This window comes from Astatotilapia calliptera, chromosome 10 (genome assembly GCF_964374335.1).
Source record: "Astatotilapia calliptera chromosome 10, fAstCal68.1, whole genome shotgun sequence".
NCBI classification, from domain to species: domain Eukaryota; kingdom Metazoa; phylum Chordata; class Actinopteri; order Cichliformes; family Cichlidae; genus Astatotilapia; species Astatotilapia calliptera.
Genome location: NC_137431.1, coordinates 20792462 through 20913927, shown reverse-complemented (window position 1 = coordinate 20913927; position 121466 = coordinate 20792462). Strand labels below are relative to the sequence as shown.

The window sequence follows — 121466 nt, the reverse complement described above, 5'->3', positions numbered from 1 at the left end:
GCTGTGACTGTTCTTACTAATACTTTGATGAAGTGTAAGGAAAATAACAAAATAAAGATCATTGTTTTGGAAAAGGTAAGCGACTGAAAAGTGGGTGTGATACCACCTGCTGAAATTAAAATGAAATGCCACACAAATAATGTTAAGCAAATAATAATGGGTGTAGTACGTAAGGTCAAAAGCAGTCGAATGTATTACAAAAGCTGTATCAGTTTCTTTGAAAAGTCTCATTTATATGTACATTTTGGAGACAATGCATCAGGTGACTGAGCCGTTGCGTCTGACTTTGAGGTACTGCAACAGCAGAGGGCAGCAATACTGTAGGAAACATGCTCCCCAAAAATGAAGCCAAAACGTCTCTATCACCGCCTAGTGTCTTGGCTGCAGTATAGGTCATAAAAAAAACCCTCATCTATGTTAGCGGATGGGACTGGGGTCGGGCTAAAATTAGAAGGAAAAAAAAAATCAGATCTTTTTTTTTTCCAAAGATGCTTTCTATCATTATCAGTAGTTCTCATCAGGCTGATTTATGTTCATTGGGTCTCCTTTCTTATAAGTTTGATTCTAATTAGTAACACAAAGCTGTTAAATTGGGGTGAAACGTCATCACGACAGCTTTGACTGGCAGCTGCAGTCACGGAGAAACTTGCTTATCTCTGTTCGGGAAGGGTAGATGGAGCCTGACGCTGAGAGGAGGTCCAGCGTTTACGTTTCAAAATCACGGCTGCCCCTGGGTGGGTCTGGGATGGGCGTGAGGTTCTGGGGGCGCTCCGTCTCTGGGCTGGGGCCCGGGCCGGGCCTCGGGGGCTTGGGTCCTGGTTGGTGTGTTGCCGGGGTTGTGGGCGGGTGGGTGCATGGGGGCCCAGCCCTGGAGCAGGGTGCCGCCGGTGCATCGAGCCACCTGGGGGGCTCTTCAACTGGTGGGGGAGATTGTCACATCTTGCAGGAACTCTCTCTGCAGGAGGGGGAGATACAGGAGAGGTGGAGGAAGATCTCAGCCTGGGTGTTTATTGTCTTATGTAGTCTGGAAGATGAGTGGATGGTGGGGTGGGTGCAGTTTTCTCTGTGGTGGGGTTGAGTGGACTGTCCCGGGCTCTGTGGGGCCGGGAGGCGCTGCTGCACTGGGCCCCGGTCTGGATGGGCCTGGGCCCCCTTTCCCTGGCGGGTCGCGGAGTGTGGGGGTGCCTACTGGGGTCAGCGGGGGAGCTGGCCACTTGCCCCTCCCTTCCTTCCCTCCCCATCTCCAGCTGCCTCCCCCTTCCCGCTCCACCACAACCACCCACACATGCAGGACCTTGGAGTAGGGGTATGTCACCAGGATGCAGAGGAGGCTACCCCCCCCCCCCCCCCCCCCTCTGTCCCCTTCTGGCTGCCTCTGCCTCAATTTTATCCCACAACTTAGACATTCACATTATTCACACTCTCATTACACATACATATAGGATCTTGGGGGTGGGCACGATACACGGAGTCCAAAGTACTATCAGGGTGTACACCCCACCCCTGGCATCGTTGCCCACCTCTCAATTTTAAATACACGTAGACATTGAGGGCTAGCAGGAGGGACCATGCGCTTACCTGCTGCTCTCTGGCAGGTAGCTCCAAGCCCTCCTGGGTTTTAATTGCACCTTAGAACACACATGCATCAACACTACAATGAGCGGGTGGAGGGAGGTTTGGAGTCTTCTCTCACCCCCATTCTCTGCGGCCTGCTGGAGCAGGGGGGCTAGGAGGAGGAGTTGGCCGTCCGACTGCGGTCTGGAGTGTGGGGCCTCCCTGCTGCTGCGGAGTCGGGGCGGTCTGCCTCCCCCCACCGCAGGGAAAAAGGGTAACACCACCTGGGTCTGGGTGCAGTTCCCCCCTCCAGGGGCAAGGGTACCTAGACCCGGTTCGTAGAGTACGCTTGGGGAGTGTGATCGTGTGTACAGCGTCTCTTTATGTCTGTCTCCACATTGGTTGAGTGTGGAGTGAGTGCATATGAGAGCATGAGGGTGGGAATGGATGTTTGAATCTGTGTGTGCCTGTATGTCTGTGTCTATATGTCAGGTTGGGTATCAGACGCCACCTCTCTGGGGACATCTCAGGCCCTCCAAGGTTTGGAGGCCTATCTCCCCCCACCACCACTTCCCCTGCCAGTGGCGGACTCCCTCAGACATCGGTGCATTGGTGGTTCTTTGTGTCCGGGGATGGGCGTCCAGGTACACACCGGCTCACTCCTTGGCGGCCGCTTATCGGGGCCTGGAGCCTGGGGCTCGCTCGGGCCACTTCGGAGGTGGGGTGCCCCCGGCCTCTCGGCCTGGGGCTCGGTCACTCAGGCACGGCTGGCTGCCGGCGGAGCTCACGGGCGCGTCACTGCAACTCCCCCTGGCTTCTGCTCCGCGGCTGCTGAGTGAGCCCTCATCTGGGACTCTCCTCAGCTCTTTCTGGGACAGTGGCGCGGCTGCCCCTCTGTTGGTCTTCCATGGTCTCTTGTGTTCTGGGGGCCTCTGGATGTCTGGAGTTTTGATCTCCTCCATACCTGCTTCATGCCCTGGATGACGGGGCTGTGGCCCCCCCACACCCTCTAGCAGATCATTACATGAAGGAACCTTTTAAAAAAAACAAGCGCGTCCATGCTCACAGGTGTACACACGGGTGATCACACCCACAAACTACACCCTTTTTGGCTCCTACCTCAAAGCACACTGTGTTCTGTTGATCTTATGTGCTGCACAATAATGTTTAACATTTAGTATTTACTGTCATATTCCCATATATCATTGTGATGTTGTTTATTCTATTACTCTTGTTCTCTTCTGCTTGTTTTCTTTTTTCTTTCTCAGCAGGTGATCCAGGTGATTGATATATGCATTTTTTTTCTGCCCGTTCTGTTGGTTTTTGTCTTTTGCCCTTCTCCCCCGTCCCTCTTCTCAGCTGTTTCTCTTTCCCTCTTTCTTTCTCCCCTTCTTTCCCCCAGTCAAGTCTGTCCCGTATTCAGTAAGTGAAAATAAAATAAACAATAAAAGGTGAATCAAATGGACCATTACGGCAAGGCTGGGATGGTCAATTTGGTAAAGTAAATCCGTTGGGCATCTTTCTTTGCCTTTAGACAACAATTCTGATGGCAAAAGAGCCAAACGGGACAGGCCAAAAAACAAAAAAAATAAATCACGACCAGCTGTTTCATAGTGACAGCCTGAGGTGTTGTTGAGTAAAGTGGACTACCCCACAGACAGACCGGTGTTGTGCCAAAAAGTGATTTCCAATGTTTCTGTGTATTTTTTATGTGTAATATCTTTACGTATGTTCGTAAATAGACTTCGGTGAACAGGGTTTACAAAGGGGTTATATAGAGAATTAAAAGTATCTTTATAACTCTGTGTTATTGTACTTGCATTATAACCAATCCGGTCCTTTATCCCCACTTAAAATATTTTTATAGAACTATTGTAATATTTGCTGCCATTTCTGCTGTGCTCTTGGCCAACTTACTCTTACAAAAGACATTTTAATGTTAATGAGTTTCTTTTAAACTGCATAAATAACGGTTATATAAAAGTCACTGCCAAAAACTGATTGCGGCTTCTACCTTTTTACACGAATGTTGTTTGTGGCTCAAGATGACTTTATGTCATCCATAAGGGATGCATTTGACATATGTTTCACATAGTATAGCCCAACAAGTTACTTATAGCAGTTTAAATACAAGCAATCAGTTTTTGGCAAATACCGGAAATCAGTTTTTGGCAGACAATCACTTTTTGGCACAACACCGGAAGCCCCGTGGCTTTTTTTCGGTAAGTTAAATGTGTTTGTGTGGGTAAGTACCGTCCTTAGCTAGGTCCTGAAATGTAGGCAGCTAAGCTGAGAAGCGGGCTCTTCGGGGAAATTTGTTTTGTAAAGTTGGTTTAGCTAATGCGTCCAGGCGAATGAATTGACCGTGACAAAAGAGATGATGAGAAAAGCAGTGGGTAGGTGTTTTGTCCAGTCACTGGTGCTAGCTAAGAGGATGTAATAAAGGCAAGGTAGCAGAGGTGAAAAAGGAGTGGTTGTTGATAAATAATTAGAGAAAGAGGTGTGCAGGGCAAAAAGCAGGTGTGAATGTGTGAAATGTGTTGAGTATTTGAGTGAAAAAATGCGTGGTCTCCAGCTAATTTGGAAAGGCTGCTTGCACGATGTACAGCATGTGCACTTGAAATAGAAGAATTTTCCCCATTCTCTTCGCCCGTCATGTGGCGACACAAACAGCCCAGCCCCATTTATGGGACCTCTTTGTTGTCATGGTGTCACAACGACCACTTGTCTTGTGCCAACAACTCATTGCCTCACAAAAACTCACTTCCTATCTTTCCCTCTGTTTTTTTATGGCCAATATCTTTACATATCTTGCTAGATAGACTTCCCACAACAGGGTTTACAAACGCCTTATCCTCTTGGTCCACTTAAAATATCTTTACACAACTATTCTTACATTTCTTGAAACATCTGCTGTCCTCTTGGCCACACTACTCTTAAAAAACACATTTTTAATAGCAACCACATTTTTTCAACTGCATAAATAAAGCATATATAAACATCACTAACAAAAACTGATTGCCGCTTCTACCTTGTTATAGCAATTTTGTTTCTGGCTCAAGATGACTTCATTTCATTCATGAAGGTTACATTTGATAGATCTTTTCACATATTGTAGACCAACAAGTTGTTATGGCAGTTTAAATACGACCGATCCGTTTTTGGCAGACCATCATTTTGTAACACAACACCGCTAAGCACAGACTCAGCCATCCTTTCTCCTCTTCTTCTTTTCATGCCGCTGCCATGGGAAGCGCCCACAAATGTGTCATTTCACACTGGCAGCAGGCTGGCGGAGCTAGCCGTGGTGCTTGATTTCTCTGACTTTGCTCTTTCACTGTGTTTAGATAATGTGCCATCCCCAAACAGTTGCGCTCGTTTTCGTGCTTTAGCTTTGTACTCAAGCACACACACACGTGTGTGTGTTCGCTTGTTGACACACATGCAAATGGCATGTGGATTGTACTCAGAACTTGGAAATTTTGTCTTCTGAATAGGAAGATGTAGGTAACTCCAGACTGCAGATAAGCTGCATACAGAGCTGGACTGGGACAAAAAATCGGCCCGGGCGTTTTGACTGACCGGCTCACCATTATAGGAAAAATCATAAAGCCTTTGAATGAAAACAAACGCTGTTGTGACAGTGATGTACACTGTTCTGATGGTATATATGTATCAATCTATCAATTGTTTGTTGTAAGATTCAGATAATTATTTTTTTAAAGCTAGACATTTTAAATGAGAATAAGAAAGAAAAGTATTTCTTTGTGCCCCCCATTCCCTGTTAATGCCCTACATGCCCCCCTGGCAACACTTTGCTAGACCCGCCCCTGCACAGTTACCAGCTGTCAGCTACCTAAAAAAGGATCCTGGTGTTATTTGTCTCTCAGAAACAGTTCATAACTTCCCTTCAACTCATTCATGTCACCTAAAAGGTAAACCTGTTTCTCCATCACCTGCTCAGCTCTGATGATCCAGTAAGGACATCTCCTGGTTTCATCTTCATGTTTCCCTCTCACCAGATAACCAAACCATATCATGACCAGCAGGTTTTACAGCTGTGGCTCCAGCAAACATCAGCTGATACTAGAAACTAATATTAAATAAATTCTAACAACAGCTGATCAAGCTTAAACGTGCTGCTGTTGTTTAACGCGACATCCGCTGGTTTCCTCTTTCTGGCAAGTGGGCGATAAATAAACAAGAGAGAAAAGCCGATCAGCTGATCATTGGTCAGTTTCATGATTGAAGTAGAAACAGGAGAGAGAGGGGGGAGAATGAGAGAAGAAGAGGCAGCTGTGCAGCAAAGACATAGAATAACTCCAGCTTTGTGTCTTTTTTATTCTAGCTGAAGTACGGGGACAAACTGTGTTCCTTTTCACCTCAATACGAAATGCGTAATAATTTCTCTGAATACGGGACGATTCCGTTTTTTATGGGATGGTTGGAAACTCTACTAACTAACCTTATGAACAAAATAAAGTTCAACATCAGTAACATAGCACCACCCAGCTGTATAGAAACTCGGTCAGGCTAGCTAGTACGCAGTACGAAAAAGTCAGCATAACGAAAATAAACTACACCTAAACTTGGTTTATAGGTCATATAAACCAATACTTCAGGTCATAACTTCTTACCTGAAGTTCAGTTCATAATACTAAGTGCAATAATCCTTTCTGTCATCGTTGTATTTTTACTCAGTTGTATATAGTATTTGTATTTGTATTCTATTTTTATCTTATTGTATATTTATTTTATTTTATTCTACTGTATATAGTATTTTATTTTATTCTATTCTGTACAGTTGTGTACTGTATTTATTCTTATTGTATTCTAATTTTTGCCTCATAACTTTTGCACTGTCCACTTCCTGCTGTGACAAAACAAATTTCCCACGTGTGGGACTAATAAAGGTTATCTTATCTTATCTTATCTTATCTTATCTTATCTTATCTTATCTGACACTCGGACCGGCGGCCGCCTCGGGTCTCTGCTCCTCCTGCCTCCCCTTTCCCTCATCCACCTGCTGGCCTCCACCACTTGCTAATGTTACTGAATCTGTGGAAGCTCCGCGATAGCCACCGCAAGAAGTAACGAATAACGAGCCTATCTAAATCCCAGTAACGATTAACGCGTTCCTGATTTTGTTATAATAACTAGTTACCGTGCACGTTACCACAATAATAACGTAGTTACTGTAACACGTTACTTAATAACGCGTTAGTCCCAACACTGCATATAAGCTACTTTTTTCTATTGCTCAAAACTTGTCTGAACACAGACTGCACTTGTTGGTCCACTGTGATGTATGTGGCTGAAGAAAACATACTGCTGTTATTTTTAGCTTGTACAGTCCCGATCAGAAGTTTAAGACCACTTGAAAAATGGCAAAAAAAATCATATTTTGCATGTTTGGGTCTTAACAAGGTTCCAAGTAGAGCTTCAACATGCAACAAGAAGAAATGGGAACATTTTTTGATCATGCAATTTATTGAAAACAACACTTGAGCTGGACTCCCTCAAGGTGGTGTCGGAGAGGCGGATGCTGTCCAAGATAAAGACAATGTTGGATAACACCTCCCACCCACTCCATGACATGCTGGTCAGTCACAGGAGCACGTTCAGTGAGAGACTGAGATTACCGAAAAGCACCACTGAACGACACAGGAAATCTTTCCTGCCTGTGGCCATGTCCCTGTACAACGCATCCACTTAACACACTGTTTGCTGCTATAACTACACATGTTTCTTTTTCAGCTATTTATTTATGAGTGACTTATGTATGTATAAGTCACTCATAAACTGCTTGCTTGCAGTGACCTATTGACCTATTGTATTAAATTCTCTGCTATCTTTCCATTATTGGTGTCTTTTATCATGGTGGTACAGTCTTACCTTGCTATAACCTATGTGCTGCAGTTTACTCTTATTGGTGGCTTTTATCTGTGAACATAATTCGTTACCTTTATGTATTTGATGTTAATGTGTGAACTGTTTTATTTTTTATTGTTTTATGTAAAGCACTTTGGTATGCCCAAGGCTTTTAAATGTGCTCTATAAATAAAGATTGTTGTTGTTGTTGTTGTTGTTGTTGTTGTTGTATGTATGTATGTATATATATGTGTATATTGTACTATTCTTAGTTAGTGTATTGTCTGTCTTGTCTTAATGTTGGTTTATAATGGAGCACTGTAACAAAAAATAATTTCCCCCAGGGATCAATAAAGTATTCTGATTCTGATTCTGATTTGTAGGACCTTAATTTTTTCGGGGACATTCTGGCTACAACAGTTATTGTATGTAAATATGAACTTTTAAATAAAAAAATGTATTGTATTATACAGCTCTTCTGTACTTTTTCAATAGGAGACTGTAATCAAGCTTATTAAAAGTGTATATTGACAACAGATTTACATCATATTACTTTTTTATTTCAATGTAATTGTTGTACAAAAAACAACAGTTCACTGTGAATTTTACATTTATCAACAAAGTATACCATTATGTATTCTGCACTTAATTTCCACAGTAACATTCAGGTAAACAACGGCTGCCAGTAATTTACTGTAATATTGAACTTTTTAATATTTATTTTATACAGTTTCACTGTATTTAACAATGTAAGACTGTAATCAGGTTAATGGAGTGTATGTTGTTTTTACATGAATTACCCATAAAGAATTTTATAATTTATTTTTAAATTCATAGTTATTTACTGTAAAAAATAAAAAATACAAAAAAAAATATAAAACTCTTTACTGTGAAATTCAAGGTTACCAGAATAGTATACCGTTTCGTGTTCTACATTTACAATTGATTTTTCAGGTTGAAATTCTGGCAACCACAGCTGCCAGTAATTTACCATAAAGTCTACATTTTTTTTACAGTGTTATTACAACCAAGTAATGCAGAAGAGCATCTCTGAACAAACCACACATCAAACCTTGAAGCAGAAGACCACACTGGGTGCCACTGCTGTCAGCTAAGACCTGGAAACTGAGGCTACAATTCACACACGGTCACCAAATTCTTACTCAAAATTACTCCTTCATGTTCAAGAATCATTTTACCCCTCAGCCACGAAAGCCTGGAAAGGTATGGTCAGGGGACACCCAAGTTTATGACTGCGATAACTCAAGAAGGAAGTCACCTAGGATTTTCACATTTGTACCACACGTGCATCTAGTAGGAGGCTGAGGGCTGACAAAGGTGGCTGCCGGGATGTTGTTTTGAGCGTAGGATGAGAGGCGGCACAAAGCCTGAACACGTCACCAATCTGTCGCAAGACAGGTGTACCTAATAAAATGGCTGGTGAGTGTATGTAAAGCAGTTTTGTACTTTTATGAAGGCAGGGTCATTCTTGCTAGTAAAATAATGTTAACATTTAATTGTACTTTGTGCATTAGCGTTCTTACACAGGACACTGAGTATTTCTACTTTAACAGACTAAATAGAGTAAAAAGACTGTTAAAGTGAAAACAAACTGACGGCTCAAAGAATTTAGTGATTGTGATGTCGGCTTAAGGAGATGTTGCACCATAATCACAGGTTGCACTACATCCGTTTAATTTTGGCGTTACAACTTTTGGGTTATTTCTGCAATTGCACGATGTGAACACATGATGGCGCAGTTGTGTTAGTTTTTAGATTAGCTGGGCTCTAATCTAAGGCCACAGCGCTGCTGGACGCACACACGCACACACACACACACACACACACACACACACACACACACACACACACACACACACACACACACACACACATTCCTTGGGCTACTTGTGTCCCCGCACTGTTGGGAATCACTGCGCGCACTAAGTTAGTACCGGTGTTTTCTCTGAGCGTTTTTCTTTAATCTGACATCTCCCGCAGTGCTCATGAACATTCCTGCATTAACTCAAAAATGTCTATCTCTGAATGCGTTTTATTAAACACCGAATTTTGCCTCAGAAATCTTAAATACTTTAACACTTCCGTATTAAAAGCCCCACCTGTGATGCCCAATTACACCTCCGTGGCCTTTTGATACCGTATTTCCTTTATAGTCCCTCGAGAGCAAATATACCAAACCTGACTTTAATGACCTGAAATTTAAAGAGTCCTTTTTTTAAATCGATATTTCTTCCTGAAACCTCACCAATCATATCTGATATTTTGAAAATTGAAAAAGTGACTAACCAACACTGTTTGATTACATTCACAAGCATTTATTTCCTCCACAGTTTAGCTGTGGGCCTACATGAGCTGACACGCGGTGATAAATATGTTCGTTATTATTTTTGGATAATCTGTTCCTGTTACACGTGTTTGATTTCTTCCCGATCGATCCAAACACCTCTCACACCTCTCAATTTTTGATTCATTCCATTATATTATTATTATTTTCTCCTCAGCTATGAAATTCTTTATATCCCACACGGGTTCATCCGCCACCGTCTCCTTCTTCCTCTATAAGCAAGAAAACTGAAGCATAAAAGACTCTTATTCTCCATAATCAAGGTCAAGAGCGTTTTTCAATAACCTTTGGGAATAAAAGCCTGGAACGGCGCCAGTGCGCCCTGCCAGTCATTTTCACAGCCAGCCGAACACCGCTAAAGTTGTTGACCTTTTGCACCTAAACAGATCAATACGCCGCAGTTTATTCTATTAAAAAAATAGTCCACCGAATTATCTATTAATATTTGTATTTAGTTTAAATCCCCCCTCGGCGGCGTGATAAATTGTTTCAAATAACAGATGGTGCTAAAGGGAGAAACAAAGCGGGGAAATCTGGTAGCAATTATCCTCAATTATGTTCATTGTTATTTTGAGCTAATTATTGTTATTGTCACTTTTGTTTGTGTGTCTTGCGGCGCTAGGCTGCAATAAGCAGGCCCGAGGAAGACAATGGGGGGAACAGGGATATGTTGTGACGAGGAAATGTGGCTTTTATAATTGAGCCTAACCAGCTGGTGTAAATAAAACTTTGATCTAAATGTAGAGGCTGCGGGTCTGCCTCGAGAAATAGACTAATAGGATGTGGACTCGGGACTATGGTCGAACATACCTTATTTTTCTTCTTCTTTTCTTCGTGGGGGTGTGGGGTCGCTACATTATTTAATTACTATGATTTTAAACAAAAACTAAATCTGCGACTAAGGTTTGAGTCATGGAGACAGAAAGATTAAAATCGTGTTTTGGGGCGTTTGTTCTGTTCTTAGATAGACTAGAACGAAACTGCCCACGCTGGTTAAATGTCTGAGATTGCCCTGTGATGTCCACTCTGCTGAAGTGCCGTTGCCCCCCCCCCCCCCCCCCCCTTTTTCAGCTCCTCTATCTGAACTTTCAGCACGGATTCGCGCAGGACTTCATCTCCACATTTACAGAAAACCTTCTAAACGTTTATTAGAAATCCTCCCCTCAAAAAACGAGGAGAAAGCGGACCGGAGGAGGACAGCGGGAGAAGGAGTTCCGTGGCCACTGCACGCGGGGCAGACCTAACTCCTCTCTATTCTTTGTTTGGGGGCGTCTCCTCGCTTCTCTTCCCGTGCTGTCCCCTCCCCTCATTCCCTTTCCATCCCAGCTCTCTCTCTCTCTCTCCCCCCGGGGCGGGAGAAGCCGTGTTTGGTTCAGAGAGGGTCCTTTGGGAAGAGTCACAAAGCGGTTTCCTCTGAGAGAGAGGGAGAGCGAGCGAGAGAGAGAGAGCGGAGTGGCGAGAGCTCGGGAGTCTTCCGCGGGAAGCAGCGCAGCTCTGGACATCACCGACGCCAGCGCGTCCCGGACCACTGAGCTGAGGCAGAGACGAGAGCGAGAGCAAAAAAAAGAGGAAGAAAGAAGTGTCAGAAAATGATGACATCTGATCCGGGTACTAGCTGATCTCTCTGTTTTTTTCTCTGTGACAGCCCAAAGCGGTGGGTTTCCACGCGCACCAGGAGTGACTTTTTCCACCCTACACACATATTTTACGCACAGGGCGTGCGATTTTTAACCCTTTTTTTTAAGTGCTTGGATGTTCTGGATTTTATGACTTATTATGATTCGCCTACCGTTTTAGCACCAACTCCCTCCTCAGGACAAGAGAAAGTGGAATAAAGGGTGCACGCTGGATTGAGGTCTTTCTAAGCGCACGCAGCACCAGCAGCAAGAGTGCGTCTCAAGGTTCCTCCGCTCGAGTCACTGAAAGGGATCCGCCAGAGAACAAGTGCAAAGCCGGGAGGAGAAAGGCAAACGGAGGGACTTGCATCGAGCTCAGGAGGTTTGTTAATGTTTGGAATCCAGGAGAGCATCCAGAGAAGCGGCAGCAGCCTGAAAGAGGAGCCGCTGGGAGGAATGAACGTCCGGAGCTGGATGCAGGGGGGCGGCGTGCTGGACGCCAACACGGCCGCCCAAAGGTGAGCTGTGCCTAAGTGAGGAGCACTTCCACCATCACTCATTTACCGAAAGATGGAATCAGCCTGCGTGTTCTCCTCCAGGATACTGCAGCTGTACAAGAATTGAGACTTTGGGAATGGAAGTGCAGCAGTCCGAAAAAAAATCTGTCCATTCAACTGCTGATAAAATCATCTGTAGAATTAATAATCTCATTCAGAACAATTCTACCACACAAGCTGTCATTAACTAAACAGTTGTAAGCAGCATGTGCTTGGTCTAGAGATTATTTTTTCCGCATATGTTTCAGATGCGATTTATTAAGGATTAAAACAAAGAACAAATACATAAATGCAGTCCTGTACTTCCCCCCATTTTCAAACTTACTCGTTGTTTTATTAGAAGGGAATAAAATTCTCCAACTGAACCACAGCCAGTCACAGTAAACGTGGATCTATCACGATCTCCCCTTTACGCGAACAGCAAGTTTGTGCTTCAAGTTGGTTTACAGATGCAGGAGATAATTAAATAAAACAGGCAGCTTTCATAATCACAATCTTTAAAATAAGAGGAAAATCTGCCAAAAAAAAAAAAGAGCACAAGCTAGATTTTATACTTTCAGTGCTTGTAGGCCCTTTAGGTTTGTTTTTATTTATTTATTTTAGGTTAACTTTACATAATTATTACTATTTAATTTGCTTTCCTTCTTATATTAATTTTGAATTTTTCTAATTTTTACAACATAAAAACTTTACATCCTCTGACTGCTTCTAACACCCCCTCCGTCTGTGTGTCTGCAGTGGAGTGGGTCTGGCTCGGGCTCACTTTGAGAAGCAGCCGCCCTCCAACCTGCGGAAGTCCAACTTCTTCCACTTCGTCCTAGCTCTGTACGACCGGCAGGGCCAGCCGGTGGAGATCGAGAGGACGAGCTTCGTGGACTTCATCGAAAAAGAGAAGGTCGGTTCAGAAATACACGTTGGTCTTAAGAGTTTTTAGATGAAGGAAGATTACTGAGATTTTGTGAAGGCCTCGAATATTAAATTTGGTTTCTGACATTATTGAATGAATTTTTAACGTCCCATTTTAATGAACTACCTGTCCTTTAATTGTTTGTATTATTATTCTTATTATTTATATTATTATTATTATTAAAAACTAAAAATACAATATTATAAGCATTATAAATTTACTGTAAGGCACAAACCTCCTTAAACCCTCGTGTGTATTTGATAAATAAAAAAAAATGCCTTTTGGAGTTTAAATTGTTTTAATTTACAGCTCCATTCAACCCAACCACTTGTTCTATATAAACAACGGCGCTGCAGCCCGGGCTTCTCATCAATTATGACTTGGCTTAAATTAGATGAAATGTATCGGGAGAATTCCGTGTTGGATTTATTGGCCCTCCGAACACAACTAGTAATTACGCAGGAATTAAAAATCCACAATAACACCACGATTACACACGGAGAAATTACAGGGCTGCACTCCTCTGAGCATAAATCAGCTTTTATTTAATGCAAGACCGCTGTAAAGAATTCATTAAGTTGGATGTATGCTTCACTAGCCTACATGTGAAAAGAGGAAAAAATTAATTTCTTGCTATTTTTTAAAAATGGTGTTAAATTTTCCATAAACAGCTGTGTGTTTGTTGTGTGTGTGTCAAGGAGACCAGCGGAGAGAAGACCAATAACGGGATTCATTACAGGCTACAGCTTCTTTACAGTAATGGTGAGCAGACTGGCACACTCACACACACACTCACACATATATATGCATGCATAGTTAGAGTCAGCTTTGCCAGATCAGCTTCATGTCTTATTTTATCAGACACTTAATGATATTCACACAGGCAGCAGCTGATTCTTGAGGGGGGGGGGGGGTCCTGTCCTCAAAGTAGTAAAAAAAAATGTTGCAATGGGTTATCAAGGCTTCCAGAATTTATGTCAACGAAATTGCAGGGCAGAGATTCACGATTGTGTAACGTGACCGACTTCGATTAGTCAAATTTCAAGGCAGCTGTTACAGGATGTGACCCAGCTTTGTGGCTTCATTGCTGTCACTGTCCCTAAATTAGTTTGTCCAGTTTTATGTGCTCTTTATTTTTCTTTTTCTTTTTTTTTTTTAAAATAATTTTTTGACAGTGTGAGCTGCACTCTAACCCAAGCAGGGACATCACAGCACCAGCCTCCTGTGTAATAAACAATAGCTACAATTCGTGTCTCGCATGTGTTGATATTTGGGAGTCAGAATAGGCACAAGCAATTTATCAGATAAGTCAACAAACAAGGTGTTTGAATCTATTTACCACCTTAACACGGGGCTGAACGCCCAAGGTCTCGTGTTGTGTAAACTATGCCGAGTTAAACGTGTGATTTTCGTGTGATTTGGGAGCTATATGGATACAGCCGGCTTGGCGTAAGGCTTGCATCGCAGCAGAGAGAAATGCAGAAGCTGAACAACATTTATTTTCACACTGAACTGATGAGCAGCTGCTGGCTGATCTTTAATAAGCCTCTCACCTTCTTCACAACCCCTTTCTGCCTCGTTAAAAAGGAGCCACTGTGTGTCAAGTCGCAAGTGTGAGCGTTTAAAGCGTTCTGCTCTCAGACTGTTCTCCACTGACTCACATTTCAGGCCTAAATAGGAAACATTAATAAAAGCTTTAAGAAGAAAGAATTTGCAGTCAGAATTACGTTTGCCCCGCTCCTTTGTTTATTTATTGCGAGCTTATTGCTGTAAATGACGTTAATCTCGTTTCCTTGTTCCCGCTGCTGCCACTTTGCTAACCTAATTCCACGTATTTTAAATGCCCTGCAACGTGCTGCACTGTGTGTTAAAATATGTGTAAAGTTTACAATATTTCTCCCTTCCTCTGGATCCCAACAGGCATCAGAACAGAGCAGGACTTTTATGTTCGACTCATAGACTCCATGACTAAACAGGTAAACACACACCCTAACACACTCTCAGAGCGGTCTGTCACCTCTCCTGTTACCTCTCTGACAAAGAGCTGCTCCACTGATCCTCTTGTTCTCCGCCGCCCTCCTCTATTTCACACAGAAATGAATGTTTATGCGTGTATGATTCAATGGGTGGGTGTTTCCACAGTGTATGTGGGTGGGGGCACACACACACACACACACACACACACACACACACACACACACACACACACACACACACACACACACACACACACACACACACACACACATGGCTCCAGGCGTTTTTGCCTGTGCTCCTCTCGCTGTGATTAGAGTGAGGAGGCAGCGAGCGGGTGTTGAGGAACAGGAGCGTAATTCTGCTGCTCGCAGTAGGAAGTGGAAAGATATAAGGGCACCTCTGGGATTTGGTCTGCTGCGTATCAAGCATTCCGATCAGATCCAATTTTTCTGGTAATGCTCTTGTTTTTGTTTATGTGTACATTTATAAGAGGGAGGGAGAGCGAGAGAGAGAGAGGGAGGGAGACAGAGAGAGGAGCAGGTAGAGTTTGAGGAGAGAGGCGGGAAGACAGGGATGCATTTTCAGTTTGTGCGCTCCTGGTCCCGCAGGTAAAGTCAGGATGAAAACTGATTGTTTTTGTTCATGAAGAAAGTGCGAGTGAGAGTTATCTGCCTGATGGAATTCAAAATGTGTGTGTGTGTGTTGTGAAAGCCAAGGTATGAGGAGCCAAGAAGCCCACCATGCACTGAATACTTACTAATGTGACTCCAGGCTCTGACAGTCTCACATTACTGCTGCCACGTTGCACCACATACTGTGTGTGTGTGTGTGTGTGCACGCTGGCAGGCCTAAGAGACCACACTGTTTCCTAATAACACTCTTTAGGTTCGGCTTGGTGGGGTGACAACCAGCTACACACACACACACACACACACACACACACACACACACACACACACACACACACACACACACACACACACGCATACACACAGTTGGGACTTTCTCCTGTAGAGTTTGAAAAAATTAAATACATGCACACTTTTTCATGCTGAAAAAATTAATGGCTTTTTAGAATTTCAATATTTGAAAAGGGGGGGGAAAAAGGATGGAGGCAGGTGTGCTGCACCTGTGGTGCCTTCCTTGCACTGTGTGAGTGCTGCTCTGTGGCTGTGTGGATGTGGAAGGGGAGCAGGTGTTTAGTGCTGTATGTATACAGTAAATGTGCAAAGGTGCTTTGGAGAAGGCGTAAAGCATGCTCGCTTCAGTTTGTGTGTGTGTGTGTGTGTGTGTGTGTGTGTGTGTGTGTGTGTGTGTGTTATTCCCAGTAGTGGAGGAATGGAACTTTAACAGGTGGTCAAACCAAAACAGTCGCGAGGTTGGCTTAGCTGGTCAGTGATGTCATGGCCGCTGTCTCTAACCGCACACACAGGCATTTGTTCGCACCCACTGTTGTCTTGCCAGGCGGGGGAAAAAAGAAAAAAAGAAAAGAAGAAGAAGCCACACAGAAGACCAGAGGTTGCACTGGTGTCGCTCTTATTTCACTGGTTGTTAACAAGATGTGGCTTCATCCACCAAAATTGAAAACACACGACCCGAGCCCAGCATGCCCAAACACATTTTTGACAGGAACACACAAAATAAAGAGCTGCTGAGTTTGTAACCGTGATAATGAAACAGGCTTTCTGTTTTACAACTTAGGAAATAATCATCAATATTTACATTTGTCATGATGCAAATGCTCGAAAATCCAGCCTTATTCTAGTCTCGTTAATCTCTCTTGGTGCCGTAGTAGCATACCTTTCACACATTTCACTGTTTAAAAGCCCAGAAACAGAAGACGATAAAAACAAGAAAGCAAGAGGGTCATTTCTCTAAGATTATTCAGAGTAAACCATAGAAACATAGATTTGTTTTTAGTATGAATTTCTCAGTTTTAGTAGTTGATCAGCGGTGTAAAGTATTAATTTTAGTTTTACTTAAATATTCGACTCTGTAATTCAGAGTATGTGCAACACACTATAATGAGGCAAACGGCTTTTATTCTGTTTTTTTCCGCCCTTCTCACTGTGATTTAACAGCCAGTAAAGGAAAAGCCTACTCCAACATTTGGCATTTAAAAGCTGCTGCCTGTTTCTGTTCTATTTCTGTAAGTCTACCTGTTCTGTGTTTGTGCGCTGAGGGCCAGAACTGATTGTGTTAAACGGAGAAGGAGAGCACCTCCTAGTCTTCAGAAGCAGAGCGTGGAGCTCGTTGATCACGACTCTGTCCCGGAGAATAAAGCGTCTGTCACTGCGGCCCTGTCGGATCACTAGCTCGCTAGTCGACCTGACACTAACGCAGGAGGAAGTGTGTTCCCCTGCTTAACGGATCCTTGTTTACATGCCGCACATATCACGCCACTTCAAAGGTGGGGAACAGAGAAGCAAAGATGCTGTGTGAAAGGCCTGCTGAGGTGGAGAGAGGAAGGAGACAGAGGAGGGAAAAGCAGATGAAAGAGAGGAGCAGAGCAGGCAAAGTGGCAAACGTGGGCCGTGGCGGTAGAGGAAGGTACACACTAACACAAGAGGCTGTCACAGAGGGTGGATGAAGTTTGCATTGTCACTTTTTCCTCTTTGGAGCTCCAGAGGTCTCCAGCTGCCATGAGGGCAGACCAATTAGAAACTTTAGACCTTAGTTTCATGCAGTTCTGCTGTAAATACTAATGTTTTGTTTTACCTTCCGTAACGCAAGACCTCTCTCGAAAACCAAACTGGTTTAAAAAAGAAAGATTGTTGGCACAGGGCGAGCAGCAATCAGTCAGGTGGGAAAGAACTGGATGTCTTTTACAGTTACAAACTTTTACTTTTGCTGCATGACCCAGACTGTAGCTCATCTATGCTGTTGACCCGATCGCCTTAAATAAAGGAGGTGGGCTGTTATGTGGTGGTACGTGTCACGGGCGACACGGCTGTTCTGTTTAGAAAGATCAATGCATTCACCCAGCCAAAGGTTTAATGGTTTACTTGTGTGTTTGCGTGTGGGCGTAAGACAAGAAAATAGCAAAGTGCAAAAAAAAAAAGGGAAGAGATGATGGTGATGCGCGCTCGGCGAGGTTAGGGAGCAAGCTCATTGCTTTCTCCTGGCCCACTCTTTTCCCATGGCGCGAGGAGCAGGACTAATCACAGACACAACTGTGGTTTATAAAACACGTTTCCTCTTCAGATTTGCTCTGTCAGAATTCTGTCCTTCTCTGCGTTTCCCCACACTTAGATTTGGCTTTCATTAAAGGGCAATCAGGGGGATTTTACGGTTCAAATGTTGATGAGTGAGCGTTTCCAGAAAGAGTTTCAGATGTTGGGTGTCGGATCAACCTCAGTAGTGTGTTAATGGGAGCGGTTTTTTTTCTTCTTTGTCTGAGGTCATTTAAAATATTTACAATCTGAACAAACGCTTATTTTCTTTCCTGCGTATTTGAACTTGCATCAGACGCTTTGACAGCTTTTGGTCAGATTGGCTTTTCTTGGAGAATGTCAGCTTAGCCTGGTGCAGATTCCTCCATGAGCTCATTTTTGTTTCATATTTTCACCCCGTGCTTGAATCGACTGTGGGTGCACATCCCTGGAATCCTGGACCACCAGGAGCTTTTCGGTCTCCAGGTTCACATATCGATAGATTTCCTGCAGGCGTGGGGAGGAGGGGTTCAAATGGAATATGCACATGCATGGAAAATTGTAACTGACAAGGGCCTCGGGGCCTGAAACACATGGGGGCTCCAATTCCAGAAAACACAGCTAGCTATTAGTATGAAATGCTTTAGGCTACAATACTGGGGCCCTCAGACAGTACAGCCTCTGTCACTGCTTTCCATTAAGTTTCACATAGTTGGTACAAATGAGAGGTTCAGCCTACACCCTTTGCTCATCTTGAGGCCCCAATAAGAAGCCACTGGGAGGTTCAGAGCCTCTCCACTGTGCCCCTGAATCCTGTTTTATGCAACCAGCAAAGTGTGCCCCTGTTAATTTCACTTCATGGAGAATGACAAGGAATCACAGGTGAAATAAAAGCACTGATTATTCTTCTTAGAGGGTTTGCATTTGAGTTTTGGGCCATGTGTAGTATATCTGACAGTCCATAAGCTTTAAAGCTACTTAGACATAACATAGGTATGCATTAACATGTGAATATACATGTCTCATTTTCCAAGTATGGCGGTGTCAGTGTGGCCTTGTTAAGTGGTCTTAAAATCAGCTTTATTCATTCATCATTGTTCACTTGATGGCAGCAGGCAGTCTAAACATGAGCCAGAGATGATTTTAAAGGGCAGAGAAACTTCCTGGCTGCTCATGAGGAAAGCGATCTTGTCACTCAGTCAGGCTCGCCGCAGTTTTCGGTACGACACATCAAACCAGCTTTTGCAGACCAAAGACTGACAGGGCGTGCGTATTGATTGATAGGTAGCTTAGTGGTGTGTGACTTATGCCGGTTTATTCTGCTTCCATAGCAGCGCAGGAGTGTTGTGTAACAGAAGCAGGTGAAGCCTCGGCAGCAGAGGCAGAAAATGTGAGGACCATTCTCCGGAGCCGATGAGATGATGGTTGTTATTTTGAGGATTTTCTAAAACAATGAGTGTGAATCAGCTCCGTGTGTGCGTATGTGTGCATGTGTGTGTGTGTAAGGAGGGGTGTGAGACACAATGGGTGTGAGTGTATGTGAAGTAGAGGTGCTACTGATGAAGGATGCGTTCATGGAGGTGAAGTGGGACCTAACCTATTATCTCAATAACACTTTGGCGCTATTCTTAGTGTACGGTGCAGTTACGTTACAGAAAAACTACAAGTCAAGGTGCAGCTTCATGCTCGTTATGATATAAATCTACTATTAAGATAGTAATTTCCTCAAAGCTTTTTTTTTGAAAATGAAGGTTTAAAGTTCCCACAAAAACAATTCACGGATCCCATTAACAAATCTCATCGGTCCAACTTCTGATGATTGCTCTGTTGTTGTATTACATATCAGTTAAATGGATCTCTGTGAGCCACTCACACACCGTAAATAAAAACAGTAAGAGGCTTTGGTGTGCTGTGAAATGAGCACGCTGGAGCCTGCGAGTTTAACTCTCCGCTTTCTTCTTCTCCTCTTTCTTTTCAGCCGATTGTTTACGAAGGCCAGGACAAGAACCCAGAGATGTGCAGAGTGCTACTGACACATGAGATCATGTGCAGGTGAGAACAGATGCATCACATCTCTCCTCTCTCCTCCAGCATACTTTGCCTGTGAAGTTCTCACCAATCACCGCTATGTACATTTCTTATTTTGTCACCCTCATTAACCCCCCCGACACGCACATACGCACACACACCTGAAGCCCTATCTGTTGAGGAAGATGAGTTTTGGCTATCATAGTTGTTGCTTTAATTATAAGCTTAAGATGAATTTCTTTGGAAGTAGGTTGGGAGGAAAGTTCTATTTATAGGGACGTTTTGCCGACCTATCCTATACAATAGGAAACGTGCGCGCGAGAACATGTGTATTTTGTGTGCGCATGTGTCTCTGACGCCTGGTTAATTAGGACACAGAGAAACTCATTAGTCAATCTGAACCCTTCTGTTGTTTCATGGCTAACAAATGGGCCTTGCTCTTCAATCTGACTATAAAAAATAGGCAGGAACTCGCGCACACACACACACACACTCGCACACACACATAGATCCGTAGACACAAAGAAGTATGCTTGTGTATTCAGAGCCCTGCACAGCGCAGTTATAAAAATTCAGATTTAGCACATGAATTACGTTGTTCTTTTTCCTTGACCTTGTCACTGAAAAACTTTAACTGTACCAATATAAATTGGGGTTCATCTACATGCGCATACAGGGACTTTAGTTGTGAAATCAGGCCCACTAATACTTCATCGTATAGCTTGGTGAATATTCCTCAGGCAGTTCAGCTGGAGAGGCTCATGATAGACCAATTGAAATTCGGATTTACAGTGAATATATAAATAAACAATTTGGCAACAGATTTTATTGTAAATTATTGCCGTTCATCAAGTGGAGGATAATTGCGGACCTGAATCAAATGTGCTTGCGTAACCTGTACGGTATGACTCTCGTACAGTAGAAGGTGCTCGTTCTGTCCTGCAGGATTTTGTTTTAAATACTTCCTTTGGGGGAGCAACAGTGCAGAAAGTATGGCTTCTGCAGCGAGTGTAAACAGTCGCTTGTCTTCAACAGCCGCTGAGGTCAAAGTTACGGCTGTTGCCTCATGTTCTCACATGCTGATTCTGCAGCGGGGGCTTTGCACACAACACAACACGCACACACACACACAAAGAGCTCAGGGCGTCCATTAATCAGTTTTGCTTATTGTCACGGCAGTGCTATTAGCCATATGCTCCCAGCCAATCTGCCACCACAAAGACCTGCGTTGCAAAATTGGCTGGAGCGCTGGCACGAATACGTGAGTGATTTCACTCTAAAATTGGACAATAGATGCTTCAATGAACGCGCTTAATACAAATGTTGGTCGTGCTCAGTGTATTTTAACATTTGCCCTCTTTCAAATCAAGAAGCTTTATGGCATTGTAGATATTTTATTTCACTCTGTCTGACAGAGCAGCCTCGGTATAGCTGGTTGAAATTGCTTTTATTTTTAAGGTGAGTTTAATTTATTGTGGACATTTTAGCATAATAGTTTTCATTTCTTTGGAAACTCCAGGACATGAAATATACTTTTAGACAAATTTCTGTGAATTTGGAAAATCCTTGGCTGCTCAGCTTCTGTGTAAGCAGACGTTTATCTGTTATTATTTGTATCTTTTTTTTTAAACAGACATTTGAATGAAACATATCTCTCCAGGAATAGAATTATGGATTAGTGATGAGCCTGTCACTTATGTTTTTAAGTTATTATGTTTGCTAAACTAATCAAAATCTAAGGCTAATCTCTTGACTTTATTTATATCATGTGATCACTGACATGTTAACATAGCTGCTAATCATTCTGACTATTAAAATTAAAGTTAAACACCCATTATCTAATTAGCTTTGATTGGCCAACAGTCAATATCCAAAGATTTTTCATTTACAGAGACAAAAAACAAAGTTTGTAAGTTGTGAATTTATTTTGGCATTTTCCCTCCCAACACATGTAAATTGCAAGTAAGAGACATTGCATCGATTTGGACTCATTGTTTCAGTGATTAAAGCACAAAGATCAGGTGAAAATCATGTCTTATGTGTGTTTGGTGGGAGATGCATGTTAGAGCAGATGATTAGCTCACCAGCATCTACAGATATAGGTCCTGCATTACTCCCATCCCACCCCTTCCTTCTCCTTTCATAGCATAAAACACTCTTCTCCTTCCTCCACTTCCTCTTCTGTCCCTTAAGTTTCCTTCACATCTATTCCATCCCCTCTGTTTCCCACGCCATCACCCAACCTTCCCTCTACCTCTCCCTCATCTGGTTTAGCTTTCCTTTTTCACCCCCCACCCCGGTCCCTGATCTCCTGCTTGATTCCTCTCTCTAACCTCTCTCTGTTGCTGCGCTCTGCTCTCCAAAGTTACAGTGTAATGACCCAGTTCATAGAGCGGCAGAGAGCAAACGACAGCGAGAGCAGAAAGAGCGGCAGATAGCGGAGACAATGAGAAAGGTGTAACGTATCAGTCGCTTTCTTTCTACCTCTGCCATCTGTGACAGCGGGAAACCCGAGATGTCTCCCCTTCCTCTTCTTCCCACCCAGACCCCTCCTCTCCCCTCCCTCCCCTTCTCACCCTCTTCGTTTAGCTCTCCATCCCACGCACACCCTCTCACTCTTTACCCCCCCCCTCCCCACCCATAGCCATCTTTATCCTCCGCCCTCCTGCTTACACCTTTATTCATAATTGATGCATGGAAGAAAGCCTTTTTGACACACTTGTAGTACACGTGTGAATTTCGGTAACCATGTCAGGTGTTTTGTTTTTTTTCTCACATATGTGCGTGCGTGCGTGCGTGCGTGCGTGCGTGCGTGCGTGTGCGTATACCACCCACGTGTTTTTGGAGCCTCGGGCTTCTTTTTTGTTTCCATCTCCACTTTACCTGATGGTTCATCAGTACAATTAGGATGGACTTTTCGCGCTCGATTTCCAGACGATTATGCTGTTGGTTATGTTGCCTTTGGAAAAAACTTGACTATAAGCATCTAAATGATCTCAGCTTGTTAATTACGTACTCATGAAAACATTTTCTTGCAACACATGTGGAGGGGATTTTAACTAATTAACCTTTCATAACCCCAACAGTATCATATTGACACCAGGAGAGGTTATTATTCTGAGACTTTACAAAACCCCAGAGTTACAATCATATTATGCAGTCACCTTCATGGGCTATGAAAATAGGTGTAATGCCCCATTACAATCTAGTTTCATAGGAAAAAGTGTTGTGGCTCTCCACAGCACAAAGCATGGTGTTTTACAATAAACGCTGTAAAATTGTGACCTAGCATGTAATGTTAGTATATGCGTGTGTAATGTAGGGGCAGGAGTCCTGGCAATCTTGCAAAATGGAAAATGGAGCTTTGCAACATCTGGTTAAGGTTGTTAAAAGATCAGTTTTAAGCCAAAACACGATCTTGGTGCCTGGAGCTCTGGAACTTATCTTTATATTATTTTGCTATTCAGCTAAATTACTACCTGCGTAGTTCTTATAATGTGCTGTGCAAAATTAAATCATCTATTTGAGCCCAATCCTAAAAACCTGAATGTTTGAGAGGTTGTTGGGATTCGGATGAAACTACTATCTTAATAGTTGATTGTTTGAGCCAGATGGGCAAACTGTGGTTAAAGGTGCACCTTATACTGGGAACACTGGTAATGAATATCAACCAGCTCAGCAGTAAAAAGTGGAGAAAATGGAAAAAAGAAATGCTAGGCAGTGACCACAGCAACAAATTACCCACTAGTGAGACAAACCACGACCAACAATAAATCCGGCAGTGTCTTTTTTAATGTATTTGTTAAAGCAGCGATCCCACAGTGTATTTCCTTCAGATCCTGCTATACAGTCACTTTCCTTGTCTTGCAGGTCTATTTTTATCCTTGCTTTCAGGGCAGATTTCTCTGAAAGACTTTCAGTAAAATTCACTATGGCCTGTTTTCGACAGATTGGGACAAATTCTGCAGATGTTGTAATAAATTTGTTTTATCAGTGCAGACGAAAGGCACGCACTGCAACACTCCCACTTAAACCTCTAATCTGGAAATTCCATAAAATGTACCCTATGCCCAAATTTCCCCCCACTTTGCCCTGTGTCTTCTTCCCTGACGGTCTTCTTTTCTCTTCCCGTAGTCGGTGCTGTGACAAGAAGAGCTGTGGAAACCGTAATGAGACACCCTCAGACCCTGTTATCATCGACAGGTACTGTCTCTCACTTTGCCTCTTCTCTCTCTCTCCTTACGCACACACTTGCGCACACCCACAGACACACAGTGGACGAGGGTTTGTGCGCTGACCCGTTTGAACGGCGCGGTGGGACAGGATGTTTGTGTGTTTGGATGAGCTGCTGTCACTCCTCGATAGAATCAGCGGCCTCAGATGCACGGGAAGCATTTGAGAAACCAATTTTGCTTTTATAAGTCAAACAGCAGGACTCATGAGTGGGTGGTGACAGTGTGGAATTACACTTGCAGACACACACACACACAGGTTTTATCTGCATGTACATGCGCACTCTAGTAACGTAATCATCGATCTTTGCAGAGGGGACACAAATACACATCAGCTGCTCTGTTACATCCCAAAGGCGCACTTTCAGACTTGAGTGCTCAGATGAATGTGTGTTTCCTCTACGTCACGCGAAACACAAAGCAGCTCACTAGCAGGAGTCGTCTGTTGTTTTCCTGCCGCTCGTCTCTGTCTGTCTGTCGCTCTCTTTCTTCCCTTCTGTCTGTCACAGGAGAGGACTGAAGTTATCCCTCCCTTAACATCCACCCCACCCCTCTTTCTGTCTCTCCTGCAGCAGCACAGAAAAGTGGGTCATGAGCGAAGAAGAACAAAAAAAAAGTGACAGAGAAAAACTGAAATAAGATCCAACCTCATTTTAATCTGATTTCTCCTTGGCAGTTGTTTTAACCCTGTGCGAGCAGTTCTGTCGGTCTGTCTGCATGTGTTTGAGTAATTCACAGGAAGAGGAGTGAAATATTCTACTCCCTGTCACCACATTGTTACACAACTTAAATCACTGTACAAAATATCATATTCCTGCAGATTTGTACCAAGTGTTTCTTTTTTTTCTTACTTCACCATGACCAGATGTTTAAGTTTCAGTTTGTGAAAGATTTTTGGCAATTATAATATAAGCTGATCATCTGCAACATTAAAAGCACTGACAGATGAGGTAAATACCTCAGATCTTCTTGTTGCAGTGCAGTGGGTGCCGGCATTCATGTGGATATTACTTTCACAGCATCTAGACACTGTTGCAGTCCAAGCACACTCCCTGAGGCACTAGTACTCTTGCAAAGACTTCTCTGGAATGGCTCAAGAAACACGACAAAGAGTTCGGGGTTTTGACCCTGCCTCGGGATATCCAGATTTCCAGATTCCAGTCCAATCATACTGCATGTAAGATGTGCTAGACCAAGTGAGATATACGGAGGAAACACTCCACAACTTACAGGACCCAGACGATCCACTGACAGTGTTCCCATGCCCTACCCTAAGCATACCCCCATTGTGTGGCGTGAGGAACCACACAATTGAAACTGAGGTTTAAATATTGTGGCTTATGAGCGTCTGATGAACAGTAATCACACCATAGACTCTCAGCTTTGTATCTACAGACTGTCCTTCAGTGCTTCTTCACTAAAGGTTCATAAAGACAAACATCAGTGTGATCAGCGCCGCAAACAGAGGTCATAAAGGTTATTACAGGGATAATTTGGCATGAATGAGATTCTTTATTCTCGCCACTTTGGAGGGGATGTACAAGGTTTCGCTCTATACGGTGCAAAACTCCTCTTTCCTCTTTTTCTTTGTGTTTGGAGAAATCTTATTAAGTGCACAAACGTGTGCGTGTGTCATACGCTATACGTGCATTTGTGTGTTCGTGAAGGATATTATAAGTATTGCCACACCACCGCCCAATTCTCCTGTTTTCGGCTATCTCAAACGTCTCAGCTTACAGCCTTTTATATATTTGCCTAGAAAGTGTGTATGTAATCTGCGTGTGTGGATTCATGGCTAAGGCTTGGGTTTGGCCCCTAAAAGAATAGCTGATATATTAGACACAAACTGACAAAGTAATAGCTGCATAATCATAATACGTGTGTCACTGTTTGTTACATTGATGCTTGATGACTATTGAAGTGTGTGTGTGTGTGTGCGCGCACACACAGGGGGTGTACGTCTCATTTTCCACGGCAGGAGGAGAAAAGCGGAGTGAATTGTGGGAGATGTCAGGGAACTTGGTCAAGATGGAATGTCAAGGTTACCGTGGATACCGTGGGATACTTCCTGTTGCCCCCTCCACTTTGCAGTGGTTCACAGCCTCTTGGTGTAACATCTGGAGCTCTGCTGTTTGACGCAAACATGTGGAGAGAGAATGAGGCAAAGTCAAAATGACAGCTTAAAGTGTCATTGATTGTAAACAGAAGTAGAGCTCGAATTAACTCACCCACTCCAAAGAAATATTCAAAATGTAACTTTAATAGTTATTTTAAACAGTTACAATGAAAACATTAAGGGCTTAGCAGATATATCCCCCTGCATCTGTGGTTATACATACTCAAGTGTATGCTGCATTTAGTTATAATAGTTACAAAGGTACAATACGGATTGGTTGACAATTTGGCTTGAACTGAAAGGTAATGCCAATGTTTCGGGATGAAGAAGAAATGAAACAAAAAATGGCGTCTTCGCTACAAAGATGTCTGTGATAAATTCCTTCTTTTTAACGGCTCAACTAAAAGACCAAAAACAGCACAAACATAAACAAGAGTATCCCACATTCTTGTCTGTGATCTGTTTTTTTTACACTGCCCTCTGGTGATAGTATGAAGCTACAACATGCAGATGTGCACGTGCCAAGCTCCGCATTGGATTTATAGTTATGTGAAAATGTGGGATGATGGACGCTAATGCACTTAACTGACCGTCAGCAGATGTGAGCGCCTCTATAGAAGAAGACGTTTTGGCAGTTTGGTGGTCTGGGGCGTTTATTCACGGCTTGGGTTTGCAAAGTTGCATCTGAACAAACCACAAAACCTCTGTAACAATGTCCTTTGGACATATGAGACCAAATTGGAGATGTTTGGTTGTAATGCACAGCAGCCAAGCCTGACAGCTAAAGCTTTGCTGAAAATGGATCATGCAACAGGACAATGATCTCAAACAGAGCAGAAAATCTACAGTAGAATGGCTGAAAAAGAAAAGAATGAAGGTGTTGCAATGGTCAAGTCAAAGTCCAAACCTCAACCTGACTGAAATACTGTGGTGGGACCTTAAGCGAGCTGTGCAAAAACCTCAGTGAACTGAAGCAATGCTGTAAGGAAGAGTGGGCTGATTTTCCTCCACAATTAAGTCCTTCACAATGCAAAAGGCTGACAAAGTCATACAGACATACGACAATTTAGTTTTTCAAAGGAATACATAGAGTCCTGTAGAAACTTTCTTTTCCACGTGAATGTATGGACCACCAGTCCACATACTTTGCCAGGCACTTTAAGTAAGTGTGCTATTAAAACAGCTTGAAACCTTGCTCACTAGCGTTAGAAGCCTGTGATGAGCTAATCAGCATCATCAGAGTCAGTGCGATGTGTGTCTTGGCCCCTTTGCTTGACATCATGGGAAAACCAAAGGAAACTGCCCCGACACTGGAAAAAAATTGTGACGTTCCAGAAGCCTTGTTCATCCTCGTGAGCAATTTCCTGAAAGATACCATGTTCATCTGTACAAACAATAGTATGTAAGTATAAATACCATGGGATCGGGCAACAGTCGTAATACTTAGGAAGGAGATGCATTCTGTTTCCGTGAAACTAATGTGTGAACAGTGCAAACGAATCCCAGAACAACAGCAAAGGCTTTTGTGGAGATGCTGGAGGAAAGAAGAGTATCTGCACTCACATTAAAACGAGCCCCATATCAGCATAAAATTGGAAAGAAAGCTCTCAGAAAGAAAAGAAACCACTGCCCTAAGACCTGGATACTGTTGCATGGTATAAATGCTGCCCAACGCTTCTGCAGGGATGGTTTCAGCCAAGTGAAACTGATATTACATTATAGCATATACAGCGCACAGTAGAGAGAAAAGGCTCCAAAATGTTGCTACAGCCAAGTCTGCAGTGGGTTACTGGCAGATGAAGAGATATGCATAAGCACACTTATTTACATACCATTTAAACATTACATCGACATGTGAACAGAGTTAAGGCTCACGCTCATTTAAACACATTACTCATGCTTTAACAAATTCAAACATTTGTCTGTGCGAACCATTAAAGAGAGTGACTGACAGCTCATTGCGTGTCTCTCAGTCCTTGTGCGCACATGTGTGTGACTGACAGCTAGCCCATCGTACCATGTACGTATGAGTGTATCTGTGAGTGTGTGTGGCCCAGTTAATCCTTGTTATAGCACACTGAGCATCCCACTGCCTCTCAGGGTTAATATAGGGTTAACGACATGCAACGCTATCCTATCATACGCCTGCTTGACTCCTAAAGAGCCACAACCACTCTTCTCCTCTGGGTGTGTGTGTCTATGTGTGTGTGACTGCCATTCAGTTTCTACTTGTAACTCTTACTGTCTTTTTTTTAATCACTCAGCATCCTCATCATCCCCTTTTCTCTTACTTTCCTCCATCACTTCCACTTCCCCCTTTCTTGCTTCCTCCTTTTCCTCCCTTTTTTCTGTGCCTCTGCTTCACCTCACCCTCTCTCTCCACACCCCTCTGCTTTGCTCCCTCTCCCAACCTCCTTTTTTCTTTCTTTGACTCTGTTTTCGTCTCCGTGGCCCTGAGGGGTTACCTACCTCACTGCTCAGCTTTGTGCCTGTTTAGACTGCTACAATTGGCTTAATAGGCTCAGACTGTGTGTGTGTGAGCAGTTTGAGGGGGTTATAGTCTCAGGTGGTGTGTGTTCAGGGCTTAGACGAGTGTCGCGGCGCGAGGAAGGCAGTTTGAGTGTGTGTTTTTCTGTGTGTAGGGGTGCTACGGATACCAGTGTATGTGAATGTATGTGTCCTCTCAAAGTCTAAAGGGGCCCACATAAGCCTCGGGGTTTAAGGGGTTCCCTGTGTGTGTGTGTGTGTGTGTGTGTGTGTGTGTGTGTAATCTATAGGGTTAAGAGGGGTCAGAGCTTGAGCAAGAGATGATGGGAAAGAGGAAGGGATGGAGGGATGACAGAAAGAGGAGGTGAAGATGATAAGATGGCATTTAGAGGGAGCAGAAGGAAGAAAGGAGGAGTAAGGGGGGGGAGGGGGGGAGAGTGGGAGCTTGTCTAGGCAGACAGAAGAGAGAAAGGAGGAGGAGCAGAGCCAGGTTTGTTTCAGGGGGATAAGAGCCTCAGTCTGGGGAGTCCTGTCAATCAAAGAGCACAGGGTGGGTGAGGAGGGGGCGCTGTCAATCAGATAGAAGAGGAGAGAGGAGGAGGCGGAGGAGGAGGGAGGGCGGATGGAGGGGTGAGGTGAAGAAAGGCGACAGAAAGTGAGAGGGATCTTCTAAACGATCTCTTCATCTTTTCCGCCTTTGTCTTCCTCACTATTGCTCTCTCCCTCTCACTCTCACTTGTCCTAGTTACCAAAATATCTCTGCCAACCTGGTATGTCACTGTTCGCTCAACTGTCACTGTCTGACATGTAGCCTACACACACACACACACACACACACACACACACACACACACACACACACGCACATCTAAAATAGACTGTGAGAGAATATGCCTCCTCCTTTCTTGACCCGTCCTCATCGCTCTTTTCTGTCTTTGCCCTGGTTTCCTTCAGATCTTCATCCTCTCAAATTCTAATTTGCTTTGCTTGGCATCAGCATAATTAGGTACAGGTACAATAATGAACTGTACAATGTAAGAAAATTGCATTAACAGCACATTGGATTTCTTTTTCTTTTTTTTTAAATTGAAGAGGCAGCTGAAAATCACAGATGCTATTTTTAAGGCATAATCCAAAAATTAAAGGTTCCAATGTCAGCTATTGATTTTTTTTCCTGGAAAAACGCCAATGCTTGGTTGTATATATACTGAATAAGACACAAATGACTAAAGAAACTTTATATATAAGCCAACATGACAGTGCAGTGCAGTATCATGGTTTTACACTGTCGATGGTGAAGAAGACATTCAAAGTGGTGGTTTTTCACTTCTTCTAGTTCTTCTGTTTCTCTGAGATAAATCCCGAGAGTTGTTTTGGTCTGACAGAGTTAAATTTCTTTGATTTTACTTTCATCTTGTTCTAAGAATTTGCTGTTTTTTTGTATCTTTACGAAAGATGTAGTGTTGTCTCGTTTTTTGGCGGGAGAAGTGGCATCATTTGCCTTTGGGTTGCCAGGTTTGTCTGCTTCCATCAGTTTCACTGGCTCGGTTATGGTTACTTAATTTGAATTTTCTTAATTTCCTATTTTTTTCTATTTTTATTGTCACTGCCATTAGAAATGGTCAGTTCAGTAAACACGCTTCCATGAAGTTAACCTTTTTGGTGCCATAAGTCCTGTGAGATGTTCTCTTTGTGACATTATTTACCGATACAGATTGCATCAACAAATATAGTCATTTTTAGGTGGTTATAAAGTTTATTGCACTTTTTTGGGAGGATAATGTAAATGAATTTAACCAGATAAACTTCTTCATCATTGATTCTCGGTGTTTCCGTGAGTGTGGAGGATGACATTGAGGTTCTTTGGCTGGTTTGTGAAGATGTCTCGCACTTCATAAACACACACTTATTTAATTATTTGAGGCTGATTCTTTCTTTTCAGCTCACGCTCTGCAGTATCACTTCCTGTGTTAAAGGTCATCGGTGCTGGGAATTATTCATACTATTGACATAATGCCACTGTTCACTTCTCTCTCTCTGTCTGTGTTTGTGTGTGTGTGTATTTAACAGTGTATAAGAGAGAGGGAGAAAGAGGCAGAGAGGACTATGTTTTATTCATTTCTCTCATTTAGCCTCTCAGTCTGCACCTGTCCCAGCATTTAGAAGCTCGGCATTCACATTACTTGCTGATTTAGTTTGACTGCTTGTTTTAATGGACACACACACACACACATGCATGCACACACACAGACACACACACACACATTTTCATTTCCTCTAACTGTCTAAACTAACGCAGAGGAGCTTGTTTAGGTTTAGAGATGGAGATATGTGTTGTTGTCTTTGTCTATCTACTTTTTCTTCTTCTTTTCATTTTCCCCCCGAACATTTTCCTTTGTATTGTCTGTAAATTGGAATAATTCTAATTCCAACTTATTTTTAAGAGCCAAGTTTCTCCATCAGGCTTGTGTGTGTGAATGGGTGGATGACTGGAAGTGTAAAGCGCTTTGGGGTCCTTAGGGACTAGTAAAGCACTATACAAATACAGGCCATTTACCATTTACCATTTCTGTATCATTTGAATTGGGCGTGGAGTATCAGGAAGAAAACTGCCAAAGGGCAAAACTGAAGAGAGTCCACACAGATGTGTAATATGTACCCCCCCACACACACATACACCTTTTTCCTTTTTCTTTTCTCCCCATTTCCTCCTTTTTCACCTCTCTCATCCTCCCCTTCCTGCTCCTGTCTCCCGGTACTCCCCACCCCCCACCCCAGTGCACATAACCACCCTTAGGCAGGGATCACGTTACCCTAAAAGCTACAAACACGACACGAGGGTCTCAAAGATTTTCCCATCTGTTCCTTTCAAAGCTGTTGTGATGCCTCGATTACTTTAGGTGTCTGCTTGTTGTCAAAAACTACAACTGTTTTCAGCAGCGGGTGAGTGGTGCACTGGATTTTTTTTTTTTTTTTGTCCAGTAATAAATATTTGACTACTAAACTGCACAATGAAAAATGTGCCCATTGAGGATGTAAAAAACCAAGTGTTCAAATATTTCAATCTCTGACATAGTAAACGTATAAATATTTAAAGAGGAGTTTAATTGAATTTTTACCCAAATTCATGTTCAGCTCTGCAAAGGCGATGAGGGCATGGATTTAAGCTACTAAAAAAAATTTTTTTACGTAGGCACGTAAAAGACTTTTGAATCTGTAGAGTCGACACATTGTCTCAGAAATTAGTTCAAGCCTCACAGTGCACTGTATAGACGCCATAGTGTGTTATCACATCAGGTAAGGGGAAAAAATCCCGACGTGGAACAGAAGGCACGCCTTTTCATTTAGTTAACTGACAAATTAGCTGAATGACTAATTAACTTGGCTGATTGATCAACAAACTTACTGATTAATTAAGTCAGAGAGTGATTATGTAACCTACCAATGGACTGACTTCTGTGGCTCTCTGGCAGGCTAACAAAAGACTAGCTGTCGTGTGAGCGCGTGCATTGGTGTGGTATGTGGATAACCTCCAGGTGGGCGATGAGACTGTGGCTAAAGGCCTCTGGGCTCCTACACAGAGATCTCTCTTAGCATGCTCCTATTACTGGACAGCGATTAGTCTCTCTTCCACACACGCACACGCACACACACACACACACACACACACACACACACACACACACACACACACACACACACACACACACACATGGAATTGAGGTAAGCATACAGAGTGGCTCATTCATGATAGGTGGTTGGCGGTGGCGTGTGTGCATGTGTGTGTGAATATCTTAAGCTCTGTCATTAAAAAGCAAACACATTTAGTTTATCTGGAAACTCCCTGCAGATTACACACACATACATATATATACTTGTTAACTGACACACTGATGAGACGTGGAATTTTTTCCCCCCCTTTACCACAAAGTGAACTTGTGGTTGATGTGTTTTGGGAGGCTGAGCAGGAGTGTGTTTACCTACTGTATGAGAGTTTGTACAACTGTAAGAAGGAATTTGTAGAAGAGAAGAGAGGAGAGGAAAGGGGAGGAGAGTACGAATGTGCCAGCCATGCATCATTTCATTATTAATAGCCGTGTCGGAATAAAAACGCTAACCTTGTCTCATCTAACGGACGGCTGAGTCTGCAAGCTCTACACTCTCCTCTATTTGTGTGTGTGTGTGTGTGTTTTGAAGGGACACTGGTTTGCTGTTGTTTCCCTTTGTTTGGCTGTGCAGGGCGAGCTGGTGAAGTCATTGCAACCCATACAGGTATAAATATCTGTGTGTGCCTCTGTGTGTGTGTGTTGGGGCAGTGTTTCCCGTGTAAAGCAAACCAGGAAGAGAGCACCAGTGTCCTGCCGAGAGGGGCATTGTTATCTACCTCCTAACACACACACACACACACATGAACACACACACACATCACCCCTCCCAGTCTGAGCTGCCTGATCTGCGCACCGTCTGTGTCACCACAGTAACACATAGCACACGCCCAAACAACAACAAACACTATGTTTTGCGCTGCTATTGACAAGAAAAAAAAAAGAAAGAAAATTCCTTGACTCACATAATCACACATTTACTGTACATGCAAGTTCACGCATGTGGGGATTATGAGATGGACCACCCTGCTTTGAGAGATGTTTCTGTTATTTTTGTTCCATTGTGGAGACAAAAAAAATAACGAAAACCCAAAACCACACACACACAAAACGAGGCAGGCGAATGCAGTCCTATGGAACTGCGGAGGTGTAATCTGTCAGACAGGAAGCTAGTGAGGTCAGAGGTCACCAAGCACTAATCGATTAGCCGTCAGTTAGTGCTGCGCTCATGAGGAGAGCGCAGCTGTGGCCAGCTCTTCTTCCACTGTGCCTGTGTGTGTGTGTGTTACAGTGAAGTGTTTAGGTTTTTTTAGCTTGTGTGCGCTTATTAGGGATGGCTCATGTGTATCTGAGTGCTGATGCTCATGGGTGTCCTCCGTGGCAGCACTGTGTGGGTGTGTGCATTTCTTGGACATATTGATCACAGAGAATTTCAGCTGATTTTTTATTTTTTCAGTCTGACCCTCTGAGGTTAAATGCTGCTCTCTCCCTCTCTCTCCCTCTGCGTCTGTATCTTTCTCGGAGCGAGAGAAAGAGAGATAGAAACACTTGAACTCGGGTCAGGCTGCGTAGGTGTTTGCAGGCTTGAGTCTCAAATCCGCCTCTATCATCCGGGTGTTTATTTAAAATGAAAGAAGTTTTCTTTTTTTTTCTCTAAATCTGCATTTCTTCTCTGTGACCTGTGGGTCTGGCATAAACTTAACTGGTCTTATCATAGTATTTATAATGCTGGCTTTTATGAGAAACTGCCCCTATAGCCGAAAGGTGGCAAAAACTTGGTTCCTTGCGTTAACAGACAGAAAAACAACATTCAAACACCTTAGTCATATTAACTTCCACAAAATTATGTCCAAAACTATAATTCAGATAATGATGGCCACATGTAATGTTTTTATGATGGACCCATTTTTATTCTTGTTTCTATGTTAAGCATCACAGTCTTTTTATTGGCTAAAAATACCACCTGTTATGTGAGTTTTATGCTGCAAACGCCATATTTCTGTCATGACGCTGTGATACTTATACATAAAAAGGAGAAATTGTTTCTAATTTTTTGCCTGTAAAATTAAAATTGATCATTTAATTAATAACAAAAGCCTAGAGGGTATAAAATAATATGACTTTCCTTTGAGATAACAGAGAAATACATGGTAACATAGTAATTGAGAACTAGGAAGTAGGAAGTAATTACTAAGTTACTCAGTAGCACGTATTTACTCAGAAATAGGGATGTACTGGTAATGAAAGCCTCTTTTTCCCTTTTATGTAAAGTGAGGCATCATAGTCATAGTTTTTTATGATTCATAAGTAACTACTATGTATGATGTTTCCCTCCTCTAGGCAGCAGAAAAACAGCACCTTATCATGGAGTGATGAGTAATTAATGAGCAATTACAGTTTTAATCGCAAACGACACAAGAAGAAGAAGAAAGTGTTGAGTTAAATCGGTTTGTTTAATTATGAATGCATAATTACCTGGTGATAACTCACTAATATGACATCTCCTGTGTGGTTCTTTAGTAAATAAACATCAACTATGTAGTCGTGGATAAGGAGATGTTAGAAGAGCACTGGTGAATGTCTCACTGTCTTCCATGTTAGTTCTGATGCCTTCGTCACGTGTCTTTATGGAAACAAGATCCTCCTGGAAGCACTTTCAGCTGGCAACATGTGATATTTCTCGGCAGGGAGCAGTCACCACTAATTCTTACCCACAAACCTCACTGCTGACAGTTCTTGCTGAACGTATTTTTTTTTACAGACGTTTACCATAAAAACTGAAAACCCGAGTGATGTCATCTCATTAGAAATATAGTGTCCTGTGCTACAGTCACACTAGGGAGACCACGGCACAACCAAAATTACTGCGACCGTGTGCGATGAACTTGAGCTCTTGTTGCTTTTGAAATGGTTGCTTAAAAGATGGGCACCAGTTGTTGCCTTCAAAATAATAAAATAAATCAATTTTGTGCAATCAGTTTACAACAAATTGGTGAAAATCACAAATCTGTTGCCGTCTACACATGCAGAAATTAACACTAATTACTTACATTCAGAATCCAGCCAGAACCTCACAGATGTGAAACAGAAAATCAGAAGTTCTTCCACAAATATTGTCAAGGTGCAGCTGCAGAACGGTGACATAGGGGCTCAGCAACCTTGCTTCAATACTGGGATATGACCAGAAACCAAGCAGGTGGCAACTGGCTGAGTCGAGTCCCCTACTGCAGGAGACGCGTCGCAGTTGCACTCATCAGCACAGACTGACTCAGATTTCACACCTTTGCCAGTCTGTCTGAGAGTGACTGGAGTCAGTCTGAGTTGGACCTTAGTCGTATGGAGAGGTTGCCTCCCATGAGGCGACCTGTGCAATCGAAAGCAGTTGCCGCAACTACTTGCAACTGGTTCTGAGTGTGAAAAAATTCAGCGTGTAACCTGCAATTTTTCCCAGCTACTTGGAGGTTACAGTCGTATTTGTTCTCTAGTCATTTGCTAATGATGCAACATGATGCATCAAAAGATTAAAGGACGAGAATTTGTTAGACTGAACTTCAATGACAATCTAATGAAAAGAACTCCCATGATGCTCATTTCCTCAAAAGTCAGAGTTCGGAGTGACGTCATTGCTGAGATGAGAATGTTCCAGTGGTAAAGTAGAAAACGTAAGGCAAAAGAGGATTTGTTTGGAGCCATTCAAACAACACTAGCAAGACAGGACAATGCTTGTGATTTCAAAGCACAGCTGTGGCATGTTCATGGTCAGTGCGCTGTGCATGGCTTATTTTGCGAGTCATAAATAGACAATAGTGGCTGCAAAGATTCACAGTTTTACTACTATTTACATGCACTGCTGCCATGTTGGATTGTGAAGCCGGGGATACTCCAGTTGAAAACTCTGATTGGAATCTGAGAAATTCCGACTTCTGACTTCAAATGGAACATACTGATAGATAGCCTAACTGTTTACCTGATAGTTTAGTTGACTCACAGGAGTGTCTGTCCTAACTTTTTACATTAAGTATTGTCTAAATGTGGTCCATAGTCTTCATTCAGTGCTGAATGAGTCTGTATTTCCCATATCCGTGTCCCTGTGTCTAATTATGAGACCCCTGCAGTCGGCGGGTCTCATGGGAGGCTGGTAGGTGAGAGTGTGAGAAAGAGGCATCAGGGGATTAGTTTTTAGAAGGTTTAGAAGGTGACCAGCTCATTATAAGACTACATGTTATAATGATTTGTGGTATGTGGTGTCTGTGTATGTGGGGGGTTATAATGATGCTCAGAGCGGGAGCAGCAGTATTTGTAGTGTTTCTCCAGGGAGTCGAGCTCATGACCTTTCACCCTTCAGCTACACCTAAACCCTAAGATTCCCCTGCTTTGAGTTTCCTCTAACCTTCCCCCATACGGAAAAACACAAATTCTCTCTCATGACTTGGAAGCAGTTTCAGAGCAATTGCAGGTTCTCAGCAGCTGAAAGTCAGATTTATCCCCATCAACGACTATATGTGTGTGTGTGTGCGGTGTCTGTGCCTGCGTGCGTGCGTGTGTGGCGGCTGTTAAGCAGTAACAGATAGCCTGAGCGCACTGCGTGGCGATGCTGTCATTACCGTTGTGCTTCTCCACTGATGTGTCACGGCTGATGTCACACGCTCAATTGGCCCCGCCGACAGCCGCCATCACTCAGACTGTTTACTACACTTTTACTACAGTTATCACTCACTCGCTGTCGCCACCGCCGCTGTGAGGACCAGACGCCCCGCACCGCTGCTGAAACCACGCGCTGAGATAACAACAGAGGCACACAAGCCTTCACACATACATACACACACACGCATTGGTTACTGCATGGGCTCTTTGTCTTGCCCATCAACACACGGAAACACTCATTTAGGCAGGAGTGTGTGTGTGTGTGTGTGTGTGTGTGTGTGTGTGTGTGTGTGTGTGTGTGTGTGTGTGTGTGTGTGTGTGTGTGTGCGTGTGTTGGCAGGAGGTAGAGGAAGAGAGGGAAGGTGAGGGAGGTGCCTAAAACAAAACATCTGTGCTTAGATTCTGTGTTGCATTGTTTTTAATTTTGTGATTACTTTGTTTTGTTTGTGTTTGTTTATATAATATATTGTTTTTTCAAGCATGTGTGTATGTGAGTGTGTATCTGGAAAAGTGTGTATTCAGAAAGGTTTACGATGTGTTTTATTGGTGTGTATGTGTGTCTGCGAATCTAGGTTATGCTTCTTATTTCCACATGATTAACTAACTCGCATCCCCGGGACTGTTCCCTCCACCTCGGCCCGTGCCTACCCATAAGGCCGTGTGTCAGTGGGGAACGCTTGATTTATGCTGGTTGAATATGTAACGAGAGGTTGTAAATTCAGCAGCCGGGGCCACATGCATCACTATTCTGCACCGTCGTAATTTAGATGCCACCTTCATATCTGAGATGCTAATTGGTTAAATTACTGGGTTAGTTCTGGAGATTTATACCCGGCTAACGAGAGGGGTGCGAGGAGAGAGAAATGGGGGGATGCAGAGAAGGAATAACTGAGGGTTGAGGAAGGGGAGTCATGCTGAAAAAGCGGGAGAGGGCTGAAAAATGCGAAGGCTTGAGTTCAGCGGGAGGAGAGGAGAAGTGCAAAGTGCACAGACAGTAAGAGAAATAACTCAACTACAGCCGAGGTTTAGACTAAAGGAGGGCACCAGAGCCTGAAAACAGCACACAGATTTAATTATTCCAAAGAGACGCTTTGTTACATTTAGATACAGGAAAAGTTAGAGTGTTTTATTGTCTTTTTCAGGGTTTTTTTTTCCTCTGCAGCAGCATTAAATATTTTGACTTGACTTGTAGGAATAATTCAAGTATTAACAATTGTTCTGCTCTAAGCAAGTGTCTCCATTCATCGCCTTTATTGCTTATCTGTACCCTGTATGCTTATTGTTACAGGGTCACCGTTTAGGCCTCAGTCACTGGAGAAAAAGGTGTATTTGCCAATTGGTTGGTGAGTTGTTGCTGGAAGTTTCTGGCAGTTGACAGGTGACATTGGTTGTAAAGAGGGCACTGGCACAAAAAACCTCCTTGCATTGCTTTGGTTGGGAGGTTATCACAGTCACTTCTAGTTTGCATGGAAGATGCAGATTTGTAAGCAAACCGTCCCTGACTAATTACCAAATGGCAGTGACACTTGGAAAATGTGTGACTTAAACCAGAAAAGTAGAACTATTGCCTCAGAATAACAGTTGTGCCTCACTGCGGCAACACATTTCAAATAGCACAACTTTATAGTTTACAATCACACTACTGCTTAGAAACTAGTTGGTGAGTGTTTGCAAACAAGCCAGCATCTTCCATGCAAACTACAGGAGCCAATATTCAAGAGACCAAAGCAACTGCAAAGAAGTTTAGGTGGAGAACCGAATACTTCTTTGTGACTGATCAGCAACTGGTTGGGGAATATATATATATATTAGTCCAGTGAAGGGTGGATGGCAGGGGGTTTGCCAAGTTGTCTCTAGGCCTGCGTGACTGGAGCCTTAGCTTGACTGAGAGGTGGGATACACTGGGCTGGTTGCCAGTCTTTCGCAGTGAAACAGAAAGACCACTGAAACCGACATGACACATACAACCAATTTAGAATAATGAATTAACCTAACAGGCAAGTCTTTGGACTGTGGGAGGAAACCGGAGCACCCAAGGAAAATCCAAGCAGACGCAGGAAAACATGCAAACTAAACAGTAAAGCTCCAGCCAGCGAGCATGTTCACAGCCCGAGGCACCGGTGCTAACCACTGCATTACCGTACTGCCCATAAGAGAACCACTTATTCACATTTATCAATAGACAACAAGCAGACTTCCCACTGATTTTTTTTATTTTTATTGAGCAAGATGTATTCAGTTTATTGATAAAATAAAGTTCCAGTTTGGATACACCACCTACTCTTGAAATGACCAACACATCTCCCAAACACACAGTGTTAGTGGTGGTGTATCTTACTAATTTCAGTGTTTCTGAAACAGTGTTTCCAGTCTTAAAAGAGTGAAACAGTATGAAAACGGTAGAATGCTGGGAGAACACTCTGAACATTTGACCAGGAGAAAGTTAAATAAAGTTAAAGTTTCCCTTTCATTTTGTAAACTCTGTTTAGTTTCAGTTCACTTTATTATTTGGCTAGCTTTCAGCACTTTGTTAGGGTTAGTGAAAAGTTATGATTTGTCTCATTTGTTGCTCTATTTTGTTGGTTTCTTAGCACAGAATTTCCAACCTAATAGTGACATAAAGATATATATGCCACACATTATATATGCACGTATTCACACAGCCACTAGGGGCTGCAATAGCTGGCACATAGTGCCTATGAGGTCATTTTCTTGAACTAGTGCATTCTGACAACCGGTCAACCTAAACACCAACATATTATCAACTTTAGTTAGCGTGAAGTTTCATATGACTGTAGTTCACAATACTCATGACTTAGCTTGGTGTGCACCAACACCTGATGGTGATATCTGGCTTTTAGCTGCTAAATTCTTTACCGTGTTCGAAAACTACTTGGAAACCCTGCTAGTCTGCTAATCTAGTCGTTGTTTAGTTCCAGACAATGGCACTAAATGGTGACATTTCAGAAAGTACCTGAAATGTATGGCTGAAAAGTATGGTACATGTGTTGCTTGCTGATGTGAGAAAAAATGCTTGCATGCTTTGTTTTTTCAGAGGGGGGAGGAGGAAACGGCGTACAGTTTAGCTTTCTATTCACAGAGACATGAAAGAAACAACAAAGGAGTAATCTACTGCTCTGACATTGTTGCAGAAGACGAATGGAGTTGGCATCAGACATCAGTTAGTAATGTTTAGGCAGTCCTTTTGTCTGCTGCAGGGTGGATGATAATTATTGACGCAAATTAGCTTATGTACACCAACTCACACACTCACGTATACACTTGAGCGACAAAATATATCTTCTCTCTGCCTCCCTGTGTACTCCTTCTCCACCTCTCTCTCTCTCTACCATCTGTCTACACTCAGTGCCAGCCGGTAATTAGTCCTTGTAAAGTCAGTGTAGTGAGGAGTCCCTGTGTTTGGATACTGCTGTCTAGTCAAACACTGGGGAGAGGGGGGTAAGGGTGTGGGTGTGTGTGTGGGGAGGGTGCTAACAGCCTGTGTTTTATCTGTCAAGTTTGTTGCTGTTATGCAACACTCTCCAGGGTTAAGGTTAAATCTCCGGAGATTCAGCCAGAGTGTTGTGACTTTATTTACTAGTTAAATCAGTCTGTTTGCCTCGGCGAACAAGCAGCCGCACATAAATGGCGAGGAGTTTAATTTCTTTGTTTTATTTTATGCTAATTCTCATCTTTGAACATCTTGCGTTTTGTGCTGTAGCTGTTTATTTATGTGCGGCGTGTATTCTGCTCAAATGTGTTACTGACGTCATTAAACACACGGGCTTTGTGTGGTTTTAGGGCCACTTAAAGCATAAATAAAAGGCCTGTGCAACTGAGTAAATGCTTGGCATCAAGTTGAGAAAAAAAAAACCTGAAATTTTCACAGATTTCTCAAGTTTTTATCTAAAGGTTTCTTTTAATGGAAATTGAACATTACATAATATAAATTTCAGCCGCTGGGTGATTACAGGAGCTAAATCAGATCAACAAAGCTCCATGCAGTCACCTTCTTCCCTCCAAAGTGCCGCTTATTTTGACATTATGGCTCAGAAAGATTACTCTGTGTCATCATCTCTTCATTACGCCAATTTAGTCTGTTTACAAACAGTTTGTTTTTAAGCAGCTTTCTTCAGATTACAAATAGGTGAAAAGTCTTTAATTAGTCTCACAGGAAAACTCTGAAGCTTGTGCCCTGACCTTTATTTTCACAATTTTTGGCATTACTGTCTTTATTTGCACTTTTAATGTAGATGATAATATAACAATGCTTGTTCCTAATGTGCATATTTTAATCATTAATTTGATTTTACAGAAAAACTTATATAATGCATATATGCATGCATGTTTACTGCAGCTGACAAGTGGTTGATCTCACTGTCATCTCCAGATTTTTGGTTTTACTAGAGTAAGCAGACTGAGATCTTGTTTAAAGCTGGCTGGTGTAGTTCTCTCATCATTTGTCACAGTCACTACCTTCAGTCAATGGTTTTCCCCCTACTGGTTCATGAGTGGTTGCTGGCTGTGGAATTTGCATTGAAGATGCCAACATGTCTGCAAACACTCCATGCAAACCACCAGCAATCTTGTAGGATCCAAAGCAACCACAAGGAGCTTTTTGGTGCAGCGCCATATATCTCCTAGCAACCAGTTTCACAGCAACCACTCCCCAACTGGTTGGGGAATACACTTTGTCGCTAGCAAACTGAGGTTTCCAAGGTGTGCCTGGGTTATTACCCTACTGTGCTCCAACACGCATTTGCTCCCACATTAGTAAAATCTTGTGATAATTCCACAATAAATAGGTGGAACTTGTTGGTAAAACATACCACACCTACCACACACTTATTCCTACCAGGACTACAAATAACATTTATTAATAGTGGTGTCGGCTTATAAGAAGAGCACAAACTCGCACACACACAAAGAAAAAGCCCCCTAAGCAGTGCTGGGCCGAGAACAAAGAGTTTGTATTTACTGTAGGCTCAGGTGACAATACATGACAAACTGAAATAGACTGGGTGTTGGTTTGTGCTGTGTGTGCGTGCGTGTGTGTTTTGCTCTTCCATATATTTGGGCTCCAGTGCGTATGTGTGGTAACACCCTGGGCAGCCTGCCCTGCAGATGAGATTTCCAGCTGAACAGGAAGTGGATTGCTGCCACTTCCTGTGCAGAACATTCAGGACATGAATACTGTTTCACACACAGACACAAAAACACATCTGCGGAGCGCAAACGCCTCGCGCGGTCATTCTTACCGAGATGACTGATCACACCCAAAGCTTTTATGTCTGTGTATGTGTAAATGTGACATGACATTTCCTGAATTCTAAGACACACAGACAATAGGAGGTGATGATTCAGACCAATGTTTGCATCTTTTCACTGTCTGACCTTTTGCCTTTAAGCCCCTCTCTCCATTGTGTTCAGTCTGCTCTCTACATCTCCTTCTGTTTGTGGTATAAGCAGTTTGTGTCCACTGGTATTGACTCAACAACTTGATAAACATTAAATTTCTGATCGTAGCTAAACAGACAGTCAGTCCCACTGGCAGGGTGACACAGTACAGTACAGAAAGACAGACAGACAGACAGGCGGGCTAACAGGGTGTGTGAGTTACTGTTGTTGCCTTTTATAATTATTTCAGGAAGCTTCGACAATCGTCTGTCAGTAACAAGAGGCGGTATCAATCTCCGTCTGACAATAGCAGGAAAGACAAACACACACACACAGGTCTGCATTCTACCACATTCCACCCTGTGTATGTGTGTGTTAATGTGTGTGTGAGCAAATACAGTATAGGCCAGGATACCAGCGTATTTACCGTTTGCCCACACCGATGACGGCACTCACTTCTGTATACGCAGTTTCTCAAGCACTTAAGTGAAAAAAAGCGCCTCTGAATGTCAAAGAGCAAAGGCTCTCCCTCTCTGAGATCAAATTAAACTTTAATGATGCCCACAGAGAAGCTTGATTACACTTCAACACTGCAGTAAACAATGATGGAACAAACCACCAAAAAGAAACCAAATGTACACTAGGATAGTGCATCTGTATGATGGACTGGGAGCAGATGGCATTAGGCATTGTTAGGCTATGAAAAATGTAAACATCAGTGTTGAGGTTGTAATGTATTTGACACAAAGTATGACACTATTCAACCATCAAGCATGTATATAATCAAAATAACCTGTCCCACAACCACCTCTGAGCCAGTTGCTAACAAAACTCATCATTCCCACAGCTTTTTATGAAAAACATTAGTCATATGTTGTTAAAGCTAACAATGTGGCTCTGTGAAACAATCGGTGTAGCATTTCGAATCCTGCAGAGTTGAATCATCAGCTGCCAAATCAGGACAGTTGTAAATGAAACAGATAGACTGACCTGCTTCAATCCACACAAAACCTTAAGAACAAAATAAAATACATTTGAATGAGAAAGAAAAATAAGATTAAACCAGTACGAGAGGAAATCATCAGTATTCATTTCTAATTTGTAAAAATGCAGGGGGGTACCTCCACAGAAATCTGGGTGTTATTATTAAATTTAAAAAAAAAACTGTTCATGTCAGCACTACCTTAAATTCATTCATCTCAGAGAGATTAAATGTACACAATCTGCAGATTTGATCTCCTCCCTTTCGTTTCTCTCCCACCAGAGCCAAGCTCCTGCACTTAGACAATAAAGTGCAAATGTGTTTTTTAGGAACTGCTTAACAGCGATCCCATGCTGTGTTTATGACTCCTCTTGCCCAGGAGGAAAAAAGTTGAGCCAACCCAGCAAGGAGGCAAAAACACAATCCAGGAAGCAGCTGAACTCACACGAAAAGTAAAGGAGGAGCAGTTCTCTGCTTCCTTATCGCCCTGCTAATAGTTACATTCTTTACATGCAATCTGTTTGTATGTGATAAATCGGCAAAAATTGCAAATCCTTTGCTGCCTGTATATACACATAAATTCACATCAAACAGAAATCCACATTATCTACATACATTCAGAGGCCAGTTAGTCCTTCATAGATTTGCAACAGAAATTCCTGCACAAAAAGTGACATAGGTGGTGCAGGATAGCAATTTTACCACAAACTGACATACAGTATGTGTTTGGACAACCGGTTAGCAATCAGCTGAGTCGAGTCCCCAGACAAGTTGCACTAATCTGTGCAAACTGACTCAGATTGCTCCACGTTCGCAATCTGTCTGCATTTATAAATTAGAAAGAGATTATTTGCAAACCTTCATCCATCTGTCTCAGAATGACTGCAGTCACTTCAAGTCGGACAGCAACTGCACCTGTGCAATCAAAAGTCATTGCCCAGAGGTTGTCGGTACCACATGCTCAACCTCTGGGCCCAGTTGATTGTTGCAGTCCCTTGCAACTGATCACTTAATGCAAAAAAAAAAAAAGTAATCAGAATCAGAATCAGAATCAGAAAGGGTTTTATTGCCAAATGTTGAGCAGGTTTACAACATTAGGAAATTGCTGCGGTGCTTCAGTGCAAACATACTGTCATAAATTACGCTTAAATAGACATGAAAATAAAAATAAGAATAAGAATTAAAAGTGCTAAGTAGATAGATATATACATGAGTGCAGGTGGTGATCAGTGCCAAACATGGAATGATGCAGTGAACACAGCGTAGGGTCATGTGTTAGTGGTGGGAACAGGCGACCACCAATTTTTCCTATCTGGAAGGATGTTGCCGTCCCGTTCTTTGCTCTAGACTGACTGAGCCATATCCTCCTGAGACCCAGCCTGTTCATGTATGTCCTATGCAATGGACATTTGTTTCTGATATATATATTTTGATTTGATATCTCATGTGTTTGGTCAGCCACTTTTAGCTCCAAAGAGGCAGGAAATCACAAAACCAGCAACAGTGAAATAATATTTTTTTCCTCAGTTCTCAGGAGGATAAGAGGACAAGCAGGTCCAATCCATGCCAGTAAAATGTCACCTGTTTAACCTGTTTTATCATGCACCAAAGACTTGTCAAGACAGTCTCAAATCATAGAAGAACCTGGTAGCTCGACACCGCACTAAAGTCTAAAGCTGAACTGTTTTAAACATTACAGAGGTCTTTACTTGCCAGGTTCAGGTGGCCAGTTGTGCACAAACGAGTGTCCAGTGAAGCCACAGTGAGGGAGTTGATGTCACATCCTGCTTCCAGTATCCACTCACTAGATGGACACTCAGCTCAAATGGAGCGAGAACACATCTGAAGTGGACCATAACCTGCAGAGTTCATGTTTGCAAACAGCTCGGGGTTTGTATAGTTTTATTTCTTTAATTTGTATATATCTGCCTCCATGTATGTGTATGGGAGCTTGTAGGCGCTCAGTGAAGGTATTCATCTCATCTCAACAGGGAGTTCAGCATCCTCAGCTTCTCCTAAACACAGGAGGGAGGATAGATACATCTGCTTTGGTCTAGTACGACAGTTCCAAGCCTCTCATCCTCCCTCTCCTCTCCCACCACCTCCCTCACATTAATTCAGAGAGGTACTAAATATTTCTTTTAGTAGAAAAAGCTATTTCCCCCCATGGCCGCTGCAATCACCAGCGCTTTCACTCTCTTCACACACACCTCACCCCTGCACACATGGGAAGTGCTGTTTTCTTTTTTTTATGTACTAGCTAGAATTATAAATGTTCAGCTGTGTTTATGGCTTATTAGGCAGTTACAGGAAAGAGGGAAGCATGTGTTTTATTGGCTTAATTGGGAAAGAACAGCTTCCTTGCTGCATTAGCACTATTTTCCTCTCATCAACGGCCTTGGCTGGTGAGGCAGCGCTCTGTGCAGTCAAAGGGGCCCTCGCCGTGCCACTCTTTCTGCTGAAGACGACGAAAGGGCTCCCGCGGGTGCGCGTGCCTTTGTGTGTGTGCGAGTGTGAAGGGGAAGGTGTGAGTCATGTGAATGTGAGCTAAATGTGTTTATGTTTTTGCTTCTTTTTTTTAAAGTCTAAGAGTATAAGTGTGCGCACATTCATGCACGCGTGTGTGTTTGCAAGTAGGCATGCGTCCTGGTACTTGACTGTGAAGCTGCTCCTTTCATTAGTCGAGAGGAGAGACGATCCCGGATACTCCTTTGAGCCTGACAACGGAGAGCGATCTTGTAATGTGTTTTATCTCCTTCTCCATCCCTCCTTCCCTTCTTCTACCACTTCACCCCTCCCCAATTCCCTTTAATTCTCCTCCCCTCCACACACACCCTCTCACCTCCCTCCCTCTCCGTCGTGTGTTGCGCTCCGTTGCTCTCCCAGCATCTGAGGTGGAGACTAAACAGCCGAGTTATTTATTGTGATGTTTTCGTGGCCGCCTGGTTTAAATAACAGTTTGGTCTCTCTGCAATCCTCCTTCTCATCTCTCTGCCTTTATCCTCTCTCTTTTTTTTAGCTGCCGCTCTCCTCCTCGCCCTCTCCTTCTTTTTCTCCGCTCTCTCCACATGTACCCCTCCTTCCATCATGCTCCAGATAATGGTACATTGTTAACGGGCTGTCTATTGTTTGTGTTGTGCACTTGGCTAAGTGGAGGCTGAATAGTTTTTAGATGACAAACATGTAAGTTTGCTGCCAGCCATTCTGATCTGCTGGGCTGGAGCTAGTTATACACAAGAGCCGTCTGAAGCTTGCTTACCCTCAATCAGCGGGGATTTGCAGTGTGTCACAGCGAAACTTTAGTGCGTGTGTTGGTCTTTGTGTTTTGTGTGACACTGTTAAGACTACAAGTTTGAAATACAGACTTGGCCCCCGCTGATTGGCGTTTAAAAGCGATAGCGTTGTTTAGAGTCTCGATTTGCAGATGGGTATAACTCATCGCTCTCATCTCCGGGGACAAAGAGCCGAGACAAGAGCCCAGTTTCATTCAGTTCAGCCCCCTCGTAAAAGATGACACAATTACATTAGTCACAGCAAGCAGGTTACCAACTCTTATTTACACTCTCACTGGTCATCTGCAAGTTTTTATGCAAGAAAGATTCCAAAAATCCTGTTGAGTTATAACTTTTCCATCAGTTTGGATCAGGTTCAAATCCAGGCTGGAGCCTTTCTGCATGTTCTCCTATGCTGTCTCCCTGGGTACACCAGCTTCCTTGCAAGACATGCTTGAGGTCTGGCTAATTGGTGATTCTAAATTGGCTGTAGGTGTGAGTGTGTATGTATGACAGACTGGCGACCTGTCCAGGGTCATCTCTTGCCCTTTGGCAGCTCAGGCTCTGGCACCCCCACTCCCACAATGCTGATTTGGATAAGCAAGAGCAAGAGGACAGATGGATGCATAGTTCATGAGCTCGAAATAATCAGCCTAGTAAATTCATCAAATTGTGGTTACTTGCTTGTAATTTGTATAATTAACCATTAGTAAGTATATGCTATCATCTTCTTTCATCTGCTCTCTTATATACAAGGGCTAACCACAGCAGATGGATCCACTTACTTGATTTGGTGCAGATTTTTATACCGTTTGAGGTTCATGACACCTCTCATGAACCATTGACCTTTCTCATGTTAGGTAAATGTGTTAACCACTACAGTAGACGCTATCCTAATTATTGTTTGAATTGTGTTTTCAGGCCTTCTATCCATACTGACACTACACAGAGTGTGGAAGGTGCAGTCAGTCTTTATTTTTGTCCTTTTGTTTTCATGAAGGCTATCAATCAGGTCTTTACGCCATTTTATAATAGTGCATGGAAACCTTTGTTGAAATTCACCCGTGGGAAGTCTAAAATTGAGCAAATTATTAGGTTTAGCTCTGAAAATTAGTTTTATGGAAACATATTTCACATGTTCTATAAAAGAGGGGAATTCTTATCGCAATCGTTAACTGGTGTATTCACTTTATAGCATCATTCCCGGCTGTCCAGGGTAAATCTTATGCATCATTCACGTCACATTCAATTCTTCACTGTCACACACTAACGCTTGATGATCAAATATAAATTCATACAAAAATGTGACACAATTCCAACAAAGGGACACCGCACTTGCCATTTACACACGCACACAGTATGCAATAAAGTGACCCACCACAAACCTCCAGCCTCCGTCTCTTTATGCCTGTAGATCTAACATAGCTGAGTAAATGTGTGTGTGCACACGCACACGCACAATAACACACACATACACAGCATTTATAGCAGCAGCTCCACCATGGATGTGATGGAGGGTGTGAAGCTGCATTTTAATGGATGATTATGTTTTATGTTTTCTCGACAATGACCTGAACTGGCAGACCGGTATTATTCCCCTCCCATCCTATCCCAGCCCTCACACACACACACACACACACACACACACACACATACTCGCTTAAGTCCCGTTTGGGGTCGCATATCTTAACTCCCCCCCTTTGGGGACACCACTTTCTGTATGGTTTAGAAGCAAGCTGGCAACTCAGTTTTACTCCTCCAAGACCACAGAAATAAAAAATCACTTGAGATTTTAATTTTAAGCAACTTTTGTCCAGACAGTATTTTTACCTTCCCATTGGGGACTTGGAATGTTTAATGTCCCCTTTGGGGTCTTCAGCGATACACAGATAAAAAAAACTATTTTATGCCACTTTTGGGGACCTTACTTCCATTCGGGGTCTTCAGCAATACACACATACACAAGTTATTTTATGTCAGTTTTGGGGACCATACTTCCCTTAAAGGCAATTCCTTCAAAGTACAATGTAATGTTAACTACCCAATCTAACAATAATCTAAACAATAATTAAGGTCTCTATTTATCTTGAAGAAATCAAAACTATGTCCAATGTCTTGGCCACAGAACAATTTAAATTTTTGACTGCATTTATTACTACTGTGTTGTTTTGGGAGTTTATATGCACATCATTAATGCAGAGAAACTTGGATAAAAAAAATCATCTGTACTATTGAGTGTTTGTTACCAGCAAATTGTAAGGCAAGAACTTTGCTTCCAAATATGTTCACTGGGAAGAAGTCCCTGGTCCCCTGTCTTCATCTTGATCCGTTTTCTTGTTCTATTGTGTTTTTGTTGGCTCCATACCTGACAGAAGAGACTCAATCTCATTGCTTGAGGAATCTGGATTTTGCAGATCAATTTTTTTTTACATTTCAGGCATTTCTCATGATGCTGCTTCAGCTTTGTTAGTCTTGAGTAGATAAACATCAGTTAAATAGGCAAACATTAGACAGTTAAACTAGTTTTTATATTCTATTTAAACTAAAAGAAATTTCTAATTTCACCTACGAATTGTTAACACAGATAATTTGAACACAATTACCAAGAGTTCATTTGATTTTCAGAAACTATCCAAACCTATCATAAAAGATTTAATTTAATTATTAATAAACACACTACTTTAACCTACATTAGAAGCAATCAAAATATCCTTTACATCAGGGCACCAATAAGTACAGTATTAAAGATCTGTGAGTGATAAGACAAGCTGTACGATTTTAGAATGGATATCTTAATTTTAGTTTTCACTGATGTTACGAGTAGATTTAACATGAATAACAAATAGACAAGCGACAATTAAAAACTGCCAAAAAAGATGACTCTTATGACTTCCGGGGACATTTCTAACAAAAATGCACTGCGTTAACCTGAATGAGGACAATCAAAAGGATATACATAAATGTAATTGAATTGATATAGTACCAGAGTACAGTGATCATTAACTGATCGTCATTAACGATCAGTGACCATTAACGGTTTTGTCACTGATCTCAAGGGTAGATTAATACTAAATACAGAAATATACCTTCATTTAAAAATTGCAAAAACATATGCAACAATAGTTATTGGTATACCTGACTCTTATGACTTTTGGTGACGTTTCTAACACAAAAACACTCCGCTTTAACGTAAATGGGGACATTCAATGGGAAACTTTCCTTAGGAAACTGGTTAATACAATAAACTGATTATTAAACATCTGCATATGTTAAGGCAGGGCTCTAGACTAACTTTTTGACATGGGCGCACCGGTACGCCTAACTTTAAAAATTTAGGCGTACCGGCACAAAAGTTAGGCGCACTCAAATTTTTCAACCGCATCGCTTAACACCGCAGTTTTACATGTGCACTTTCTTTGGGGGGGGGGAAGTCCATACAGACAATATTAATTTCTAAATTATTAACTAACAAACTTGTGCTTAAAGTGCTTTGTCAATATTGAAGAAAATGTTAAAAACTTAATCATCATCTTGGCCTCCTCTGACAACCTGTTTCTGCTGCTGAAAGGCCGTGGGGAGAGGGGACACTTGGGCAGTGCATTTACTGCAGCATATAATGTGTTTTCTGGATACACTGTGCTTTTTCAGCATTCAAATATTGATGGCACCGTGTCAGAGCACTGGCTATGAATTTCAGACAGATCAGGCCTTAACTTAACAAAAAAGTTATCAATAGTTCTTTTCATCTTTTCTTATTACCCACAGCTACAGTACATCCACTTCTCTCAGGCCTAGGCTGCTCACTAGGGCTGAGTATCATCACTGATTTCTATAATCCATTCAATTCCGGTTCTCAAAGTCCTGATTTGATTCAATTTAGCCTCAGACAGTCAGAAATATTATAATTCTGATCATTTATCAGTACTGATACACATGAGACTTCATCAGAATTGTGAAAATCACAGCAGATGCCTTTGTGTGAAAGTAACTGAGAATAAAACACAGGAAAACATGAAGGAGATTTTCCTGGTCTGGCTTTTTATAGCAGATAACCTTAAAAATATTCTGCAATTTTGCATAATTTTAAGAAATTTAAATTTCTTCAGTATTGAACAGCAGAAATTAGGCTTTCTTGTCCGAGGTCATTTAAGTGAAAAAAGAAAAAGCGCTGTAAACAACGGTAGACTGGTGGGTAATAAGCGAATGAATAATGCAGAAAACAGATTTGAGACGGGAAACTGTTCCTGAAGTACAGAGAGAGAGAGAGCTGTGCAGGAAGTGTGATTTTTATCGTGGTGGAAGCAAAACAGCAAAAGTCAGAGGGAATTCATGACGACATTGATCAAATGTGAAGCGCAGTTTGCTGCTTCTTTTGCTGCAGGCTCGGGGAATTTTGGTTGGAGAGAGGCAAAACCTGCAGCTCAGAATCAGCGCAAAAAGACGTAAACACAGCGCGGACCCGAAGAATCGCTAAGCTCCGACAGCGTGTCCGTGTTCAGGCCGTCGGGTGGGAAAGCCGAGAAAGACGAAGCTGATTCTGATGTGTTGGGTCCGCTCCGTGTTTAGGTCTTTGTGTGGAATCCGTTAATGAATTGATATCGCTTTATTCAAGCTACTCACCTCTCTCTTCCACCTGCACTTTCAACTGGACCACGGCCAATCAGAGAGGTCCCGCCCCTGACTATCTCTGATTGGTTTAGTCCACGATAGGGGCATAATGTGTGTCTGTTGTTGACCACACGGAGAGTTACAGAGATTTTTTTTTTGTTACCGGAACAGTTGGTCGCACCTGTGCGACCAAATATTTATTTTTAGTCGCACCACTGAAAAATTTGGTCGCATTTGCGACCAAATTGGTCGCACTCTAGAGCCCTGTAAGGTATGTGTAACTACTTTTCGGATGGATTTCTTTATCTTAGTCCTCGTTCTGATTGGTATTTGTTCCGTATTTTTAAATCTTAGACATAGTGAAGGTTTTTTTTTTTAACATAACCCTTGCTTGAGTGTGGGGATCATTGATAAATTGTTTACAGACTTCATGGATAGATTTATACTGAAAAAGGGACATGATACTATTTTTAGAAAAAAAATCCCGCAACATATTCAACTATAGTCATTAGTATGCCATATGCTTATGACTTTTGGGGACGTTTCTAACACAAATACACTCCGCTTTAACCTAAATGGGGACATTCAATGGGAAACTTTCCTTAGGGAACTGGTTAATACAATGAACTCTGATTATTAAACATCTGCATATATTAAGATATGTGTAATGATTTGGGGGATGGATTGCTTTATCTTAGTCCTCATTCTGATTGGTATTTGTTCCATATTTTCAAATCTTAGACATAATGAAGGATTTTACAACAATAACCCTTACTTGAGTGAGGAGATCACTGATAAATTGTTTGTTGACTTTATAGGTAGATTTATACAGAAAAAAGGAACATGATAACATCTTTTAAAAAATCCCAAAGCATATCCAACTATAGTCATCAGAATGCCATATACTTCTGACTTTTGGGGACGTTTCTAACACAAATACACTCCGCTTTAACCTAAATGGGGACATTCAATGAGAAACTTTCCTTAGGGAACTGGTAAATACAACGAACTCATTACACATACCTCAACATATGCATATGTTTCATAATGAAAACATAACCCTTGCTTGACTGTGGGGATCATTGATAAATTGTTTACAGACTTCATGGATAGATTTATACTGCAAAAAGGACATGATACTATTTTTTAAAAAATTACAAAGCATATCCAACTATAGTCATTAGTATGCCATATGCTTATGACTTTTGGGGACGTTTTTAACACAAATGATTTGGGGGATGGATTGCTTTAGCTTAGTCCTCATTCTGATTGGTATTTGTTCCATATTTTCATATCTTTGACATAATGAAGGATTTTACAACATAACTCTTGAGTGTGGTGATCACTGATAAATTGTTCTCGAACTTCATCTATTGAGTTATACTGAAAAAGGGACATGACACTATTTGTAAAAAAATATACAAAAACATATCTGACTATAGTCATAGGTATGCCGTACAGTATACTTATGACTTTTGGGGACGTTTCTAACACAAATACACTCCGCTTTAACCTAAATGGGGACATTCAGTGGGAAACTTTCCTTAGGGAACTGGTTAATACAATGAACTCTGATTATTAAACATCTGCATATATTAAGATATGTGTAATGATTTGGGGGATGGATTGCTTTATCTTAGTCCTCATTCTGATTGGTATTTGTTCCATATTTTCAAATCTTAGACATAATGAAGGATTTTACAACAATAAACCTTACTTGAGTGAGGAGATCACTGATAAATTGTTTGTTGACTTTATAGGTAGATTTATACAGAAAAAAGGAACATGATAACATCTTTTTAAAAAATCCCAAAGCATATCCAACTATAGTCATTAGAATGCCATATACTTATGACTTTTGGGGACGTTTCTAACACAAATACACTCCGCTTTAACCTAAATGGGGACATTCAATGAGAAACTTTCCTTAGGGAACTGGTAAATACAACGAACTCATTACACATACCTCAACATATGCATATGTTTCATTATGAAACATATGCATATGTTGAGGTATGTGTAATGATTTGGGGGATGGATTACTTTATCTTAATCCTCCTTCTGATTGGTATTTGTTCCATATTTTCATATCTTTGACATAATGAAGGATTTTACAACATAACTCTTGAGTGTGGTGATCACTGATAAATTGTTCTCGAACTTCATGTATGGAGTTATACTGAAAAAGGGACATGACACTATTTTTAAAAAACAATACAAAAACATATCCGACTATAGTCATAGGTATGCCATATACTTATGACTTTTGGGGATGTTTCTAACACAAATACACTCCTCTTTAACCTAAATGGGGACATTCAATGGGAAACTTTCCTTAGGGAACTGGTTAATACAATGAACTCGGATTATTAAACATCTGCATATATTAAGATATGTGTAATGATTTGGGGGATGGATTGCTTTATCTTAGTCCTTATTCTGATTGGTAACTGTTCCATATTTTCAAATCTTAGACATAATGAAGGATTTTACAACATAACTCTTGAGTGTGGTGATCACTGATAAATTGTTCTCGAACTTCATCTATTGAGTTATACTGAAAAAGGGACATGACACTATTTGTAAAAAACAATACAAAAACATATCTGACTATAGTCATAGGTATGCCGTACAGTATACTTATGACTTTTGGGGATGTTTCTAACACAAATACACTCCTCTTTAACCTAAATGGGGACATTCAGTGGGAAACTTTCCTTAGGGAACTGGTAAATACAATGAACTCTGATCATTAAACACATGCATATGTTAAGGTATGTGTAACTACTTTTCGGATTGATTTCTTTATCTTAGTCCTCATTCTGATTGGTATTTGTTCTGTATTTTTAAATCTTAGACATAATGAAGGGGTTGTTCTTTTTTTTAACATAACCCTTGCTAGAGTGTGGGGATCATTGATAAATTGTTTACAGACTTCATGGATAGATTTATACTGAAAAAGGGGCATGATACTATTTTTAGGAAAAAAAATCCCGCAACATATCCAACTATAGTCATTAGTATGCCATATGCTTATGACTTTTGGGGACGTTTCTAACACAAATACACTCCGCTTTAACCTAAATGGGGACATTCAATGGGAAACTTTCCTTAGGGAACTGGTTAATACAATGAACTCTGATTATTAAACATCTGCATATATTAAGATATGTGTAATGATTTGGGGGATGGATTGCTTTATCTTAGTCCTCATTCTGATTGGTATTTGTTCCATATTTTCAAATCTTAGACATAATGAAGGATTTTACAACAATAAACCTTACTTGAGTGAGGAGATCACTGATAAATTGTTTGTTGACTTTATAGGTAGATTTATACAGAAAAAAGGAACATGATAACATCTTTTTAAAAAATCCCAAAGCATATCCAACTATAGTCATTAGAATGCCATATACTTATGACTTTTGGGGACGTTTCTAACACAAATACACTCCGCTTTAACCTAAATGGGGACATTCAATGAGAAACTTTCCTTAGGGAACTGGTAAATACAACGAACTCATTACACATACCTCAACATATGCATATGTTTCATTATGAAACATATGCATATGTTGAGGTATGTGTAATGATTTGGGGGATGGATTACTTTATCTTAATCCTTATTCTGATTGGTATTTGTTCCATATTTTCATATCTTTGACATAATGAAGGATTTTACAACATAACTCTTGAGTGTGGTGATCACTGATAAATTGTTCTCGAACTTCATGTATGGAGTTATACTGAAAAAGGGACATGACACTATTTTTAAAAAACAATACAAAAACATATCCGACTATAGTCATAGGTATGCCATATACTTATGACTTTTGGGGATGTTTCTAACACAAATACACTCCTCTTTAACCTAAATGGGGACATTCAATGGGAAACTTTCCTTAGGGAACTGGTTAATACAATGAACTCGGATTATTAAACATCTGCATATATTAAGATATGTGTAATGATTTGGGGGATGGATTGCTTTATCTTAGTCCTTATTCTGATTGGTAACTGTTCCATATTTTCAAATCTTAGACATAATGAAGGATTTTACAACATAACTCTTGAGTGTGGTGATCACTGATAAATTGTTCTCGAACTTCATCTATTGAGTTATACTGAAAAAGGGACATGACACTATTTGTAAAAAACAATACAAAAACATATCTGACTATAGTCATAGGTATGCCGTACAGTATACTTATGACTTTTGGGGATGTTTCTAACACAAATACACTCCTCTTTAACCTAAATGGGGACATTCAGTGGGAAACTTTCCTTAGGGAACTGGTAAATACAATGAACTCTGATCATTAAACACATGCATATGTTAAGGTATGTGTAACTACTTTTCGGATTGATTTCTTTATCTTAGTCCTCATTCTGATTGGTATTTGTTCTGTATTTTTAAATCTTAGACATAATGAAGGGGTTGTTCTTTTTTTTAACATAACCCTTGCTAGAGTGTGGGGATCATTGATAAATTGTTTACAGACTTCATGGATAGATTTATACTGAAAAAGGGACATGATACTATTTTTAGAAAAAAAAAATCCCGCAACATATCCAACTATAGTCATTAGTATGCCATATGCTTATGACTTTTGGGGACGTTTCTAACACAAATACACTCCGCTTTAACCTAAATGGGGACATTCAATGGGAAACTTTCCTTAGGGAACTGGTTAATACAATGAACTCTGATTATTAAACATCTGCATATATTAAGATATGTGTAATGATTTGGGGGATGGATTGCTTTATCTTAGTCCTCATTCTGATTGGTATTTGTTCCATATTTTCAAATCTTAGACATAATGAAGGATTTTACAACAATAAACCTTACTTGAGTGAGGAGATCACTGATAAATTGTTTGTTGACTTTATAGGTAGATTTATACAGAAAAAAGGAACATGATAACATCTTTTTAAAAAATCCCAAAGCATATCCAACTATAGTCATTAGAATGCCATATACTTATGACTTTTGGGGACGTTTCTAACACAAATACACTCCGCTTTAACCTAAATGGGGACATTCAATGAGAAACTTTCCTTAGGGAACTGGTAAATACAACGAACTCATTACACATACCTCAACATATGCATATGTTTCATTATGAAACATATGCATATGTTGAGGTATGTGTAATGATTTGGGGGATGGATTACTTTATCTTAATCCTCCTTCTGATTGGTATTTGTTCCATATTTTCATATCTTTGACATAATGAAGGATTTTACAACATAACTCTTGAGTGTGGTGATCACTGATAAATTGTTCTCGAACTTCATGTATGGAGTTATACTGAAAAAGGGACATGACACTATTTTTAAAAAACAATACAAAAACATATCCGACTATAGTCATAGGTATGCCATATACTTATGACTTTTGGGGATGTTTCTAACACAAATACACTCCTCTTTAACCTAAATGGGGACATTCAATGGGAAACTTTCCTTAGGGAACTGGTTAATACAATGAACTCGGATTATTAAACATCTGCATATATTAAGATATGTGTAATGATTTGGGGGATGGATTGCTTTATCTTAGTCCTTATTCTGATTGGTAACTGTTCCATATTTTCAAATCTTAGACATAATGAAGGATTTTACAACATAACTCTTGAGTGTGGTGATCACTGATAAATTGTTCTCGAACTTCATCTATTGAGTTATACTGAAAAAGGGACATGACACTATTTGTAAAAAACAATACAAAAACATATCTGACTATAGTCATAGGTATGCCGTACAGTATACTTATGACTTTTGGGGATGTTTCTAACACAAATACACTCCTCTTTAACCTAAATGGGGACATTCAGTGGGAAACTTTCCTTAGGGAACTGGCAAATACAATGAACTCTGATCATTAAACACATGCATATGTTAAGGTATGTGTAACTACTTTTCGGATTGATTTCTTTATCTTAGTCCTCATTCTGATTGGTATTTGTTCTGTATTTTTAAATCTTAGACATAATGAAGGGGTTGTTCTTTTTTTTAACATAACCCTTGCTAGAGTGTGGGGATCATTGATAAATTGTTTACAGACTTCATGGATAGATTTATACTGAAAAAGGGACATGATACTATTTTTAGAAAAAAAAAATCCCGCAACATATCCAACTATAGTCATTAGTATGCCATATGCTTATGACTTTTGGGGACGTTTCTAACACAAATACACTCCGCTTTAACCTAAATGGGGACATTCAATGGGAAACTTTCCTTAGGGAACTGGTTAATACAATGAACTCTGATTATTAAACATCTGCATATATTAAGATATGTGTAATGATTTGGGGGATGGATTGCTTTATCTTAGTCCTCATTCTGATTGGTATTTGTTCCATATTTTCAAATCTTAGACATAATGAAGGATTTTACAACAATAAACCTTACTTGAGTGAGGAGATCACTGATAAATTGTTTGTTGACTTTATAGGTAGATTTATACAGAAAAAAGGAACATGATAACATCTTTTTAAAAAATCCCAAAGCATATCCAACTATAGTCATTAGAATGCCATATACTTATGACTTTTGGGGACGTTTCTAACACAAATACACTCCGCTTTAACCTAAATGGGGACATTCAATGAGAAACTTTCCTTAGGGAACTGGTAAATACAACGAACTCATTACACATACCTCAACATATGCATATGTTTCATTATGAAACATATGCATATGTTGAGGTATGTGTAATGATTTGGGGGATGGATTACTTTATCTTAATCCTCCTTCTGATTGGTATTTGTTCCATATTTTCATATCTTTGACATAATGAAGGATTTTACAACATAACTCTTGAGTGTGGTGATCACTGATAAATTGTTCTCGAACTTCATGTATGGAGTTATACTGAAAAAGGGACATGACACTATTTTTAAAAAACAATACAAAAACATATCCGACTATAGTCATAGGTATGCCATATACTTATGACTTTTGGGGATGTTTCTAACACAAATACACTCCTCTTTAACCTAAATGGGGACATTCAATGGGAAACTTTCCTTAGGGAACTGGTAAATACAATGAACTCTGATCATTAAACACATGCATATGTTAAGGTATGTGTAACTACTTTTCGGATTGATTTCTTTATCTTAGTCCTCATTCTGATTGGTATTTGTTCTGTATTTTTAAATCTTAGACATAATGAAGGGGTTGTTCTTTTTTTTTAAATAACCATTGCTAGAGTGTGGGGATCATTGATAAATTGTTTACAGACTTCATGGATAGATTTATACTGAAAAAGGGACATGATACTATTTTTAGAAAAAAAAAATCCCGCAACATATCCAACTATAGTCATTAGTATGCCATATGCTTATGACTTTTGGGGACGTTTCTAACACAAATACACTCCGCTTTAACCTAAATGGGGACATTCAATGGGAAACTTTCGTTAGGGAACTGGTTAATACAATGAACTCTGATTATTAAACATCTGCATATATTAAGATATGTGTAATGATTTGGGGGATGGATTGCTTTATCTTAGTCCTCATTCTGATTGGTATTTGTTCCATATTTTCAAATCTTAGACATAATGAAGGATTTTACAAATATAACCCTTACTTGAGTGAGGAGATCACTGATAAATTGTTTGTTGACTTTATAGGTAGATTTATACAGAAAAAAGGAACATGATAACATCTTTTAAAAAAATCCCAAAGCATATCCAACTATAGTCATTAGAATGCCATAAACTTCTGACTTTTGGGGACGTTTCTAACACAAATACACTCCGCTTTAACCTAAATGGGGACATTCAATGGGAAACTTTCCTTAGGGAACTGGTAAATACAACGAACTCATTACACATACCTCAACATATGCATATGTTTCATAATGAAACATATGCATATGTTGAGGTATGTGTAATGATTTGGGGGATGGATTACTTTATCTTAGTCCTCATTCTGATTGGTATTTGTTCTGTATTTTTAAATCGTAGACATAATGAAGGGGTTGTTCTTTTTTTTAACATAACCCTTGCTTGAGTGTGGGGATCATTGATAAATTGTTTACAGACTTCATGTATGGAGTTATACTGAAAAAGGGGCATGACACTATTTTTAAAAAACAATACAAAAACATTTTCGACTATAGTCATAGGTATGCCATATACTTATGACTTTTGGGGATGTTTCTAACACAAATACACTCCTCTTTAACCTAACTGGGGACATTCAATGGGAAACTTTCCTTAGGGAACTGGTAAATACAATGAACTCTGATTATTAAACACACGCATATATTAAGGTATTTGTTCTGTATTTTTAAATCTTAGACATAATGAAGGGGTTGGTTTTTTTTTAACATAACCCTTACTTGAGTGTGGGGATCATTGATAAATTGTTCTCGAACTTCATGCATGGAGTTATACTGAAAAAGGGACATGACATTATTTTTAAAAATACAATAACTGGTAAATAACTGGAACTGGTAAATACAATGAACTCTGATTATTAAACATATGCATATGTTGAGGTATGTGTAATGATGTGGGGGATGGATTGCTTTATCTTAATCCTCATTCTGATTGGTATTTTTTCCATATTTTCAAATCTTAGACATAGTGAAGGATTTTACAACATAGCCCTTACTTGAGTGTGGGAATCATTGATAAATTGTTCTCTGACTTCATGGATAGTTTTATACAGAAAATAGGGACATGATATCAAAAAAAAAAAAATACAAAACTATATCCAACTATAGTCACTAGTATGCCATATTCTTATGACTTTTGGGGACGTTTCTAACACAAATACACTCCACTTTAACCTAAATGGGGACATTCAAAATCCTGCAGTTTATTTATGTTTCTTTGTTTCAGAATAATAAATAAATAAATTAAACAAATAGCATAATATTCCTCTTTATAAAGCTTATTTATTTTTTCCATTTCATTAGCCTCTCTTAATTAACAAGATAATCCTCATTGTTAGCTTGCACATGAAAAACTTAAGGATGCTAATAAACATCCTTTATTATTTTAGAATCATAAAAGCATAAAAAAAATTAAATCCCCTAAAATATTGAATGTTTGGTTCATTCAAACATCCCTTGATGTTTAATCCAAGACGGCTCTGAATGTGTAACTTATATGTAGCTAGCTTTTTCGGGCTAATTAGCTCGAATCTTTTTTTTCCCAAATCATCAAGGGCACATCTAGCAAGCCAGTATTAGCAGTTATTACTAAATAACTTTCTTACATTCAAACAGAAAATGCTGAAACTTGTCAGCAGAACCCTTAAGATATAGGTATAAAAAACTAAAAAAGTTTTAATCACTTTTCATACCTTTAAAGCTGCTCTACATGCTGCTGCTTGCACACACCTCTATGGCTGCGATCAAGGCCTATGGTGACATAGAGGTCTTACCTCACCTCCCCTATCTTTAGGCTGTCCCTGCTCTGTGCCTCTTCACTCTCACACACACACGAACTCCAGACCTGCATTCATCTCTTTCCTCTGAGCCCCCCCACCCGACAGACATACAAAACTCTAAACATCGCCCTTTGACTTACTGCCCCACCCCCACTTGCACACAAACTCTTTCCCGAAAGCACTCTGATTGTATGACACTAGTGTTCATTGTATTATGTTGTACATAGGACTTTTGTTTTGTTTTTATCTTTAAGGTTTTCACTGTACACTGTAGACCGTGGGAGCATTACAATTTAAAATTCCTGTGTATCATCTGTACATGTGGGTTTTCACAATAAAGCTGACTTTGAACTTGACTTGAGTCAAGCTCTGCACATATCTCTAAGACCCAGTCAACCATGCTACAGAAGCTAATCTTTCCCACTTGTATCCAGGATATAATTTTTTTCTGTCATGATCCATATGTAATGACCATTGTCTTACACAGTTTTTGATCAGCTCTTAAAGAAACTTTGGTGAGAATTAAGTTTTATGCCATATGCTTGTGACTTTTTATGCTTTTTAGGTATTAACATTGAAATTTAAATTTAGCTCAGCTGTTTCACCAAATTTTGGATCCCTGCACCATCCAACAGAAATTCAAGAAACATCTTAAATATTTTGCACTAAAAGTATCAAGAATTTAGAGTAATTTATGTCAAGCTGCAGTTCAGAAAGCAAATATGAACCTAAAGTGCTCCATTATTTCATGCATCTGCTTCACATCATGCCAAATAATTCTTTAAAAAATATTAAAACTATTTATATCATAATTACGTGAAATATGACTCTTTTGTATTTTCTAGTGTCTTCTTTACCCTTTAAAAATATAATCTACTAAATAGTCTACTGATTTCTACTATTTAGTCAAGAGAACAAATGTTTGTTTATATAAAACCATTCATACAGAAGAATGTTGAATAAGATTTTCAAAAAAGATCAATATATTAAAAGAAATCTTACACTATAATAATATAAGGGTTAGGGAGAGGTAATACACACACAAAAAAATCCAAGATATGTCACTTTTGGGGACAGTGGAAATTCTTGCAATTTCACACACTTCCACTAGGGGCAACATAGAGTTATACACAGATTGCAAAAATTTTTGGGGGCAATGTCATACACATACACAAAAAATCTAAAAAATGTCACTTTTGGGGACAGGTGAGATTTTTGGATTAAAATATGTTTTAGAGCATGCTGAACGTTGTTAGAGGTAAATCTAATTGGGGACGGTGGTTTTGGTCCCCAAAGGTAGAGGTGTCCCCAATTGACTGGTGTGTGAGCTGACAGAAGTCCCCAATTTTGACACAAGCAAACTCACACACACACACACACACACACACACACACACACACACATTTCTGCCTCTCTGTAATATCCATTTTGCCCCTCACCCCAACCGTTGTGCTTCACCCAGGGCTGTGTTGGAGTGACATGAGGTGCTCTCCTCTCTCTTTGGGCCAGAGAGGAGCGTGACTTAACATCCAGCCTTTATAGTAAAGGACATTCTCCTCTCGATTACCTACTGATGGAAAGGTCAACCAGCATGAATAGAAAGGTTGGGACCACTCATAATGTAAAACGCATGCTCTTCTCTTCTCTTCTCTTCTTTTCTCTTCTCTTCTCCTACATGTCCTGTCAGCACTCTCGACTCCTTACCGCCGTTAATCTGACACACAGAATAAGTGTGATAGACCGACAGACTGACAGGACTCTGTCAAAGTCATATTCTTTGAGAATGAAGGCAAAGGAAGAGGAAGAGACAGAGATACCACTTCTCTATCAGTGCTGAGTGGCAGAGCAGGACAAAGAAGAAATTATTTTGAATTCTGAGAACCATTAGCATGACTATAGATGCATTAAAATGCTAGATAACAGGAGCATGGAGAGGAGGTGGGTATGGATAAGGTGGGGAAAGTGGTAGGAGGAGCTTGAGTGTATTGTAGTAACTTGACTCCATCCTTGGATGCTTACTCAGTTTATTCCACTTTTTTTAAACTATAGAGTTGATATAGCGATTTGATTTTGCAGGAGAAACCTAATTGTTCAGATTGCATTTAGTTCTGCCTACAGACAGTTCATAAGTGACATTTCTGGAGGTTGGGGGCTTACAGCATCTAAGAAAAGCTGACAGGAGGCAGCTGATATGAAATAATATCTAATCACATTGACAAAAGCATGTTATGCTACCATAAGTACAGTGTTGGGTGCAACACGTTACAAAGTAATGGCAATCTTCGCATAGACAGATGTATAGCAAGCATCTACACAGACAACATGCTAACACAAAGCTAGCCAAGTGTCCAGCCCAGCAGCCAGACCCTGATATTCAACAGGTAACAAAGGCAATGAGGAGCAGTCAGGCCTGTAGGTGCAGTGTAAAAAACTTTAAGTTAAAGGTTTTTTTGTGTTGCAGCGTGAAATACCTCCAAAATTGCTGTCTCTCTGCTGTTAGCTCCCTCCATGGTACATTAGCTCTGGTGCTAACTGCTGCTGCTGTGTTGAAGTAACCACAGAACAACATAGAACTGGGGTCATTGTCTAATCCAGCGTTTTGGGCCAGATATGTGATCGAAATTCCAAAAAGGTTCATGGTTTGAATCCCCCAGAAGACCAGGAGCTTTCTCTGTGGTTTGAATGTTCTCCCTATGTCTAAAGACTTACATGCTAGGCTAACTGGTAATTCAGTATTGCCTGTCGGTATAAATGTGAGTTTGAATAGCTGCCCCTCTCTCTGTGTTAGCCTGGCAACCTGCAGGGTGTAGCCCACATCATGCTCTATGACATCTGTGATAGGCTCCAGCCCCCTCTAGTGACCCTGAACGGGGTAAGAGGTCCAGAAATTGGATAGGTGTGTGGAAACCATCAGATCCTAAATCCACGTAACAACCATCTTCTTGTTTACGCAGCTCTAATCTTTACCAGCGCCTGAAAATATTTGCAAGTTTAGCTCCTCTGCCTGGCTTTCTCCACCAGCTAGTTGCTATCTTTAGCCATCTGCTGTTTAGTGCTGGGAAGAGCTCACAGTGGGTTTATATTTAGATGTTGTTTATGATTGCACTGGCTAAAGAGGACTGTAAATGAAACAATGAGCTTAAAAAAAGGCTGAATACCATTGTTCAGAGTTATATTTTTCTGCTGATTTGCTGAGACCAATGAACATGTGACCTTCTGATTTGGTGCTAATATAAAATACCAGTTGGTGTAACAAAGTTTCTTGAGTGGAAAAAAAGAGCATCCACCTTTCTGCCAAAACAGCTGGTGCAGCAGAGTGAAGGTAGAAAGCCTCTGTGTACTTTCATTACATTACATGTGTGTGTGTCTTTGCGGACAGATTCTTTCTCCTGCATCTGCTGTTAGCCTCTGCTGTTGTCTGTGTCATAGCTGTGAGCTTTAATCTAATGAAGTGTGTGTGTTTGTGCACGCGTGTGTCTTTCTCTGTGTGTGCAAATCAATAGTGATATATAATTCACTGCATCCCAGCCCCACCACTCTTTATACCCACACATACTGACTATTTAATATTGCATGAGGACACACACGTACTGAGCTGGGTGCAGGGGGAGGGAATATATGTGCGATATGCGTGTGTGCAGCCCCTTAGGATAGTAAAAGAGGGTCTTTTACAGCCCTCTAACCTCCTCTCCTTATGCGATCACAGGGCAGTTTTACCTCTTTTCTCACTTTTCCTTCTTTCTTAGGATTTTCCTCATTTTCTTTCTCTCTTTCCTTCTCTCTTTCTACTTCACTTTTCCTCTCGTATCTTTATTCATCCCCCCTTGTTCTCTCCCTCTCTTGCTCTCCTCCTGTATTGTTTTGAACCTTACCCTTGGGGTCTTCACGTTCACTCCTTTTCTGTGTGAATAAATAAGAATTCATCTCCACATTTAAATAGCTCCGGGGGGTTTGCAGGACACACACTCGCACGCATAGTGCACACATTTCTCAGTCGTGTTTATAAATCATTAGAGTCCGGGGTCACCGGGGGTCACGCCTCTCTCTCTGGCCACCACGCTCCATCCTGATTGGTTGTTGACACTGCGGGCCACTCACTATGCCTGTTAGCTTAGCTGCGCTTTTTACCCTCACCTTGCCTCCAGTGTGTGTTTGTGTATGCTGAATTATTTAACAGTTACTGCCTCTGTGTATGTATTTCCATATACGTATTTGTGTGTACGTATGTGGGTGTGTGTGTGCAGGAAAAACTCAAAGGCTCAGATGCCCCCCGTCCTCCTCATCTTTTTTGTTAGCTTGGAGTTTCGTCAGATTTAAACTAATTTTATTCCCACTCAGTCTCGTAGACACACACACACACACACACACACACATGAATCTTTACACAAACACGCATACACACAAACACACACACACTTTCTCCTCATCTTTGGAGCCTCTGCATTCATATTTCATCGCCTTATGACTCCCTATGAGTTGCTTCAGTGTGTTTTATTGCAACATGAAAGAGCCGCTCCATAAACATGTTAATGGCTTTGATCACATAATGAGCTGAACAAATAGGAAACAACAGTGAGATTAAACAGAGAAGGATAAAAAACCTGTATGCACACAGCCTGTACAATCTTGGTTTGTCTGACTGAGAGATAATTAGTAGTTTACACTCTGTCATTCTTTTACACTGCAAGGCTCGGCATAACAGAGAGAAGCAGTGGCAGCAGACTGAGAGTCAGCTGTATCGCAGACACTTATAACATGGAAACGCACACACACACACACACACACACACACAAGCACTCGTTAGTGTGTCTGTGACTTCCACCAGGACTTGCATTAATTTCCTGGACACTAAAAATTGAAAGATTTGTATCACAGGGACACACACACACAGGTATAGTGCAACACATACACACATGCCATCATGGTGTCTTCCACCCATGACAGAGAACAAAGGGGGAAACTGTTAATTGAACAAAGGGTCTAATTAAATTGGTTCATGTGGGGTTTTTTTTAATTATTAATTGTCTGTAGTTTAATTGGTTGAAAGAAAGAAAGAAAGAAAGAAAGAAAGAAAGAAAGAAAGAAAGAAAGAAAGAAAGAAAGAAAGAAAGAAAGAAAGAAAGAAAGAAAGAAAGACTTAGTATTTTGTTTGGTCATTGTTCATTTACAATAAGTAACAATAAAACCAACCACGCCATGTTAAAATCCCATGTCCTTGAGCAAGATAAGCTCAAGTTGCCCCCTCTGGATACATGTAAGTGTGTGAGCATTAGGTTAAAAGTGCTTAAGCACAGAATAAAGCTCACAGTAAGAAAGTGCCTTGAGTGCTCAAATAGAGTAGAAAAGTGCTAAATAAGTACCAGTCCATTTACACTCAGTGGTTTCAGGAAATTTATAGACATTTGTTTGTGGTAAACTCAAAAAGCATCAAAGGCTTTCTTGTGAAAAGTCTCACCACTCGTTCCGAATCTTGGTAAAACCTTGAGGCAGTTATTTTGGGTTAACATGATCAAGCGGGCAGCACGGTTGGTAGCACAGCAAGAAAGTCATGGGTTTGAATCCAGTCTGGGACCTTTTTTTGTGCGGAGTTTGCATGTTCTCTCCGAGTTCACAAACAAGCCCAGAATTTTTATTAAGCAAAGGTGTAAATGTGAGCATGAATGGTTGCAACAGATTGGCTACCTGTCCAGGGTGTATCCTGCATCTCACACCATGATGACTGTGACAGGACAAAGACCCCTACAGCTCAGACTTGGATAAGCAAAGGGACATGGATGGATGGATGGATGGATGGATGGAAGGAAGAAAGACCAAGCAGCTTGTTCAACATGTTATGGTTTCGGGTTTTATTTCTATCATGCATGTGCAAAGTTTCATAACATTACATCTTAGGCAACTGCCCAAACTAGAGTGCCAACATGATCCATCTCTCTAGCTACGTCAAGGAAAACAATGTTTACAACCATAACAAGAGCATACATAGGATCAGGATTGTCAGCTGAGCTCTTCTTTCTTATATTTATCCATGTTGCGCTGTTATAACGCAAATTATTGGCTGACTCTTTACATTTCTGTTTAGAACGCTTTGAGCTAAGAGCTTCAGTACGTATGGATTTTCTTTTTTCAGGAGTAGAATAAGAAGTTGTGCTGTGTTTCTTACAGACTGCCAAACCATGATCTTTTCCTGAGTCTGCTCTAAACTTCAACCACGAGAAACAAGATGCTAGTTGTTTCTACTCTGGTCGAAAGAATCCACGCTTCGTACTGATGTCCACAATTCTTTTATTCCTCTCACAATCATGGAGCACCGTGAAAACTAGAAACAAGTAAAATAATATCGATAGCACATATGATATTCATCTCAGCCACTTATTTCCTTTCACAAGGTGCACAAGTGTTAAACAAATAACAGCATAATGATTTTTTACCGTGTACGCCTTGTAAAACCAGCAGTAGAAAAGTTGTATATTCCGAAAAGTCCGCCGTGTTACCGTTCTGTCTTGTCTCTCCCGCGCACAACTTCCGGTTCCCGCAACTCACAGGAAGTGACTACTTCACAATAATATTTTAACAGAAACATTTCTTATAAGCAGGATATATCACTGGATTCATAGATTACCTTTCCTACTGCAAATGTACACAAGCATGAGAAGCAAATAAAGAAAACAAATAGAAAACAATAACGATCTCAGATTCACTTTGGTGTTGTCATGGCAACCCACACAAACATTTCAGCGTCAGCTACACTCCCACCAATTACCTTTGATTATTACAATTGAGAACGTAAATACACTTGCATTTCTCATTATATCAATGGTAATTCCCAAGCACCATGTTGTTGTTTTAAACATTCTTGCATTGACATAAACAATATTCCTTTCTCAACAAATGAATTCAACAATATGAACAGTAGATTTTACATCTCCATAACATGTGCATGAAGTACAGCATAATGACAACTTCTATTTTAGAAGGGAAATCTAATCAATGAATGACATTTTTCCCATTTAGCTGTTTTTCACCAGGACCACTAATTTCTGAATGGGTCTCTGAATGATTGAGGGTTGGACGAGGCGTTCGCCTCCCTTTCCTAACTTCCGATCACCAGTCTGGATTGTCACCTTCCGTACAAGTCCATCATCATCCTCATGTGCTTCCACAACCCTAGCAAGTTTCCATTCATTGCGAGGAACATCTTCCTCTTTGAGAATCACAATGTCACCCACCTCCACATTACGTCTTGGTGTATGCCATCGCTGTCTCAGAGCAATATTGGCCAGGTATTCCTTTCTCCATCTGTGCCAAAATTGCTCAGTCAAATACTGTACCCTTCTCCACCGTTTCTTAGCATACAGGTCCTCCTTGACGAATTTACCTGGAGGTGGAAGTGGGACTGAGGATTTCATGGTAATCAAGTGGTTCGGTGTGAGTGGCTCCAAGCTTTTGGGGTCATTGATGTTATCAACAGTGAGTGGGCGGTTATTCACGATGCACATAGCTTCATAAAGGAATGTCCTCAATGAAGCATCATCCAACCTTCCCACACTGCAGGCAAGGACTGTGCTCAGTACGCTTCTCACTGTCCGGATTTGACGCTCCCATGCGCCTCCAGCATGACTAGAGTGGGGCGTATTCATCTGGAAGTCGCACTGATTTTCTGCTAGGTATGCAGTCACTCTTTCCTTATCAAGTTCTTTCAGAGCCTTTGCCATCTCGTTTCTTGCCCCCATAAAGTTAGTTCCCTGATCGGACCTAATGTGCCTAACAGCTCCACGAAGGGCAATGAAGCAGCGCAAGGCATTGATGAATGCGTCAGTCGTCAAATCCTCCAACATCTCTATATGCACTGCCCTTGAGCAAAAACATGTGAAGAGGAGGCCGTACCGTTTTTGATCTTTGCGACCTTGTTTGGTGTGAAAAGGACCAAAGCAGTCCATACCACAATAAGTGAATGGTGGTGTGGGATCAACACGGTCACTAGGTAGATCTGCCATCCGTTGCTCCTCTGGTGGCGCGCGGGTTCTCCTGCACTGTACGCACTGCCTGATGTATTGGGCTACAGCCTTACTTCCACCAGTGATCCAGTAACCATTGGCTCTCAGGGCATTGAGGGTTTGTCCTCTGCCTTGGTGTTGTATCTTGGTATGATGGTGTGCAGTGATGAGGTTTGTAACAGCACCATCTTTAGGAAGGATCACTGGGTGTCTTAACTCAAGAGGCACAGATGCCTTCCTCAGTCTTCCTCCTACTCTCATTATGCCATCTTGGAGAAATGGGTCAAGCTGAAAGAGTTGGTGGTTGCAAGGCAGCCTTCCTAGTTTCTGGCTGAGTGTGTTTAACTCCTCTTGAAAGGCATCTTGTTGTGCAAGCTTGACGAGAGTCTGTGCAGCTTGCTTTCTCTCTTCCACGCTTAAAGGCTCAGCGGTCCTGATCCTCTTTGCCAGCCGCTGGATACGAGCAATGACGTTGACAGCTGTAGTCCATCTTGAGAACCGTAGCAAATGCTTCTGGATGTCAAACTGCCTTGCTACATCAACCTTCAACACCTGAGTAGTCCTCACCTCTGGGTCTCCCACCAGCAAATCTGAAGTAGCCTGTTTTGTGGCTATCTCTCTTTCCCATAGAAAGCTGGGACCAGAGAACCAATTTGACTTGATGAGGTCAGCTACTTTGAGGCCTCTCGAGGCATGATCAGCAGGGTTTTCTCCTGTGTCAACATAGTACCATTTCCGTGCATCGGTGGTTTCTCGAATTCTCTGCACGCGGTTTGCCACGAACACATGGAACCTTCTTGCTTCATTATTGATGTAACCAAGCACGACCTTTGAGTCTGTCCAAAAATATTCGTCATCAACCTTGAGTTCTAGCTCCTCTCTTAACATGCTGCTCACAGATGCCGAGGTTACTGCTGCAGTTAACTCAAGTCTCGGTATGGTAACTATTTTGGTTGGTGCAACCCTCGCCTTGCCCATGACCAAGGAGCAGCATACCCTTTCTCTGCTTACCACTCTGATGTAAGAGCACTGGCCATACCCTTGACTGCTTGCATCAGAGAAATGATGAAGCTCGACTCTTTGAATCTCGCCAAGGCTGTCAGGTATGAAGCATCTTTGAATTTCAATTCTTTCCAGGTTCTCCAGATCCTTCATCCAAGTCTCCCACCTTAACTTCAAGCCTTTGGGTAGTGGCTCATCCCACCCTGTGCCTCTCTGACACATCTCCTGCAGCACTCTTTTCCCTTCAAGAATGACTGGGGCTAGAAACCCCAAAGGGTCATACAAGGAGGCCACAATTGAGAGAATCCCTCGGCGCGTTGCTGGTTTCTCCTCAAGTGACACCTTGAAGGAGAAGCTATCATTTTCAACATTCCACCTTATACCTAGCACTCTTTGAACTGGTAAATCCTCGTGATTAAGATCAACATTCTTTACCTCCGTAGCACGCTCTGCAACATCGACAGAGTCAAGGACCTCTCGGCTGTTGGAGAGAAATTTGTGAAGGTGCAGCTTTCCTTTGGCACACACGGCTTGGGCTTCTTTGACCAGTTCAATTGCCTTACCCACCGACTCTACACTTATGAGACCATCGTCGACATAGAAATGTTTCTGGATGAAGTTAGCTGCGGAGGGGTACTCTTTCTCACATTGGCTGGCAAGGTGCTTCATGCCATAATTGGCGCAGCCAGGGGATGATGATGCTCCAAACAGGTGAACCTTCATGCGGTACTCTCTGGGTTCAGAGTTTGTGTCTCCATTTTCCCACCAGAGAAACCGCAGGTAGTCTCTATCATCCTCGCTCACATGAAACCTGTGGAACATTTTCTCCACATCACACATGACTGCGATGGGATGTTTACGGAAGCGGCACAGCACGGCTGTTAGGCTATTTGTGAGGTCAGGTCCTGTTAGCAGATGGTCGTTTAAGGAGGTGCCTTCATACCTTGCAGAGCAGTCGAAAACCACTCTGATTTTTCCTGGTTTTCTGGGGTGGTAAACTCCTTGGTGTGGGATATACCAGACTTTCCCCAGCTCTGCTTGGTTTTCCACTTTCTCTGCATCTCCATCCTTGAAGACACCTTCCATAAATCTCACGTAGTCTATTTTGAATTTGGGATCTCTGTCCAGCTTCCTCTTTAGATGCTTCAGCCGTACTAACGCCAGCCCTTTGTTGTCTGGGAGATGCGGACGTGCTTTGAAAGGGAGAGGCATCTCCAGGTGACCATCCTTATTTTGTTGGATTCTGTCTTTCAAGATCTGCAGGAAGCAAATATCTTCTTGAGATATGCTTCTGTCACCAGGTTTTGTGTCTGCAAAATCAGACTCCAGGGCCTTGATGACAGCAAATGGTGTTATGGGTGGCACCTCTCTGACAGACACTCGATGACAAAAACCAGTCACATCTTTAGCCTGCACACGCTGTGGTGCGCTTCCCACAATGCTCCAACCAAGATCCGTCTCAATAGCATAAGGCTCATAGTCACCCCCAGTGACGACCCTTCTTGGAATTAACGCTCTGGAGCAGTCGTATCCAATCAACAATCCAACACCACAGTCCATCAACGGGGGTATCTCCTGGGCCATGCTTACAAGGTGTTTCCATTTGTTGGCTGTCTGGCAAGTGGGAATATGTGTGCGGTCAAGGGGAATGAAGTCCCTTGTGTAGGCTGGAGGCAAACTGATGGAAACATTAGAGGAAAATCCTCTAACTTTGAGCTTGCATACTCTTTGACTCTTCACGACTGAGTCTCTCCCCATCATGGTGGAAAGTTTAAGTTTCACTGGTTCCATTGTTGCTTGTAGCTTTTCGCACACCTCCTGATCAACAAATGTGTGACTGCTTTGAGTGTCCAATAGTGCATACACTAGGGTTTCAGTGTCCGGAGCACTAAGTGTTGAGATCCACACTGGGACTATCATTGATGTACTCCCACCTTCACCTCCACTCACACAACATGATAATGACAACGTACTTTCTTCAACTGCGCCTTGTGTTGATGCTGCTGTAGAACGATCTTCATGCAATGGCGTTGGGTGACTCTTTCTGCATATGCCACACATGGCCCTGTTCCTACAGTCTTTAGAATTGTGACCCTTTCTTAGACATGCAAAACACAACTTATTTTCAAGTATGCATTTTTTCTTATCCTCTACAGACATGTCCATAAGCCTCTTGCATTTATGTATGGAATGGTTCTCACTACAGCAAATACACTGGCCATTATTGGAATTTTGTGTTGGTGTGGTCCATTTCTTTGGTTTCCCTGCATCTCCCAACTTGATTTCACCAGGGTCAGATTTGGCGGTGGAGCTTGATGGAATCGGGGGTTTCACATTTGTGGCAAACGTGTTTGCTTTTGAACGCTTCATCTCTCTTGCTGGTGCCTCTGCAGAGTGCCTTAAGGCATGTAAGGATGACACTGGATTGCATGCGATGCGTGACTCCTTAGAGATAAAGGAAGCAAACTCATGAAAGCTTGGATAGTCGTTGCCCCGATCTAGCTGCTCTGTGACATAACGGTTCCATCTAGATGTCACCCAATCAGGAAGCTTGACTAGAATTTTCTGATTCTCCTCACAGTCGTTAAGAACCTGTAAGCCCTTTACGTGAGGCATGGCATTACTACATGTTTGGAGGAAATCACTGAAATCTCTTAACTTGAGATATTCCTTTCCACCAATCTTCGGCCACCCATTTAGCTTATCTCTGAAAGCCCGCTGCACTACAAAGGAATGGCCATATCTAGCATTTAACCTATCCCATGCTTGTTGATAGGCTTCTTCATCTTTTCTGTAGAAGCTGCCTTCAAGAGAGGATTTTGCCTCACCTGCTATGTACTTTTGCAGGTAGAATAGCCTGTCTGCAGGGTCAGAGCACCGTCTCTCTATGAGGGCTTTGAAGCTTATGCTCCATTCTGTAAACTTCAGAGGATCGCCCGAGAATACAGAAGGTTCTGGAGTTGGCAAGCGAGTAAGAGCTAATGACTCTTGTAGCGATTGGACCAATGATGTCTCGTTTTGCACAACCTGCCGTTCTTGATCTGGGATGTGGTGAGCGAAGGGGTGTGCATCACTCACTTTGCTGAATGGAGGACTGCGTGTCCCATCCCTTCCCTCTTCTTCAGTGTAGACATTTAGCTTTGCCTGAATTACATCAATGTCCCTCTGATTTTCAAGTTTTCTCAACTGCTGACGTTGAGCTTCGATGGCAGCTTCCATATCAATTTCGGCTTTCTTTGCAGCCAGCTGAGCAGCCACTTCCGCTCTCATAGCTGGAATGCTAGGTGACTCTGAGAGATGGTTAGAATTGTGACAGCTGGGTGCAGTAACTCTGGAGGCTGTGGATCCATATATGGACCTAGCATATTCACTATCAAGTAGCATGCGTAACCTTGATCTTTCCGCCACCGTGTCAAACTCACCTTCATCTTCAGTCAGACGTACTCTCATCAGCTGCAGCAAGTCGGCCGTCACGGCTGAGCATGCATCGATCTTTCTTCGAAATTCTTGACTTGGTGAGGTTTGGAGTCGAATTCTGTCATACTGTTCCTTTAATTCAGACTCAAGCTTCTCAGCCTCATCCATCATATCATACATGTCACTCTCAGAGCATACTTGCTTTAACTTTGTGCGAATGTCTCTTACGTTGCTTTTCCATTTCTCGTATGTTGCTTTGAACCTCTTCTCCTTTTGAGTTAACTCTTGATCTTTCAGTTCCTGCATTTTTGGCGTTAATCGCCTTTCACGAGAGGATTTTCTTGCTTTTGTCTCAGATTTCTCAGACACTACACTTTTTTCCTCTTCCAAATCCCCTGCATCTTGTACTTCTGACATAACATCAGGGTGACTATGACCATCTTTAGACATTTTCAGACTTTAAAGGGGGTATCTTATGAAGAGGACAAGATAACTAAGGTAATTACAAGAATGGATGTAATAGGCGGAGAATTATTAAAATTAACACAAAGGAACCTTAGCTTAGATTCTTACGTATGACAGCAAATAAATTTTCAGTTTCAGCCTTCATGAAGCTTGCAAGCAACAGGTAAGAAAACAACAATAATTTCCAGAACTTCAACAGATTGTCCTTTTTTTTTTTTTTTTTTTTTGTTTGTTTGTTTTTTTTTTACACAATCCGAAATTTGAACACTATTAATTCCTTGTCCATTACAGCAAATTTGTAGCTCATGTTCTATCCATCAACTCATGAGGCATAATAACTGCGCAATATAGCCTGAGGACTCACGCTTTAGCCTGAAACCGCTTCTTGGAGTGTCCGCTGAATCTGCAGCTCCCGATTGGTTGTCACAAAATGCAAAGCAACGTGTCCACTGAAGCCTGTAGCTCGCTGCAGGATGAGAAGCAACCGAGACCTGTAGCTTGCTGCAGGATGAGAAGAGCTTTGCACACCGAAGCCTGTAGCTTGCTGCAGGAGGGGAAGCGCGTTGCAAACCGAGACCTGTAGCTTGCTGCAGGATGAGAAGAGCTTTGCACACCGAAGCCTCCAGATGGATTGGGACACGTTTTCACTGTTTCTACTCTGGTCGAAAGAATCCACGCTTCGTACTGATGTCCACAATTCTTTTATTCCTCTCACAATCATGGAGCACCGTGAAAACTAGAAACAAGTAAAATAATATCGATAGCACATATGATATTCATCTCAGCCACTTATTTCCTTTCACAAGGTGCACAAGTGTTAAACAAATAACAGCATAATGATTTTTTACCGTGTACGCCTTGTAAAACCAGCAGTAGAAAAGTTGTATATTCCGAAAAGTCCGCCGTGTTACCGTTCTGTCTTGTCTCTCCCGCGCACAACTTCCGGTTCCCGCAACTCACAGGAAGTGACTACTTCACAATAATATTTTAACAGAAACATTTCTTATAAGCAGGATATATCACTGGATTCATAGATTACCTTTCCTACTGCAAATGTACACAAGCATGAGAAGCAAATAAAGAAAACAAATAGAAAACAATAACGATCTCAGATTCACTTTGGTGTTGTCATGGCAACCCACACAAACATTTCAGCGTCAGCTACACTAGTTGTCCTGAAACAACACTTTTTGTCACTTTTTCTCTAAATCGTGCCAGATGAGTCTTTTATTAATTAAAAAATCTGATTCTATTATTGAAGCTGTTGATCTTATTAGCAGTCAGAGTAAATTTAATAATTTGTTATTGATTGTGTGACACTTTTAATGGTGGATTTAAAGTTCCCTCGTTATTGTTAATGTAAAGAAAACATAGTAAGGAGATGAGTGATGTAGATGAGTAGAGGAGTGCAGATTTGTTTCTATTTTCATCATTACCCAGTCCTCTGTACTCCTGAGTGGAGCTCCTTGTTTAGAAGTGTGCGCTTGTTCTGTAGTCAGAACGTCTCTTTTCTTCTCGTCTCTTTTTCATGTTTTTGTCGTGAGTCTACCTTGTATTTCTTCTTCTGTGTTCTTGATCCTTGAGGTGTTGTGAGTTGTTTTGTCTGGTTAATTACCTACACCCCAGTCGGGAGGTGAGTGTTTGACAGTTGTCACTGCAGTGTGTGTGTGTGTGTGTGTGAGTGTGTGAGTGGAGGTGTAAGTCTGACTGTATTGCAAGACCTCACTTATGTGACAGCATGTAGACATGATGGCTTTGCTGTTGTTCAGGTACTAGACAACATTGTTCTCGTTCTCCTACTTCTCTCTCCTGCACGCGCACACAGACACAAAGACACACACACACAGTGAGGAGTCTCCCATTGTACTCCATCTCTTGCTGTCTCTTTCAGTGGAGGTGGTATTTCTTTGATCACAGCAGCGACACTGATTAAAAGGAATGATGCCTGTCGTGAAGGCAGCCGTATTTATAAGACTAAAGGAGGAGACAAGGATGCATCCCTCCCTCCTTCTCTATCCCTCTCACACATCATCTTCACCTTTTTGTCTCCTTTTCTCCTTCCTTCGTTCTCTGGGTTGACTTTATTACTCTTGTACTTATTTATAGTTCACACTCATACTTATTGCCCAGTTAATATCTGCACTGTTGGTGATGCAGCAACTCGTTCAGTTTTCATTGTGAACATGTCGGTGTGTGTGTGTGTGTGTGTGTGTGTGTGTGTGTGTGTGTGTGTGTGTGTGTGTGTGTGTGTGTGTGTGTGTGTGTTCCTGCATGCTAAGTGTGCCAGATCAGGTAGTTTTAAACAGGACAGCAGAACCTGTCTACTTCTTCCCCTTCATCTCTCTTTAACAAGTTCATTTATTCATGAGTGTGAACACACACACACACTTACACATGCTTGTGCACACACACTCTGGTTGTGTGGCAGGAGGATAGACTGCTGGCAGATAAAAGAAAGAGTTCCTGAGCTGTTGTTAAATAGTCTGTCAGCATGACGTGTGCACAGACACACAAACACACACACCAACACACACACACACCAACATACACACACGTAAGCACACAGAAGGTGAAAATGAGCCTCTTTGTTTTCAGATTTATAGATTTTAATTATTAAAAATTTAAAAGGGAGAAAATAATAAGTATTAATTATTCATACACAGCATGTTAATTGGTTCTTGAATATTCAAAACAAAACAATCTCATGAATATTCAGATGTATAAAGAGAGGATTAGAGAGCTCAAATGAAGAAAAACATGTTCCTGTAATGAAAGGAAAGGAAGGAAAGGAGGAGGAAAGGAAAGGGTCAGCAAAGCCAGGAGAAGAGGATGAAGTGATTGGAGGGGGAAAAGGGGGGAAGGAAAATCAGTAAAAATGAATATAGAGCAGAAGAGGTGCTGTGGAGGAAAGAAAATAAGAATAAAAAGCAAAAAAGAAAGAAAAACAGCAGAGAGTCAGGGGCGTCTTTTGTGTTCTCACCATGATGGATGACAGTGTTGACTAAACGAGCTAAATTAGAAGCTTTTTCCTGCAACTCTGTTGAAATATTATTAACACGCAGCAACTTTAGTGAAACATATGATTCAGCTGCACATAATGACCTTGGCTATTGATTTGGGAGTAGAGGGAGCAGCAGTGTTTTTGTACTGAGAGAGCGGGGGGGCGTGTCAGATGGTTTGTTGCAATGCAGGTCTCCGTTATAGACTGTCATTATAGCATTAACTCATGAGATGCCTTAATATACATACTCTCCTCTACACACACACACACACACACACATAGGGACACACACTTAATAGCTTTAATTAGCTGGGCATGTGTCCAGTCTTGTAATTAGCTAATAACAGCAACATGGATGTGGTTAATTAGTGGTGGTAGGAGGTGCTTGTGAATTAGAAAGCTAACGACACCATTACTGTGGCAGGAATAACACAGCTATATGAAACACATGAGCATTATTAAATTAAAAATTATATAGGTTCTTTTCAGTGCGTCTTGTTGACTGAACATTCATAATGATAAAAACTGTGGCTCTGACCACCTCCGCTCTCTTTCGCCTCTCATTTTTTTGTTTTAATGCTCCCTTCCCTCAAAGGTAAGGGAAGTTCCCTGTTAGTTTTCCCGCTTTGTAGCTTTAAAGGAACGCTGAGAGATTTCGGCTTAATCTCTCATTACACATGAAAAGGAAGCGATTATCTGAAGAGCTTGTCGCCTTTCTTCTCTTCATCCTCCTCTCTGCTCCTCCTCATCCTCTACTTAATTGGAGCCCCATCAACCCGTTAATCAAATTACTTCTGAACCAAAATTGACAGTTTTCATTAATTATAAAGGATTATTCTAATTGCAATTCAAATTTATTCATTCACAACAGACGGCGCTCAGTAATATTTCAGTGAATTAGCATATTAAATGGAGTGGTTCGAACATCAGTTATGGTAATGTATGCATATTTCCTTATTTGGACCAGGGTGAGCCATATGCGTGCCACACGGGCAGTTTATATATATGTGTGTGTGTGTGTCTGTGTGTGTCTGTGTGTGTGTGTGTGTGTGTGTGGGTGGGTGGGTGCACGCACAGGTGAGGAACCTTGACAGTATTTAATTTGTTTGACAAACGTAGCGGGAGTTAAATGCTCTAACTTGCCCTAAACATTTCCCTCACCTTCTCCTTTTTCTTTCTCGTCCTCATTTCTCTCTTCTGTATCTTTTCTCGCATCCTTTCTCTTACCCTTCACTGCTCACTTTTCTCAGAAAAGTCCCAAAGTAATCTTTAGGCTGTTGTCCCGCCAAAGTAAAAGCTCTCACAGTCAAAACTTTAGGTGAATACCATGAAAAATAATGATCTCAATCCTTTATATGAAAGGAGTAACCAAGTGAAGGACACCGATATTAGTGGTAACACCCTTATATTGGGAATTCGGGTGTTTTTCTTGTGTTTTTCACCCAGAAGTTCTTTTTGTGAGGTTATTTTTTTATAGATTTTCACTTGCTTTTTACTTTCGCTTTTGGTCGTGGTTAGGTGTAGGCACAAAAGAACTGCTTGGTTAGGTTTAGAAAAAGATGTGGTTTGGATTTAAATATACCCTTTCACAACATTAGCATGACTGGAATGAGCTGTGACTTTTTGTTTTGTTTCCTTGCCTCTCTGTATATTTAGAGCCAAAGGCATTATTAAAGGAGACACCAGATGCAAAGACAGAAGCTGAAGCAATTTGTAGCACATAATGTTAAAGTGGCAGCCCGAGTGGACAGTGAGTGCTCAGATCAGACTCCAGCCAGAGAGATAGCAACTTAAATTAAATAATAATTCCAAGATGTTGTGACTAAATAAAAAAAACATCCCTTTAAATATACTAAATATCTAAAAAAAAAACAAAAAAAAAAAAACACATACATGTGCATAAGTGCTGAAGCGGCACAAGAATATACCAAGTGGCACTTAACGAGTTAAAGATTATTTTATATTTTATTTACAGTACTGTACATCTTATACAACATGCTTCTTTTATATACAGTTGTATACAGTTGAAGGAATGTTTTGCAGTATTTTCCTGAATCTGAGGAGAGAGCACAGCCCTGTATGCTTCACAGTTCATCCTCCTACTACTATCAGCAGTCACATCATCAATAAATGCCAGTGCTTCCACCGCATCCACCATGGTTGACAGATGATGTGGTATACTTCATATCAAGATCCTTTTTTTTTTGCTCCTTCTCCATACTTTCTTCCTCTAATTATTCTGGTCCAAGTTCATCTTGGTGTCATCTTCCCAAAAATTATTTCCAGAAATGTTCAAGCTCTAATCCGGCCTTCTTGTTCCTGAGTGTAACCAGTGGTTTGCACATTGTTGTAAACCTTCTGTATTTTCATGTATGAAGGCATCTCTCACTTGGACACTTGTACAATGACACTCCTACCTTGAGAGTGTTAAATGTTAGAAGGTTTCTTAACCCTGGAAATGGATCTACCATCCTGCACTCTATGTGTCTTCTGTGGCCTCTCAGATCTTTTTATGCTGCTAAGCTGGCCAGTGTATTCTTTTTTTTTAAAGAATGAACCAAATTGTTGATGTTGGCTGCTTTTATATGTCTCTGATAGGCTCGAAAACAAAATAAACCTAAGTAGAAGTGAGGCCTCTGTCAATTGCAGAGAAGACTTTGTATTTTGAGTGCTACCAAATAGATGTCAGTCAATTGTCTGATTACTTTTGATCCTCTCAAAATGGGGATCTATGCATTTAAATGGGTGTAAATCATAAAAGTTAATGCAGTACTTTTGTAACACCACTTGAATTGAAGCTGAGGTTCGACACTTTAGTCACATCTCGATCAGAAAAACTGTGATTCCCCCAAAACGTATGGACCTAACTCTATCACCCTCATTCCTCCTGATATTAAACAAATGATAATTCATAGTTTTTAATGAAATGTGTGCTCATGTTTGCCCACACCTGTACACAAAAAAGGTAAACACATACAGAAGGCTTAAGGTCTTTCAATCCATTAGAGCAAATTGAATAATTAAATAAAGAATCACTTCATGCAAGTGTTTTCTGGTTCTTTATCTACTGTACATGAAAGGTTTGAGTTTAAACTATGGCAACTTTGTAACACTTTACCTTGCTGAGTTCCCATTTGTGTGAAAACAAGAGGTCATGAAACATAAATGTTGAATTTATTGAAGACGGACCAAGCAAGTCCAGCTTGGAGCAACACATGCATGCATCATACATCTGCGTGGAGAAGAAACTTATCAACGTCCCCTCAATCATTACCATCATATCTCAGAAATCTCTAAGTAGGCAAGAGATGCATTTTTACTGACAGTGAAGCTGTGTGTGTGTTTGAGTGACTGACTGATGGAGAGAGGAGGAGACAGGAGGAGAGAGGAAGAAGAGGTTCCTGTCAATATCACTTCCTTCATCGCTCTCTTCCTGCCCTCTGTTCCTTTTCGTACCCCCCACCCACAATCCCAGCCCCCCTCCGACACAATCCATGAATTATTTCTAAGAGCAATGACAAAGGAACAGACGCTCACTCAAAAACAGCCCCACAAGTTTAGTTCATCTGCTGAAACCCCCGCGGCACACTGGCGCTGTTGTCTTGTTAGTAGGTAATCACCGAACGGAGGGTGTATCTACGTGTGTGTTTTTCTTTGGTGGTGCTGATAAACTTTATGTGTGTGTGTCTGTGTGAGAGAAAAAAGAGTAAAAAGAGTAAAAAGCACAGAGAGCCTGAGCTTCAGTTCGATTTGAGGTAAGCTGTCTGTGCCTGCGCTCCCGCGCACGCATGTGTGTGTTTGTGTGTGCATACTGTACATGTTTGGCCCAGAGCGAGCGATCCTTTAGCTGCTTGCTCCCCACAACTCTTGCCTCCCCCCTTCTCCTCTGTCCCTCCTTCCACCTTTTTCTCTCCTTTTTTTCCCCCTCCTCCTCTGCCTCTCACAAATCAATCTCACTCATCTATAATTCAACAGTTTGCCTTCAGCCTTTAAAATATACACCACAGTAACCTCCTCCCTCTGTCTGTCTAGCCCCTCATCTTTGCCTTTACCTCTTTGCTGTTCTCCCTTGTTTCTCCCCTCTTTTCTCTCCCTCTGGTGAGTCGGACCTCTGACGGCATTTGTAATGATGTTGTAATTTAATCTTATCATGGCCTCTAACTGTAGAGCAGCATCAGAGAGCCAGTAGCGTCGTTTTTGTTCAAGTATTTAACAAAGTTAATAACACCAAAAGCCACTAATCTCTTCAAGTGCATACAAGTAACCCCGGCAATGAATGTCTGGGATCATTTTTATATCAGTGAGGTTTTCAAAACGGCCGCGGCCTCAGTCGTTAAAGAAATCTTAAGATGCTGAAATGTTAAAGATTTTTTCACACAGCACAGCTTGTTTTTTTATGCGGCAGAGTATATTGTATTTATGTAGCTCCTCAGACTGTGTTTATGTAGTACTAATCTCACACTCTTATGGGGCCATAGTCAACACACACATAGAAAAACAAGACAAATTGCTGACTTTGAAGCATAAACCCTGATAATTTCAATATGTTTGCCTAATTTTGGTATCGAATTCATATTCTTATTAAATATCTCTCCAGTGATAATAAACTGTTGTCATCTAAGTAGCGTCATACAGGTTCATCATACAGAATGCAGTATCATCACCAACAGGTTTCCTGACTGAGAGCAGATCCTGTGTGTGTTTGAAACACATGACATCATTTTTCCTTCCACCTATCTGATTCAGGGTCAGCTGGACTCTATCTTAACTGTCAAAGGCCAAGAAGTGGAGTGCACCCTAGGCAGGATGGCAGTTTTGGACTAAGACAGAGAGACATGGAGAGAACATGCTTGCATGGACCTTAGATCTGATCGTGACCACTTTCCGTTGTTAGACTCCAAATGAAGCAGTTTCACTTTCATGTAGCTTATCAGTTGGCCTGTTTACAACTTGTCTGGCTGACCGGTCATGAATGTCTCATCTTCTGCCATTTGTCTGAACAGGATTTGCAGTTTATGAGTCGTCTTCTCTTCTCAGTCGTTCACTGACTCAGAGACACAAACACACTGGAGGTTCTCCTAAACCTCTGTATAATTTTGACCGTTAACCTCCAGTAAACCGGCGCTGGATCGACGTATCGCAGCATTTGTAATGCATTACTGGGCTGTGCATCGCTCTGCGCTGCCTTGTCATAAACTGATGACATCAGTGTCACCCTTACATGCAACAATGATGTAATGACACTTATACAGGTCTGAATGAGTGCAAAGTAAGTACGCCGTGCAAGTTATTAATTCTCAGTCTATCTCAGCCCTGCAGACATTACGAGCCCTTTCTCACAGACATCATGCACACTGGCTATCACCACACTGGCCTGCGCTGTCATTTAAATATGCAGAGATGACAACAATGACAGCATTAATAGTAATGATAGCAATATGAAGCTAAGCCCTCATCATCATCATCATTAGCATATCTCCAGGGAGATGAGCCGTGATTGACAGCTAGCTGGGTGTTTTTTGGGCTGCAGCTCAGCTATCAATTACCTCTGTGCATATCAACCATCATTATGTAAAATAACTCTGCTTCGCTCGGCTCTCTTAAGTCTTGTTCCCTCGCATAACTCTCTTTCCCTCTCCCATGCATTTCCTCCCTCCTCCCCAGCCCCCTCGCTCCCTCCTCCGCTGCCTTTTTTCTTTCTTCCGCACTCCATTTTGCTCTTCTCCCACCCACCCCTGCACCCGCCCCACACGTTTTGAATGTTGCTCAGCCGCTCTGCTCTTTTTCCTCCACTCTCACACTCGAGTTACGTTCAGCACCGCTCACCCATGGCCCTGAGTGTTTTGCATTTGGACATCTTAGCTACAAAAGTTACTTAATACGGTAAATGTGCCTGACGTGTATAGAGAGATGCACAGTGCGTTGTTGCAAAGCAAATGGAAACACACATTAGCCCTCTGTTGTTCATTTTCAACCAGGTTCCTGTTTCGTTATCTTCAATAAGAGATGTCTTCAGTTTGTGTGAAAATCAGCAGAAACGCTCTTTGCACTTCGTGGACAAATTATTAAACTTTGCTTGTTAGATTTTGTAACTGCATGTAGAAAGCACAATATGAAGATTATCAGCTTTGTGTTAGGCAAGACTTCACAAAACTCACATATTAGTGAACCAACCAAAATACATCTTCCCTCCAACTCAGATCCTTCTGATTTCCTTACATTTCTGCATCATATTAGTCTCTCTAATCCATTTAAGACAACTTATCAGCATTTAAAATACTAACTGCCTTTAATTACCACTCCTCCAACCTGTAAGTCAAAGTGGATGTAAACATTTAAAGAGATTTGAACTGAAATCTGTGGATTATAGCACTGAGCCCTGTATCAGCACCTGTTTAATCTGCTGAAGTGCCCCTGAGCAAGATAAAACCACAGCAAAGTAAAACAAGCATTCCTCCAACAGGAAGCAATATATTATCACATTATGACTGCAGTAACAGCCGAACAGATTGCCTAATAGGATTTCATGTCCTTGTTTTTCCTACCGAATACTCAGATAGCAGGCACGGGGCCCAGCAGTGCTATCTGATGTCATCACATTAAACAATAACAAACTCACAATGTAAACAGGAAACAGGAAGTTGATCTCTGTGAAAGATCAACAGACTGAGAGGGAAACTCTCACTACTCATATTAGCTGCAGATTAGCTACTGACAAATGAGAATAAAGCACATTTAAAGGCCGGTCACTAATGCGCCGCATATAGCGATAGCATGAACTTGTGCTTCATTTTTTTGTATTTTTTGCAACTGGTCCCTCACTTTGTGCAGAAAATGATCAATTATTTGGCTGTTACGATCGGTACACATACATTTACGAGTTGCTTCGCACACACACGCAGACGGAGAAAGTGAATATCATTCTGTCAGAAAGCTTTGCCAGGAAACTTGGCAGCTAGGTAAAACAAGATATCTAAAGAAAGCAGTGAGACAGAGAAGAGACACAGGAGGCAGGAGAAGCTAAAGCACTGATCTGTTGTTCAGTTTGTCTGCACAAACTGACTCACTGCAATTTCTCCACCTGTCAGCAACAACTCAGAATACCGTGTGTGTGTCTGTGTGTGTGTCTGTTTTCTTTCTCTTCCAAGGCAGCATCGTTATTCTTGGCTCGGTAGCACACCAGGTCTTCTGGGAATAAAACGGACACAGAGATTCAGTCTTAGACGCTCACGATCTTCTTCACACATACACACAAAGCTGGAATTCCCCCAGATGTCACCCTTGCCCCGTTGGTATTGTAACTATTTAAATGATGGGAGAGTGGTCGAAACAAACTCCCATAATCCTCTTTCCCGATTCTCTTTTCCATTTGTTTCCCCTTCACACACTCCTCCCCTCCTCCTCCTCCTCTTCCTCCTCATCATCACTGTTTCTCTCTCTCTCTCTGCATTCAGCCATCTCTCCATCCCCTCTCTCTGTCACTTCCTGTCTCTCTGTTCAGGTCTGTGTTAGCCCTACATATTAAATATTAATGTCAGTTGTGCTCTGAGCCATAATTGCCATCTCAGCCCCTGAATAATGGATGCTGCTGTGCTGTTCACCACTACACTATAGCTAACAAAAAATAACAGCATCCAACTGTTGTTTGCTATATTACTACAACCAACGCAGTACAGTGCAGTAGTGATAAACCTGTCCACCCTCAGATAACTTCCCAACAGTGCTGGTACGAGCAGCTGTAGTTACCTTTTCACATTAAATGATTCGTTTTTTTTAACAGTCTAAAAGGGTGTATTTTAACCCTAACTTAACAGTTTTTTTGCTAACCAAACAGGAAGTGAAAGAAAAAAAAACAACTGAAAATGAGACCATCTGCCTGCTTGTGCTCGTTTTATGTGTCCGTTTGGACGTTAGGTTCCTGTGCAGTCCTTCAAAAACCCAGCAGCAACAGCTCGACTGTGTGTTGTTCCAACGCTGATCAGTGGACCGCAAAAGAGAAGAGAGCTTCAGCTTTTCATTTTGTATGTTATAACTTCATTCTTTTCTGCAGCTGGCTGACAGAACAACAACAGCACAAGCTAGAGCAGCCCACAGACAGGTCGCACCACATACATTGGAAACTGCCTCCAACAGGCAGCAGACGTTCTCTGCAGGTAGACGGGCTGTCTATAGCACCCTGCCAATGCACTGCCAAAGGAGAACCATATTCTACCCATTATTCACACTTTGACGTCTCATAATATTGAAAATAATTCTTACAAGGGTAATTTAAGCTGGCAAAAATAGAGATAGTTGATTGTTTATATAATTTGGCTGATTATATTTTACGGTTGCCTAGCACTTTGTTTTAGTAGCATCAGTATTAACAATATAGCATGCTAACAACCCAGCAACATCTTTTATATTTAAGTTTATAAAACAAACACACTAAAAAAAGTGCTCTCCTGTTGCAGAGTCTTGCATGGTTAAGAATACCTTAGTAAAGCTAGCATTCAGCTGCAAGCTCTCCCTGAATACTGAAGATGAGAAACACAGAGATTATCCTGTATACACTGGATATTGTAGTCTTTTGCACCTATGTCTTCATCCACACTCTGACTCTATAATGAAAAATCACAAGTGTATAAGACAGTATTACTTTTGCATGTTAATGTTTTTGTCTTTCTTCTTTTATTAGTTTAAATTACTGCTCCCCCTGACTCCAACACTGAAGAGCTGTGTGTGCATGTGTGTGCATGTGTGTGTGTGTGTGTGTGTGTGTGTGTGTGTGTGTAGCAGGCAGGACTGGTGTCAGGTCAACTCTGTGAGTGTGGTACTCACAATATAGCAGCAAAGGTCAACAGCGCCGTTATCACTTGAACATGATCGGGCCTCAAAGAGGGAGAGCAGTAGCGGAGGGAAGGGGAGCGCTCTCCCCTCCCCCACAATCACTCAGACCCTTATAATTGCCCATTTTAATTGGAGGCCTCTTAACGACCAGCGACTGGACCAGCCAATCAATTCACACAAGGTGTCTCTGTGCGTGTGTGTGTGCGTGTTGCTGCAGGGTCTCTTTGTAGCACAGTTGATTAGGCCAGATGGGGTCAAGTGAAGGGGAGAGAGGATCGCTCCCATACTGCATTAAAATGTAGAATATGTACTTTTGACAGTCAATGAGAGAAAACACTCACACCGGAAAAGGACAGAGTCGAGTGGAAGATGGAAATATGAAAAATAATGAGATCACCAATAAGCTGAGCCAGTGATAGAAGGAATGCACTGAGAGGGGGGAATTATTGCTGTAATACTGATGTGGTGATTATTAAGGTGATGTTTAAACCGTTCCTATCTTTCTCAGTAGAGCAGCAACAGAGAAAGCAGCAAGAAGAGCCTGCAGCAGAAATATTGTTACAGTAGCTGCAGAGCAGAAATAGAAATAAAGAAGTTCATTTACTCAGAGCACCTAAAGGAGTCCTGTTGCGCTGTAGAGGAGTGCCTTGCTGAGGTTTTATTTCTGCCTTCCATTTTATCGATGCAACATACAAGTGCGCCAACGGCTTGTTGTAAAAGTCAGCTGCAAAAGTCAGCTAAGTCCCAGTTTACTAACGATTTAATGAACTGGGACATATAACATAGCAGAGTCTCAGCAATGGCAGGATGATAGGAGGTATGTTAGGACACTGTGGAGACTAGTTGCTGGTGATGGCAGCTCTCTCACCGACCAGTGTGAGGTGGAGATGGAGGAGGCAGGATGCAAGAGTCTAAAAGGCAGAATGACAGGAGAGTATATGAAACAGCCTGATTGGCTCACAGAGGCTGGGTAAGAAGATGACTGAACTTGAGTAATGATGACAGAATTGAGCTGGACACTGTGGGAAAGTGAAAGAGTAGACTAGAAGCCCAAACCCTCAGGAATACACACCTTCCTCAGTGAACTTCTAGGGCTCATTTATAAAATGGTTCCATATTCATACTTGGAAGTCTTCTGATCGTTCCCAACAGCCTGCTTATGTTTTATTCATTAAGGAAAAAACATACGCTTACGAAAGAAGGCTGTAAGGTCCGCGATAAATTTATTTAATATATAAAATCAACTTAATTCGACAGACCCTGCCTTGTTATTTATTCTCGACTAATGCCAGCTTGAATGAGAGATTATGTCAAGAGCGAGAAAAAGAAAAGAGGAAGTCAAACATGGAGCACGAAAATGCATTGATTGAGATGGGACACATAGTCAGAACTGTAAAGTTCACTGCCAGCTTGGATGCATACGTGTAGCAAAGTGTAATACCCTTCACACCAGCAGTGGGAAAATCACTCATGGTGTCTAAACTTTACACAGAGATAACATTGAGGTCAAAGCAAGGTTTATTTTTACATTTAAAGCAATTTAAACAATGTTGTTTGTGGTTATGGTTATAGATGAGACCACAGTGACAGTGCATGTAAAATCCATTCAGTTTGTTTTAACTATCAGAGTAAGACACATGCATTTGATTATGAGAATCCAACCTTGTGTTGTGTCTCCCGAATTCATTGTATCTGCTTTTCTATTGTCTGAAACTCTTAAAAACTTATAAATAATTCATATCACTTATATATTTGTGTTGACTAAAAACCAAGACAGCATTAAAACTAGATGTGTAGAGATGATATTCTTGGTAAGATCTGCGTTATATACTCTTCCATCAGATCAGTGCTTTTGAACAACTCCACAGTCTTTATTTTAATATTTTGTCCTTTATTATACTTTTTATCTTATATGTATGTTATACAACATTGTAGAAGCAAATTATGTTTAAATTACCGTTTCCAGAAGCAGACGTTTCAATTACAGCATCATTTGCAAGAGTTACATTAATAAAATGCTTATAGTTTTACACTATAAAGATGAATTTTTTTCTCTTTCCCATTGGGTTTCTTTTTTGTTTGAATCCATATTATTTTCAGTCTTTGAAATTTAGGTCTTTTACTTGTAAATTATTGCGTTTTTTTTTTTTTTTTTTTTTAGTATATCAGACAGATGAGCGGGGAAGTGTGTAAGCCTCCCAGTCGCCTCCTTTACGCAGAGATCTACAGCACAGGGTCAGCTGAGGCGCTCATGTTAACGCTATGCTAGTGTTGTGAGAAGGACTAGACAGTGGGAGGTCAGCAGGGGTCACCGTGGCTGTCCTCCGCTGTGATAGGCTGTCACCCGGAGGTTAAGGGTCAAGATAATTAGGTATGCAGAATCCCAGCGCCGGTGTTCTAATGAAGCTTGAGCTCGTTAATGCAGAGTTCTACACTCAGACCTGCCACTAGGCTGTGCTGCACCGTCACACACACACACTCGCATGTGGACTACATGTTTGCGCGCACACACACGCGCACGCTCATGCCTCTGCTTTGTTCTGGTGGTCCAATTCAAGGGCTGTCACCTCTTGAACAGCAGAGCTTCGGGCTCAGCCACCAGGGAATGGAGATAATACAGACATATTTTCATGAAATCTAACATAATGCAATAGCTCTGCAATCTTAATGTTATAATGGAGTTATAGTATAGGATAGTATAGTATTATATTCAATAATTTTCTGAGATATAGAGGTGTCTTTTTCAATCTTATCTTTAAATATCTTGTGTTGGAGGGCTGTAGTTTGTGTAAATAGTCCTGTAGACCTTTGAAATGGCAAATATGGTTAATGTAAAAAATATTGTATTGGATTGTGTTACAATTTTCATGTGGTGCTTTAGGTTTTCATCCTAGGCTAGTAACGCTGTTTGATCTCATTTCTTTGTTTCTGTAAAGAAATTCCTCCCGGATTAAAGTGAAACTGAAGACAATCATCTGCTGTTTATTAACACAAAATATATTTGCAAAGTAAAAGGTTTTGCATGAGTGCAGAGGAAGGGAAGTGGCGGTCTTCTTTGTGTTTGAGGCTGTGTGATGGGGTATTGCTTTTGTTGAGCTGTGAGGAGCACAGATGTAACACAAATACACATGCAAACATGAACATGTGTGGGTGTTTGTGTTTTTCTGTGCAAGTGTGCCTTGTTGCTTCTGCCAGGCTGGCCAGCTGGCTCACAACAAAACACAACCTGGATGTGTTTGTTTGCCGTTGATGGCCATCTGTGTGTTTGATTTATTCTGTAATATAGATTCATGACATATGGTCCCATTTCAAACACCTAATGTCAACATAGCTCCACTTTTTAATGGCTTGACATCAGGGTTAATGTTAAGAAAGTAGATCCTGAATCTTAAGTTTTGCAGAAATATACAGTTGCTTATTATCTTTAACACTAACTGGATTTATGCTTTTTCGTGACTTATGGAAACACAGAAACAGCGGGAATTTTGAGAGCCGAAATTCACAAAAAGTGTAAAACTTAAGGTCAAACTTATGATTTCCTCACAGTCACGTAGTTTCTGCAGTTTTGCTACAATACTATAAAACTTCCCTTCTCATGTGCTCATCCGCTGTCTTTTTGTGGACTTTTCAAAGAAGCTGCTGTGGATTTAGGAACAAAAAAAGTTCCTTACATCTGCAAGCAAATTCCACAAGGAAATTCATTTTGACTTTCACACAGTATGAAATATTAATTTCTCTCTCTGTTTATGTGGATGTGTCTGCACTGGGCCTGAGCTCGCATTCTGGAGGAAAGCAGTCTTCACTCTGGTCTATTGTCAAGCTGTTAACCTCAAATATGGCCTTATCCTCTTTGTCTCCACAGATTTTTCCTCAAGTTTTTCCTCAAGTGCAACCAGAACTGTTTGAAGAATGCAGGAAACCCGAGAGACATGAGGAGGTTCCAGGTACAAACCGCAAGATTTTCTTCACTCTCGTAATTCATTCCTCATTTTCTTTTGTCGAGGCTTCTCTCTATACCTCGCTGTCTTTTTTCTCTCATTCTCGCCCTTCCCTTTGTCTCCTGTGGACATACCACATAATGACACAAATGCATGGCTGCTGCAACACATATACGCAGGAATGTGTGTATGCGTGTGTTTCTGTGTAAGTAAATAAGCTATCAGCGCCTGTACAGGAAACATGAGATCCTGACCCTGAGTAGTTGGAGCATAAATATACACACAATGCAGGGGTATAGAGGGGAGAGGGTAAGAGAGCCAAGCAGTGTGTGTGTGTAAGAGAGAGGGAGAGATAGGCCACAAATTGGCAATGATAAAAGAAAGATGCTAAAAAAAAAAAATCATGGCAACCAAAAAGAAAGAGATTATGCAGTCTGACAGGTGAGGCTGGGACAGAGATGGGGGTCCAGGGTGTCCCCCACCTCTCACCCTGTGTCAGCTGGGATAGCTCCAGCTGCCCAGGACCATAAGCTGGGTAAGCAGTGAGAAAAATGGGTGTATAAATAGAATATGGAAGAAGCAACTGAAAAATCCCATTTTTATTATCAGTCTAACATTCCCAGTATGCATCGGCATACTGCAAACCTGAGGGACCACGAGTGACAGAGACACAGCACGCAAATGCATTGCCTGTGACACTGTATCAAGAGAGAAAGAAAGAAGGTTGTGAATAAGATTTCAGGCAGTGCACTCAGTATTATTTCCTTATCTAAAGGCCACAACACAATCAGGAAGACACCACTTGAGCATGAATAGAGAAACTGGACGCCCAGGAGATACTGATAGATTTATTACCGTGGCACATGAGTATGGGAGTGTGTGTGTGTGTGTGTGTGCGTGCGTGCGTGCGTGCGTGTGTGCGTGCGTGCGTGCGTGCGTGCGTGCGTGCGTGCGTGTGTGTGTGTGTGTGTGTGGCGTGCTCTCTTGTGTACAGACTTGTGTGTGTGAGAGTGAGATGGGATGGAGAGAGTCATCCAGCACCAAGTGTGTGACGGTATCTGTGCCTCTAATTGTGCAGCTCTATTGTAGTGGAACCAGAAAAGACAGCTCTGTTTCCCTGGGAGATAATTAAGGGCCGGACCCATCAGGAACTATTGGACAGAGGAGGACACACACACACACACACACACACACAGAGTGTACAGTGACTTAGTGTGTGTTGAGGGTGCTGGTAATAGCAGTGATAACAGGTTACATTTAAAGAGCTTTTCACAGTTTCATGCTTTTAACTCCTCCCTGCGATGATCCCTCGACCCCCGACTTTATAATTCCTCATTTTTTCTTTTCTTTTTTCTTTTTCTTTTCTTTCTCTTTCCCCGCTCCCTCCCTCCCTCCCTGCCTACCTCCTTTCCCACCCCTACCCATTTTTTATGTCCACCTTTTCCACCTTGTTCCCCAATCCTCTCCTTGTTAATCACCTTATTTTCTCAATTGTCCACCCAACTCTCTCTGCCACTCACCCTCTTACCTCTCTCCAGGTGGTCGTATCAACGACAGTGAGCGTGGAGGGACACGTCCTGTCGGTCTCTGATAACATGTTCGTTCACAACAACTCCAAACACGGTCGACGGGCCCGCAGGCTCGATCCTGTGGAGGGGACGCCGTCTTACCTAGAACACGGTAAGGAGTGTGTGTGCATGCATGCAAGCACGTGTGTGTGTGTGTCTGAGAGCATAAGCAGCATGGCCACCAGATGGTTGATGGTTTAATCCTATCAGGTGATTCCTGCCCCTCCATCTGGCTAATCCAACTCACTACACACACACATTGCATGGTGTGGTGCTTTCTGTGTGTGTCAGTGTGTGTGTATCGGTCTAATATCATTATGCTTTTTTTCATACTCAAACCCAGACTAAGGGGTGTTGTTGTAATTCAGCTGCATACTGATAATCACACACAAACACTTACACTGAGATGAGAGCTGGTTTTTGACAGACGGGTTTTTGTTGTTATGATATAGGATTAGATCACATGAGCTTAAACACACAATACTCTGTCATATTGAAGTGACATAAGCTGACTGTATCCATTATGTTTGAAGTCATGTGATGCACACCAAACCGTCTGTGTGTGCTTTTATCCATGTAAGATCATTAGTTTCAGAAATGAACTGTCCTAATCTCGTGCCAGTCAAGCTTTGGGATCAACAAACTGTAAACACACCAATACAGATTGCGTCCAAATGATGCTTTTAAACTACCTTCAATCAACGATAATGGAAAATTACACAGTGAAACAAGAAGTGAGCTTCTGTTTTTGGGGTTTTTTGTACAAGTCATTTAAATAAATCTCTTTTTTACCAGGAGTAAATAGTAAACTAACTGCTGTTGGTTCAGAGCTTTCAGTGATTTCTTTTAAAATTTTGGTTAAATTCTATTATTATGACAGTCTATTCTTTCCCACTCAAACACTTCTTCAGAAACATAAATAATGGTTGAAACTGAAGTGAAGAGAACCCAAAGACTTTACTTGATACTTCAGCACTCGTTTCCTGTGTTTATCATTTTACTCAGCAGAATTATTTACAAGGGGAAACCCTTCTTTTTTGCACAAGGACCCATTGAAAAAGGACTCAGTCTTTGAATCTGCAGTGTTTTCAGTGAATAAGTGTGATGATCTGGAACACAGCCAGAATCCGCGGGTGCAGCAGGATGAATTATGAGGTGCAGATGCAACAGGGATGAAAACGCTTCAAGCCAGATTTCCCCTCCAGTTTGCAGACTGATTTGTGTTTTTTTACAATAGCAATATAGTTAATATTTCATGTCTTTTTCAGCTGCAGTTTATTGTAGATGCATGTTAAATACCAAAAGTACCTAATTCTTTTTTTTCACCCTTTTACTCATGGATCTAATCATGCTCTCATCTATATGCTCCAGGAGCAGCGCCCTGCATTAAAGCCATTAGTCCCAGTGAGGGCTGGACTACGGGAGGTGCTACTGTCATCATCATAGGAGACAATTTCTTCGACGGTCTCCAAGTAATCTTCGGTACCATGCTGGTTTGGAGCGAGGTCAGTTTACCAGCCGTCCTGCCCCAGTGTTGTTTCAACCCCTCAACTGTGTGTTTTTGCCTTCGGAGCTTTGGAAGTAATTCAATATGAAAACACACTTTTCGTCATGGTCAGGCTCTTAACTGTGCGTGATCAAGTGCATGTTTGTGTGTACGTGTGTGTGTATGTGTGTTAATGTTTGTCTAAATGAGGTTTGGCTCTCTAATGAGTCCCCACCAACGAGCGACCACTACCTTCCTCACCCACACTCCCTCTGTCTCTTTCTCTCTGGAATACTGATCAAATCAGCAGATTTTGATAGCCATCAGCTTAATGCTCACAAAAACACTCCCTCTCTCACACACACACATACAGCTCACTATCATACTTTTCCCCAGCTCCACTCCTCGACTGAATGTTTATTTGTCTTTTGACTCCACTCACCGTGTGTGCCGAGCGACCGTGGCTCTTTTCCAACAACAACAGCGACAGTGTTTCTGTGTGTGTGTGTGCGTGTGTGTGTGTGTGTGTGTACACACACACTGGCAAACATGGATGGGTGTTTGTGTGTCTGTGTTAAGAGCTGAGGGGTTTGTTTACAGTGTTGAGAGCCACACTTACACTCACTAACATGTGTACAGAGTCTCAGTTCAGTTCAAACTGACTCAGCTCTCTTGGCGTTCCTCATTCCATCCTTCGAATGGATTTTAGCCAACCAAATGCTTCATTTGCACTCAACCTGATTATTGATTTCGAAGCAAGAAAACACAGTTTGCAAAAGGTCCGTCGGTGGAAAGTCATTACATGTTTGCCAAGTGGGGTTTGTCTGTATCTCTCCTTCCTGTCTACTTTTTTTTCAAAACCCTTAACAGATATTTTGAAAATCATCCATAAATATGTTATAACTGGTTCAAGTGTGTCTCGAATATGGCTCAAAAACAATGATTTATCTTCCTCCTGGTATAAACAGAGATGCTGGAAGGTCAGGATTTAGTTCATTTCTATTTTCTTTTTATTTACCCTAAACTTGTGGTCCATTTCAAACTAAGTCATGTAACATACTGTCATCATTGTGGAGCAATTCTGTCATCGTCATTTATTGAGGTTTACCACAATTAGTTCATGTCACAGCTCCATTAAGGTCTCGCCACAGCATTTGAACCGAGTTGAGGTCTGCACTTTGACTAGGGCCATTTCAGCACCGTTGTTCTGTCCATCGTCTTCTACTGGAACAGATCCCAGCTGTCAGTGGGCGATAGGTGGGTTACACCTTGGACAGGTCGCCAGTCTACCACAAGCTATACACAAAGAGACAGGCAATAAATCACACTCACATTCACAGCTACGGACGGTTTAGAACAGGGGTGGGCAACTCCAGGCCTCGAGGGCCGGTGTCCCTGCAGGTTTTAGATGTGTCTTTGAACCAACACAGCTGATTTAAATGGCTAAATTAGCTCCTCGACATGTCCTGAAGTGCTCCAGAGGCCTGGTAACAAACTAATCATGTGATTCAGGTGTGTTCACCCAAGGTGAGATCTAAAACCTGCAGGACACCGGCCTTCGAGGCCTGGAATTGCCCACCCCTGGTTTAGAATCACCCGTTTATGTAACATGCATGTCTTTGGACTGTGGGAAAACCCAGAGTATGCAAACTCCACATGGAAAGGCCACATCATGTGCATTCAAATCCAAGCCTTTCTTGCTGTGAAGTGAGGGTGCTAACTAATGCACCACTTCACAAGCGCATGGCACAACACAGAAGAGCCACCTCCACAGGACAAGACTCAGCAGTCCATCTGCATCTTAAGGATAAAGGACACTCTTTCGAGGATGCCAATGTTCACATTTTGGACAGAGAGGACAGATGGTTTGAAAGAGGAGTGAAAGAAGCCATCTATGTCCACTGTGAGCGACCATCTTTGAACAGAGGCGGGGGTTTACGACACCAACTCTCTGCCATCTATAATCCAGTTTTGAGATCCCTTCCCAGACGCCTTAACGCCCACTCACATCCTGGGCCATCTGACCTCAGGAATTCGCATGATAAGGTGGGGCCAGGTTTCACAATGAACACACCCGAAACTCTGGCTGATTGGGACCCACACCCAGTTTCACACCTTGGCTCAGGCGATTAGAGGATCATCAGGGGGTCCTTTTGTCCCTCTGTGGGGGGTTACTCCCACTAGGTTATATCTGGGACTCTCCACCATTTGACCTTAGAACTGAAGAAGCTTCTCGGATGAGAGGTGAAACGTCTTCAAGCTACTTAAAGAAGTCCAGACGCTTTTCTTTGCAAGCTCCTTTGACTACGATGACGTGGATGACTGAGAACCTTCACAGACATAACTAATGCACCATTTTGCCACCCCCATCATTGTTCTGTTGCATGACCCAACTGGGCCAAAACTTAGCTGTTGGACGAATGTCCCCACATCTTACTCTAGAACAGCGGTCCCCAACCTTTTTTGCGCCACGGACTGGTTTATGCCCGACAATATTTTCACGGACCGGCCTTTAAGGTGTCGCGGATAAATACAACAAAATAAAACTAGTACCGGTACCGAAAAAAGAAGATTTATTCATAACACACGTGAAAAGACCAAGGAAAACCGAGTTAACGATAAAAACGATAACAAAATAACGCTGAAAACCGATAAAAACCCTGAAAACCATACATTTCACACCTGAGCCTCAACTCTCGCGGCCCGGTACCAAGCGACTCACGGACCGGTCTGAGGCCCGGGGATTGGGGACCGCTGCTCTAGAACGTTTGGTACACAGAGGAGTTCGTGGTCGACTCAATGATTGTAAGGTGTCCAGGTCCTGTGGCTGCAAGAAAAGCCCAAGTCATCACCCCTGCACTACTGTGTTTGACAGTTGGTATTTCTGCATTATGGCCAAACATCTCCATTATGGTCTTGTCGGTCTAAGGGACATTGTTCCAGAAGTCTTGTGGTTTGTTCAGATGCAACTTTGTAAACCTAAGCCATGTTGCCATGTTCTTTTTAGACAGAGGCTTTTAGAAAGAGGCAAACAAGCCACACTTTTTATTTCTTTTTCTGTGTGTTTTTCTGATCATGTTGTTGTGAACTTCAACATTTAACATGCTAACTGAGGGCTGTAGAGTCTTGGGCGCACTTTCACAATTTCCCAAGCATTGCATGGTCTGACCTTGGGGTGACTTTGCTGAGACCACTCCTGGCAAGATTGTGGCATTGTGTTAACACACACCTGAACGCTCCGGACCAGTAAACCTGCCAAAACCTCTGCTTTTATAGAGGTGCTCACACTTGCTGATGACGACTCTATGACTCATTTTAAATCTTAGCTAATAATGAAAAAAGGAATCAGTGGTTTTGCTCCAAATGCCACCTTCAAATTCAGACTAATGCAAAAATGCATTAAATTCAAATATAAAACCAGGTCAGCTAGAGATCAATTTCACATCATTAACAAGCGATCAATCTCCAACCCAACAACTAAAATAAAGTTTAGAGCAAAGCTTCAGTATGCAGGTTTATTTAAATCTGCGACTGAATTACTAGATTTAAAGGAAACATCTTTTTTTTTTTTTATCAGTGGAGATATTTTTCATGAATAGAGAAAACCTAGCTGCACAACATTAAGAACTAAAGGTGCTGTGGTGTCCCGATGTTTAATACTTCATTCTTCTTGATTCTTCGGGTGATTTGACTCTTGGTACTCTGTTCCGTGCTTTTCTAGCTGATTACACCACATGCCATCCGGGTGCAGACGCCTCCCAGACACATCCCTGGGGTTGTAGAGGTCACTCTGTCTTACAAGTCTAAACAGTTCTGCAAAGGCACACCAGGGAGGTTCATATACACAGGTAGGTTCAAAGAACACAGTTACACACACATACAATTTACTGTATTGTCTTAATTAAAATATGTTTTTCTTCTTCTAATATGAAAACTGTCTAATTTGTCATTGTAGGTTAGTGAAAAGGTGTGTTTGCATATATAAGCTTTTGTATGTGCATTTGTGTGTTTGTACATGTTTCAGAGAGACTGTGTCTGAATGTGCGTGTGTGTGTGTGTGTGAATAACATCTATGAGTTGTAGTTCACTCTCAGGCCAGACAGTGTTGAACTAATGACTGTAGATTAGTCAACATTAACGACCCACACTCGTTAGAATGTTGCCATAATCAGAGGCTCGTTAAAACCAGCTACAATTAAACAGTCTGCTCTTTATAGCCCTCCATACTGAAACTATTAGTGAAATCATCCAGAACACCCAGTTTACTAACGCACATTAAACGCACACACACAAACACACACGTTTCTGACCGGATTGTTGACTTTGAGTGAGCATTTTCCTGCTAAACGGAGTAGTGCAGGAAAAGGAGAGAAAGCATGCGTGTGTGTGTTACTTTGCACATACATGTGGAAATGGATGGAGGTGATGTGATGTCTGGTATTGATCCGCTCAACATGGCTCCATCACACCATAACGATGACGTCATTCACAGATTCACAGACAGGGGGGGGAATTGTAGCTGCCATAGAAATTCTTGGAGTCTTGAGACATTTAATGACGCCAACATTACAGGAGGATTTAAACATGATCAATGAAGATGGAAAAAAAACTTACAATGAATAAATGTGAGTTTTACTCTTGGGGACAAGTACATAAAATCTCTAATATTTCCTGCTCAAGAGGTGAGAAGAAAGTGATGAAGTCTGCATTTCAGCTTTGCGTGCTTTATTTGATTAAATTAAGCTCGATGTGTATTCCATGATAATGCCCAACAAAAAGTCATAGAGGAAGAACAGTATTAGGGAAGTAACTGAAAAAGGAAGGACAAATGCAAGCACTTCACTGCTTTAAACCAGTCGGGATTGTACAATTTAAGAAAAATGGGCTTCTGTGTGAAATCGCAGCTATCACCACAAAAAAAAAGCAGCAATTATAAGCTTAAATGGCAGACCCACAATCAGGATTTTGTTAGATGATGGCTGTACAAAATTTTGAGGAGTAAAATGTCAGGCGATGTGAGTTTCTTTTAAAGGTAGTTCCTTTGTAAAAGATCTCCAGCTTGCTTCAGTGTTCTTCAGACGCAACATCTTTGTGACCCTGAGGCTAGCCGGCTGGTAATTGGTCCGTCTGGCATCTAACTGCTGCTCCTATTGGGCGCAGATGACCCACTCGTGACCTTGCGATTGGCTAATGGCTTCAACATGTGACCCAGGAAACGCGATCCGTTAGTGCGGTTGCCTGATCCCGCCTCGAGGTTGACTCCTTGCTAGAAGTCACTGGTGAAAGGTCAGGGTGGTGAAAGCTGATTGGCTGTGGTGGTTTTTCAGCGCTTAAGCTGTGGTTGCCTCTGGGTGTAAGGGCTGCGCAATTAAACATACTCACGAGCACACATGTGCAAAAAAACGCGCACGCACACACCACACGTAAAAACGCACGCAAAGCCACACTTACATGGGGTCATGTCTTACACAACTTACCACACACACTTTCAAACAGGGGCAGGAGTTTAAAGTAATTGTAAATCAGAGTGATATGAGGGAAAGATGGTGACTAGTCTGGTAAACAGATGGTCTACCACATATGTATACACACACGCACACACATACAAACACACGCACACACATACAAACACACACACACACACCCTACATGCACACATGGTGCCGTATGGCTGCCTCATCTGCCCGATGGGAAAAATTAACATTCTCGACATCACACACCATAAACTATAAACACACAAAGGTACAAAGTGACAATCAATAAATGCTGGCATTATGAACGCATGTGTGGACACACACTCGTATAAAGAGCTGATTTATTATCAACAGCTGAAGAAAAAAAAACTCAGAAAGCTCAGAAACTTTTAGAGAAATTTGAAAAATGGTGACAATTTTACACTTTTTTTCTTCACTTTTCCAAACAACCTCGCTTGGAGACGGGAGAAGTGAGAAATAGAGAGATTAAAAACAGAAAGCTGGAGATGCATAAAAAGGGGGGGGGGGGGGGTGCATAGGAAGAAAGGTGGATTTTTAAAACCAGATTGTAAAGTATCGATCCGCTCATAAGTGGATCACATATACTGATACACACATGCAGATACACTCATCGTACATAGACACATATACAAACACACGGAAAGTCACAGAGAGAAGACGAGCTCGGGAGAAAGAGATCTCATCTCATAAGGAGAAGAATGAAGCAATAATTCAGTGGTATTGAACTGCTGGCTGGCCAGAGAATCAATATCACCACACCTCCTCTTCTCCTCCTCCTTTTCTTCTTCTTTTTCTCCTTTTACATCAGTCCCCTCTGTCCTTTCACCCACCCAATTTCACTCGCTTCCCTCCCCTCCTGCTCTTTACCCCATTGTTTTTCCTCTTTCTGCACATTCTTTTGTTTCAACACCACCCAAAGATAACTAGAAAAACATCGCCATTTTACAATAAATGCACATGAGAAATCCTAGACATACACCACCCCCACGTCTTCTCTTCTGTCTCCCTCCTCTGTTCACATTTTATTGTGAAACAGGAGTGGATGGCCTGTCCTCATGAAACTTCAATGAGTATTGATCTGATGGCAGCTCTGGACTCTGGAGGAAGAACTAGGCTGGAGGATGGAGGGGCGGTGGAAGAATGGATGGACGGATAAAAGTGGCAGAAGGTGTAGTTAAGAAAAAAGGAAGGAGGTGAAGCGGAAGAGAGTAGGAGGAGGGGAGAGGAGGGAGTCATGCAGTGATGATTTCACAGGCAGAAGGGTGGCAGGATTTGTCGAGATGAAACAGGTTCAAGCTTCAGTGTCACCAAATCGTCCACCGTCTTGAAGCTGTTTATCTTTTTTTAGACTCATCATTGACACAACTCATATCATTGGATTAACACGGTGCTATGAAATGTATTTGCCCCCTTCCTGATTCCTTTTTGCATATTTATCACATTTTCAGATATTGTTGACAAATTTGAACATTAAACAAATAATAAACCAAGCAGAAAGGGAAAAGCGCCGAAAGGTGATCTCCTCTCAAAGACCAACACATCATGCAACAATGTAAAGAAACAACTGAGAAACAAAGTCAGTGGCATGTATTAGTCTGGAAAGGGTTACTAGCGAGTTCTAAGTCTTTGGGACTCCAGTCAGAGCCATTATCCACAAATGGAGAAAACTTGGAACGATGAAACTTCCCAGGAGTGGCCGGCCTGCCGAAGTCACTCCAAGAGCGCATCAACAACTTATCCAGGAGGTCACAAAAGAACCTAAAAAAACATCTAAAGACCTGCAGGTCTCACTTGCTTCAGGGTGTAGAAGACTTGCCATAAAAGATGGAACCATGAATTCTGCTCTACCAAAAAACCCTGAAGGTGAATGTCTGGCCATCAGTTCTTGCCCTTAAACTGAAACACACTTACATTACACAGCAGGACAATAATCTGATACCCACCAGCAAGTCCGCCTCTGAACACCTCAAAAAACTAAATAAAGGTTCTGCAGTGGCTTAGTCAAAGCCTGGACTTAAATCTAGTGCTGTGGTCTGACCTTAAACAGGTCATTCCTACTCGGATATCTTTGAGTGTGGATGAATTAAAACAATTCTGTTAAGAAGAGCGGGCCAAAACCCCTCCACAGCAACTTGAAACACTCATTGCCAGTTTTTGCAAACATTTGATTGCAGTTCTTGTTGCTAAGGTTGGCACAACCAATTAATAGCCTTAAGGGGCAGTTATGTTTTCACACAGGGACAGGTAAGCTTGGATAACTTTTTTCCCTTAATAAGTGAAATCATCATTTAAAAACGTCATTTTGCATTTACCCAGTTACCCAGTAAGTGTGAAAAATATGCAAAAAACTAAGAAGCCATGAAGAAGGCAAATACTTTTTCACACCACTGTACTCTATGTCCTTATGTCAAAACTGGCATCTGGAGACCCCCCAACTGATTGTAGTTGTCAGCATTTCTATGGTAAGTGAACCTAATCTGATACTACTAATGCCTTTTATAGCTGATGTGTAACCACTGGAGTGAGTTCTGTTGGGTGATCATTATTGTATTTTGCACAACTCTGTTGCTTGTGAAGCTCGCACACAAGAATTTCACTCACATGTGCTGTACCAATGTACCTGCACATGTGATGTGACAATAAAAGTGATTTGATTTGATTTGATTTGATGTTGTTGCTTCTGTGCATTAAGAAACTGCTAAATCTTTTGGGAAACCTGAACTTTTTGCTTCAAAATTCACACAAACTGTACATGTAACTACGCAAATCCATAAATACGCAAACATTCCCACCTTAAAAAAACATTTAGTTCTATTAATAAAGAGTCAGTTGGAGATACTTGAGGCCTAAGGTACTGAAACCGCTCAAAGTCATGCTTTTGTATATTTGTACATGAATGTGTGTGTGTGTGTGATATTACAGTTGGCATCGTCTCTAGAGATGTACAGGGAGCGTGGATCTGACACTGGCAGTTAATTTTGGCAGTTGATATCCCGCTGACTGTTAGGCAGCTGTTTTTCTAATTTTTGTTTTTCTCAACTATGACTAAGTTTAGTTTTCGGCTTTGTTTGTTTTTATTGCTTGAACACAAGCTCTCTTCACTCCTTTCGCCACCTCTCACCTGATTCTATTCTTTTCTGCTTTCATTTCTTCTTGCTCTTCTGCTCCTCCTTGACCTACTTCCTTCCAGACCACTCCATCATGTTCACATAATTATCCTATGTGGATCTTAAAAATCATAATTTGTCCAAAAACTTTCCTTGGAGCAGGGAGAAGTACTGTCCATGACAGTTTAACATCTGGTGTTTTTATAGCTCTGCAATTTATGAAGTTATCTTGCTAACAAATTGCGGTTCAGGACATAACAGAAACCAGAAACTTGGGTGTGATGTGATAATAAAACAGACATATATCTAAAACACACACACACACACACAGAAACTAGAAAACAACACAAGATATTCAGCTGCAACTAATTTAATAGTGCTGGATGTGGAAAGTACCCGATATCACTGCAGCTGCACACTTGGACATCACACACGTGCAGACACACCCGCTGCAGCCCACACCTACTGTGCATCCATTCATGTGTCCATTTGTCTTTGTCTTTTTTTCTACACTTATTCTTTAACTCAACTTAAGCATACATGGGTCGAAAAATGGGGTGAAGACACATGTTCAGCACATATAAATAAACACAGAAAATCCTTTAAAGCCGTCATCCTGACTGACAGAGCTTTCATGTCTCTACTTGAGTGACATATTGATTGTGTAAAGACTGCAGAGGGCTGTAATTGGGACATTAAAGTGAACACTAAACGCTCTTTAAAACCCTTTAGATTATACACCTGCAGTGTTATTATCATACAAGTGCTTTTGACACCATTAGCGACTGCACCAGGTTTATCCATCTCTGCACATATTTGCATTAACCGCCTGCACTCTATCAGGTCTGCTACCATTAATAATGGCAGTGTAATATCAGTTAGACTGGGCCGCCTCCCCAGAGTTAATGCTTATGTTTTAAGGTATGTATGTATTTATTGTAGATTATATTTATGTAGCTCTGCAGAGGTAAAACCTTAATAAATAAAGCTAAAACTATGCAAGGCAACTGTAGATGTCTCAAATAGTGGTGCAGAAATATACTCACTGCCATCAGGGACATATGTTCAATTGCTCATTAAAGTAAATATCTGATCAGCCAAACACATGGAAGCACCTTAATGCCTTAAGGATTGTAGATGTGGTCAAGACGACCTGCTGAAGTTTAGCTGTTCATGGCAGCTGTGGTAATGTAAAGGCTTAGGGGACACTATGACAACTGAGCATTGTCACAGCCTCATGTCCATCCCTTTATGACCACAGTGTACCCATCTTCAGATGGCTTTTTCTTTGCACAATAGCACGCCATGTTGCAAAGTTCAAAACATCTCAAACTACTTTCTTGAATATAATAATAAGTTGACTGTACTCAAATGGCATTCACGGTCAACAGATTTCAATCCAGTAAAACACCTTTGGGATGTGATGGAACAGGGAGATTGAAATCATGGATGAAACTGCAGCAACTGTTTGATGCTGTCATGTCAATATGGACCAAAATCTCTCAGAAATGTTTCCAGCACCTTGTTAAATCTGTGCCGTGAAGACTTAAAGCAGTTCAGAAGACACAAGGGAGTCATACCTGATATTAGTGTGTCTGATAAAGTGACCGGTGATCTTAAACTTGAATTTGATGTTGCTACTCAGTGACGTTATAGTCCCATGTGATGCCCAGAGTGTAGAATAAAGGCATAAAAGAAACAGGTCTGTTTGGCCTGTTTTTGTTCTCTTACATGCATCTGAAGAAACACAATTCAGCTTTAATTCATCACGTTTTCTTAACAGCTAGGCTTTCTTCAAGTTTTATAAATTTAAAATCTGAAGTCAAGCATTCAACATTTAACAGCGTTCTGCTTCGGGAGAATATCCACAGTAGTTGCTGAGAGATGTATTTTTCTCAGTTACAGTTTCCCAGCCCGATTTTGAACTGCCGACCTCTCAGTCACAAGCCCTCATCTCTAACTTCCAGGCTTCTGTTGGCTCATGCTGAGCAGGTTCATTATTTTCCAACCCAGTTTTGCCAGAAAAACCCCCCAAAAAACGCTTCTTGATACCAGCATGTTCCTTGGGAACAAAATGTCACAAAATGAGATGTCATCCTCTCTCCTCTCTAGTGAGATCTCCCCGTGCTGATTGCCATAGATGTTGTGATTCTGTCTGTTTATGCGCGCTCAGGCTGAGCACCGGCAACAAGAGCATTAAAGGTGCTACTCTAACTTGTTGTTTTTGAGAAAAGGATAGCATCTTTTGACTTATCATTTATCCGCTGAACTACTAGGAGGTTGAGGCGATGAATGGGAAGGCCTTTGAATTTTTGGTTTATCGTAAATCACCATTAATTTACACAAATATGAGTTTATTGTCTGACTTTGCCCCCAAGAAACACACAGACATATTCTGCTAAATGTAAATCTTGTAGGAAAGTCATCTTCCTGATGACTTAAAGCAAGAGGTGAGAGTGAGCTCTGTTTTTATCTCTCAAGGTTCATGACCAGTCCCTAGTTGTACATTTTACAATATATGACACCAGTGGGATTTTGCTGCAAATCAGCAAAATTGCTTCAGACCGTAAAAGTGGTTAAAAGCACATGGAAAAAAGCAAAGCTGACATTTCTAGAAACAGCAGATGGTGGAACAAGAAGTGAAAGGCTGATGGAAAATCTTATCATACATGTGTAGCCTATAAAAAAAATGTGGTAAAGAAGCTACAATATTGTTGTTGTTGTGACAGGAAGCCTTTGGGATTGTGGTAAAGTGCTTTTTAAAGGATGCAATCTGTGTTTTTATATTAAGATATGAGTTACATGACTTGCATGTCTATCACATAATTTAGAGTAAAATAGATAAATACTACCTGTCTCTGAGACTCCCTTCAGGAACATATACAGAAGCAAGTAGCTACAGAGACCCACAATATCTATCTGAGGGCTAAAATGAATTAGGTCTGCCTTTACCAGATGAGTATTTTATTTTTAGCAAACCAAGTCTAAGGCCTAAAGACTAGTTGGGGCACCCCTTTTAGCCTCCAGTAGCTAGGGATAAAAATCTGTTTTCCCTGACTTGTTGGTGAGGGTTGATGGAGGTCGTTGGCTGTCGCTTGGTTGAATCAGTTCCAAAGAGACTCCTGCACCAAAAAAAACCTGAAATCTGAAAAAAGCATCCTCCTCCTCCGTACAGTAGTGGTAAGATCCAGTCGTGAAATTTGAAGGTAATAAAGAGCCATAAAGTGCTTTCCCCTCCTGTTAGCAGCTAAGTGATGGACATATTAGAGTGAGCCTGTAATATCCAGCAGGAGTTGGTGGAGGTCTAGCCTGAAAGATGGATTTAGATGGACACAAATATAATGTGTAAAGTGGCACTTTGTGCTGACAAGCTTGCAGCATGAATTTAACAGGTAGTGATTTAGAGTTGTGTCCACAGCTTGTTTCTGTAGCCACTGATTGGCTGAATAAACACTCAATGCAGGTGCAAAGTTGAAAGATTTAAACTCCCAGTTATTGAGTTATGGGTTTATGTCAGAAAACTTTCCAGCTACACCCACAAGTGCAGCATGATGTCAACACTGGAGATGGAGTGTTTCCAGTTGTTCTCAGGAAAATTCCATATTACTTATTCCCTCTGTTTCTGTTTCTCTTTGTCCTCTCCAGCGTTAAACGAACCTACCATCGACTACGGCTTCCAGAGGCTACAGAAGGTCATTCCTCGGCACCCTGGTGACCCTGAGAGGCTGCCAAAGGTACCGAAACAGTTCACATTCACAACTTGCCCATTTGTACCACAGCTTGTTGGACTTAGAATAAAACAAGAACTTGTCTTTTGTTTAGGGATATTTCAAAAAGGACAGAAACTGTAGCTTTACAAAGATGTGAATGAAAGAACTTTGTGCTTATATTTTATTTGCTTTGTATATGCTTGTTTTTTATATTTCTGACGAGAATATGTGTTTTTAAATCTCCTGTGGGCTGTTCTTTTACCTCTTTGTGAACCCTTTGTGTGTCAGTTTCTTAGCTCCACATTTACAGGGTGAGTGCTTGAGTCTCTTCCAGATCAGAGAGTCATATCTGATTATTTGTTTATCAGCTGGAGATCAAGCAGCGTGTTTAAAGGTTCAGCAGATGTAAACAATTAGCACCAAACGATGAGCTCCGCTTTGATACCAAACTCTGTCATCTTGCTCTGTACATGCAGGATGACTTCTCTCAAAGTGTGTGTGTGTGTGTGTGTGTGTGTGTGTGTGTGTGTGTGTGTGTGTGTGTGTGTGTGTGTGTGTGTGTGTGTGTTCACAAGTCGACCTGTTTCAAGTCTGAAATTGTGTATCTGTGAAGGCAGAGGTCATGCCCTTGTAAACAGCTGCTGTTGATTGGTTCGCCATTCCTGCTGGAACTAGTCCATGATTGGCTGTCTTTGCTGTGACATCATCAAAGAGTGGGCGCTGGTCACGATGTGATGGATGTGGTGATACAGCTGTGTCATCACGGTCATGGTGACACCCTGGATCAACCACATGTGTTATCAATCAGATGTAATGTCCACCATCACCGTGGGAACGTGTTCAATACGTTACGCAATAAACATAACTGGTGGATTTGTTGCTTTCACTTATGGTAAACAGTAATGAGCTCACTGTTGCTTAAAAGCTAATAAACCTGCAGTACGGTCAAATTTAGAAATGAGATGATGAGGATCAAAACATCAACCTTCTTTATAGTAGGTGACCTGCTCTACTACCTACAGCCTGCTCTACAGCCACCCTGGATGGGGTCCTGGATGTCATAGTGAACATGTAGCTGAGTGTAATTATCATTTTTTCTTATTCTTAAGGTTTACAGTGCTCTGCTGAGATGAGCCAGAGACACAGATAATATCTGCGCCATAAATTAAGGTGTAAAATAGTTTAAAAAAAAAAAAAGGTCACATGTACAGTACAAAATGTGACCTTTAAGGCGGGAAAACTTTTAAAACCTTATTTGTGGCAAAGTCAGTAACTTTTCTCAGATATCAGCAATAGTTCCATACATGCATTTTGATATAACTGATCATTAAGATTAAAGTTGTAGCTTTCTCCTTTTTCAATGAGATAAAAGTTTGTCCTTGTTGCTGATAACTCCCCAGGGGCTTTTTAAGATGACTGCCAAGTGGAAAGACTTTCTCCTAAAAGTTCTGCTTTAGTTTGGTGATAACACCCCCAGGAGCTGCTCGAACATGGAAACCCATGTCATGAAGCTCCTAGACCACGTTATTTGTGCTGATTTTAATGCTGAAGGGGGTTTGTAGCTTATCAGCTTTTGAATCAGCAGAGCGTTAGCAGTTTTTATGCACTGGAGCTCAGCACTCAGCAGCCCCACTCTGTAACTTTACCCGGTCTGTCACTTTGTGTCTGAGTTTCTGTGGAAACTTCCCAAACTGACTTGTTGCATTGGTGGCATCCTACTACAGTACCACTCTGAAACTCAGTGAGCTCTTTAGAACATGCTTGATTTTATACAGCAGTGACAATGGACCGAAAAACATCTAAAATTAAATGTAATTCAGATGTAGGATCTAAGAGGTGCAGCCCAGTACTTTTGTCCATGTAATCTACGGTAGCAACAATCTGTTCTTAACATTGCCGCCTAACTCTATCTTCGCTTTATCCCATAACCATGCTATTTCCCTACTCAAACCTATACTATATTCACCGTGCACAAATATTCATAGTCTTGTCTGAGGATGGATCGCAGCTGTAGGGGTATGACCATCAACATTTTGTCTTAACCATTTAATCATGGGTGATATAGTAGTATGATTGTTATTTGGACAAGTTTTTCAAGTCACTGCTTTAAAGAATACATTTAAATCAATTTACAACCCAAACAATGGGATATTATGCAGCTCACTGTTGTGAGTTGTGAGTTGTGAGTTGTGAGTCACTCTCCTGGTCCATGACGCCAATGGTTCAATACTTCTCAAGAATAGGAACAGTTAATTTCAGTATATTTTTGCACTGGTTAAACAGGCACCTCTTTAATGGTCTGCGTATGCAGGCAATTCTAAGATAGTTCAGTGTAACTCATTACCTATGGTCCATTTGTTGTTTGTTGTGTTGCACTGGGCAGATTGAAAATGTGTTTTGCATTTTTAAGGCTTAACATAAATACAGCATACATTGTGCAAAAAGTTATCGCAGTCAGGGATGGATATGAGGAATGAAGCCAGCCCATCAGAGAAGATTTAACTCTTTTAAAAGCTTTTCTGAGCAGGCCTGTCCTGTTTCAGCTTACTATAAATGCAATAAGTGCTGCAGAAAAATCTGTGCAGGAAATGAGGTTCGCAACCTGAAGCGTGCAATACCATAAGTGATGTTAGTAGGAGCTTCTGGTAAAGGCTGAGTCAGAGAAGTGACTGACTCACTTTTTCAAGCATAATCGGACTTTCTGCTTAATTTGTGAGCAAGAGACACGCCCTGCTAACATGTAATACATAATGCTTCCAGCTTGTTTTGTTGTGTTTCACATGAAATCGAAAAGGGGGGGAATAATAAACTTAGACCACACTGAAAAATCTGCTGTGTTTGAGTTGAAGCTTTCTGCAAAATATGCTGGTAATGTGACAAAATTGCCACTTAACTAACTGGCAACACTGGATGCTAATTAAGTTTTTTCTTCTGTTTCTTCTTCTTGCACATAGCAGGTGTGCATTCCTTAATCCAAAAAACTCTTCATGAGAAAAGTGATGAAAAGTGAAATATTTAAAGGGGGAGTTGAGCAATCTTGCCTTATCTCGGCCTTAGTTGACATATTTTCTTATTTTGGCTTAAGTTTGTCAGTTAAAAAAAAAACAAATGAGCACGCCGAGCAAATAAATGTATCCATAAATACCTTTAGAACCAAATATTATCACATCTGACCCCAAAGCACTATAAAGTATTTTTTTCTTGGCCTGTTTTTTTTATTTCATTTTATTTTATTTTTTTACTCCCATCAAAACTGGTCAGGCTCATTATTGAAGCCATGGAAAATATTTTTATATAAAGCTACAATCAGAGCAACCAAAGTAATGCCATGCATTGATCAGGTGTCACACTGAAGCAACAGATGATAAAGAATTAATCAAAAGCCAAACATGAAGCATCTCCCAGAGATTTTCAGTCATGGTGAGATCAAGATGAAGTTCTTCGGGAGCATGAGAAGTGAGGTTTAAGATAATAAGCGTCTGTTCACCAAGGGACATGTCACAGTTTCTTCAGGCACAGGGTAAAGGGTGAAAAACATGGCAAATGAGTTCAGATCACTTTTGAAATTAGACAATGATTGACAAAAGTCTGAGAAAAACAAGTGTACAATCCCATCTCCCCCTCACCTCTGTTCATGCATTTCTCTGAGGCTTACAGCACTGTGGAGCCAATTTACAAAAAAAAGAAAGAGATCATTCTGATGACATAAAGCTTTTAAAGCCAGACTTTATTTGAATACAGTCTGTACTTTCTTTGTTATTAACTGTGTTATACCGTCAGTGCTCCCACTTTAGATCAAGGTTCATCGCACATGCTTGTATCTGCTTCTGTGTGTGAGTGTGTCTTTGTGCGTGTGATGCATGTGTGTGGCCGTCGCTGGGTAATTCATCATTTTGTAGCCGTGTGGTCGATCAAACTGAGACTTCATTATTGCTGCTCACCAAAGAGAGAGGGAGAGAGAGAGAGAGGGAGGGACTGCATGGGGATTTGTCTTATCTGTTAGTGCGATGCTGGATACATAAGAGAACAATATGAAAATGGTTATAATGATGGCGAGTATGTGCATGTGAGCAGGTGAGCGAAATAAGTTTGGGCGATGGAATATAGTGGGGGTGTTTCGGTTGGCGCCAGAGCCACACACATGCAGACACACACACGTGTACACACACCACAGTCTTGGCTGCTCATCCTGAGAATCGATCAGCCCATTTATCGAAGTTATAGGAGTTTGTTTCCAGGCCTAAAAAGAAGACAGACGGACAGACGGACAGACAAACAGACGGGGCAGTGGAGTGTGTGAGAGGATTACCAGTGGACAGCCGATTCGATAATTGTTCAGTGAACATTCAGGGGATTTTGTTGGCTACACACACACAAACACACACAAACACACAGCAATATTCAGCTGCCAGTTTGTGTCACTGTGATCTCTTCAACATCCAGCCATATGTACGTGCACGTACACTTTCTGTACACAGCGACGCACATATGGACCGTTACGCCTGAAGACACATACAGTAGGCTGTGTTTTCAACATCACGAGTGTCATTTTATTTTGAAAAGTCAGCAACTTTTCTATAGTGGTTTCCATCGTTTTTAACATTAACCTGGTTTTAATTCATAAAACCTGAAGAATAGTTATGAGAATTCCCCATCAAATCGCCATTTTAAGGTTATATTTGTTCAGATAATAATCTTGCTTCTTATCTGGGGTAAAGATACATTTTGTAAAATCAAGGGCCAAATTTTGCATGTGCACATCACCCACCCACTGCTCGTCATCTGTGTGAGTGATTGCTCAGTCCTCACTCGATGTTTTACCTCAGTAAAAACTTTTCTATTAAGTTTCATTAAGTTCATTTTGAAAATTATCCTCCCTGCTAGAGTAAAAAAGATGATAAGTCTGGGTTTGCTTTAGGGTGGACCCGAGAATGCAGTGTTTCTGCCTCTTCCTCCCTCATGGTGTGACGCGACGCTCAACTCGAGGCTTCAAAAGTAAAGTCCACAAATTCACTTCAATTCAGTCTTACTTAGAGCCAAATCACAACAACAGTCACCTCAATGATGGTGGTATATGTTATAAGGTAGAGACATGAACAGGTGATGCTTCAGTGTCGTAATGGAAGTGAATTGGTGCAGTTCACACATTTCTTTTCTTGGTAAACGGTTATTTGGGAAGCATATTTTCCTTTTGTTGGATCATTCGACACAGACACGTCTCTCTCTTTTCCTTAAGTTCAGGTTTTGGGTGTTCATGGTTTTAAAGGTATGTGTCACCCTTGTAAGAGTGGTGACTTCCTCTGGTGACTCACTCAGCTGACATTGCTATGCAACTCCTTTTGATGATGTCGTACATAACTGAGGTCATGTCATCAGCATCACCATTATGAGTAATTGTGGTGATGCATGAACACACATATTTGAAACTACTCTAAATCCGTGTGTGTGTCACACATATCTTTGTTGACACCACCTCACCACCCATGAGAAGAAATAAAATCTGAAGCCTCAAGTACTAACACTATCTGGCAGCGTTTTTAGCAAGAGAAGAAACGCTCCCTAAAGGACGTGTGTATGAGTGAACACGTCAGTACCTCTGTATCTGTGTGTGATCGGACCTGATATCTCCCGTGAGTCCACATGTAAAGTATGACATCATCTCACTGCGAGGTGTGACCCTGCATGTACGGCATCCCTAATGGCGCATTAGAAGCGGATCGGGCAGCTAATGTGCCAGCATTAGGGAGGAATAAGTCATGTGTGTGCCGTGTCTGTGCCGGCCTGGCACACGCACGTTACACACACATCTGACCCCGCAGAGACTCGGCTCAGCATTTCCTGGTCCTAATGCATACAACATGTGTGTGTCTGCGTGTGTGTGTAATGTATGGTTATCGCATTAGTGCTGGTCATAACTCAGACAGTAAAAGCACCTAGACACCTCCTGTTATTCTTTCTCTTTGCCAGCAGATCTGCCTTCCCTTTAGCTCACCTCCCGCCTCTCTCTCTCTCTCTGTGAGTCTGGCAGACGAACTGTTTGTCTGCATTTTTACCCGAAACAGACAGGAATAGATTATGCTAAAGGTTACAAAAGTCTGGAGAAGCAGTTATATAAACTCAATCAAGGACTTGCATCCTTTATTCGATCCAATGTTGAGTTGGAAAAGTGACAAAACACAAACGCACAAAATTGAAATGACAAATGAGTGCTTGTCAGGTATATATTCCATAAATACCTGACAATAGATGAAATGTGACATGATCAAGAAAGAATCAAGCAGAGATAAAAAGCTGTAAAATTGGACTTTATTGCAGCAATTAAAGTAAACAAAAGGATTCATGGTTAACAAGTAAACATTTCAGAGATGGTTTCCATCACTTGTCATAATTCATCATTATCCGCAGTAAGCCGAGACAGCAGTTGATGGGCAGAAACACGAAGGAGGTGGTTGATCCAAAAACACCCCAGTGAGTTTTGATTTGGTGATTTGCATGTCAAAAACATCCATGCAAACATCTAAACTTGGACAGGATTATGGAAATAAGTAATAAAGTCCACTCTCTGTACCTAAACTTTTACATGTAAATCACCAGATGAGCAGTTTTTAAACGGAAACCTGAAATATTTAGACACGTGCAACTTTTTAAGCAAATTTGAACTTTTTACCTAGTTTCTGAAGCGGCTGCAGGCTGTCGAGGCCCATAGGACGTCAAAACTGGATCGTTGGGCTTTTTGACAACCCGTTAAGTCTCATTCACGTCAGCTAAACGTAGCTGGAAGTGTTACTTATCTGTATTAGCCAGGAGGTAATCTGACGAACATACTTTCCTATTTACGGACAAGCACAACCTGAAAGATTAATTAGGTGATGTATGTGTGCGTCTAAATATGAACAAAGTATTCAGAGTGCATCGATTCCAGACACTTGAATCACGTAGCAGCCAAAGCCTGCAGACCTGATAATGATGATGTTACCAGAGGATCATCTTTCCTTCCCGTTTATCAGCTACTGGCCTTACTGGAACCACTCGAACAGTCAGGATCAGATTTCTGTGTGTGTGTGTGTGTGTGTGTGTGTGTGTGTGTGTGTGTGTGCGTGTGCGTGCGTGCGTGCGTGCGTGCGTGCGTGCGTGCGTGCGTGCGTGCGTGCGTGTGTGTGTGTGTCTCAGCTCACCAGTCTAATAATGAGAGGTTAACAGAGAGGCAGCCAGACCATAATAATGTGTAAGAGATTGAATTTAGCACCGTGGACAGGCACACTAAAACTGCTGACTGGCTCTGTGACCTCACACACGCACACACAGACACACACTGATGGAGAGGCAATATGTTCCACCAGGCACAAACTCGCAGGAGAGCACACATGCAGCCAACTGTAAGTACGTGTGTGAGCGTGTCACACGGTGCAGGTTAATACTGTGAAGCACAGAGTAATTTTCTGTCTGTCACCGGGCAGCCTCACGCTGTGGAAACGACAACACATTAACTGTTAAACAAGACACCTTAGACCCCGGGGTGGGCGCAGAGAGAAAGAGGAAGAAACCAAGAGGGCGGGCGGGTGAGGAAGCAAGGAGAAACAATAAAGAGGCTTGGCAAAAGAGCAAAAGGGAGTGGAAGACGGAGGAGACGATTCCCAGCATGTGTGCAAAATGGCAAAAAGCAAGTGGAGGAGAAACACTTGAAGCTGGACCAGGAAAGCAGAAGAAGGGGAGGGTGTGGGGAGGACTGACATGAACAAGTGGGGGAGGGGAAGGCATCAAATCCTCAAATAACTGATTGCACTTTCCATCACAAGATCCAGAAAATGTGAATGAAAACTAGCTTAATCTGGCTTTATTGGTCACCTGGCCTGTTAAACAAATAGAGCAGCACGAGACCAAAACTACTCACACTGTGGTCTATTTTGAACAGAGATGCACAGCAGAAGAGCCTGCAGCACTTTAGATTGACTTCAGAGTATATTTTAAATACCTGTCACCTTAAGATGTCATTAAGATGCACAGGCACATAAAAGCACTTGACTTGACAGCAGGTAATCTGCCTTTAAAAGGACTGAGGAGCAATTTGTTTATCGTGAGTAGATGGTAAAATGGATGTGAAGTAAGGGGAAAGGGAATGCACATGTGTATCATTTAGCAACTATTATAAGTGGAAATTATGGGTGTGCCTTCAGGTGTGTGAAGCTCAATTTTACTTTATGGATTCAAAGTTTTTCATACTTCCCGTCTCTTAAGGAAATGTAAGTAGAAAGAAGGAGACAGTTACAGGTGATTAACTGTAATACGTGCTGCTGTCTTCAACTTTTCTCTCTCTTTGTGTCAGGAGGTCATTCTGAAGAGAGCAGCAGACCTGGTGGAAGCCCTCTATGGTTTGCCTCATAATAACCAGGTACACATGCACACACCGCATGGAAAGAGGGAAATCAGTACTTTGCCATTGTGTTTATTCTAAAGCGCTTTCTTCTTCCTGCAGGAGATCATCCTCAAACGTGCAGCAGACATCGCAGAAGCTCTTTACAGCGTTCCTCGAGGTCACACCCAGCTTTCCAGTTCAACTCACAGTGGCATGATGGGAGTCAACTCTTTCACCGGGCAGCTGTCCGTCAACGTATCCGAACCCTCACAAGCCAATCAGGGTAAGAATTTGTCATCATGCTGTTTAGTAATTGCCATTAAATACTTAACATCGCTACAGCGCAGCCTAAAAACACCATATGAGCTCATTTTATTACATATTTGCAGGAACATGTTTAAAATCGGTTTAAAGGGAACTTTGTAATTTTTGGTTTTAAATCAAAGACAGGATATTTGTTTCTTTATCAGCCATCCCATAGTATTTAATCTCTATAAACATATATATTTATTATATATATTTATATACAGAATCTGAAGGCAAGACTCAAACTCTCTGGTCTCTGTTTGGAGCTACCTGACCTACTGACCAATCATGTTTAAACAGGCTTCAGCTACATCTTCTTCCTCTTTAGGCTGCTCCATATAGAGGTCACCACAGTGGATCATCCCAAGCATCCTCCTCTGTCACACCAAACCTCTGCATGTCACTACATCCACAAACCTCCTCTGAGGTCTTCCTCTTTTCTTCCTGCCTGGCAACTCTATATTCAACATCCTATGTCCATTATATCCACTTTCCCTCCTCTGCACATGTCCAAACCATGTCAATCTTCCTCTTGGCAAGGAAAAAAATCACTGTGCAAAGCAAAAGAGGGGTTTCATTTTCTGAAATTCTACCTCAGGCCCATTGCCAATTTAGTTTTGTTTATTCACTATTTTAAATTTTAATTTATAAAAAAAAGAACAATACATGGAACGGGAAGTCTGTTCTTTGGCTACACTGGAAGCCCTGGAAATCTTCAATGTCCACACACTCCATGCTTCCACTGTTCCACTTTCTGTGGAGTTCTGTTCTGCAACCAGGAAAATGCTAAATTGAAACTTCCCGTGTGTGGAGATGTGTATTATAAATTATTTTAATTAGCATCACTTCAGTCCTTTTTCCGTATTTCCAGCAGGTTTTGTGCGCAGCAGCAGTAGTGTGTCACCCCACGGTTATGTGCCCAGCTCCACACCTCAGCAGACCAGTTACACCTCAGTCACCAGCACCATGAATGGCTACGCCAACAACACCGGCATGACCAACCTGGGAGGCTCGCCCACTTTCCTCAATGGCTCTGCAGCCAACTCGCCTTATGCTAGTGAGTGGATCTGTGCACCTTTACAATGTGTTTGCACCGCTGCCATTTAATTTCAGGTCCTCCACACTGCCCACATACACCATCAGTACCTTCAGACTCACAGATGAAAGCAGCACCATGCACTCACATACAAACGCATACTGAACCGCGCACGCGCAAAATGCCTGTGGACAGAAAGTGAAAGTCTCAGATGTGCTGTGTGGAGATTCCCCCATGGGGCTTTCTGTCACAGCGTCTTCAAAAACAATCACCAACTCACGGCTCATCGCTCCATTTTGTCCTCCGTCCATCTCTTCCCTCCTTCCCAGAGTGCCTTTTATCTGACAGCCACACCTCTTCTCCCTCTGTTGGTTAATTGCATCCCATTTCCATTTAGCAGAAAGGAAAGACCAAAAAAAAAAGCAGAGAGGGAGGGAAGAGTGGAGCCACGTAGAGAGAAGCGAGATTTTTTTGTTTGAGAAGAGTAAACTGGAAGACTGGAACCATCTGGTGACACTTCCCATGAAGTTCATTTTAAGCCACATGCAATAGATGGACATCTGACAACTCTGGAACCTGATTTGTTTACAATGAAAAGCAAATTTTGCCTGTATTTGCACACCATGAGCACACTTTATATCTCAAATAGGGAAGAAGGTGCTCCCATTTCATTCAAAAGAGAATCAACTATTAGTTTCTGAAGCTTTAATCATTTTTATTTTAATTTCTGTCTGCTCTCTCCTGTCTCTCCAGTTGTTCCATCCAGTCCTACTATGGCCTCCTCCACCTCTCTTCCCTCCAACTGCTCCTCCTCTTCTGGTGTCTTCTCCTTCTCTCCAGCCAACATGGTGTCAGCAGCAGTTAAACAAAAGTCCGCCTTTGCTCCGGTAGTCAGGCCCTCGTCGTCCCCTCCACCCTCCTGCACCAGTGCCAACGGCAACGGGCTTCAAGGTAATTTAGCATGTTAGTCTATCATATGGTGCTTCGAGGTAGGATTTTCCCCAGCACATGAGTTTAGGATGATTTCGTTCCTGTTTTTTCAACTAGTCTGTCACATCATCCTCTAACTCCTCTCAGATCCTTACTGCATTGTGAGCACATGCACACACTGTTTTAGGGTTAAATATTTTAGATTAATGAGTTTCTTTGGTCCAAACTGGTCCCAACATCCCCTGTGGCGTTCCTGTTTATTAGTGAAATAACGGAAGAGCTATTGACTGGATTGTAATGAAAATGGGTACAATGCTATTCCAAATAGATTCAATTCAGAGTCTCGAGAGTCTGCATGCTTATGGTAATAAGGTGATTCTGGGCTAAAATGACTTTCACTCATTAGTATTAATTTTCTCTTTTCTGCGCTACAGGCCTGAAACACTACAGGCAACAATATCTGTGGTGTAATGAGGCTTATCCAACTTAAAAAATGCTAAACTAATTCTCCTCTCTTAACTTTGCCACTTTTGAATAATAAAAATATCCCTTCCAAAGCTTTAAGTTGAATCTGGAAAGTTCTCGTCCCTTGCCACTTAGAATAGCCCTTATACACCGACATAAGTTTATGACTGGAAAAGGAAGGAAAATGTAAACGCGGAACTTTAATTCAGTGTTATAAAAGTGCAGTTAATGGGTCAGTGGCAGCATTTTATGAAGCTGCAAGTGCAACAAGAAAATAATCCAATGCTGTATTTCTTTCAGTCCTAGCTCATGTCACATTACGCTATATAGCAGCTCAGAATGAGACCAAGGCAACATTTCTCTTCTGTTTCATAGCAGACTAAACATTATCCAACACTTACAAATACAGCTGCTATTAAGAAATGTTGCAGTCTCTATAAAGGTTAAAACGCCATAAACAACCACAAAGATGACAGCCACCTTCCCCTAAATCAGACAAACGCTAAATAACTGTGTTGGATGTTAACATTTGCAGCCCTCAGAATATTTTTGGTTCCCCAAGGCCTCAGCCATACAGGCCTAGAGACTAGTTGGCAAACTGATGCCAGCTTGCCATTGCTATGGAAAGGTATGTGCTACCTAACCAGCTGGTTTAACGTTTCTGGAGGTTGCTGCCTGTTCCTAGTTGAAATCAGTCACATAGACTGATTTCATGAACTAGACGTGTCCTTGATTCAACACAGCTGACTTAAATGGCTAAATTACCTCCTCAACATGTCTTGAAGTTCTCCAGAGGCCTTGTAATGAACTAATCATTTGATTCAGGTGTGTTAACCCAGGGTGGGATCTAAAACCTGCAGGACACCAGCACTTGAGGCCTGGAGTTGCCTACCCACCCCTGCTGTAGACGGTCTTGTCTACAAACACCGTCCAGCTACTTTCCAAACTGTAGCAAAACTGTGAAAAGTGTAACGCAAACTGGAAATGGCGATTGTTTGACTTTAAAGTAAATGTCACGTGTTTTGAACCATATTGGTTACAGGTATAACCTTTACTTTGAAGGCAAACCTTCTTTTACCATTTTGTGTTGCACTTTTTCACGTTGTACTCCCACTCGGCAAGTAGTTAGCAAGTATTTGCAGACAAACGTGAAAAACTACCGACAACAACAATAACTTTGGTGATTTGTGAGAGTCACCAACCTCCAGCAACCACTGCTAGCCATTTGAAGAATGTATCATGTCCAATATGGCAGACAAAGTGCGCATTTGTCACATCTGGAAACCTTAATACCTCTTTAGGAGCAGCGCCATGGTTGCCAACAGGCTGTCTCTAGGCCTGTGTAACTAAGAGTAAATTGGCAAGCAGTGACCAAAACTTTGAGAACGCCACGTTTAAACTATTTAAATAGCTTTTTTTTTTAAACTTTAAACTATTGTATCTAAGTTTTATTTTTGTTTTGCTTAATAGTTTGGATTAAAACATTTTCAGTTCTTTTTCCTGTCTTTTCTTTTTACTTCTAACCTCCCCTCTTTATTATTCCTCTGAACTGCCACCCTTCCCTTATCATTTCTCCCTTCCTCTCTCTACCAGATCAAACATTTGTGGACTCTAGCAAGTACTCAACAGCCAGCTCTCTACAAGGCCTGGCCTTCACCTGAAGTATGTTCCTCTACTGATTCTTCCTTCAGCTCTGTTAACTCATTACATTGGAACATTTACTCAACTAATTTCACTGAAGCAACCATTGCCGTGTTTCACATCTTCCACTGAACGATTGCGCAAACACTTTCCTGCTTTTTCACCCTTGTACGGCTTTTCTTTCCCTCTCTCCCGCCTCATCGCCAACTCTTCATTCTTCTCGTGTACAGATCAAGAAATTTGTTTTGCTGGGTAACTCCTCCCTGTCTTCCTATTGGCTGGGAAGAAAGATGGGAAGTTAGATATTTACAAAGACCCCCACCCAAAAAAGACATTTGGAGTGGAAAATTTATTGCTCAACATCACTGGCTTTGTGTAGCTGTATGTGAGCGTGTGTGTAGAGTGAGCATGTGCGGGGGTGTGGGAACTCAAAGCGTAGCCTCAAAGCACAGCTGAAATAAACACATCCCACTTACAGCTCCACACACACACACACACACACACACACACACTTTCCTCTGTCACAGACACTGGGTGATCACACACTAGCAGCTTACTAGGGAGCGATCAACAATGACAGCTGTTCGACTCTCTTGACAGTTTTTACAGTCAGTCTACCTGCTCCATGGTGTGTGTGTGTGTGTGTGTGTGTGTGTGTGTGTGTGTGTGTGTGTGTGTGTGTGTGTGTGTGTGTGTGTGTGTGTGTGTGTGTGACTGAAAGGAAAAAACTGGAGGTTTTACTGAAACAATTTTGTCATGCTGGTACTAAAATAAATTAATCCTTTTTTTCTTGATAGTTTTCACTCACTGTGAAATAAAAAACTGTTCACTTAATAATTTCTCCAGTTTGCTGTGCACATTTCATGGGAACATACCTCTGTATTCAAAGCAACAGGGGCCCACCAAGGATAATGTGCAGGGCAAAGGTAGGGGTCAGGCACGCAGTAGTTGTGGTTACGGTTGGGGTAATTCTCCAGGAAGTGAACATAATGTCCAAAGTAATGTCCTCTGAAGTGATGTAAACGCGGCTCTGTGTGTGCGACATGTATGTGTGTGTCACTTTTGGGCTGAGCTCTGCTTCTCACATGTTGACACCCATCCCTCGGGTTTAAAGGCAGCACATGCCATGATGCAATCTGTCAGGCACACGTACAAACGTACAGTTAAAATATGCCAACTGTTGCTGCGCATAATTAAATGTGTGTGAGCTTAAAAGATGCGTCCCCGCACCACTTTACTGATTTATTTGTCTATTGATGTTTTAAATGTCGCTTCAGTCACACAGCTGCGCAGATGGGAAAACATATTGATGTATTTAAAGGGGGGATTTTTTATGATGATGAAATATTTGGCTGTGTTTTTAACAGTTAATTTTTCCTTCTCTTCACCTCCTTCCTCTCCCTCTTTTCTCTTTTTTTTCTCTTTCTCCCACCCAGCAGCAATCCCGGGAATGATCGTCCCACCCATGTAAAAGTGTGTGTGCATGATTTTGTGTGTGCGTGTGTGAGTGAGAGAGAGAGAGTTGAACCAAGCACACTCTCACTGATCGTGGTGGAGGCTTCAGTGTGAGTCTGACTCTGGTCGGCGATGGAAGGAGTTGTCCCGATTTGAAGGAACAAACCCAACTCAGGCCCTTTCTAACACAACAAAACAACTTCGAGAGAAAAAGAAGAAGAACAAAAAACAAACTGTTTGCAAGAAAATAAGTTGTTTAGACTTTGTACACCTTGATGCTTTTTATAGGAGAACGGCCACGCCTCTTACAACTCTCCAAGGACACAGGAAGTGTATTTATTTTGGAGAGAATCCACTTCCTCCCATGAGTGTTTGTTGACTTTTTTTTTCTTTTCACGCAACAGTTTATGTGTGATAATCATCTTCTAACTGTAACCTACACGAGGTGGTTTCTATTTAAGAAGTTTTGTCTTTAATGAAGGAGTAAAATGTGAAGCATACCTGATAATGATGAAGTGATGATGAGTCAAAATGATGATGAAGTCACAGGGTCAAATCCAGCCAACACAGACAAGCCAAACCAGACACACACTCACACACGCTTTCACTTCTCTTTGCCAAATCCTTGCCACGCCAAGAGGAAAAAAGAGGAAGCTTCTTATCCGCATCTGATGCTCCAGTTTTAGCCATTTAAGAAGTTTACTTTGAGCCTCCTCTACATACATCTGTCCTGCATCTTCAGTCTTTCAGCCAACAGACTTGCTTCACTTGTAGTAGAAGATAGATTTGACAGTAGATGCATGTAAAAAGGAAACAAATGATCACAGATCCTTTCCCACACAGTAGTACATTATTTTTGTGTGCCAATAGCAGCTTCACTGCTCAGGATTTGACCCCTACCCTCAATTATCCCTGTTACAGCAACTGGTTGAGACGCATACAGCCGCAGAGACCTCTATGAGAGGGAGGACATGTCTTAAAAGACTGCTGCAATTTAGACTTTTATTTAGATGTGTGAGATTTGTTTTCTTGAGTTTTGTCATAATTGAAAAATATTTCTTTGGTTTTTTTGGTTTGCTGTGTTTGTTATTTTGTTTTTTGTTTTTTTATCAGCCGGCCAATCAGATTGTGCTTCTTTTTTCCTTGCCTGCTTTCTCATCTAGTTTGATTTGAAACTTGAGTGGGAAAAGTGCTGCGCTGCAACAAATGTCAAGTTCAAAACATTGCAACTGAGGATTAAGAACAATCGTTTTTTTCAAAAAGTGTTTGTGAAAACAAATGCCAACGAGTCCTTGCAAGAAGAACAGCAACATTAGACCTTTCAGCAGCTGCGCTCAAATGAAGAAAGCTTACGTTTTTGTAGTGACTGCAGTAATACAAGTGTGATTCTAGGATAGGTCAAGAAAACATGCAATACTAACAAAGAAATGCTCTTCATTCCACCTGAACCAAGTTGTATTTGTGCTTAATCGTTACTTTAATTCAGTTTTTTATTTTTATTTATATAGCATCAAATCACAGCAGTATTCGCTTCAAGGGGCTTTAGATCGTAAAGAAACCTCAACTATAAGACAGCCCCCTATGTATAAGCACTTGGCGACAGTGGGAAGGAAAAACTCCCTTTAACAGGAAGAAACCTCCAGCCGAACCATGCTTAAGGAGTGGCAGCCGACTGCTGCAATATGTTAGTGGTGAGGGAAGGAGGAGAGGACAAAACACACAGGAGAGCAAGAAATTAACAATAACTAATGATTAAAAAGTTGTGCATGCACATATAGAGAATGAAAGGATCGCCGACATCACTAACCTGTAATTCATAGTTTTGTTACATCATTTAAAAAAAAACCTGATATATTGTGTAATCCTGATAGGGACGTCATATTGTAATTCTGATGTTTATGTTTCATTCAGATGACTCATCGGTTCAGTATTTTGCACTGTTTGTGACCTGAGGTATAAAAAAATGGCATTTTTTGCAGCGCAGAACAAATAGCCAGCAACATGTCTTAAATGCCCGCTGTGTAAAAACTAGCTGCAGTGTGTGTGTTTTTTACAGTCTTGAAGTCTTAAAATATGTTATTTTTGCCAAAGCCCTTTTTGAGACATTTATGCTTAAACAGTCTTACGCCACAATTATTAATATGATGTTTCTTGTCACACATCATAAAAAATGAAAATGCCATTTTAAGTTATCTGTCTGTGCTTAACACACAAGCACATCTTTAAGCCAGGTTTATGCTTTATGGTCCCTGCACTGGTTGTGTAACATGTCAAATGTGATGTCACAACGGCCCAGTCACTGTTTATATTGGTGCTCGTCCTGAATGATAGGTCCCGCCATTTGCAAAAAGCCATGACGTAGGTATCCAGTCGTTAAGTCTGACGCAGTGTTGCCAACTTAGCGACTTTATTGCTATATTTAGCGAGTTTTCAGACCCCTTAAAAAAGACGTGAAAGCGCGTATCTCTTTTACTCTGAA

General features: G+C 41.5%; 2 protein-coding genes across 7 annotated transcripts; one reads left to right on the top strand and one right to left on the bottom strand.

Annotated features, from left to right (window-relative positions):
* The first annotated feature begins 11185 nt into the window (after positions 1–11185).
* Positions 11186–119157, top strand: LOC113030084 (transcription factor COE1). 6 transcript variants are annotated; one of them, XM_026181173.2, is made up of 17 exons: positions 11186–11924; positions 12702–12858; positions 13569–13632; positions 14791–14846; positions 19978–20051; positions 24162–24230; positions 89360–89441; positions 90974–91115; positions 92375–92508; positions 96211–96337; positions 104737–104825; positions 113125–113190; positions 113275–113437; positions 114332–114517; positions 115250–115447; positions 117485–117553; positions 118969–119157. In XM_026181173.2, exons 1-16 carry the CDS (start codon positions 11797–11799, stop codon positions 117550–117552), a joined length of 1803 nt encoding a protein of 600 aa, XP_026036958.1. In that variant the 5' UTR covers positions 11186–11796; the 3' UTR covers position 117553; positions 118969–119157. The 6 variants fall into 6 exon arrangements, with proteins under 6 accessions (XP_026036958.1, XP_026036960.1, XP_026036959.1 ...); XM_026181175.2 differs by having other exon boundaries at positions 114335–114517; positions 118969–119108; XM_026181174.2 differs by having other exon boundaries at positions 118972–119101.
* LOC145431427 (uncharacterized) lies at positions 67055–74118 on the bottom strand. Its single transcript, XM_080307178.1, has 2 exons — positions 68128–74118; positions 67055–68085 (listed from the first exon to the last, which is right to left on the bottom strand). Exons 1-2 carry the CDS (start codon positions 73650–73652, stop codon positions 67797–67799), a joined length of 5814 nt encoding a protein of 1937 aa, XP_080163304.1. The 5' UTR covers positions 73653–74118; the 3' UTR covers positions 67055–67796.
* Positions 119158–121466: the final 2309 nt, after the last annotated feature.

Bases quoted from the DNA above. Each gene is read 5' to 3' on its own strand.
- LOC113030084 (XM_026181173.2), top strand. From the start codon at position 11,797: ATGTTTGGAATCCAGGAGAGCATCCAGAGAAGCGGCAGCAGCCTGAAA. The intron at 24,231-89,359 runs GTACTGTCTCTC...TTGTCTCCACAG, and splicing joins GACCCTGTTATCATCGACAG to ATTTTTCCTCAAGTTTTTCC. The intron at 92,509-96,210 runs GTCAGTTTACCA...GTGCTTTTCTAG, and splicing joins CCATGCTGGTTTGGAGCGAG to CTGATTACACCACATGCCAT.
- LOC145431427 (XM_080307178.1), bottom strand. From the start codon at position 73,652: ATGTCTAAAGATGGTCATAGTCACCCTGATGTTATGTCAGAAGTACAA. The intron at 68,086-68,127 runs GTGGAGAAGGGT...ATTTTGGCACAG, and splicing joins GACCTGTATGCTAAGAAACG to ATGGAGAAAGGAATACCTGG.